Source organism: Oncorhynchus tshawytscha, linkage group LG10 (genome assembly GCF_018296145.1).
Source record: "Oncorhynchus tshawytscha isolate Ot180627B linkage group LG10, Otsh_v2.0, whole genome shotgun sequence".
Lineage (NCBI taxonomy): Eukaryota > Metazoa > Chordata > Actinopteri > Salmoniformes > Salmonidae > Oncorhynchus > Oncorhynchus tshawytscha.
In genome coordinates this window covers 41,869,847-41,993,884 of record NC_056438.1, presented here as the reverse complement: position 1 = coordinate 41,993,884, position 124,038 = coordinate 41,869,847, and the positions used below count along the sequence as shown (strand labels likewise).

The window sequence follows — 124,038 nt, the reverse complement described above, 5'->3', positions numbered from 1 at the left end:
TCAGTCTGAAAATCAAAGGTGTTGTTTAATTTTACTATAGGTTGTCTTAAAGTGGCAATCAGTAACAGAGCAACACCCCTCCACTGTTTCATTAAAAAGATGAGGGATGGGCTGGAGAAATGTAACCACTCTCAAATTCATGGACATAGAGTTATGGATGCAAGGACTGACCATCCATGATATCAAAATTATAGTGTTACCCAAGTTTTGAGGCTATACACATTTTGTTTATATATAATTTGTTTACAATCATGGTTTAAAACAATGTTATATTTGGGGTTCTGATGGGGTTAGAAGGTTGAATTAAGCTCATGAGGCATTTTTTAGTTATATTCTTCAAGAATGTATCATTAATTAACTGAAGTAAAACAGTTGATGTACAGTGAGGTATTCACAGAAGTTATTCATACCCCTTGACTTATTCCACATGTTGTTATGTTACAGCCTGAATTCAGAATATATTTAATTGATTTGTTTTCTCAACCATCTATATACTCCATAATAACAAAGTGAAAACATTTTTTTTTTAAATATTAGCAAATTTATTGAAATATAATTTACATACAGTGCATTCAGAAAGTATTCACACCCCTTGACTTGTTCCACATATATTTTACAATCCAGGTGTGCGAAGCTTTTAGAGACTTACCCAGAAATACTCACTGCTGTAATCGCTGCCAAAAGCGATTCTAACAGGGGTGTGAATACTTAAATAAATTAGATATTTCTGTATTTAAGTTTTCAGACATTTGCACCTATGCATCTATGTAGATAGGTGAGAGAGAAATATATTTAATCCATTTTTAATTCAGGCTGTAACACAACAAAATGTGGAATAAGTCAATGGGTACGAGGACTTTCTGAAGGCACTGCATGTGTTTACATCTGTGGGTGGGGAGGAGCTAAGGCTTAAGAAGGTGTGAACGATGTTGAATAGGCGTAAACAAAGAGCTCTCTAGGAAGTGTGAAAATCTCATCAAAATCTTTCAAAGGGCATTTTCCCCTACTTTCCCATGTTTCCTCCAGTTACAGTGTATGAAAGTCTGTACTTTCATAAAATGTCAAATTGGCAAGTAACTTACATTTGATAAAAGCCTCAATAGAAAAATCCGGACACATTTGAAATATTTGATTTCAAATCTAAAATGCTGGAGTATAGAAATCAAATAAAAATAGCACACAAAAAACAATAATGAGTTAGAATATACAAGAGTACCCGTACCGAATCAATGTGCAGGCAGGTGTACGAGGCAATATGTAAATCTAGGCAGGGGTAAAAATTACTAGGCAATCAGGATAGATAATAAACAGAGTAGCAGCAGCGTATGTGAAATTGTGTCTATGTGTGAGTGTGTGTGTGTGTGTGTGACGTTAATATGCATATATATGTGTGTGTGTTTTGTGTATGTGAGCGTATGCAGTGTGTGAGTGTGTGTGTGTGTGTGTGTGTATGTGTGTGTTGGTGTGTCGGTGTAATATGTTTGAGTGTGTGGGTACAGTCCAGTGATTGTGCATAGAGCCAGTGCAAGAATTTCAGTGCAAAAAAAGGGGGTCATGCAAATAGTCTGGGTAGCCATTTGATTAACTGTTCAGCAATCTTATGGCTTGGGGGTAGAAGCTGTTCAGAGACTTTGGGTCCCAGACTAGGCACTCCAGTACTGCTTGCCATGCGGTAGCAGAGAAACAGTCTATGACTTGGGTGGCTGGAGTCTTTGACAATTTTTAGGGCCTTGTAGAGAGGTCCTGGATGGCAGGGAGCCATCCCTGTAGGCTGTCTCATCGTCGTCGGTGATCAGGCCTACCACCATCGTGGTGGTGTTGGAGTTGTGTGCGGCCACGCAGCCGTGGATGAAAAGTGAGTACAGGAGTGGACTAAGGACACACCCCTGAGGGTCCCCCGTGTTGAGGGTCAGCGTGGTGGATGTGTTGTTGCCTACCCTCTCCACCTGGAGGCAGTAGATAGCCTAGTGGTTAAGAGTGCTCGGCCAGTAACCGAAAGATCCTTGCTTCGAATCCCAGAGTCAGCAAGGTGAAATAATCTGACGTTTTGCCCTAATCCCCAACAACAACTGTTCCCTGGGTGCCGATGACATGGACGCCGATTAAGGCAGCCTCCCGCACCTCTCTAATTCAGAGGGGTTGGGTTAAATGTGGAAGACACATTTCGGTTGAATGCATTTAGTTGTGCAACTGACTATGTTTCCCTTTCTCGACAGGAAATCCAGGAAGGTGTTTACGCCCAGGGTCCTTAGCTTAGTGATGAGCTTGGAAGGCACTATGGTGTTGAATGCTGAGCTATAGTCAATGAACAACATTCTCACATACAGTGGGGCAAAAAAGTATTTAGTCAGCCACCAATTGTGCATGTTCCCCCACTTAAAAAGATGAAAGAGGCCTGTAATTTTCATCATAGGTATACTTCAACTATGACAGACAAAATTAGAAAAAAAATCCAGAAAATCTCATTGTAGGATTTTTTATTAATTTATTTGCAAATTATAGTGGAAAATAAGTATTTGGTCACCTACAAACAAGCAAGATTTCTGGCTCTCACAGACCTGTAACTTCTTCTTTATAGAGGCTCCTCTGTCCTCCACTCGTTACCTGTATTAATGGCACCTGTTTGAACTTGTTATCAGTATAAAAGACACCTGTCCGCAACCTCAAACAGTCACACTCCAAACTCCACTATGGCCAAGACCAAAGAGCTGTCAAAGGACACCAGAAACAAAATTGTAGACCTGCACCAGGCTGGGAAGACTGAATCTGCAATAGGTAAGCAGCTTGGTTTGAAGAAATCAACTGTGGGAGAAATTATTAGGAAATGGAAGACATACAAGACCACTGATAATCTCCCTCGATCTGGGGCTCCATGCAAAAATCCCAGAACTTCACGGGGGGACCTAGTGAATGACCTGCAGAGAGCTGGGACCAAAGTAACAAAGCCTACCATCAGTAACACAGTACGCCGCCAGGGACTCAAATCCTGCAGTGCCAGATGTGTCCCCCTGCTTAAGCCAGTACATGTCCAGGCCCGTCTGAAGTTTGCTAGAGAGCATTTGGATGATCCAGAAGAAGATTGGGAGAATGTCATATGGTCAGATGAAACCAAAATAGAACTTTTGGGTAAAAACTCAACTCGTTGTGTTTGGAAGACAAAGAATGCTGAGTTGCATCCAAAGAACACCATACCTACTGTGAAGCATGGGGGTGGAAACATCATGCTTTGGGGCTGTTTTTCTGCAAAGGGACCAGGACGACTGATCCGTGTAAAGGAAAGAATGAATGGGGCCATGTATCGTGAGATTTTGAGTGAAAACCTCCTTCCATCAGCAAGGGCATTGAAGATGAAACGTGGCTGGGTCTTTCAGCATGACAATGATCCCAAACATACCGCCTGGGCATCGAAGGAATGGCTTCGTAAGAAGAATTTCAAGGTCCTGGAGTGGCCTAGCCAGTCTCCAGATCTCAACCCCATAGAAAATCTTTGGAGGGAGTTGAAAGTCCGTGTTGCCCAGCAACAGCCCCAAAACATCACTGCTCTAGAAGAGATCTGCATGGAGGAATGGGCCAAAATACCAGCAACAGTGTGTGAAAACCTTGTGAAGACTTACAGAAAACGTTTGACCTCTGTCATTGCCAACAAAGGGTATATAACAAAGTATTGAGATAAACTTTTGTTATTGACCAAATACTTATTTTCCACCATAATTTGCAAATAAATTAATTAAACATCCTACAATGTGATTTTCTGGATTTTTTTTCTCATTTTGTCTGTCATAGCTGAAGTGTACCTATGATGAAAATTACAGGCCTCTCTCATATTTTTAAGTGGGAGAACTTGCACAATTGGTGGCTGACTAAATACTTTTTTGTCCCACTGTAGGTGTTCCTTTTGTCCAGGTGGGAAAGGGCAGTATTGAGTGCAATAGAGATTGCAGTGGATCTGTTGGGGAGGTATGCAAATTGGAGTAGGTCTAGGTTTCTGGGATAATGGTGTTGAAGTGAGCCATGACCAGCTTTTCAAATGACTTCATAGCTACAGACATGAGTGCTATGGGTCAGTAGTCATTTAGGCAGTTACCTTAGTGTTCTTGGGCACAGGGACTATGGTGGTCTCCTTGTAACATGTTGGTATTACAGACTCAGTCAAGGACAGGTTTAAAATGTCAGTGAAGACACTTGCCAGTTGGTCAGCCCATGCTCGTATTACACGTCCTGGTAGTCCGTTTGGCCCTGCGGCCTTGTGGATGTTGACCTGTTTAAAGGTCTTATACTCACATCGGCTACGGAGATCGTGATCACACAGTTGTCCGAAACAGCTGGTCCTCTCATGCATGTTTCAGTGTTACTTGCCTTGAAGCGAGTATAGAAGTAATTTAGCTCATCGGGTAGGTTCATGTCACTAAGCAGCTCTCGGCTTTGCTTGCCTTTGTAGTCTGTAATGGTTTGCAAGCCCTGCCACATCTGACTAGCGCCAGAGCCGGTGTAGTACGATAAAATTTTAGTCCTGTATTGACGCTTTGTCTGTTTTGTGGTTCGTCAGAGGGAATAGCGGGATTGCTTATAGGCTTCTGGGTTAGAGTCCCACACCTTGAAAGCGGTAGCTCTAGCCTTTAGCTCAGTGCGGCTGTCGCCTGTAATCCATGGTTTCTGGTTGGGGTATGTACGTACAATCACTGTGGGGACGACATCATCGATGCACTTATTGATGAAGCCAATGACTGATGTGGTGTATTCCTCAATGCCATCTGAGGAATCCCTGGAACATATTCCAGTCTGTGCTAGCAAAACAGTTCTGTAGCTTAGCATCTGCTTCATCTGACCACTTTTTTATTGATCTAGTCACTGGTGCTTCCTGCTTTAATTCTTTCTTGTAAGCAGGAATCAGGAGGATAGAATTATGGTCAGATTTGCTAACTGGGGGGAGGGAGAGCTTTGTATGTGTGGAGTAAAGGTGGTCTAGAGTTTTTTCCCTTCTGGTTGCACATTTAACATGTTGATAGAAATTTGGTAAAATGGATTTAAGTTTCCCTGCATTCACGTCCCCAGCTTCTAGGAGCGCCGCCTCTGGGTGAGTGTTTTCTTGTTTGCTTATGGCGGAATACAGCTCATTCAATGCTCTCTTAGTGCCAGCCTCAGTCTGTGGTGGTATGTAAAACAGCTACGAAAAATACATATGAAACCTCTCTAGGTAGTTAGTGTGGTCTACAGCTTATCATGAGATACTCTACCTTGGGCGAGCAATAGCTCGAGACTTTTTTAGATATTGTGCACCAGCTGTTATTTAAAAAAATACGCCCCTTTCTTACCAGACACCGCTGTTCTATCCTGCCGGTACAGCATCGTCGTTCAGCCATGACTCCATGAAGCATAAGATATTACAGTTTTGAATGTCCCGTTGGTAGGTTAATTTTCCGCAGGGGTCATCTATTTTGTTCTCCAAAGATTGCACGTTTGCTAGCAGAATGGAAGGAAGTGGAGGTTTATTTGATCACCTACAAATTCTCAGAAGGCAGCCCGCCCTCTGGCCCCTTTTTTTCTCTGCCTCCTCTTCACACAAATCACAGGGATCTGGGCCTGTTCCAGTGAAAGCAGTATATCATTCGCGTCGGGCTCATCAGACTCGTTAAAGGAAAAAAAGGATTCTGTCAGTCCGTGGTGAGTAATCGCAGTCCTGATGTCCATAAGTTATTTTCGGTCATAAGAGACGGTAGTGGCAACATTATGTACAAAATCAGTTTAAAAAAAAGTTACAAACAACGCAAATAAACAAACCAAAAAATTGCACATTGAAGATTTATCATAATCTATCCATATTTCATACTGTATTTTGTTACTATATTGATGCTAGAATTAGCATTGTTATTCAACAATTCTTGGTAAGAACCTTTGTCCGTGTAGAAATCCGTTCTGCTCATATTTTTTGACATTCTTGTATTTATACAATTGAGTTACTATATCGATGCCAGAGTTTTATAGAATATACTTGTTGTGACATTTAAATTATCTGTATTCATCAAGGATGATTTGTGTGTTAAGAGCCTACAGTGTTCAGAAAGTATTCATACCCTTTGACTTAATCCATATTTTGCTGTGTTACAGTCTGAATTCAAAATGGATTAAAATATATTTTTTCTCACCCGTCTACAAACAATATTCCATTATGACAAAGGGAAAACATGTTTTTAGACATTTTTGCACATTTTGTGAAAATGAAATACAGAAATATCTCATTTATGTAAGTATTCACAACCCTGAGTCAATACATTTTAGAATCACCTTTGGCAGTGATTAGAATTGTGAGTGTTTCTGGGTAAGTCTCTAAGAGCTTTGCACACCTGGATTGTACAATATTTGCACATTATTTTTATTATTATTTTTAAATATGTTAAAGGTGCACTATGCAGAAATCGCTCTGACATTTCCTGGTTGCTAAAATTCACTTAGTTCTACTAAACTGAAATTATGTGATAAAACAAGCAATCTCTTGTGTAGAGAATCATTGTACCATGTAAACCACAGTGAAATATGTTTTCTATAATCAACATTTTTGTATATTCAGCTGTTTGAAGCTGGTGTACAAAACCATATGTAAAAGACGCAAAAACGAAACTTCAGAACAGGAAGCATAGAATCAGCCCACATAGAACAGATCTACCGCCTCTTAGACTTTCTTTCAATGGGAATGAAAGATCTATAACTCCCCCAAAAAGTGACATATTGTAGCTTTAGGCTCTGTCAAGTTGGTTGTTGATCATTGCTAGACAGCCATTTTCAAGTCTTTCCATTGATTTCCAAGCCAATTTAAGTCATATCTCATCTTGGTAAGCAATTACAGTGTAGATTTGGCCTTGTGTTTTAGGTTATTGTCCTGCAGAAAGGTGAATTTGTCTCCCAGTGTCTGTTGGAAGCAGACTGAACCAGGTTTTCCTCTAGGAATTTATCTGTGCTTAGCTCCATTCCGTTTATTTTGATCCCAGAAAACTCCCTAGTCCTTGGTGATGAGCATAACATGATGCAGCCTCCACCAGGCTTGAAAATATGAAGAGTGGTACACAGTGATGTGTTGGATTTGCCCCAAACATTATGCTTTGTATTCGGGACCAAAAGTTCTGGACAAAAAGTTCAGGACATAAAGTTAATTTCTTTGCCACATCATTTGTTTTGTATACAGGATGCATGTTTTGGAATTCTGTACAGGCTTCCTTTTCACTCTATCATTTAGGTTAGTATTGTGGAGTAACTACAATGTTGTTGATCCATCCTAAATTCTCATATCACAACCATTAAACTATATAACTGTTTTAAACTGTCTTTGGGCTAGCAGGTAGCCTAGTGGTTAGAGTGTTGGGCCAGTAACCAAAATGTAAAAATCTGTTGTTCTGCCCCTGAACAAGGCAGTTAGCCCACTGTTCCCCGGTATCCGTCATTGTAAATAAGAATTTGTTCTTAACTGACTTGCCTAGTTAAATAAAGGTAAAAATTGTTTTAATCACAATTGGCCTCATGGTAAAACCCCTGAGCAGTTTCCTTCCTCTCCGGCAACTTAGTCAGGAAGGATGCCTGTATCTTTGTAGTCACTGGGTGTAATAGTTACACCATCCAAAGCCTAAATAATAACTTCACCATGCTCAAAGGAATATTCAGCGTATACTTTTTTATTTTCACCAATCGGTGCCCTTCTTCTTTGTGAGGCATCGAAAAACCTCCCTGGTCTTTGTGGCTGAATATGTACTTGAGGGACCTTACAGGTAATTGTGTGCGTAGGGTACAGAGATGGTGTAGTCCTTCAAAAATCATGTTAACCACTATTATTGAACACAAAATGAGTCCATGCAACTTATGAGATTTGTTAAGCACATGTGTGTGCAGAATGGTGAACTTAACTAAACGACGGGAGAGTTTTGACTGTGTGATATTAGATTGCTTCTTTTGTAAATATTTTCTGTCTGGATTTTAATGATTTGTATGAACTTATTTAGGTTTGCCATAACAAAGGGGTTGAATACTTATTTTAAATTCAGGCTGTAACACAACAAAATGTGGGAAAAGTAAAGGGGTGTGAAGGCCCTTTCTGAAGGCACTGTATGTTTCATGTTAGCCACCATATTCAAAATCAAATCAAATCAAATTGTATTTGTCACATACACATGGTTAGCAGATGTTAATGCGAGTGTAGCGAAATGCTTGTGCTTCTAGTTCCGACAATGCAGTAATAACCAACAAGTAATCTATCTAACAATTCCAAAACTACTACCTTATAGACACAAGTGTAAGGGGATAAAGAATATGTACATAAAGATATATGAGTGAGTGATGGTACAGAGCGGCATAGGCAAGATACAGTAGATGGTATTGAGTGCAGTATATACATATGAGATGAGTATGTAAACAAAGTGGCATAGTTAAAGTGGCTAGTGATACATGTATTACATAAAGATGCAGTAGATGATATAGAGTACAGTATATACATATACATATGAGATGAATAATGTAGGGTATGTAAACATTATATTAGGTAGCATTGTTTAAAGTGGCTAGTGATATATTTTACATCATTTCCCATCAATTCCCATTATTAAAGTGGCTGGAGTTGAGTCAGTGTGTTGGCAGCAGCCACTCAATGTTAGTGGTGGCTGTTTAACAGTCTGATGGCCTTGAGATAGAAGCTGTTTTTCAGTCTCTCGGTCCCAGCTTTGATGCACCTGTACTGACCTCGCCTTCTGGATGATAGCGGGGTGAACAGGCAGTGGCTCGGGTGGTTGTTGTCCTTGATGATCTTTATGGCCTTCCTGTAACATCGGGTGGTGTAGGTGTCCTGGAGGGCAGGTAGTTTGCCCCCCGGTGATGCGTTGTGCAGACCTCACTACCCTCTGGAGAGCCTTACGGTTGTGGGCGGAGCAGTTGCCGTACCAGGCGGTGATACAGCCCGACAGGATGCTCTCGATTGTGTATCTGTAGAAGTTTGTGAGTGCTTTTGGTGACAAGCCAAATTTCTTCAGCCTCCTGAGGTTGAAGAGGTGCTGCTGCACCTTCTTCACGATGCTGTCTGTGTGGGTGGACCAATTCAGTTTGTCTGTGATGTGTATGCCGAGGAATTTAAAACTTACTACCCTCTCCATTACTGTTCCATCAATGTGGATAGGGGGGTATTTTAATGTGAGTATCCTCTGCATACCTTATATAATGGCTGCTTTGCGTGATGTATTGTTGTCTCTACCTTCTTGCCCTTTGTGCTGTTTTCTGTGCCCAATAATGTTTGTACCATGTTTTGTGCTGCAACCATTTTGTGCTGCTGCCACCTTGTGTTACTACCATGTTGTTGTCATGTTGTGTTGCTACCATGCTGTGTTTTCATGTGTTGCCGCCATGCTATGTTGTTGTCTTAGATCTCTCTTTATGCAGTGTTATGGTGTCTCTCTTGTAGTGATGTGTGTTTTTATCATATATTTTTCTTTTCTCTTTTTAATCCCAGCCCCAGTCCCCGCAGGAGGCCTTTTGCCTTCTGGTAGGCCGTCATTGCAAATAACCATTTGTTCTTAACTGACTTGCCTAGTTAAATAAAGGTTAAATTAAAAAAAACATGTGTACTGTACATATAATGACAATTTTCAGGAGACCTTAGGCTACCAGACTAGGGTTGTACACTGTTGTGTTAGACATCCACAAACAATCATATTATTTTAACATGGACACAGTATGTAAGTAATATAAACATATTGTTTACCCCAAATGAGCTGTAATAAAATGTATATATATATATATATATATATATTAATTTTTTTACAGTGATTCCAATAAAATGCATTTGTAATACCAGATGTGCCATGCTGCTGCTGTAGTGTCTCTTCGCATTAGCACACGTTTAGCATGACATTTAGAGACATGTGTGGCTAAGTCCAGTAGATAGTAGGCTTACTATGACCACTAATTAGAGTTCTAAGAATAGCAATTATGCCACCAGCCAAAGTGCCAGTCTTTACTGCCGTAATACACGCATTTGTAAACATTGTGACACCAAACCTCATGCTTATCAAGGTCATTAAACTCTGCTTTATCAAGACTGTAGGCTACATATTTTAATTATGGTTGGAAAGTTTGTTATATATTTAAGCAACAATGTTCCTGGGTACAGCCCTTAGCCGTGGTATTTTGGCCATACACCAGAAACCCCAGAGGTGCCTTATTGCTATTATAAACTGGTTACCAACATAAATAGAACAGTAAACAAGTGTTTTTCCATCACACCTGTGGTATGTTGTCTGATATACACACTCTGAACTGATTCCACCAATCAGGATCCAGGACCCAAACTATACGGTTTATAATTAAGCAATAAGGCACGAGGGGGTGTGGTATATGGCCAATATACCACGGCTAAGAGCTAGTTTTAATAAATTAGCAAAATGTCTAAACCTGTTTTTGCTTTGTCATTATGGGGTATTGTGTGTATATTGATGAGGGGAAAGAAAACAACATTTGAATCCATTATATAATAGGGCTGTAACGTAACACAATGTGGAAAAAGTGAAGGGGTCGAATACTTTCAGAATGCACTGTATGGTTTCAATAAACATTAGAGACGAAATGTAGTTTACATGTTGTCACCAATCTAAGCCAACCAGTCAGTTTTGCCTCATAGTTGTGCACGAGTTGGTTTTGTTGCTAAACGACAAACCTATCTAAAGAGATCAGTTATTTTGGGAGCCCAGATAATCTATTTATAAATCCCATCATTGGATGGTTTAATAGTTTCCCAAGGGACTCCATACACACTTTTTTTTTTGAAGACAAAGCCTCTCTTGTTCTTTGTCAGAACACAAAATAACTACAGCCCACAGTCCCTCTGTGTATTCAGCTTGACCCAGCACTGACCAAAAGCTTCTCCTTCTCTGATATGCAATATCAATACATATTCAGTATATTTTCATTATATTCAATATTCAATCACTTATTTTATTTAATGCTTTGGTTAAGTGTCTAAAAACTTAAGGGTCATTACAAATGAGCAATCGGTTTGGTTCAACCATAAATTATATTGCTGGGACTTCATTAGTCTGATATTAGGCTCCTGGTGAAATTCTAGTCTGTAAAAACAATTCAAGGATGAGGAAGTAACATTTTAAGACTTGTCATAAACATGTATGAGCCCCTTAAATGGATAGACCAGCCAAGTTGCAAATGTACATATTTTTTTGCTTATTGAAAGCAGTCTATGGACAAGGAGAAAACTGCAATCCACCCTTTGGTTTTGCTTACCTTGTCACTGCCAATAATATTTGTATTTTCTAACCAAAATCAATGTTCTCCAAAATTCAAACAAATTAAGTAGCGACACAATCCCTTCCAGAGACTTTGAAATGATTTGGTGCGGCAGAAAATACTATGTCTACAGTTATGTATGCTTATCTCCACCAGGGGTTAGTGTTGTTCTATGTGATGAAGTCGTAGGTATTTTCTCCAGACCATGGTTAGTCAGCACTGTTCGACAATACCCATCAAATAACAACAGAAAATAAGATTGAGTTTTATATGAATATTTATTGCAAGCATACAATAGTGGTACAAGTTCACTTAACAAACAAGTCATAACAGTCTGATGGAGCAGGGTTTGCGAAGAGCAGTGAGACGCTGGGACAATATGTTTAGTGTCATGCAGAAGCCACTGTAGCATTCATACAGCATCATCGTGTTCCTGATTACCTAGATCTTATTCACTAGGATACCAAATGGAGGAAAACAGACAAACATGGAGGAAATAAACCAAACTTGCCCAATAAGAAATGTTTCTTTCCATTGCGAAAGTTTTCCATTTTAATAATGAACATGACCCTTATGTCTTTGACAACATTCAACAACAAGAGTTACTAGTTACTGGTGGAGTAGATCAAATCACCACCACTAAAATGTTACAAAGGCCATATAAATAAAGGAAGAGGGAATCGGTAATAATGCTAAAGTGGCAAACATTTTTCATGCAATGCAATGATGCAGACACAAACACACTGTACACACCCAACCACACATGCAATAATGCACACACGCTGTACACACCCACGCACACATGCAATAATGCACACACACACACCTACCCGTGTGGAATCTATGGTGACACTATTTTGACAATCAATGTCATAGCATTTGATTTTAGGTGAACAACTATAAGGTGTTATCAAGCAATTGATAGGATTTTGGAAAGCAAGCAAAAGTCAAATATGCTGTATAATCCATCTGACTTTTCTTTGCTTTTGGTCCATAAGTGAGCACCGAAGTGATTATACATAAACCTTAAAATAAAAATGTTTGGGAAAAGTACAAGACAAAACTTGTTCATGATTCACCTAAAATTAACATATGTAAATGAATGTCAACATTGTATAACATGGGGGAACCTTTGGGATTACAATACTGCTTCAATATTTTTTCCATATCATATTTTCAGATGAATGCACATAGAAACATTCTTGAAAGCTTTATGTTTTAAGTTGTATTTTAACTTTGAACTTGAACATTGAATTATAGTAGGCAACATCAAGTATTACATCTTCATTACCAAATGTTTTGGATGTAAGTTGACAAATGGACATAAAAAACACTTTTTGAAGTGCTTTGCCATATGCTACAGCAGTTTTTTTGAGAAATTAATACATCAAAGAAAAACTTCTGCTTTTTTTTACAGACATAAAGCATGTTTGACTAAATGGAGACCAGGTGAGATACTTTCCCTTCAGGGCATGTGTCATCATGTTGCTACTTATGTATGTAAATATTAACTATGTACGGTTCACCTATGTACCTATTTCTCCTGCTCAACACTCAAAATGCATATCCTTTGTATAATCTATAAGGCCCAAAATTAAGGCATAATTACCTGTGCACTGTGCTTAATATGGAAATTACATGATGTACTTCCCAATGACCAACATTCAGAACTCATACTCCAAGAATTACTTGGCAAAAATGGCACAGATGCAGGATACAGGCCAAAGAGAACTCTTGGGACAATTTAATTTATTGTAGAATGTGAAAAAAACGTGCACAAATGCAAACTGAGAAAATCTACCAGCAAATAGTACCGACAACACATTCCTCTACATTTCAGAAAAGTGACTTTAAGTTGCATAATTGCACAACTAACAAAACAACAAATACTTTGTTTGGAATGCTTTAAGAGACGGTAGTGTCATGTTTTTCTTCACAATATGATTTTGACATAACCACAAGGCAAATTGTGCATTGTTTTTTCCACCACACTTCCCCTATCTTTAAAACCCAGTTTGCAGGGCTTTTGTGCAGTGAATACAAAACATATAAAGTCCATTATGCCAAATATCATGCACTTTTCTCTGACCCATTGTCTTCAAAATCCCACGGACAAACGTCAACCTTTTTGGCAGTGCTCATGGGTTGTTTATAATTAGAACTCAAAGAGTTTTCTTTCGCTGGAGAAGTTTTTGTCTGTGCCATGTTGGTTGGCGCGTTCTCTACCTCCCACGGGCATGCCTCCGCTCTCTTGTTCTCCGATGCCTCCGGGTCTCTTGTCGAGCTTTTCCGTCTCCCAGAGGCGGGCACGGTGACCGAACCGCCCTCCGAGGATTGGCTGACACGTCGTCTTTCCGGGGGCTTGCTGGAGGAGCTCCTCCTCTCCTTGCTCTTTGACCTGTGCTGCTTCTCTTCCTCCCTGTCCCTCCCTCCTTTCTCTCTCTCACCCCTCTCTTTGTAGGAGCATGAGCCTTTTCGTTTCCGCTTTGAGTGAGGCGTGGGGCTGGAGCAGTTCTTCTCCTGGCTGGGGGAGGGCGGGGCAGGGGATTCATTGTAGTCCCAGGGACAGATGTCCACCATCAGGGTGGGCGGCTGCAGCAGACTCCCCGTGGATTTGGAGTAGTCTGAGTGGAGGATCTTGGGCTTCCCATTGGTGGGTGTAACACTCTTCTTATTTCTGATCCTCTCTGGGGAGATGGAGTCTGAATCACCTCCCAACACCGGCTGCTCCTCAAAGGCCCAGGGGCACACCTCTGGTTTGAGGGGGAGCGGAGATCTGGGAGACCTGGGAGACCTGGGCTTCCTTGTTTCTCTGGCCTCGTCTGGTTCACTCCCCTTACCTTTGGAGCGACGTCGGCCTGCAGGTGATTGCCCTGCGGCTCCCTGTTGCTTCTGTTGGGAGCGACTGCCCTTGGTGCTAACCGCGCCACCACCACCCCCCCTGTGGACCGTAGTGGTCTCTCCCAGAGCAATGGACACATGCTTCTGTGACCTTCCTTCCGAGGGGGTTGGGGGGTCCTCTACATCCCAAGGGCACACCTCGGAAAGGTCATACAGGTTTCTCCCTGGCTCTGTATTGATGGACGGCTGGCTGCCACTCACCTGCTGCTTCATGATGCCCATCTTGCCCATGGGTGTCTTGGAGTACTCCACCGACTGGCTGATGATCATCTTGGGATAACACTCCTTCTCTTCCGCCTCGTCCACCTCAGACAGCATCCTCCCATCGCAGCCCTTGAGTCCCTTCTTGCTTGATTCCTCCACGCAATGTGTCTTGCTGGTGAGCCCGGGCATCTTCTCTTTGGCACTGGTTATGACACTCAGTGACTTCTGCATGATGGACGTCCTCAGGTGGATGGGCTTTTTATCCACTGTAAAGTTGTGCGCGCTGGCTGACTTGCAGACCAAGGGCACTGACTCAGTGGACTCGGAAGGTTCAACCTTTGGGGCATGCTCTGGTGACTTCTTCACCTGTCTCCTCATGAGGGATCCAAGCAAGGAACCCTCACCGGCAGCCATTTTGTCCCCACATGAGCTCTCTCCGCCAGCAGTTTCCTCCCCTTGGTCACAGACGTGGTCGTAGCTGTGCGATTTCTTCAGGCCAAGGACCTTGTTTTTCAGAGAGTCTTCCCTGGACTTGTGACCAGAGTGAGATGGGTCAAAGGGGTTCCGTCGAAGGGTGCTCCGGTTGCTCCCATGCTCACTACAGTCACGATCCTCACGACTGCCATGGCTGCCGTGCCGGTGCATAGTCTCTGGGATCTCAGTGATGCGCCTCATGAGGGAGCGGCCCAGGCCCTTCTTGGAGCTGCGCTTCTTCTGGAGATGGGGGTTGTTGGCCAACATCTTCTTGCGCTTGTAGACCTCCAGTTGGACGTAGAGCTTCTTTAGCTCATCCTAAAACAGCAACACAGAGGGAGGTGTTGAGAGAGAGAAACGTGGATGAGAAATCATAAGGAGGAAAATTATTTCTCTAAGTGTTTGTGCTACAGACATTTTCTGACATCACAGACACAAACTAACCATGGTCCATTTCCTTGACAGACCAGAACTTTGCCACAAGGTAGTGACTTCCCACAGGGGTCAATACCGTTTTTAATCTACATGCTCTCTCCAAACCAAATACCTAAGTATACATAAAAACAAAAGGGACACAACATCTCTACCTTATCAAACTTTGGCATCTGCTCTAATGAACTGCGCTATACAAATTAAACTTGATAATTAATTACTAAAATGTGGTGCTGTGAGTGATACGCCTTCATTGATTGGGCATGTTCCCAAACAAAATGTATTTTCCTTTGTTAAGACACAGCAAATGGGTACTTAATCTAACCAATCTCTTCTCTGTAAAATAAGCTGAATGGCGCCAGAGGAGATGGCTGCCATTTCACAGGCTCCTAACCAATTGTGCTATTGTGTGTGTTTTTTCGTATTATTTGTAACTTATTTTGTACCTAATGTTTCTGCCACCGTCTCTTATGACGGAAAATAGCTTCTGGATATCAGAACAGCAATTACGCACATCATACTGGACAAAGATTTTTTCTTTAACGAATCGGACGTGAAGGATTTACTTCAGACCTAAATCCTTGTCATTCGCATGAAGAAGAGACAGAGATATCGGGGACGTAGATCGAGGTGCCTTGTAAGATTCCGACGGCGAGTGGGTAATCCGCCTCTACCATCAGTCCTATTAGCCAAAGTGCAATCATTGGATAAGAAAATGGATGAGCTCTGATCAAGAGTATCCTACCAATAGACATTAAAAACCATAATATATTATGTTTCACAGAGTCGTGGCTGAAAAACGACATGGATAGCATACAGCTGGCTGGGTTTTCCATGCATCGACAAGATAGAACAGCTGCCTCCGGTAAAGACAAGGGCTGTGTCTATTTGTAAATAACAGCTGGTGTACAAAATCTAATATAAATGAATTTTCTAGTTATGCACGGCTGAGGTAAAGTATCTCATGATAAGCTGTAGAACACACAATTTACCAAGAGAGTTTTCATCTATATGTTTTGTAGCTGTCTATTTACCACCACAAACCGATGCTGGCACTAAGACCGCACTCAACGAGGTGAATAAGGCCATAAGCAAACAAGAATATTCTCATCCAGAGGCGACACTCCTAGTGACCGGGGACTTTAAGAAAACTTAAATCCATTTTATCTAATTTCTACCAGCATGTTACATGTGCAACAAGAGGGAAAAAACTCTAGACCACCTTTACTCCACACACAGAGACATGTACAAATTTGTACCATTTGGCAAATCTGGCCATAACTTTATCCTCCTGATTCCTGCTGACAAGGTAAAACTAAAGCAGGAAGCACCAGTGACTTACTCAATACGGAAGTGGTCAGATGAAGCAGATGCTAAGCTACAGGACTGTTTTGCTAGCACAGACAGGAATATGTTCCGGGATTCTTCCAATGGCATTGAGGAGTACACCACATCCATCACTGGTTTCATCAATAAGTGCATCGATGACATCGTCCCCACAGTGATCGTACATACATTTTTATTTTACCTTTATTTTACTAGGCAAGTCAGTTAAGAACAAATTCTTATTTTCAAAGACAGCCTAGGAACAGTGGGTTAACTGCCTGTTCAGGGGCAGAACAACAGATTTGTACCTTGTCAGCTCAGGGATTCGAACTTGCAACCTTTCGGTTACTAGTCCAACGCTCTAACCACTAGGCTACCCTGCCGCCCAACCAGAAGTCATGGATTACAGGCAACATCCGCACTGAGCAAATGTGTAGAGCTACAGCTTTCAAGGTGCGGGACTCTAACCCGGACGCTTATAAGAAATCCCGCTATGCCCTCCGACGAACCATCAAACAGGCAAAACGTCAATACAGGACTAAGATTGAATCGTACTGGACCGGCTCTGACACACGTTGGATGTGGCAGGGCTTGAAAACAATTACGGACTACAAAGGGAATCACAGCCACGAGCTGCCCAGTGACACAATCTTACCAGATGAGCTAAATTACTTCTATGCTCGCTTCAAGGCATTCGAATACTGTTCCAGACAACTGTGTGAACACGCTCTTCGTAGCCGATGTGAGTAAGACCTTTAAACAGGTCAACATCCACAAGGCCGCAGGGCCAAATGGATTACCAGGACGTGTACTCCGAGCATGCACGGACCAACGAGCAAGTGTCTTCACTGACATTTTCAACCTGTCGCTGACCGAGTCTGTAACACCACCATGTTTCAAGCAGACCACCATAGTCCCTGTGCCCAAGCACACCAAGGTAACATGACCCGTAGCACTCACGTCTGTAGCCATGAAGTGCTTTGAAAGGCTGGTCATGGTTCACATCAACACCATTATCCCAGAAACCCTAGACCCACTCCAATTTGCATACCGCCTCAACAGATCCACAGATGACGTAATCTCTATTGCAATCCACACTGCCCTTTCCCACCTGGACAAAAGGAACACCTATGTGAGAATGCTATTCATTGACTACAGCTCAGCGTTCAACACCATAATGCCCTCAAAGCTCATCACTAAGCTAAGGACCCTGGGACAAAACACCTCCCTCTGCAACTGGATCCTGGACTTCCGCACGGGCCACCCCCAGGTGGTAAGGGTAGGTAACAACACATCGGCCATGCTGATCCTCAACATGGGGGCTCCTCAGGGGTGCATGCTCAGTCCCCTTCTGTACTCCCTGTTCACCCATGACTGTATGGCCAAGCACGACGCCAACACCATCATTAAGTTTGCCAAAGACACAACAGTGGTAAGCCTGATCACCGACAACGATGAAACAGCCTATTGGGAGGAGGACAGAAACCTGACAGTGTGGTGCCAGGATAACAACCTCTCCCTCAACGTGATCAAGACAAAGGAAATGATCGTGGACTAAAGTAAAAGGAGGACTGAGCACGCCCCCATTCTCCTTGAATGGCTGTAGTGGAGCGGGTTGAGAGCTTCAAGTGTCCACATCACCAATGAGCTATCATGGTCCAAACACACCAAGACAGTCATGAAGAGGGAACGACAATGCCTATTCCCCCTCAGGAGACTGAAAAGATTTGGCATGGGTCCTTAGATCCTCAAAAATTTCCACAGCTGTACCATCGAGAGCATCCTGAATGGTTGCATCACCGCCTGGTACGGTCTCCGACCGCAAGGCCCTACAGAGGATAGTGCACACGGCTCAGTATATCACTGGGGCCAAGCTTCCTGCCACCCAGGACCTTTATACCAGGCGGTGTCAGAGGAAGGCCCTAAAAATTGCCAAAGACTCCAGCCACCCTAGTCATAGACTGTTCTCTCTGCTACCGGTTGGCAAGTGGTAATGGAGCGCCAAGTCTAGGTCCAAAAGGCTTCTTAACAGCTTCTAACCCTTAGCCGTAAGACTCCTGAACAGCTAATCAAATGGCTACCAGGACTACATTCATTTACGCTGCTGCTACTCTCTGTTTATTATCTATGCATAGTCACTTTACTACCTCCACCTACATGTACATATTACCTCAATTACCTCGACTAACCTGTGCCCCCACACATTGACTCTGTACCAGCACCCCTTGTATACAGCCTCCCTACTGTTATTTTATTGTTGCTCTTTAATTATTTATTTTTCTATTTTCTTATTTTTCACTTCAGTTTATTTGAGTAAATACGTTCTTAACACTTTTTTGTAATAAAACTGCATTGTTGGTTAAGGGCTTGTAAGTAAGCATTTTACTGTACGCTTGTTGTGTAGACCTTACAGTGCATATGACAAATAACATTTGATTTATTTACAGAACAAAAAAAGACATAGGGACTCTGCTCACACGTATGTCCTCAGGGTCCAGGCTGTGCTCACTCCAGGCTGAGGTGATGCTGCTGTTGAGGTAGGACCCAGACCGGCCCATGTCCAGCTCCTCCTCATAGGCTTCAGTGGCAATGTCATCCCTCGCCTGAGTCCCTGTGGACAGAAACTAACAAGAGGGGAAAAAACCTACTTAGGGTGACATTATTTAAAATGTCAGCGTGCATTTGTTCACGGCGTGCTTGTATTTTCAGGAGGAAAATTTGACATCATCCCACTGTTCCTAATTGTCATCTAATTAAATCTTGAGAAATGAATGGTTTATTCCCCACTCATCAAGTGTTTAAATGTTCTCAAATATGACTTAAAAATACCCAGATGTGCACTTAAATTACAATACGATAATTATTATTGCAGTAAGAAGCTGTTAAATGTAATGCTCATCTATTCAGGGGGAAGGGAGAGGAGAGAGAGCAGGGTTACCTTTGGAACAAGCAGAAGCCCCAAAGTCACAGTCACGGTGAGGTGTGTGTGAGCGAAGACCAGCATGAGCATCCAGTCTGGGTGCCACAGAGGGGCCAGAGTGAATCTGCAAATAGATAGCAACAGATAGGACACTTTTATTGAAGTGTAACAGAGTGCATTCCATTCTGCCCTAAGGCAGGGTTGGAACTCACAACCCTAGTCAAAGAACCTATATGATTTGTGATTTTTTCTCCAATAGAATCCTATAGGATTCTCACAATCCTATTTTGTGTCACTTCTATCCGAATTCTATCCAGAGTCCTATTGGCCTACTCTTTTCCTTTTGTAAATCAAAAGTAATCCTAATGGATCCTATAGGATTCTCACAATCCTATAAAATGTTATGTCATTGTCAGAAATCTATTAGAATCTTATTGGACTATTTTTTCCCCCCTATTGGAAATCAATCCTATAGGTTTTTGATAAATCATGTAGGATTTTGCCACCCCAATCTGAATCCTATAATTTATCTTAACTGAAATGCTAAATAGCACACCTTTTTGACACGAACGTAAACATCCTTGCGGACAATCTCAGAAGGTTTCACAGCAATTGTTGTCACAGTTGGCCCCATAACTTTAATGTGTGACGATGATGCACCAGATGCAAATATTTACTCACGTTGTCTCCCTTGGACCTTGGGGGATGGGGTTGCATGAGATACACTGAGATACACTACATGACCAAGGTATGTGGGCACCTCCACGTCGAACATCCCATTCTAAAAAATGGTCCCCCCTTTGCTGGTTTAACAGCTTCCACTCTTCTGAGAAGGCTTTCCACTAGATGTTGCTGCGGGGACTTGCTTCCATTCAGCCACAAGAGCATTAGTCATGTCGGGCACAGATGTTGGGCAATTAGGCCTGGCTCGCAGTCGGCATTCCAATTCATACCAAATGGGGTTGAGGTCAGGGCTCTGTGCAGGCCAGTCAAGTTCTTCCACACCAATCTCGACAAATCATTTCTGTATGGACCAGGCTTTGTGCTAAAGGGCATTGTAAATGCTGAAACAGGGACCTTCCCCAAACTGTTGCCACAAAGTTGGAAGCACAGAATCATCTAGAATGTCATTGTATGCTGTAGCGTTAAGATTACCCTTCACTGGAACTAACGGGCCTAGCCATATCCATGAAAACCATTATTTATCATCCACCAAACTTTACAGTTGGCTCTATGCATTGGAGCAGGCAGCATTCTCCTGGCATCTGCCAAACCCAGATCTGTCCATCAAACTGCCAGATAGTGAAGCATAATTCATCATTCCAGAAAACGCGTTTCCACTGCTCCAGAGTCCAATGGTGGCAGGCTTTACACCACTCCAGCCGTCGCTTGGCATTGCGCATGGTGATCTTAGGCTTGTGTGCTGCTGCTCGACCATGGAAACCCATTTCATGAAGCTCCCGACAAACAGTTATTGTGCTGACGTTCTTGTGCTGATGCACTTCAGAACTCGGCGGTCCGGTTCTGCTTGTTTTCTACCACTATCATGTCCTGACCTTAGTATTCTTTGTTTTCTTTATTATTTTGGTTAGGTCAGGGTGTGACATGGGTGATATATGTGTTTTTGTACTGTCTAGGGGTTTTGTATGTTTATGGGGTTGTTTACTATCTAGGTGTTTTGTATGTCTATGGTTGCCTGGATTGGTTCTCAATCAGAGGCAGCTGTTTATCGTTGTCTCTGACTGGGAACCATATTTAGGCAGCCACATTCTTTGGGTAATTTGTGGGTTATTGTCTATGTCTAGTTGCCTGTGTCTGCACATTTTATATTATAGCTTCACGGTCGTTTTGTTATTTTGTATTGTTCGTTTAGTGTCCGTCTTTATTAAAAGTAACATGTATTCATATCACGCTGCGCCTTGGTCTCCTCCATTCAACGAACATGACAACCACTTCGCGGCTGGAAAGGTGGCATCCTATGACGGTGCCACGTTGAAAGTCACTGAGCTCTTCGGTAAGGCCATTCTACTGCCAATGTTTGTCTATGAAGATTGCATGGCGATGTGCTCAATTTATACACCTGCCAGCAACGGGTGTGGCTAAAATAGCCAAATCCAACAATTTGAAGGGGTGTCCACAAACTTTTGTTTATATAAGATAGGTACTGGTTAGAGGGGACATTGCCAGTGGTTTCCCACTATAGGGTCACCATCTCAAGTGACAAGGGTGCAGTGAAGGCTGCTGAGGGGAGGGAGGCTCATAATGATGGCTGGAATGGAGTCAATGGAGTGGTATCAACCACATGGAAACAACGTGTTTCCATGCCCCCTCCTCGACGGGGGTTCGAGCCCCAGCTCGGCCGACTGTCTTCCCTAAACCACTTTCTGTACCCTTCTCTATATCTGTCTCCCTATCTGAACTTACATCTGTCCCTAAAAAATAAATAAATAATATATACAATCTCCTAATAAAGAACACATTTTTACCCTAGTCAAAAAAATCCTTCAGCATTTCAATAAAAAAATTGTATTAGAATCTAAAATAATAAAACAAACCCTATTGGATAGGTTCCAAAATCGGATACATTTTTATTTAGGATTCTAACATGATTTTTTATTTATTGGAATCCTATAAGATTTTTTGCAAAAGCAGCAGCTAATGGGGTCCTAATTAATACCAAATACTAGGAAAAACAAAAATTAGCATGATTTGTATGGAGCAAAAAAAACAGTGTGGGAAAACAAAAGTACCAGGATGCACGCAAACTCAAAACTTTGCTCCATCACTACCTATGCAGTGGAGTCTCTCTGCTCTTTAATGGGAGTTGTGTTATTAGGAAGTACCCCAATAGTAAACGTGGCGTTGAAACGAGTGGCCACTCAGTCATCACAGTTTGGTGAATATGAAGCTTCTTATGCCAATAATCGGAAATGGAAACCCAGTATATTCCTGGATATGCAGCTTCACTAAGAAGGACACCAACCTCTGGTGGAGAGATGACCTGCTGGATGTGTACAGAGTGACTGCTGTTTTTCTCACCAACAGAGGATACCACAATCCTGAGAAGCTCGACGGCGCTGAGATCCTCATCGGTAACTCACTGGAACAATGGCAACAACCCCAGATGTGCTGTCATCTTCCACACCTCAGCAGGAGAGACCCACACCTTCCAGTGTAAAGAGCTACCTTCTCTTTTCTTTACCACTCTTCTTCAATTTACCCTTTGCATTAAACATTTCTTGACATTTGATGTGTTATTTCAGATCTGATAGACAGTGCACAAGGCTGTTGGATTCTGTTTGAGCACTATGGAACCCCTGGCTCAGATGTATGCTTAGCCTAGCGGTTAAGAACGTTGGGTCAGTAACTTTTGGTTGTTGGTTTGAATCCCTGAGCCGGAAAAGTGGGAAAATCTGCCGTTCTGCCCTTGAGCAAGACAGTTAACTCCTAACAACAAGTTTTCCCTTTCCCTTCATGAAGAGTATCACTTTCTGAACGAAAACAAGCTGTGGACTAAAGCACAGCGTTTACTGCAGAGACAAGTGCATTTCCTTGGCCACCATGGACAACACGGAGGACATGGACAGACTGACTAAAACTGTGGACAGTGGCTATACTGAAGCAGGCTGGAGAAGGGCACAGTGTTAAGAAAGTGATAGTGGTCAGATAACTTACAGTGAAGGATATTTCAAATAGGGAAGGAGGAATGTGTGTTTATGAGAAAAAGTATTTGTTGGAAAGATCACTGATGCTAAGGTTTACATATTTGGTTTATCTGCTACAACGGTAAGCAATCTCAATCACACAATCCATCATAAAATATTCTACAAATCTCTGTTGATATAGTAGTATATGTCATAGCCTTGTGGCCGGTTCAAAATCAAAGTACTGACAGGGTGAAAAATCAGGAGGGAGTGAGCTGGCAACTAGAGGGTTGCTGGCACCTACAGTATCAGTCAAAAGTTTGGACACACCTGCTCATTCAAGGGTTTTCCTTTATTTTGTACTATTTTCTACATTGTAGATTAATAGTGAAGACATTAAAACTATGAAATAATACAACCAAAAAAGTATGAAACAAATCAAAATATATTTGAGATTATTCAAAGTAGCCACCCTTTGCCTTGATGACAGCTTTGCACATTCTTGGCATTCTCCCAACTCTTGAAGGAGTTCCCACATATGCTCAGCACCTGTTTTCCTTCACTCTGTGGTCCAACTCATCCTAAACCATCACAATTGGGTTGAGGTCGGGTGATTGTGGAGGCCAGGTCATCTGATGCAGCACTCCATTCTTCTTGGTCAAATAGCCCTTACACAGCCTGGAGGTGTGTTTTGGGTCATTGTCCTGTTGAAAGACAAATGGTAGTCCCATTAAGCACAAACCAGAGGGGTGGGGTTTCACTGTTGAATGCTGTGGTAGCCATGCTGATTAAGTGTGCCTTGAATTCTTAATAAATCACTGACAGTGTCACCAGCAAAGCACCCCCACACCATCACACCTCCTCCTCCATGCTTCACGGTGGGAACCACACATGCAGATATCGTCCATTCACCTACTCTGCGTCTCACAAAGACACGGCGGTTGGAACCAAAAATCTCAAATTTGGACTCATCAGATCAAACGATAGATTTCTACCGGTCTAATGTCCATAGCTCGTGTTTCTTGGCCCAAGCAAGTCTCTTCCTATTATCTGTGGCCATTAATAGTTGTTTCTTTGCAGAAATGTGACCATGAAGGCTTGATTCACGCAGTCTCCTCTGAATAGTTGATATTGAGAAGTGTCTGTTACTTGAACTCTGTGAAGCATTTATTTGGGCTGCAATTTCTGAGGCTGGTAACTCTAATGAACTTTTCCTCTGCAGCAGAGGTAACTCTGGGTCTTCCTTTCCTGTGACGGTCCTCAGGAGAGCCAATTTTATCATAGCGCTTGATGGTTTTTGCGACTGCATTTGAAGAAACTTTCTAGGTTCTTAAAATGTTCTGGATGGACTGACCTTCATGTGTTAAAGTAATGATGGACTGTCATTTATCTTATCTTATTTGAGCTGTTCTTGCCATAATATGGGCTTTTACCAAATAGGGCTGTCTTCTGTGTACCAACCCTACCTAGTCACAACACAACTGATTGGTTCCATTGCATTAAGAAGGAAAGCAATTCCACAAAGGAACTTTTAATGAGGCACACCTGTTAACTGAAATGCATTCCAGGTGACTACATTATGAAGCTGGTTGAGAGAATGCCAAGAGTGTGCAAAGCTTTCATCAAGGCTGTCACATCCTGACCTTAGTTCCTTTGTTATGTCTCTATTTTGGTTTGGTCAGGGCGTGAGATGGGGTGGGTATTCTATATTTTTCGTTCTATGTTTTGTTCTGTGTGTTGTATTTCTATGTGTTTGGCCTGGTATGGTTCCGAATCAGAGGCAGCTGTCAATCTTTGTCTCTGATTGAGAACCATACTTAGGTAGCATGTTCCCACCTGTGTTTGTGGGTAGTTGTCTTCTGTTTTGTGTATTGCACCTTGCAGAACAGTTCGTTTGTTGTTTTTGTTCAAGTGTTCGTATTTATTAACCGTATTATGGATACTTACCATACTGCACCTTGGTCCTCTTCTCCTTCTCCCAAAGACATTCATTACAAAGGCAAAGGGTGGCTACTTTGAAGAATCTTAAATATAAAATATATTTGGATTTGTTTCACACTTTTTGGTTACTATATGATTCCATACGTGTTATTTCATAGTTTTGATGTCTTCATTATTATTCTACAAAGTAGAAAATAGTAAAAAATAAATAAAAACCCTTGAATGAGTAGGTGTGTCTTTTGACTGGTACTGTATATTTCAGGTGCCACCTAATGTCAATATTCCCTTGAGCAAGGAACTTAACTACATGCTCACTGGGCTCTGCACTCTAGCTGCAGTGGTTCAGGGTCAGTGAAGAGCCCACCAGCTACCACAACTGGGCTCCAGGAAACGGGACTGCCATGGAGGACTGTGGGAGAACCGGAGCGGTGAGAACCGGGGCAGTAAAAAGAGATGGATGTCACCAGTGGGTTAGTCTGCCTGAGACCCAGGAGCTCAACTTTATCTGCAGCACCTCTGACAAGTAGTAGAATCTGGACCCTGCTCTAGCAGAGTGGCATTCCCAGACACAGATTAAGCCTAACCTGAACAAAAAATCAGAAAAGAGAAAAGTGTTACAGAATCTCCCTGCCGAGGGCACTGTGGGACTAATTTACAGCGTGTGTGTTGTTGTATATGTCTGGCTGGCACTGCATAGTCTAGCCTCACAGGAGATATCGATTACCTCCAGCTTGTGGCTTCAGCCAATCAGACTGTCCCAATCAGTGTTGCCAACTAATTTTCAGGGTAAGTTGCTAGAGGCAGGTTGATTTGTTGCTAAAAGTTGCGAAATGACATTGTGATGTCATTGCGTGATAACGTAAAACTGCGTCATTACGTAGAATACACAATAACGTTACTCAAATTAACTGGCCATCTCTGCAAAAAATATATTTGACATTTGTTCAGGTACAGACTCCCACTCTTTTCTATACTTCTGGCTGTACAATTTTGATTGAGACATGTTGATTGATGTTGTAAGTTCTGTTCAAGATCAAACATTCGTGACCAACTATATTAATTGGGTTTGGCTCGTCAAACCCGTACTCCTGCTGCTACAGTCAGCCATCAATGATTTGCAATTTATTGAAATTGCTGCTGAGCGCCTGCTGCTGACATCAATCACAATGCACTTTTGCAGCCAGGCACCTGTGTTGTGACTGAGTGTGTGACAGAGAATCATTTTTGTGTAATTTAGAGGGAAAATGCGTGCATTTTAGCGTTTGAGTCACTTTCAAAAGTTACTAAAAGTTCAAAATACATTTTTAAAAGTAGCTAAATTTGATGCTAGGTGCTGTTTGAAAAAAAAGTTGCCAGGGTAGTCTGAAAAGTTGCTAAATCTAGCAACAAAATTGCTAAATTGGCATCACTGGTCCCAATGCACCCCACACTCTGCCCATGCACTGATCATGCATCCTGTGATTGATTGGTCAGATGCTCCTAGCCAGCCCAGCGAAATCGGGTCTGTTGCATGCTCCCTCAAGTGTATAAGTATTAGCCAGGCCTGTACTGTGTTTTACCAGTCTCGGAACGTGGGTGGACATGTGGGCATGGGATGCGTAAACAAAGTTATCACTGTTGACGTTGTTGTTATCCTTGTAGTATGTGCTATAGTAGCAGTATTCTATGTAGTTCTCATTCCTGTTATTATTATGTTACTACTGATATTGTTTACTACTTCCTATTTCCTATACTATACATTTAAATACAGTTCTTGCTCTTGTGTGCTGCTGTGCAATAGCCTACTATTTGTATAATATACAGTCCATGCCATTATTCTTACTGTGCTATTGCCATGCTAGTCATTAAGCTGGTGTTACTATGGAATACATGGTTATTAGGTCATTATTAGGTACAGTCCTTGTTGTTTTATCCCATATTCCATTCTATCGTACTCTGCATATACACTATATATACAAAAGTATCTGGACACCCCTTCAAATTAGTGGATTCGGTTATTTCAGCCACACCAGTTTCTGACAAGTGGATAAAATCGAGCACACAGCCATGCAATCTTCATAGACAAAAACATGGGCATTAGAATGACCCATACTAAAGAGCTCAGTGACTTTCAACGTGGCACCGTCATAGGATGCCACCTTTCAGTTCATCAAATTTCTGCCCTGCTAGAACTGCCTCGGTCAACTGTAAGTGCTGTTATTCTGAAGTGGAAACGTCTAGGAGCAACAACTGCTCAGCTGCGGAGTGGTAAGCCACACAAGCTCACAGAACGGGACTGCTGAGTGCTGAAGCGCGTAGCAGTCGTCTGTCCTCGGTTGCAACACTCACTACCGAGTTATAAACTGCCTCTGGAAGCAACTTCAGCACAACAACTGTTCATCGGGAGCTTTATGAAATGCGTTTCCATGGCCGAGCAGCCGTACACAAGCCTAAGTACATAATGTGCAATGCCAAGCATCAGCTGGACTGGTGTAAAGCTTGCCGCCATTGGACTCTGGAGCATTGGAAAAGCATTCTCTGGAGTGACGAATCACACTTCACCATCTGGCAGTCCGATGGACGAATCTGGGTTTGGTGGATGCCAGGAGAACGCTACCTGCCCCAATTCATAGTGTCAACTGTAAAGTTTGGTGGAAAAGGAATAATGGTCTGCGGCTATCCTTTCATGGTTCGGGCTAGGCCCCTTAGTTCCATTGAAGGGAAATCTTAACGCTACAGCATAAAATTACATTCTAGACGATTCTGTGGATTAAGATTAGAGTCAGGGCTAAGGTAAGGATTAAGTTTAAGGTTAGGATAAGGGCTAAGCGTCAAACTTTAAATGAGGCAAGTGAAATTACAAGAATTTGGGCTCTTTCATATCCTTGACTAATTCAACGGGGATTCATGGCGCTGAGGGACGGCGGTCAAGGTGTCACAAAAGTCTCTGTCCTTCCGTCCCTCCATCCCTCTATCAACTGGTCCTCCGATAATAAGATTCAACCTCATTAATCATGTTAGTCGAATCAAATCGTATTTGTCATGTGCGCCGAATACAACAGGTGTAGCCCTTAACGTGAAATGCTTACTTACAAGCCCTTAACCAACAATGCAGTTCAAGAAATAGAGTTCAGCAGTCTTAGTCATCCCAAAGGGTGTTTTTGGCATTGGTTGAAAAGCAACATCACGACTCCCTCCATCCCTCCTCCATCCCCTCCTCCTCTCCTCTCCTCCCTCCCTCCATCCCCTCCTCCTCTCCTCTCTCCATCCCCTCCTCCTCTCCTCTCTCCATCCCCTCCTCCTCTCCTCCCCCCATCCCTTCCTCCTTCCAGCCCCTCCTCCTCTCCTCCCTTAGTCTGCCAGCCCTTATCTCTGGGCTCCAGCAAACTGGCTGCACTCTCCGATCCCTCAGAGATGATGCGATGAGTTTCTTTTTGGGGTCCGGTTCATCTGAGACATTCATGAGGGTGCTGTTTAGAATTTTACATTTAGGGGACAGATTTACAGTAATCAATTCCCCCCGCCCCTGTTGTAAATATTCAATGTAGGAATATTCAATCACAGCTGGTTTGTTATTGGGTGAGGCATGCCAACATGTTATGAAACCTCTTCAGATACAACCCCGGGGTTAAATTGATGGGTATGCCATAACCTTGCTGGTTTGTTCCGCATGACAATAGACTTGTTTATGCTCATACCGTACGTACGCCAATCCCTTTCATTGGGATTTGTAAAAGGTATTAATTGGACCCAGCTGTTCGTGAGCAGCACACACACGACCCCTCCTCTCTCACACACACACACAACCCTCTTTCCCCCCACCCCCCTTCCCCACACACACTTGTAGTTCTCCTGGTGGTCAAATGAGGAGGTGGCTCATCAAGCCAGTGCCACCAACCAGTGTCAGCTCCAACAGCAGATTCAAGTAGAGGAACAGTTACAGGGCATAAGGAGTTTATTTTAAGCCTTGGCAGATTTATGCACTGTCTGCCTGGTGCAGGCATATTTTATTCACCTCTGTTCAAGTGGCTTATCCAAGCTGTCCTGCTGACTATTCATTTGCTTGATGGGAGGGAGCGCTCTATTCTGCCTTTTAACTGGGGATGTTCTGCTCCTGTTATTCTCCTGCTTAGAGGCCTATATCGCTTCTTGATTATGATTATAAACTATAGGGTCACACATTTGTAAGGGCATACACAGTATGGACTCTTTCTCTCTCTTATTACTTACTTAATGGTGTGGAATATTGCCGATATGAGGAGTTCATTGTATATGGCAACAGTCATGTAGCGTGGTTCATGGAAGGCTGACGGTACGGTCCGGACAGCATAGCAGAGGTACACTCCCCACAGAAGAAACAGGAACTCAGCTAGATAAGGAGAGGTCAACAATACATTGTCCTTAACTCTAACACACAAATAGCAGAGATACACAACATACAATGACTGGAAATTTAAAATTATATTCTGTAAGATCTGCATTATTTACGACAACCATTGTTTGCTTTGGTTTGCACAAAATGGCATACATGTAACTTGTTATTTAGCAATACAATTCAAGGGTCTCCACATGTAGGGCTGGCACAATTATCATATGATTCTGTAAAAAAAAAGAAGAAGAATTGTCATAATACATACATTTTAGGAGATGGAGGGATTCAACTTTATATTCAAGTAAGATATAGTTTATTCAATAGCAGTTTTTCATTTTGACATGAAGTGGGTAAAAGTTGTAATAATTTTATGAGCAAAATGGCACGGTCACAAGGAGAAACCCACTTGTTTTTGAGACAGGGGTGTCATCAAAGCTGTGGTGTATTCATTAGGTATGTCTTAACAAATTTTCAAATATGCATTATGATACATTACAAGCTGAAAAAAAGTTATACAAAAATGACAATGATGTCCATAACCGTGGCCATTTGCATGACAATCAATCGTTATCCAAAATTCCATAATCGTCACAGCCCTATCCTCATGTCCCGTCCGTTTTGAAAAGGCCACAATTCAGCAGGAAAGAATTGGCAAAATTCAAGGACCTCAGCCTGTCAAGTGTTGATGGCTGCACATCATGTATTCACTAGACACTGACAGTTACTAATTTTGCTGTGCCCGTGAGAGTTCCCCTTTCTGCCAACAGTGATTTCCCACTGCTTGACTGCCAGCCCACTGCCTCATTGACAGATCTCCTGCTGAATAGAGATCCTCTCTATTGTCCAAAGGTCGCTGGTAGTTAGCAAACAGAAAGGAAGTCTGAGTCTCTCATCTTGGTTTATTCTACATTCTAAGAACTGTACTTAGAACTGGCATTATCCTAAGTTCTCTGAACTGGTCTCAGAACTGTAAGACAGTCTCTCGTCTCCTTTATTCTATGTTTTTAGAACTATTCTCAGAACTGCTCAAAACTGCTTAAAACATTTTCCGTTGCATGCCCAAATGAATACGACCCACTTTTCAGAACTGTTTCAGGGCTGATTCACTGTTATTCGGGAGCCCATAATGGTGATGCTAATTTATATTCCATTTCCAATAACTGTTATCAGAACTGTAAAGCAGTCCGAGTCTCTCATCTTTCCTTTGTTCTACATTCTCAGAATTGCTCTCTATTGTCTGCCCATAAAAACAGCCCTAATTTACATTCATTCAATAATTAACACCAAAGACAACAGGGATCATGTCGGATTGCGGATTGTCATCTGTAAATAGTGATTAGAGTGTATTATTATTAATATTTTGTGAATCATGATGACTGATTATAAGCTATTTAATATGTCATCAGTATGCATGGTGAGCTGTTTGTAAATGCTGGTGGGAGGAATAAGTAATTTCTTATTAGATCAACACTTTTTTTTCATTAACTGATAAATAATTTTTATCATTATTGTAGAACCACAAAACAATACAAATAATAATTGTATGTTCTCTTTTTAAAATTAATTTCCTGTACAGCACCTTTGAAGGGTGGATATCGCCCACGCGTTTCCAGAAGCTGTCAGAACAATCAGCGGGGCGGCTGACCCACTACCCCCGACCGCAGACCGATCTCTCCTCTTCACCATTTCTATTTACAGGCAATCTAGCTGTCTCTGCCTCCCCTGCGAAGCTGCACAATGTTCTTACACCTTATCTCAAACCCGTTGGTGAAAACACTCTCCGCATCGCTGTCCATATCTCTCTCAAGGTCCTCTGACAGAGCAGAGCACATCGCTTCTCAGGGATCCATCCTCTTTAAAAAGGATTGGATGATAGGTCCGGTGTCTCAGCTGCCTGTCACATTCCCCTCTAGAAGGGGCTTGGCAATTCTCCAATTCTTCTCTTGTTATTCGGAGACTGGAGGAGTCCATTTGTGTTCCCACCTACAGTTTGGCTTTTGGGAATGATGAAACAAACAACAACAGCCCCAGTGGCGATGATAATAGGAGTAGTATCAAATAAAATACAATTTTACTGGTCAGGTACACATACTTTGAAGATGTTAAAAAAACATTTTTTGGGGGGGGTGTATTTTTTTTTTGAAATATAGAAATATTAGAACGAGCAATACCAGAGTCCGGAATATAAATGTATTCTGAACAAAAATATAAAGGCAACATGCAACAATTTCGAAGATTTTATAGTGTTATAGTTCATATAAGGAAATCAGTCAGGCCCTAATTAGGCCCTAATCTATGAATTTCACATGACTGTGTAGGGGAGCAAGCATAGGCCCGCCAACTTGGCAGCCAGGTCCACCCACTGGGTAGTCAGGCCCAGCCAATAAGAATGAGTTTTTCCCCAGAAAAGGGCTTTATTACGGACAGAAATACTCCTCAGCAAACACTCCACCCCCCCTCAGCCGATCCCACAGGTGAAGAAGTCCGATGTGTAGGTCCTGGGCTGGCGTGGTATACATGGTCTGCGGTTGTGAGGCCGGTTGGACGTACTGCCAAATTCTCTACAACGATGTTAGAGGCAGTTTATGATAGAGAAATGAACATTTAATTCTCTGCCAACAGCACTGGTGAACATTACTGCAGTCAGCAAACTTGAGACATCTGTGGCATTTTGTTGCGTGACAAAACTGCACATTTTAAAATGGCTTTTAATTGTCCCCAGCACAAGGTGCACCTGTGTTTTTATCATGCTGTTTAATCAGATTATTGACATGCCACACCTGTCAGGTGGATGGATTATCTTGTCAAAGGAGAAATGCTCAATAAAAGAGATAAAAACAAAGCAAAATTTGAGAGAAATGAGCTTTTTGTGCATAATTGAACATTTTGTAGATTTTATATTTCAGCTCATGAAACATGGGACCAACACTTTATATGTTGCATTTATAATATTGTTCAGTGTATGTACAGTGCCATTCTTAAATGGAAGAAGTTTGGAACCACCAAGACTCTTCCTAGAGCTGGTCGCCTGGCCAAACTGAGCATTCATGGGAGAAGGGCCTTGGTCAGGGAGGTGACCAAGAACCCGATGGTCACTCTGACAGAGCTCTAGAGTTCCTCTGTGGAGATGGGAGAACCTTCCAGAAGGTCAATCATCACTGCTGCTCTCCACCAATCAGGCCTTTATGGTAGAATGGCCAGACGGAAGCCACTTCTCAGTAAAAGGCACATGACAACCCACTTGGAGTTTGCCAAAAGGAACCTAAAGACTCTCAGACCATGAAAAACAAGATTCTCTGGTCTGATGAAACCAAGATTGAACTATTTGGCCTGAATGAGAAGCATCACGTCTGGAGGATACCTGGCACCATCCCTATGGTGAAGCATGGTGGTGGCAGCATCATGCTGTGGGGATGTTTTCAGGGACTGGAAGACTAGTCAGGATCGAGGCAAAGATGAACGGAGCAAAGCACAGAAAGATCCTTGATAACAACTTGCTCCAAAGCACTCAGGACCTGAGACTGGGGGGAAGGTGAAGGGTAGAGTACGGGGTGGTAGCCGTCTAGTAACAGTGACTAACGTACAGGGCAGGGTACTGAGTACTGTTATAAAACCAAGATAATAAACGAGAATTGGCGTAACCCGCTACAAACATAAAACGGAACGTCACAATTTCTTTTAAACTTTATTTAACTAGGCAAGTCAGTTAAAAACAAATTCTTATTTTCAATGACGGCCTAGGAGCAGTGGGTTAACTGCCTGTTCAGGGGCAGAACGACAGATTTGTACCATGTCAGCTCGGGGGTTTGAACCTGCAACCTTCCGGTTACTAGTCCAACGTCTAACCACTAGGCTACCCTGTGCCGCCCCACAATGACATAATTTCAACCAGTTTTTAGCTTTAATGATGTCATTTACCCACTGGGTATTGACTAGGGGTCCACACTTCCGTCACGACTCACCGACTGCCATCATGTAGTCCCAGCGGTCGAGCAGGCACATGCTGAACTGCAGCCCATCGGGGGTGAGGCCCATGTTGATAAGAGCCAACGTCAGGTCAGGTGTCTGACACACGGCCGAGGTCCAGGCCACCAGGAACCACAGCACCACTAGCAAGATGACCCCCAGCAGACGCAGCACCCGCCAGCTGGTCATGTATGGGGTCCTTTGGGCTGTACGGGACAGGAACACCTTCAGAACCCTGGAGGAGGGAAGAGAGAGAAGGTTTTTGTTGTTCCCAAATCCCAACAGGCAAAATTTGGCATCAAATGGCATCATTTTCTGGTTTTATGATTCTCATTGAGAAAAACATATAACTAGATTATAACCAACAGGTCTCTGTTATAAACAGGTAAAGATATCCTTTTCATTATTGCTTTATTATTATGTATTTTACAAATTATGGAACTTGACACAACTAACACTACTTTAACTGCAACTACTGTACTACCACCACTACCATCCCAACATTACTCCTTCCACCACTGCACTTTCTATTGTTTTGGTTATTACTTGCTCTATACTACCTGTACTGCTGCAAGCCCTTGCAAGCACTAGTATCTCACTGAGACGTGTGGGCTAGATTAGCATAGATATATAATGAGGAGATATTTTGACCTTTGGGTTCTCTGAGGGAACAACCATGATTGATCCTGTCTCAGATCTGTGTGTGGGATTCCCCTAGAGGGTACTGACACTGAGGTCATGGTTCGAGCTTTCTACACCAGGAGGAATTTAATTGGTAATTTTGTCAGGTGAAGTAGCAGGCTGCCCTTTGGCCTCTCTTTTCTGCACTGCTCTCAAAACTATACTGACTGAAGTGAGGGTGTACCCCCTCCCGCCAAACACACAGGAGCAAACACACAAACACACAGGCGCAAATACACACACACACACACACACACACACACACACACACACACACACACACACACACACACACACACACACACACACAGGCGCAAATACACACACACACACACACCTATTTCTTACACACACATGGTCAGATTGAGTTGTTTCTCTACTGTCTCAGTGAAATGTAAAAAGGCCAACATGAGGACCAACTCATTTCCAGAAGAGGAGAGTGGAGAAAACTCTATGCTACGGTAAGTAGTTCTGTGTGATTGAGAATGTAAAGTGCTACCTTTGCCTCTAAGTCCTCTCGCTTCGACTACTAAGAAGCAAAATAAAACGACTGCAAACCAGGACCAATTCTGAGAAGAACCTGGATATGAGAGAGCGCTCCACAGAGCAAACTCATCAAGGAGCATCATTGGGAAAATTGGGGGGAGAAAGGACTCAATGTTCTGGGCTGAATACTGCAGAAGTTATCCAATTTGGCCATATGTCATTGGTTTCTCTGCGTGATACATCTGGGGTGTATTCACTAGGGTAGGTCGTAACGGAGAGGGACCTACCTGATTATGCAGTTGCAAAACGTTTTCTACGGTGCAAAACATATTGTTGTTGTGTGTACTTATGAATACACCCCTGTGATTTAGGTTCCTTTGGCAAACTCCAAAAATAGAAGGAATTACAACATACCTATAAAGCTTCAGGATCACTGTTCCGTAGGCTGTGGCAAAGCCCAGGAGACGCACCCATCTCAGGAGGATACAGCGGAACATGCTGGGGTTGAAGTACAGTATCATCACCTAAAGACAAGTGGAGATGCACATTACTTTGACTATATTTTAATTTATGTTAAAAAAAGAGTGGGGCAGTCCCACTCCTTTAGTATTTTCCCTAGTGAAAAAGTGTAGTGAAAAAGCAAGGAGAGTGTGCTAGAGCGGATTGGATTCAAACCCATACCTACAGCGGTAAATACAGTTGAAGTCGGAAGTTTACATACACTTAGGTTGGAGTCATTAAAACTGGTTTTTCAACCACTCCACAAATGTTTTGTTAGCAAACTATAGATTTGGCAAGTCACAATCTACTTTGTGCATGACACAAGTAATTTTTCCAACAATTGTTAACAGACAGATTATTTCACTTATCACTGTATCATAATTCCAGCAGGTCAGAAGTTGACATACACTAAGTTGACTGTGCCTTTAAACAGCTTGGAATATTCCAGAAAATGTCATGGCTTTAGAAGCTTCTGATAGGCTAATTGACATCATTTGAGTCAATTGGAAATCAGCCAAGACCTCAGAAAAAAATTTGTAGACCTCCACAAGTCTGGACCTCCTTGAGAGCAATTTCCAAATGCCTGAAGGTACCCCGTTCATCTGTACAAACAATAGTATGCAAGTATAAACACCATGGGACCACGCAGCCATCATACTGCTCAAGAAGGAGACGTGTTCTGTCTCATAGAGATTAACGTACTTTGGTGCAAAAAGTGCAAATCAATCCCCAGACCTTGTGAAGATGCTGGAGGAAACAGGTACAAAGGGATCTATATCCACAGTAAAACAAGTCCTATATCGAAATAATCTGAAAGGCCGCTCAGCAAGGAAGAAGCCACTGCTCCAAAAGCGCCATAAAAAAGCCAGACTACGGTTTGCAACTGCACATGGGGACAAAGATTGTACGTTTTGGAGAAATGTCCTCTGGTCTGATGAAACAAAAATCGAACTGTTTGGCTTGCAAGTCGAAGAACACCATCCCAACCGTGAAGCACGGGGGTGGCAGCATCATGTTGTGGGGGTGCTTTGCTGCAGGAGATACTGGTGCACTTCACAAAATAGATGGCATCATGAGGCAGGAAAATTATGTGGATGTATTGAAGCAACATCTCAAGATATTAGTCAGGAAGTTAAAGCTTGGTCGCAAATGGGTCTTCCAAATGGACAATGACCCCAAACATACTTCTAAAGTTGTGCCAAAATGGCTTAAGGATAACAAAGTCAAGGTATTGGAGTGGCCATCACAAACCCCTGATCTTAATCCTATAGAAAATTTGTGGGCAGAACTGAAAAAGCGTGTGCGAGCAAGGAGGCCTACAAACCTGAATCAATTACACCAGCTCTGTCAGGAGTAACGGGCCAAAATTCACCCAACTTATTGTGGGAAGCTTGTGGAAGGCTACCCGAAACGTTTGACCCAAGTTAAACAATTTAAAGGCAATGCTACCAAATACTAATTGAGTGTATGTAAACTTGTGACCCACTGGGAATGTGATGAAATAAATAAAAGCTGAAATAAATCATTCTCTCTACTATTATTCTGACATTTCACATTCTTAAAATAAAGTGGTGATACTAACTGACCTAAAACAGGGAATTTTTACTATGATTAAATGTCAGGAATTGTGAAAAACTGAGTTTAAATGTATTTGGCTAAGGTGTACGTAAACTTCTGACTTCAACTGTAACTATTATGTCAACCACACAACCAGTATGTCAGCCAATTTAGTAACGTCCTTCTCACGAGCTAGTCTACATATTTGAGAATTTCAAGTTGAGCTGTTGTCCCAGCTCCACAGACTGAACTGCTTTGCTGGCTTTCAGCAAAATAACAAAAAGCACCAGGTTTAAGACGCTTCCACGATACTCACAACCTATCCCTGCAATTAAGTGTGATAGCCACCCCAATCCCATTTCCTTCCTTGTTTACATATTGTATGTACTCTACAAATCAGACCTGCGTTCAAATAGTATTATTTTTTTATTTAAATTCTAAAGGTGCGCTCAATTGAACTTGCATGACACATTGGAACCAATGGAATAGTCCCATCTGGCCCTCCAGTTCGGCTAAATCAAAACACTCAAAGCATTTGAGAGGCAACAAATATCATTTCTTATCCAGGTTTAGTACAACCTTCACATTTCCACAGCTATACACTATAGCTCCCAGAGATACAGTTTTATCTCGTCTCTATGGTATATTCCACAATTTGAGGTATGCAGTGTGGCTGTTTGAGAGATGGCAGGTATCCTCTATAATTAAGCAGAGCGACAGCACCTGTCCCCTGCGGCGAGATGGCAGAACATCGGCAACCAGCTTGCTTAACTCGCAAACAGGGGAAATGTTCTCGTGGATATGGGATGAAACAATGGCACAGTGCCACACACAACCCGCAAAGCACATATCACACTTCCATGATATGAGAGGAGGCCTCATTTAGCTGCAGAATTCACTGGAAGAAAATGTTGGTAAAACTTTACCTGAAAGGTACCTAGGTAAGGACTTCATAACACATTCATAACACATACATACCACATTCATAAGCAATACATAAGGACACCTTCATGATGATATGACAAGCTTTAGCTGCACTTTTGTTGAAGGGTACCTGCATAAGGACTTCATAACACATTATTAACCATCCATAGGCCATTCATAAGCAGTACATCTAGGCACTTCATAGATGCTTATGTCAACAAGTTGCCTGCATTATTAATCCTTTACCCAAAGTTTTGCCTATATCAAGCACTGTCAACAGAACATTTGTACAAAGTTTTGATTTACACACGCATCTCTCATCTCGGTGATAGCGAAACAGGTACACCTACAGTCTATGGATTTAAATACATGTGCGTAATGTAGGAAAGATCCACAATTACTACTAGTACACCCTAATTGCATCCACTTGTCATGGCCAGAAGCAATGAAAGCAACACAAGACTGGCAGCACTGGAGATCTTTAAGTTTATGTTCCTCCAGGAATAAAAAATCCTGAGTATACCCTAGTTTTCCAAGATGCATTTATATCCTATACATTAAGAAGAAATACTATCAATATCTTTTCAGCACGGGCTCTCGCTCATCATACATCATGACTGTAAATGTGATCAAGGGCATCAAGGAATTGCTGCAGTCAGCCGACATGTATCCCTGGCTGTAAGCTGGCTTTTAAAGTTCCAAAGCTTTCCATTTGCATGCGAGTCATGAAAAGTGTATATAAAGCCACGTCCATATGTGGAGGGCTTAGAGTGGTGACGCTATTGGTAAAGTAAATGACTGCAGTCACTTATGAGACACATTAACTGGTTGGTACACAGGAGACAGACTCCTGTATATCATACATGTATTGCCAAGTTGGTTTCCTTCAAAGTTACTTCTATTTTCCTAATGTACAGTAGTATCTGAGGCTAGAAACGGGAATGTTATGAGTTTGATTGAGGAGCGAAATGTAACAGTGTACAGAGCACGCACACACACACACACAATACACATACAGCACGCCCAACAGCAACATCACAACAACACTCAAATGACAACAATGGGATTCATATTGTATACCCCTCCCAAACAGTTACATACTCATTAACTGCATTTGATCATGTACTTCATAAACTCACTGTACTGATAACCTCCGGCTAGTATTAGTTGTATCCAGGCTTCTGTAGTAACCAAGCCCTGTCCATGTAGAACAGCAAGTCCCACATTCCTCCATGACAAGTCAAAATACATCACGTCCCAAACAAGACGTACAACTAGGCCAAATATACGCAAGCACACACGTGCAATAGCACACACACACAATACCCAGCAGAGTATAACTTGCATGGGACACTCAAACGAGCGAAAGAGAAGGGAGCTACATGTTTGTTTCCAGCATCAACCTGCTAAGGTGGCTTCCTCTTCTTTCCCCTCTCCATACCCCCAACTCCTCCCAATAAATTAACCAGCAGATGTATTTTTAATACAAGTTGCGCTAGAACTTGACGGACTCTTTAAAAATTGAGCGCCACGGCAGAGCAGCTGCACTAAGCTGCGGCTGTGGCAACTGCAGCAGAAGGAGGAGAGCACATCACTGTGGAAGAGAGAGAGAGGGGGTGAGAGAGAGTGAGAGAAAGAATAGAGAGAGATAACCAGGGTTGCATGAGCACATTGGAATGAGGAGTTCCTGGGTCCTGTGGCAGAAGAGATGAAAAGGGGAAAGTATATTTTGGGGGGATGGAGTCACTCCACTTTGGTCCAGGAATAGCCTGAGGTGCAGAAACTTTGAGGACTGGAATGGTGCACCCCTGGTTTAAAAGTATATCACAACGATAATGATGACAACCAAACCATAGTAGTATTGTTGATAAGCTTAGGTTTATCTCCCCATTTGTGTGGAATGCACCAAAAATAATGTTCAGTAAAAAAAAAACATGGTGAGGTGAGGTCTCCCAATGCATAATGTGGTTACTACGTAACATTGTTACAATATAACGTTGTTACCATGTTATCACTATGTTACATTGTTCCTACGTTACGTTGTTACTACATCACGTTATAATAAAGTTGAGTTATTACTAAGTTGCATTATTCCTAGGTTACGTTATTACTAAGTTATGTAAATGCTACATTGCTACAACTCTAGCCTGAAAGGAAAAGCCCAATCTCTAAAGCTTACTTTAGCCAACAAAACCGAACCTCATCCTTGTCAACAAACTTTTAATAGTCCCTCCTGTGTGGTTTACTTCTCTGGCTTTGTTTTCCCTTTTTCTTTTATAATTTTCCAAATGTGTTCTCTAGACAGCTGTGTTTTGCTGTTGGCAGCCATTGAAGGTATTTGAAGTGAGTGAATTTAAAATCCCTGTAGCTCCATAAAAACGCCATGCAACGTTGGCTGTAAGCTCCCCGTCTGTTAAAACTCTGTGTGGCGCTCCAGGTTGGACTGTACGACACACTTTAAAGCATTACTCACACACACCAGCTGTGTTGTCATCCAGGATGTCTGTGGCTTGTTTTTTTGTCATTTTAAAATATAGCTGTGATATATCAATTCAGAGGGACTGTGGACAATGGACAGGCATGCAGAAGGTCAGAGACACACAAATGCACACACACGCACATACAAAGTTACAAACAAACACACATCTAAACTGGAGACTTACGGTAGAGTAGAGAAGCAAGGCTCCAAACAAGATGGCTTCCAGGAGGATAAGACCAGATGCTCGGATCCTCTACAAAAAAAGAGCGAGAGAGAGAGACTCAACAGTAGAAAACAATAGAGAGCACTCAGCCATGCAATCTCCATAGACAAACATTGACAGTAGAATGTCCCGTACTGAAGAGCTAAGTGACTTTCAACGTGGAACCATCATAGGATGCCACCTTTCCAACAAGTCAGTTCGTCAAATTTCTGCCTTGCTAAAGCTGCCCCGGTCAACTATAAGTGCTGTTATTGTGAATTGGAAACGTCTAGGAACAACAACTGCTCAACCAGGAAGTGGTAGGCCACACAAGCTCAGAGAACAGGACCGCTGAGTGCTGAAGCACGTAGACATTCTAGACGATTCTGTACTTGCAACAGAGTTGCCACAAACAGAGACAATGCCCCCATGCACAAAGCGAGGTCCATACAGAAGTGGTTTGTCGAGATCGGTGTGGAAGAACTTTCCTGGTCTGCACAGAGCCTTGAGCTCAAACCCATCTAACACCTTTGGGATGAATTGGAACGGATGAGTGTGAGCCATGCCTAATCGCCCAACATCAGTGCCCAACCTATCTAATTCTTGTGTGGCTCAATGGAAGCAAGTCCCCGTAGCAATGTTCCAACATCTAGAGGAAAGCTTTCCCAGAAGAGTGGAGGCTGTTAAAGCAGCAGGGGGGGGACTAACTCCATACTAATGCCCATTATTTTTTGAATGAGATGTTTGACGAGCAGGTGTCCACATACATTTGGCCATGTAGTGTAACATCCATTTTTATTTATTTTATTTTAACATTATTTTACCTGGTAAGTTGACTGAGAACACGTTCTCATTTACAGCAACGACCTGGGGAATAGTTACAGGGGAGAGGAGGGGGATGAATGAGACAAATGTAAGTCGAGAGTAGAGTTACTAGGATGATCTACACAATCATATTATATGAGAGAAATTGTCATCCATTCACTCATTCTGAATCTACTTGGCTGAAAATAAATAAAGAATTTGACTCAATGGCACAACACAATGGATATGAATTATCAAGATAGTCCCTTTGTTGAAATGCTCTGCTACCAATCATGTTAGTGAAAATGAGCGAGGGCCACGGGACAACTCTGGGCTTAATTTAATTACTCATTATATCCTAGAAGGCAATGTATTTTATGTAAATATGTAAATTCACACACCTCAAGGGACATCTCATCTGAACTGCATTTCTGAAAGATTCTTATATGGAACAACCCAAGCTTCGAATCGTGGCATATAGCTGCATATACAAAACAAACGGCCTGGCATGTGTGGACTCTCTAAGAGACAACCATATTCGAATATCATATACAGGTTTGTTTAACCCTGTCCTATAGTGTGTCAATAACCATCACTGCTGTGGAATACATACTGCAAAAGGTGCCCTTAGGATGAGAAATGAAATAGAGTTCTTGACTCTGTGGTCGCTAAAAATCCCATGACACTTAATGCTTGATTATGGCTGTTAACCCCAGATTTCTGGCTATACTCACCCTGGGCCCTCCCCAGTTTCAAATTGGCCCAATCACTCATCACCTCTCCACATTGGAAATGGATTCCGTGTGATGAACATTCTGGCACAAAATGGCTACCATGCATCACCCGGGTGGATGTTACTACAAATTGGTGTTGGATGGAATAATGAGTTACTCCAGATCAAGGTAAAGTGCTTTGAGACCAGATGAAAAGCACTATGTCAATGGAATCCATTACTACAACAGAAGACCGTCAAATGTTCCCAAGAACTCTAAGGCTGTCACAATGACTACCACCCTGTAGCACTCACATCTGTAATCATGAAGGGCTTTGAAAGGCTGGTCATGGCACACAACTCCATCATCCCAGACACCCTAGACACAATCCAATTTGACCGCCCCAACAGATCTACAGATGATGCAATCTCCACTGTACTCCACATTGCCCTCTCCTACCTGGAAGAGAGGAATACCTATGTAAGAATGCTGTTCATCAACTACAGCTCAGCGTTCAACACCATAGTGCCCTCCATGCTCGTCACCAAGCTTAGGACCCCGGGACTGAACACTTCCCTCTGTAACTGGATCCTGGACTTAATGACGGGCTGACCCCAGGTGGTGAGAGTAGGTAACAACACTAGTTTGAAGATGGCGCCGGAAGGGATGACTGCCGTTTTATGGGCTCTACACCAACTTTTTCGCATTGTTTGTAACTTATGTTGTACATAATGTTGCTGCTACAGTCTCTTTTGACCAAAAACAGCTTCTGGACATCAGAACAGCGATTACTCACCTTAAACTGGACAACGAATAATTTTTCTTTAATGAGTCGGACGAGAGGGATTTACTCCAGACACCCGAACAGGCCCTCATCCATGTCATTCGCAGGAGAAAGTGACAGAGGTATCGCGGAAGGAGATCAGGGTGCCTTGTGAGCATCCGGTGAGACGAGTGGCTAATCTGCCTTTGCAATTAGTACTATTGGCCAACATACAATCACTGGATAATAAAGTGGACAAAGCACATATATCCGACCAACGGGACATTAAAAACTGTAATATCTTATGTTTCACCAAGTCGTGGCTGAACGACAACATGAATAACATACCGCTGGTGGGTTATACACTGTATCGGCAGGATAGAACAGCAGCCTCTGGTAAGACAAGGTGTGGCAGTCTATGTATATTTGTTAAACAACAGCAAGTGCACGATATCTAAGGAAGTCACGAGGTTTGGCTCACCTGAAATAGAGTATCTCATGATAAGCTGTAGACCAAACTATCTACCTAGAGAGTTTTCATCTCTATTCTTCGTAGCTATCTATCACCACAAACCGATGCTGGCACTAAGACCGCACTCAATGAGCTGTATACGGCCATAAGCAAACAGGAAAATTCTCAATCAGAGGCGGCGCTCCTAGTGGCCGGGGACTTTAAATGCAGGGAAACTTGAATCCGTTTAACCCAATTTCTACCAGCATGTTAAATATGCAGCAAGAGGAAACAAAAATCTAGACCACCTTTACTCCACACACAGAGATGCACACAAAGCTCTCCCTCGCCCACCATTTGGTACATTTGACCATAATTCTATCCTCCTGATTCCTGCTGACAAGCAAAAATTAAAGCAGGAAGCACCATTGACTCGGTCAATAAAAAAGTGGTCAGACGAAACAGATGCTAAGCTACAGGACTGTTTTTCTAGCACAGACTGGAATATGTTCCAGGATTCTTCCGATGGCATTGAGGAGTACACCACATCAGTAACTGGCTTCATCAATAAGTGCATTGATGACGTCGTCCCCACAGTGACTGTACGTACATACCCCAACCAGAAGCCATGGATTACAGGTAACATCCGCACTGAGCTAAGGGTAGAGTTGCCACTTTCAAGGAGCAGGACTCTGACCCGGAAGCTTATAAGAAATCCCGCTATGCCCTCCGAAGAACCATCAAACAGGCAAAGCGTCAATACAGGACTAAGATCGAATCATACTACACCGGCTCCAATCCTCGTCTAATGTGGCAGGGCTTGCAAACAATTACAGACTACAAAGGGAAGCAAAGCCGAGAGCTTCCCAGTGACATGAGCTAAATGACTTCTATACTCGCTTAGAGGCAAGTTCCACTGAAACATGAATGAGAGCATCACCTGTTCTGGACGACTGTGTGATCACACTCTCCGCAGCCGATGTGAGTAAGACCTTTAAGCAGGTTAACATTCACAAGGCTGCAGGGCCAGATGGATTACCAGGATGTGTACTCCGAGCATACGCTGACCAACTGGCAAGTGTCTTCACTGACATTTTCAACCTCTCCCTGTCTGAGTCTGTAGACCAACATGTTTCAAGCAGACCACCATAGTCCCTGTGCCCAAGAACACTAAGGTAACCTGACTAAATGACTACCGACCCATAGCACTTACGTCTGTAGCCATGAAGTGCTTTGAAAGGCTGGTCATGGCTCACATCAACACCATTATCCCAGACACCCTTAGACCCACTCCAATGTGCATACCGCCCCAACAAATCCACAGATGACGCAATCTCTATTGCACTCCACACTGCCCTTTCACACCTGGACAAAAGGAACACGTATGTGAGAATGCTATTCATTGACTACAGCTCAGCGTTCAACATCATAGGCCCTGGGACTAAACACCTCCCTCTGCAACTGGATCCTGGACTTCCTGACGGGCAGCCAGGTGGTAAGGGTAAGTAACAACACATATGCCACGCTGATCCTCAACATGGGGGCCCCTCAGAGGTGCATGCTCAGTGCCGTCCTGTACTCCCTGTTCACTCATGACTGCACGGTCAGGCATGACTCCAACACCATCATTAAGTTTGCAGATGACAACAGTGGTAGGCTTGATCACCGACAACGACGAGACAGCCTATAGGGAGGAGGTCAGAAACCTGGCCGTGTGGTGCCAGGACAACAATCTCTCCCTCAACGTGATCAATACAAACGAGATGATTGTGGACTACAGTAAAAGGAGGACCAAGCACTCCCGCATTCTCATCGACGGGGCTGTAGTGGAGCAGGTTGAGAGCTTCAAGTTCCTTGGTGTCCACATCACCAATAAACTAACATGGTCCAAGCACACCAAGACAGTAGTGAAGACGGCACGACAAAACCTATTCCCCCTCAGGAGACTGAAAAGATATGGCATGGGTCCCCAGATCCTCAAAAGGTTCTACAGCTGCACCATCGAGAGCATCCTGATGGGTTGCATCACTGGCTGGTATGGCCACTGCTCGGCCTCCAACCACAAGGGATTTACAGAGGGTAGTGCGTACACCCCAGTACATCACTGGCGCCAAGCTTTCTGCCATCCAGGACCTCTATACAAGGCGGTGTCAGAGGAAGGCCCTAAAAATTGTCAAAGACTTCAGCCACCCTAGTCATAGCATGTTCTCTCTGCCACCGCACGGCAAGCTGTACCGGATCGCCAAGTCTAGGTCCAACAGGCTTCTAAACAGCTTCTACCCCCAAGCCATAAGAGTCCTGAACAGATAATCAAATGGCTACCCAGACTATTTGCATTGCCCCCCCCTCTCTTTATGCTGCTCCAAATTGTATGTATCCTTTAACTTAAAATGTCTTGAAATCATCTAATAATGATCTTAACTAATTCAATAAAAGCCATTTTCAGTACGTTGTAGCATAGAAATACATTATAAGGGCTCATACATGCTTATAACAAATAATAAAACATTTAAATAAAGTTATACCAGAAATCACAAGGGTATGAAATAGAAACACCAACCTATATCAGTAATACCTTTGGTGAAAAACATAATACCAGTCTTAATACATAATACCAGTTTTCTGGATGGAGTTCCCCTGCTTGACCCCTAACCCATGCTTCCTCCCAATGAGCCCTTACCTTGTTCCTGCGGAAGTGGTAGACCAGCACCATGGCCACTAAGTCCAGCAGCATGCAAAGGCCCTGGAAGGAGGCTACAGAAAGCCGGAGGGCCCCGTCTTCCTGAGCCAGGCAGGGTGTGTCACCCCGGCAGTAGGGGCAGCCCTCACGGCACGGCAGGCACTTACTGGACACCTCTGAGGGGTCCTCGCTGTGAGCGTGACCATTGCTCTCTTTCCCTGGAGAGGGCAGATAGACAGAACATCGAGGAGATACAGTACAGGATGATGTGTTGTGGAAGCATTGTGGAGGCATTGTGTATTAACATTGTGTATTTGAGTTACGTTAAAAAAAAGTGTGTTCTCAATGTTGTTCTTTCTGTGTATAATTTGTACTGACCCCAGCAAGAGTAGCTGTTTGGGATCGAAATAAACAATGAGTACACTGCCAATGAGTACAAAAGTACTACAGATGGAAAACAGCTGGCAATAACAAGCCTACAATCGGATTTACAGTGAAACATTCAAGTCAAAACATTTAGAACAACAGTGTGTGTGTGTGTGTGTGTGTGTGTGTAGTGCTGAAGAGATAGCCTTAGCAAAAGGAAGTCAACTTCAGTGGAAAACTAATCAAAGAGTGGGTTTTGTAATCACGCTCTCTCTTCAAGACCATTTATTACCTTCTGTTGGTGTTTCAATGGGTAAGAGCATCACTGAGTCATAACTGCTGTGGCCCTCTATAGGTTCTCTGGTTATGGTTATATCACTAAAGAGAACAGGGGCAGTGGGTTGTGTATCTTCTCGCAATTTGTTGTTCTGATTCATGTGTGAAGAAAGACCAGGGTTGTGTTGAGTGGGGGACACTGAAGAAAAACCTGTTGGGTAACACTTTACTTAAGCCTACCCTGCAGGTACAATTAGTTATAACATGTTATAAGCATGTATGTAAATTCTTATAATATAGCTTAAAATACTGTATGCATGACAAGTCTTACAATGCATTATAACGGCATAATAATGCATTATAGCCTACATGCAAGGCATTAAGTTAAGTGTTACAAAAAACTGTGTTCTTATTGGAAGTTCATGTAATACCGCACCGTTTCATCCTACTGACCACAACCCAGGCCATCAAACCATAACAAGCGAAAAACGGTCTGTTCCCTGTCTTAGACAACACCCAATCATGTGGAGTGGACAACCCACAAAACACCCAGTCACAGTAAAACAGTGCTTCGATTTAGTGAAGTAAAGTGCTGCAGCGTATTTGCAAACAAACAAACAAATACACACACACACACACACACACACACACAATACATCCCCCAAGGCATACTGTCTGTTAAGAACACAGTTACCAAGCGCAGGCTGAGATGACAATGTAGTCCCCAACTAAAGATATGCACACTTTGGATCGATAATAAAAAACTAAACGAGACAAAGAACTGATAGAGAATTCAGCTGAAATAATCCCTCACTAAAAAGAGCCTAATTGCTATCAGTCATACTGTTATCATCTTTAAAGCTCGCTATAAAACAGGTTTGGTAAAACCTGCAATCTGATTGGGTGAAATGGGGTTCCAAGCCATTGACAATGCCCTGTTTTCCAAACTGTTTGAAGTAGACTAATGACTCACTGAATGAGTGCCAGTTTTCAAAATATCAATACGCCAAACTCCGAGCCCTGTCCAAAACAAAAAACATGGGGGACTATTTCTCTTGCCTCATATCCATAACCAGTAGTAATCACAAACTTCAATGAAGGTTATATTAAAATTAAGAGTAATCTAACATTTCCGCACCCAACAACATTGTCGCCGAGGTGGACTTGCTAGCTAGGTACAGGATTTGAGTAATCTCAACTGTTTTCTAATAAAACAGCTCAGTTAGCCTATGTGAAGTGCTAGTTCGAGATGACAATAGCTAGCTTTCTAGCTAGACGCAGCTACACTCGTGAGCTGATGGCTGATGACTAGTTCATTTTCAGAAAAATTTGTTCATCATAGATACTTTATCTTCCGCTTTACTTCCGGCGCCGACAGAGATGGCCGCCTCGCTTCGCGTTCCTAGGAAACTATGCAGTTTTTTGTTTTTTTACGTGTTATTTCTTACACTAGTACCCCAGGTCATCTTAGGTTTCTTTACATACAGCCGACAAGAACTACTGAATATAAGATCAGCGTCAACTCACCATCAGTACGACCAAGAATATGTTTTTTCGCGACGCGGATCCTGTGTTCTGCCTTACAACCAGTGTAACCGAGTGGATCACATGCAGCGACCAAAAAAAAAAAAAACGACTCAGAAAAAGAGGGAAACGAAGCGGTCTTCTGGTCAGACTCCGGAGACGGGCACATCGTGCACCACTCCCTAGCATTCTTCTTGCCAATGTCCAGTCTCTTGACAACAAGGTTGATGAAATCCGAGCAAGGGTAGCATTCCAGAGGGACATCAGAGACTGTAACGTTCTCTGCTTCACGGAAACATGGCTCACTGGAGAGACGCAATCCGAAGCGGTGCAGCCAGCGGGTTTCTCCACGCATCGCGCCGACAGAAACAAACATCTTTCTGGTAAGAAGAGGGGCGGGGGCGTATGTCTTATGGCCAACGTGACATGGTGTGATGAAAGAAACATACAGGAACTCAAATCCTTCTGTTCACCTGATTTAGAATTCCTCACAATCAAATGTAGACCGCATTATCTACCAAGAGAATTCTCTTCGATTATAATCACAGCCGTATATATCCCCCAAGCAGACACATCGATGGCTCTGAACGAACTTTATTTAACTCTCTGCAAACTGGAAACGATTTATCCGGAGGCTGCATTCATTGTAGCTGGGGATTTTAACAAGGCTAATCTGAAAACAAGACTCCCTAAATTTTATCAGCATATCGATTGCGCAACCAGGGGTGGAAAGACCCTGGATCATTGTTACTCTAACTTCCGCGACGCATATAAGGCCCTGCCCCGCCCCCTTTCGGAAAAGCTGACCACGACTCCATTTTGTTGATCCCTGCCTACAGACAGAAACTAAAACAAGAAGCTCCCACGCTGAGGTCTGTCCAACGCTGGTCCGACCAAGCTGACTCCACACTCCAAGACTGCTTCCATCACGTGGACTGGGAGATGTTTCGTATTGCGTCAGACAACAACATTGACGAATACGCTGATACGGTGTGCGAGTTCATTAGAACGTGCGTTGAAGATGTCGTTCCCACAGCAACGATTAAAACATTCCCTAACCAGAAACCGTGGATTGATGGCAGCATTCGTGTGAAACTGAAGGCACGAACCACTGCTTTTAATCAGGGCAAGGTGTCTGGTAACATGGCTGAATACAAACAGTGCAGCTATTCCCTCCGCAAGGCTATCAAACAAGCTAAGCGCCAGTACAGAGACAAAGTAGAATCTCAATTCAACGGCTCAGACACAAGAGGTATGTGGCAGGGTCTACAGTCAATCACGGACTACAGGAAGAAACCCAGCCCAGTCACGGACCAGGATGTCTTGCTCCCAGGCAGACTAAATAACTTTTTGCCCGCTTTGAGGACAATACAGTGCCACTGACACGGCCTGCAACGGAAACATGCGGTCTCTCCTTCACTGCAGCCGAAGTGAGTAAGACATTTAAACGTGTTAACCCTCGCAAGGCTGCAGGCCCAGACGGCATCCCCAGCCGCGCCCTCAGAGCATGCGCAGACCAGCTGGCCGGTGTGTTTACGGACATATTCAATCAATCCCTATACCAGTCTGCTGTTCCCACATGCTTCAAGAGGGCCACCATTGTTCCTGTTCCCAAGAAAGCTAAGGTAACTGAGCTAAACGACTACCGCCCCGTAGCACTCACATCCGTCATCATGAAGTGCTTTGAGAGACTAGTCAAGGACCATATCACCTCCACCCTACCTGACACCCTTGACCCACTCCAATTAGCTTACCGCCCAAATAGGTCCACAGACGATGCAATCTCAACCACACTGCACACTGCCCTAACCCATCTGGACAAGAGGAATACCTATGTGAGAATGCTGTTCATCGACTACAGCTCGGCATTCAACACCATAGTACCCTCCAAGCTCGTCATCAAGCTCGAGACCCTGGGTCTCGACCCCGCCCTGTGCAACTGGGTACTGGACTTCCTGACGGGCCGCCCCCAGGTGGTGAGGGTAGGCAACAACATCTCCTCCCCGCTGATCCTCAACACTGGGGCCCCACAAGGGTGCGTTCTAAGCCCTCTCCTGTACTCCCTGTTCACCCACGACTGCGTGGCCATGCACGCCTCCAACTCAATCATCAAGTTTGCGGACGACACAACAGTGGTAGGCTTGATTACCAACAACGACGAGACGGCCTACAGGGAGGAGGTGAGGGCCCTCGGAGTGTGGTGTCAGGAAAATAACCTCACACTCAACGTCAACAAAACTAAGGAGATGATTGTGGACTTCAGGAAACAGCAGAGGGAACACCCCCATCCACATCGATGGAACAGTAGTGGAGAGGGTAGCAAGTTTTAAGTTCCTCGGCATACACATCACAGACAAACTGAATTGGTCCACTCACACAGACAGCATCGTGAGGAAGGCGCAGCAGCGCCTCTTCAACCTCAGGAGGCTGAAGAAATTCGGCTTGTCACCAAAAGCACTCACAAACTTCTACAGATGCACAATCGAGAGCATCCTGGCGGGCTGTATCACCGCCTGGTATGGCAACTGCACCGCCCTCAACCGTAAGGCTCTCCAGAGGGTAGTGAGGTCTGCACAACGCATCACCGGGGCAAACTACCTGCCCTCCAGGACACCTACACCACCCGATGCTACAGGAAGGCCATAAAGATCATCAAGGACATCAACCACCCGAGCCACTGCCTGTTCACCCCGCTGCCATCCAGAAGGCGAGGTCAGTACAGGTGCATCAAAGCTGGGACCGAGAGACTGAAAAACAGCTTCTATCTCAAGGCCATCAGACTGTTAAACAGCCACCACTAACATTGAGTGGCTACTGCCAACACACTGTCAATGACACTGACTCTACTCCAGCCACTTTAATCATGGGAATCGATGGGAAATGATGTAAATATATCACTAGCCACTTTAAACAATGCTACCTTATATAATGTTACTTACCCTACATTGTTCATCTCATATGCATACGTTGATACTGTACTCTATATCATCGACTGCATCCTTATGTAATACATGTATCACTAGCCACTTTAACTATGCCACTTGGTTTACATACTTATCTCATATGTATATACTGTACTCGATATCATCTACTGTATCTTGCCTATGCTGCTCTGTACCATCACTCATTCATATATCCTTATGTACATATTCTTTATCCCCTTACACTGTGTATGACAGTAGTTTTTTTTGGAATTGTTAGTTAGATTACTTGCTCGTTATTACTGCATTGTCGGAACTAGAAGCACAAGCATTTCGCTACACTCGCATTAACATCTGCTAACCATGTGTATGTGACAAATAAAATTTGATTTGATTTGATTTGATCCACTAACCACCAAATTTATGAGGAAAACTGACTGAAATGTAGCTGAAAAACAAGCGGTAAAACAAGACACGTAGGAGTACTTAGGAACATAGGAGCAGTTGATAGCACATGTCATGACTGCATCACATTTTGTAAATGAGGACCTAGTATGCATTTCCCTCATCATAAGATCCTGCATAAACAAATTAATGCTAGCTAGCCTAGTTTCTTCATTGGTCCTGCATTTAGAATGTATCTAATTTTGGTTTGTTAGGATGTTGTTAGTTTAGTTTTTTGGAACTTCATAGCAATAGGCTGCTGCCTGGCAGTTGATCCAGCATGCTTGCTAGCTAAGTGAGCCAACTAATCATGATTGTATGATCAGCCCAAAGAAGCACTACACAAATTGCAGACAATTTGCCCTGCTACTGTGGCTAGCTAGCCATGTAGCCAGTTGAAGTCGGACGTTTACATACACCTTAGCAAAATACATGTAAACTCAGTTTTTCACAATTCCTGACATTTAAATAGAGTAATAATTCCATCGCAGGTCAGTTAGGATCACCACTTTATTTTAAGAATGTGAAATGTCAGAATAATAGTAGAGTGAACGATTTATTTCAGCTTTTACTTCTTTCATCACATCCCCAGTGGGTCAGAAGTTTACATAACCTCAATTAGTATTTGGTAGTATTGCCTTTAAATTGTTTAACTTGGATCAAACATTTCGGGTAGCCTTCCACAAGCTTCCCACAATAAGTTGGGTGAATTTTGGCCCATTCCTCCTGACAGAGCTGGTGTAACTGAGTCAGGTTTGTAGGTCTCCTTACTCACACATGCTTTTTCAGTGCCCACAAATTCTCTATAGAATTGATGTCAGGGCTTTGTGAAGGCCACTCCAATACTTTGGCTTTGTTGTCCTTAAGCCATTTTGCCACAACTTTGGAAGTATGCTTGGGGTCATTGTCCATTTGGAAGACCCATTTGCGACCAATCTTTAACTTCCTGACAGATGTCTTGAGATATTGCTTCAATATATCCACATCATTTTCCTCCTCATGACTCCATCTATTTTGTGAAGAGCACCAGTCCCTCCTACAGCAAAGCACCACCACAACATGATGCTGCCACCGACGTGCTTCACAGTTGGGATGGTGTTCTTCGGCTTGCAAGCCTCCCCTTTCTCCTCCAAACATAACAATGTTATAACCCAGAGGACATTTCTCCAAAAAGTACGATCTTTGTCCCCATGTGCAGTTGCAAACCGTAGTCTGGCTTTCTTATGGCAGTTCTGGATCAGTGGCTTCTTCCTTGCTGAGCGGCCTTTCAGGTTATGTTGATATAGGACTCATTTTACTGTGGCTATAGATACTTTTGTAACGGTTTCCTCCAGCATCTTCACAAAGTCCTTTGCTGTTGTTCTAGGATTTACATTCACTTTTCGCACCAAAGTACGTTCATCGTTGTTGGAAAAATGACTTGTGTCATGCACAAAGTAGATGTCCTAACCGACTTGCCAAAACTATAGTTTGTTAACAATGAATTTGTGGAGTGGTTGAAAAACAAGCTTTAATGACTACAACATAAGTGTACAGTGCCTTGCGAAAGTATTCGGCCCCCTTGAACTTTGCGACCTTTTGCCACATTTCAGGCTTCAAACATAAAGATATAAAACTGTATTTTTTTGTGAAGAATCAACAACAAGTGGGATACAATCATGAAGTGGAACGTCATTTATTGGATATTTCAAACTTTTTTAACAAATCAAAAACTGAAAAATTGGGCGTGCAAAATTATTCAGCCCCTTTACTTTCAGTGCAGCAAACTCTCTCCAGAAGTTCAGTGAGGATCTCTGAATGATCCAATGTTGACCTAAATGACTAATGATAATAAATATAATCCACCTGTGTGTAATCAAGTCTCCGTATAAATGCACCTGCACTGTGATAGTCTCAGAGGTCCGTTAAAAGCGCAGAGAGCATCATGAAGAACAAGGATCACACCAGGCAGGTGGAAGATGGAAGAGTGGCAAGAAGAAAGCCATTTCTTAAAGATATCCATAAAAAGTGTCGTTTAAAGTTTGCCACAAGCCACCTGGGAGACACACCAAACATGTGGAAGAAGGTGCTCTGGTCAGATGAAACCAAAATTGAACTTTTTGGCAACAATGCAAAACGTTATGTTTGGCATAAAAGCAACACAGCTCATCACCCTGAACACACCATCTCCACTGTCAAACATGGTGGTGGCATCATCATGGTTTGGGCCTGCTTTTCTTCAGCAGGGACAGGGAAGATGGTTAAAATTGATGGGAAGATGGATGGAGCCAAATACAGGACCATTCTGGAAGAAAACCTGATGGAGTCTGCAAAAGACCTGAGACTGGGACGGAGATTTGTCTTCCAACAAGACAATGATCCAAAACATAAAGCAAAATCTACAATGGAATGGTTCAAAAATAAACATATCCAGGTGTTAGAATGGCCAAGTCAAAGTCCAGACCTGAATTCAATCGAGAATCTGTGGAAAGAACTGAAAACTGCTGTTCACAAATGCTCTCCATCCAACCTCACTGAGCTCGAGCTGTTTTGCAAGGAGGAATGGGAAAAAATGTCAGTCTCTCGATGTGCAAAACTGATAGAGACATACCCCAAGCGACTTACAGCTGTAATCGCAGCAAAAGGTGGCGCTACAAAGTATTAACTTAAGGGGGCTGAATAATATTGCACGCCCAATTTTTCAGTTTTTGATTTGTTAAAAAAGTTTGAAATATCCAATAAATGCCGTTCCACTTCATGATTGTGTCCCACTTGTTGTTGATTCTTCACAAAAAAATACAGTTTTATATCTTTATGTTTGAAGCCTGAAATGTGGCAAAAGGTCGCAAAGTTCAAGGGGGCCGAATACTTTCGCAAGGCACTGTACATATTCTTTATCCCTTTACACTTCTGTGTATAAGGTAGTAGTTTTGGAATTGTTAGGTTAGATTAATCATTAGTAATTATTGCATTGTCGGAACTAGAAGCACAAGCATTTCGCTACACTCGCATTAACATCTGCTAACCATGTGTATGTGACAAATATAATTTGATTTGATTTTGTGTGTCGATACATGATCGTGGACTACAGGAAAAGGCAGGCCAAACAGGCATTAACATCGACGGGGCTGTAGTGGAGTGGGTCGAGAGTATCAAGTTCCTTGGTGTTCACATCACCAACGAGCTATCAAGCTCCAAACACACCAAGACAGTCGTGAAGAGGGCATGGCAACACCTTTTCCCCCTCAGGAGACTGAAAAGATTTGGCATGGGTCCCCAGATCCTCAAAAGGTTATCCAGCTGCACCATCGAGAGCATCCTGTCCTGTTGTATCACCGCCTGGTATGGCACCTGCTTGGCATAGTAAGGCGCTACAAAGGGTAGTGAGTACGGCCCAGTACATCCCTGGGGCCAAGCTTCCTGCCATCCAGGACCTATATAATAAGCGGTGTCAGAGGAAAGCCCAAAAAATGTTCAGACACTCCAGTCACATTATACATAGACTGTTTTCTCTGCTACCGCACGGCAAGCGGTACCGGAGCGCCAAGTCTAGGACCCAAAGGCTCCTTAACAGCTTATACCCCCAAGCCATAAGAGCGCTGAACAATGAATCAAATGGACACCGGACTATTTACATTGACCACCCCATTTGTTTTGTACACTGCTGCTACTCGCTGTTTATTATTAATGCATAGCCACTTCACCCCTACCTACATGTACATATTACCTCGATTAACCTGTTTCCCCGCACATTGACTCGGTACCGTTACCCCTGTACATAGCTTTGTTATTGTTATTTTAATGTGTTATTTAAAAAAAATGTAAACTTTAGTTTATTTGGTAAATATTTTCTTAACTCTTCTAGAACTCCATTGTTGGTTAAGGGCTTGTAGGTAAGCATTTCACGGTAAGGTCTATGTGCATGTGACAAATACAGTTTGATTTGATTTGATAGATGTTCTGGAAACTTCTGTCTGAAAACTACCCCTGATGAAATATAAAAGGGGGTAGTTTTCTTGGGATATTTTTTTGTTTGTTGACAGTTTGCTATTTTCCCATATGTAAAGGTTAAAGGTTAAAAAAGCTATTAAGTGCCCCTTTAAGCTTCACAACTTCCAGGTGAGGTGAAATTTAACAAAAGATTGATATAGCCAAATTGGTGGTAGGCTACTTTGAATAGGTACACAACCCAAATCATTGTTCAGGCTCACTTACAACAACAGTGTCATCAGCATATACAGTTGTAGTCGGAGGTTTACATACACCTTAGCCAAATACATTTAAACTCAGTTTTTCACAATTCCTGAAATTTAATCCTAATAAAATTCCCTGTCTTTGGTTAGTTAGGATCACCACTTTATTTTAAGAATGTGAAATGTCAGAATAATAGTACAGAGAATGATTTATTTCAGCTTTTCTTTCTTTCATTACATTCCCAGTGGGTCAGAAGTGAATACACTCTACATACAATACACTCAAATAGTATTTGGTAGCATTGCCTAGTTTAACTTGGGTCAAACGTTTCGGGTAGCCTTCCACGGGTAGAAGGTAGAACACTTTTGGTTCCAGGTAGAAACCTAGAGGGACAGCCAAAGAACCCTTTTGGAATCTTAGAGTTCTGTCTGAGAGTTGCTGATCATATTTATGCATAGACACCCTCTTATATGAACTCATATGAGTAAAATTAAGAAAAATCATTGACTAATCAAAGAAATATTAAAGGAAATCTTTTCACTTTTTGTCAGCATTTGACAACATTACAGTTTTTACTTTTTAATTACCGTTAATATTTTTTGTTTTTCCCTCCCTCAACTTTTTTTTCATTCAACTTTTTCACTCCGGACACTTTATCTGAACATGGTTCGTCAAGACCTCCAACAGCCGAAGCTAAGTAGTAACATTAACATGATGCCTTCTAATTGCAGTCACTGTACTCATAATATACAGGGGAATGATCTGCAAGCCCAGCTTCAGACGCAATCGTTAGGCAAGGGTAATTTCAGTGTAGGAAAGGATGAAACAGCGTCTGTGCCACCAGTAAGTTCAGATAGTAGTATAAATCCCCTCGTACGGTCCCTGCAGCCGGATAACTTTCCCATGGCTTCTGGAGGGAAAATGCTGTAGGAATGCTCAACCGGTGTCACTCATTCAGCCGACAGAAACCTTCAACCAGTTCTCCCCATTAAGCAGTGAGTCGGAGTCTGAGGCCGAGCCTTCTCTGGTCTCTACTCCTCCTGTTACGGGGTCTGAGACGCCGAAGGCTCCCACCATTAGCTCTGACAAATTGAAAACCCTAGTCATTGGCGACTCCATTACCCGTAGTATTAGACTTAAAACGAATCATCCAGCGATCATACACTGTTTACCAGGGTTACAGGGTTACCGATGTTAAGGCTAATCTGAAGATGGTGCTGGCTAAAGCTAAAACTGGCGAGTGTAGAGAGTATTGGGATATTGTTATCCACGTGGGCACCAACGATGTTAGGATGAAACAGTCAGAGGTCACCAAGCGCAACATAGCTTCAGCGTGTAAATCAGCTAGAAAGATGTGTTGGCATCAAGTAATTGTCTCTGGCCCCCTCCCCGTTAGGGAGAGTGATGAGCTCTACAGCAGAGTCTCACAACTCAATCGCTGGTTGAAAACTGTTTTCTGCCCGTCCCAAAAGTTAGAATTTGTAGATAATTGGCCCTCTTTCTTGGACTCACCCACAAACAGGACCAAGCCTGGCCTGTTGAGGAGTGATGGACTCCATCCTAGCTGGAGGGGTGCTCTCATCTTACTAACAAACATAGACAGGGCTCTAACTCCCTTAGCTCCACAATGCAATAGGGTGCAGGCCAGGCAGCAGGCTGTTAGCCAGTCTGCCAGCTTAGTGGAGTCTGCCACTAGCACAGTCAGTGTAGTAAGCTCAGCTATCCCCATTGAGACGTGTCTGTACCTCGACCTAGGTTGGGCAAAACTAAACATAGTGGTGTTCACCTTAGCAATCTCACTAGAATAAAGACCTCCTCTATTCCTGCCATTATTGAAAGAGATTGTGATACCTCACATCTCAAAATAGGCCTACTTAATGTTAGATCCCTCACTTCCAAGTCAGTTATAGTCAATTAACTAATCACTGATCATAATCTTAATGTGATTGGCCTGACTGAAACATGGCTTAAGCCTGATGAATGTACTATGTTAAATGAGGCCTCACCTCCTGGTTACACTAGTGACCATATCCCCCGAGCATCCCGCCAAGGCGGAGGAGTTGCTAACATTTACGATAGCAAATTTCAATTTACAAAAAAAAAACAATGTTTTCGTCTTTTGAGCTTCTAGTCATGAAATCTATGCAGCCTACTCAATCACTTTTTATAGCTACTGTTTACAGGCCTCCTGGGCCATATACAGTGGGGCAAAAAAGTATTTAGTCAGCCACCAATTGTGCAAGTTCTCCCACTTAAAAAGATGAGAGAGGCCTGTAATTTTCATCATAGGTACACTTCAACTATGTCAGACAAAATGAGAAAAAAAATCCAGAAAATCACATTGTAGGATGTTTAATGAATTTATTAGCAAATTATGGTGGAAAATAAGTATTTAACTAAACTACTGAAAGAGCTGCTTCCTGTGCTTGGCCCTCTGTTGAACATAATAAACAGCTCTCTATCCACCGGATGTGTACCAAACTCACTAAAAATGGCAGTAATAAAGCCTCTCATGAAAAAGTCAAAGCTTGACCCAGAAAATATAAAAAACTATCGGCCTATATCGAATCTCCCATTCCTCTCAAAAATGTTCGAAAGAGCTGTTGCGCAGCAACTCCCTTCCTCCCTGAATACAAACAATGTATACAAAATGCTTCAGTCTGGTTTTAGACCCCATCATAGTACTGAGACTGCACTTGTGAAGGTGGTAAATGACCTTTTAATGGCGTCAGACCGAGGCCATGCATCTGTCCTCCTCCTAGACCTTCGTGCTGCTATTGATACCATCGATCACCACATTATTTTGGTGAGATTGGAAACCCAAATTGGTCTACACGGACAAGTTCTGTCCTGGTTTAGATCTTATCTGTCGGAAAGATATCAGTTTGTCTATGTGAATGGTTTGTCCTCTGACAAATCAACTGTAAATTTTGTTCCTCAAGGTTCGGTTTTAGGACCACTTTTGTATTCACATATATTTTACCTCTTGGGGATGTCATTCGAAACATAATGTTAACTTTCACTGCTATGCGGATGACACACAGCTGTACATTTCAATGAAACATGTTGAAGCCCCCCAAAATTGCCCTCGCTGGAAGCCTGTGTTTCAGACATAAGGAAGTGGATGGCTGCAAACTTTCTACTTTTAAACTCGGACAAAACAGAGATGCTTGTTCTAGGTTCCAAGAAACAAAGAGATCTTCTGTTGAATCTGACAATTAACCTTGATGGTTGTACAGTCGTCTCAAATAAAACTGTGAAGGACCTCGGCGTTACTCTGGACCCTGATCTCTCTTTTGACGAACATATCAAGATTGTTTCAAGGGCAGCTTTTTTCCATCTGCATAACATTGCAAAGATCAGACATTTTCTGTCCAGAATTGAGGCAGAAAAATGTATCCATGCTTTTGTTACTTCTAGGTTAGACTTACTGCAAAGCTCTACTTTCCGGCTACTCGGATAAAGCACTAAATAAACTTCAGTTAGTACTAAATACAGCTGCTAGAATCTTGACTAGAACCCCAAAATTTGATCATATTACTCCAGTGCTACACTGGCATCCTGTTAAGGCAAGGGCTGATTTCAAGGTTTTACTGCTAACCTACAAAGCATTACATGGGCTTGCTCCTATCTATCTTTCCGATTGGAACCTGCCGTACATACCCACACGTATGCTACAGTCACAAGATGCAGGCCTCCTAATTGTCCCTAGAATTTCTAAGCAAACAGCTGGAGGCAGGGCTTTCTCCTATAGAGCTCCATTTTTATGGAATGGTCTGCCTACCCATGTGAGAGACGCAGACTCGGTCTCAACCTTTAAGTCTTTATTGAAGATCTCTTCAGTAAATCCTATGATTGAGTGTAGTCTGGCTTAGGAGTGTGAAGGTGAACGGAAAGGCACTGGAGCAACGAACCGCCCTTGCTATCTCTGCCTAGCCGGTTCCCCTCTCTCCACTGGGATTCTCTGCCTCTAACCCTATTACAAGGGCAGAGTCACTGGCTTACTGGCGCTCTTCCATGCCGTCCCTAGGAGCGGTGCATCACTTGAGTGGGTTGAGTCACTGACTGATCTTCCTGTCTGGGTTGGTGCCACCCCTTGGGTTGTGCCGTGGCGGAGATCTTTGTGGGCTATACTCGGCCTTGTCTCAGGATGGTGGTTGAAGGTGGTTGAAGATATCCCTCTAGTGGTGTGGAGGCTGTGCTTTGGCAAAGTGGGTGGGGTTATATCCTGCCTGTTTGGCCCTGTCGGGGGCTATCATCGGATGGGGCCACAGTGTCTCCTGACCCCTCCTGCCTCAGCCTCCAGTATTTATGCTACAGTAGTTTGTGTCGGGGTGCTAGGGTCAGTCTGTTATATCTGGAGTATTTCTCCAGTGTCCTGTGTGAATTTAAGTATGCTCTCTCTGATTCTCTCTTTCTTTATCTCTCTCGGTGGACCTGAGCCCTAGGACCATGCCTCAGGACTACCTGGCATGATGACTCCTTGCTGTCCCAGTCCACCTGGCCGTGCTGCTGCTCCAGTTTCAACTGTTCTGCCTGCGGCTATAGAACCCTGACCTGTTCACCGGATGTGCTACCGGTCCCAGACCTGCTGTTTTCAACTCTCTAGAGACAGCAGGAGCGGTAGAGATACTCTCAATGATTGGCTATGAAAAGCCAACTGACATTTAATCCTGAGGTGCTGACCTGAACTACTGTGATTGTTATTATTTGACAATGCTGGTCATTTATGAACATTTGAACATCTTGGCCATGTTCTGTTATAATCTCCACCCGGCACAGCCAGAAGAGGACTGGCCACCCCTCATAGCCTGGTTCCTCTCTAGGTTTCTCCCTAGGTTTTGGCCTTTCTAGGGAGTTTTTCCTAGCCACCGTGCTTCTACACCTGCATTGCTTGCTGTTTGGGGTTTTAGGCTGGGTTTCTGTACAGCCCTTTGAGATATCAGCTGATGTAAGAAGGGCTATATAAATCAATTTGATTTGAACAATATCAACAACAAAACAGGGATTTTATAATCACTTATTAAACCTACATGAAAAAAATGATCATGATGCCAAACCAATATCAATGAAAATGAATGCACAGGTGCTCCTTGATTTCCATGTTGTTCTGTCACACACATCTGCTGCAATAGCTAAAATAAGGTGATTGAAATCAGAGAGGAGGGAACAGATGCCACATGTTGCTGGGTAGTGAAACCGTAAACCTACTTGTGAAACCGTTGAGTGCCACTCTGCTTGGGTGGTAGAAGCCTCTCCTGCATTGGCACTTGTACTTGTCCAGCACGAATCCATGGCCGACAATGGGAGTGCACTAGGGAGAGATAAAAGAGAGAAAAAGAGAGCAAGAGAGAAATAATGAAAGAGTGTTTATATGAATGCCAGGTAAACAGGATAGAGGAAAGAATGAAGAGAATGTGACTCAGCCTTCTGTTTGTGTTTCTTGAAACTCACAAAAAAACATGTTTCGTGTATTGCTAAAATGATATGAAATACCCTGTGGCGTTGTTACCGCAAATTCCATCAAAAACTGAAATATTTGGGTTGGTTATATAATGTTGGAAAATGTCTATACGACAGAACAGTCCCTAGCTCTTACTTTTTTTTCCTATTCTGGTCTGTGCTCTTTGAAAAGGCACTCTCATTTCCTATTCAAATCTCAACTCAATTCAAATTAAACTCACTGACAGGCCTTTACTAACAGCCTTGGAATTCAGTTATTTAAACAGAACCTAGTTTAACTCAGCTATACGTTAATGTTTACATTGTGTAATCATATAATCACAGACAAACACTACAGCAGATGTAGACATTAATCATGACAACACAAGACCGGGTATTAGGTCAAACTTAAAGCATCCTGACGAAATGCCTCTACAACATTGTCCCATAACACTGACGTAGAATTCCATACAGTTCAATCAACTTTCCATAAAGACAACTGGCAGAATGTTTTTAATCGAAAATTGTTCAAGTCACATTCAGTCAGATTTATTTATCATCAGAGGGGGCCCACTACCAAAAACAATGTAAACCATATTACAGGATGCCATTTTCCCATGCAAATTGTAGCTCTTGATTTCTGCATTGCACATAACATCATTATTCAGACACTGGGAGCGATTTGTCTAAATGAACTCGTCTCAACCCTGTTATTAAATTAAGCGTATTTTCTTCTGACGAGCAGAACCCGAGCAAACGGGACCAATAATGATCCTGAGAACAGCGTCAGGGGAAATAACACACCCTTGCCAAGTTGCAGGAATCTAATTAATATCTAAATTAAGAATTAAAACCTGTTTGCAGAATTTACATTTGCTGCATAATTCCAGCTTGGAGATTGAGTGATGGCTGGCTATGAGCTCATGGACCATCTGGATCGACTGGGAGGAAACACTTTCCTTAGAAATGCGCAGTTTTGAGCTCCGTCCGAAATAGATTTGCAATGATATGAATGCTCATGAATAGTGGATTATACTGTGTGTGTGTGATGGCATTACGTAGGGTTTGAGACATTGTATTTCAGTGGTGATGTAGAGAAACTGGGGTATGCCTTGAAGGAAGGGCAGTCAAACCTACTTGTTACTTTGAAGCATAAACTGTCGTGGTTTAGATCAATTGTCTTTGAGCCTAGAGAACTAGCTCCCTTCACCACTAATCATATTCTACTGGGAGGAGAAGGTTTTGTAATGTCTGATTTGAAGTGTGAAAGCCTGGCAAAAACAAACAGATAAAACCTTGCTGTTAAGCTCTGTTTTGAGGAAGCAGTGTGAGATATCCCTTGGCAAGTTGATCAACACTTTGTTTCTTACATTCCAGTGGCGTGTCCAGAACATTTTGAATGGGGTGGTCATGTTGGGGCACATAACATTTCAAAGTGCCACCCAGAGTGAGAATTATCCTGTGAAATTCGGGGGGTCTAAAATGTTTTAAGGGGACCTCCTAATTTATGGGCTTTATAGTTAAGACATCATTTAACTGTAAAAATGAATTACCTTTTAATGTGTCATGAACACAACCAGTCATGATGTTTTCATTTGATTGTCAAACAAATCACTTAAAAATAGGTTACCTACGCACGTTCGTCTACTCCAAAATGAATCTACATCCGAACAGTGCAATGTGTACCCGTCATTTGAATGGAAACCGACATTATAAACACCATGTGTAATGACATTCAGCCAACAAAGTGGTGTGTATTGATCGATGCCAAGGGAAACCAGACCAAAAATTTGAACAATACAAAAATAACCCAACGTATACAATTATTTCTCATTCGTGTCTATCCGTGTTTCATAATTTTACTTGAATTCGGAAGAGGCTAAATCTATTTAACCAAAGAAAGAGTCCGAGCGAGGCCCCTCCAGGAAGTCTGAGATCTGATAGGTCGTTGCTGAATATATTGATATTTATGACCAAGATGCACACTGATAGCAAGACTCATAAATCTCACTGGAGAAAGCATCCAAGCAAAACAGCTCCCCCCTTGTCTTAGTATATGTGGCCCATGTATCTGATCTTGTCTGGCCCAAATAATATGACATGTTCTTTCTGGGGGGGGGAGGCAACTGTGGTGGCCAATCAGATTTCAGGGTGGGGTCATGACCAATATTCTGTCAAATTTGTTTAAGCTTTTTGAAACTTCTGGCACGCGTTTACTGTGAACACTGGCGCTATAACATCTTTAAATTAGTTTTAACAGTGGTCAAGTAGGCTACTGTGGCTATTTGACCACAATGTAGGACCTACCATCAAAAACAATGGAAAATGCCTCCCATAACATTTTAACATGGAAATAGCTGTTCTATTGTTCAGCCTACAGTAGCAGTCAATGTGTGGTGTTCAATGTACTGTAGGCCTACATTGCATGAGAGTTGAAAAATACGTGCAGGGTTTGACATTAACCTGTTTATCCGCTTGTCCTTCAGACAAGGAGGTGACTAAAAATGTTTACAAAATAAAATGCATCATTATTCCCACACCATTATTACATGGAATCAGACAAATTATGCCACCCTCTGCCTATTGGCTACTTAGCTTAATCAAGCCTGTCTCAAAATGCAACACTGCCGCTTTAAGAAAAAACAAAAAAAAGCTCTTTAGCTGTGAAATACATGTTTCATGGTCTTATAAGAAGCAACCAGTCCCTCATTGCTGACTACAAATTATCTATAACTAGGCTAATAACTCACTAACTAGCAAAGGATATGAACAAATATACAAATGTGCACACGTCGCTACATGTAGCTCTCGCTTTGATCTCAAAACAAGCGCATCTACTCACGACCGCTCATGCTGTAAAAACAGTCCAACAGTCCAGATCCATATATGGCAATGGCCTATTTGCATATAGGCCTACTGCAGCTCTGATTGGTTATTGCTCACCGGTCTGTGTCGAGTACAGGCCTGAGTTGTGCCTGTTAGCGCAATAGAATCTACTCCGATGCGTTCTGCCTACAATAAAATCTCTTGCATACCAAGTATAGTTTAGCATACCAAGTCTTGCATAGTTTGATTTGTTTCGGTATGTTGCATTGAAAGTGGCTAATATTGTATTGATTCGATCACAATTGCCACAGTAAAGGGATACGTTGAGACTGTCAACTAATGGGGAAAACTCCAGAAAGTTGAGTGAAGTTCAATCTCATGCTTCTCTGCAGGGGCTGATATTTATTTTGCAAGGCCTGGGCCACCCCCTGAACACGCCGTTGTTACATTATCTGAAAAATACTGTACATTTACTGGGATAATAGTTTACAACTGTATTCGTTGCATATTGGTGTCAGAAATGGGATCCTGAAAATGAGGAACTGATTTGAAAAGTGCACTGATTTGAATAACTGGGCCTGAATTTATTGATCATCTTTCAGGTGTATTGAAAACTAAGCGAAACGAGTTAATGGGCAAGCTGCTACTACTATTGGAGCAGGCGGCAAAGAACTGGTCTCCCAAGGGGTTCCGAGAGTCAGACTGCACGAACTTCCCAACATCTGCAGAGAGCGGGCAAGCATGTTCATATCATCTTCCGCCCAGCAGGGGAGTGTGGGTAAATAAAGCTTTATTATGGATTTATTTTGTGCTTACGTTAGCTCTGAGAAACTCATTAAGATAACACCCACCAAGGGCCATGGAGCGTATGCTTATTGTGTGGGATTATCGAAGTCAATGGAATAATTTATAATCAACTTGCATTTATATCAACTTAAAATAACAGCTTGTGTTGATATGTGCTCGGTGACATGACATCTTTTACTGTGTCTCATGTTCAGGGTGCTCTAGAGCACAAATTCATCTCTTTAGCCACCTGCAGTGTATTTAAACGATACACATGTGACAAGGGTTGATGTGGTTCTTGGTTTGTGCCATGTGTGTGATACAGTAGATTGACATGGGAGTTTGAAAGTGTGCCTCAAGGCTCATAAAGAAAAAACCTACTCAAAAACGATATTTTGGTATTTTTTTCATTAGTCCACTGTTGATACCGCCCCAAAATGTTTTGTCTGTCAGCAGTCAAGTTTTTTTGCATCATCATGATGATGTGCCAAGTGACACTTTTCTTTCTTGAAAACTTGACTGCTGACAGTGGACTAATTAAAAAATACCAACATATAGTTTTTGAGTACAGTTTTCCTTTAACAGTGAATAACAGTACCTCTCCATACATCACTAATCAGGGAAGTCTTTTGTACTGACTTGGCTCTAGGCTGGAATTAAATGGTGCCAGGGTCTCTCATTGTTCTTCTGGAGTTGCAAAAATGTGCAAATTAGTCTTTAGATATGTCACAGTTTATTATATCACCTTCATCTTGTAAATGGAGAGTGTAATAATATGTGATTGTGCCCATGCTATTTTGGTAACATGTTATTTCACATATTACCACGTACATGTGACAGGGCTAGCAGACGCTATTGTGAAACAGTCAAGAAAAGCGAAACCCATTAAATCTTAATTCAACCATGAGAATACTTCAAGGGAGAACAGAAAAGCTAACATTAATCTTGGTGTATGCACCTCGTTGTCAAAATGGTTGGAATCAGACTAGGATCTTACAATGACTTTAAAGAACTTGAGTCTATATTCCTGTGGCGTGCTGTCAACCAAATGCTCTAATCAGACAATATGCAAATTAGAGGGGGATTCCCTTTTGTGTTACGCCATTTGGAATTTCCCTTTGAATAATGTGTAGCCAGGTACTTACTCTGACCTTTACTCCAAAACTATCTAACCTTGGCTCTAAATAGATTTCAGAATCTGCATTATGCCCCTCATCCTCTTAGCCACTTTCTTATATTTAACCCTGGTCTTTAATAGACTGGTGGTGGCTCGTTAATGGGCAAGGTCTTACAAAGTGCAGCAAGGTCTACATTTCAGACATGCACATTAAAGTCCCCCATATCGGGGACTTTGAGCAGTTCTGGACCGGTTCCGACTAACATTTTGGTGTACATTCCCATGCCTTATAATGCCAAAAAGACCCATCTGTCTACTCTCCGTTTCCACTCTCTAAGGAGCTGACTTGAAGTGTCAGGTTTCAGACCCCATATTTGCATAGGAAGTGACGTGTCACATTTTCTAGCCTATCCTAGCACAAATAGATTCTCTTCCTCTAAGTGAGTGAGCCCAGCTTGCAAGACAGCAAATGAACGATGACAGTGTAGCGAGTCCAGCCATTCATCTCGCTGTGATATACTCAACCAGATTTAGAGGTCTCAACATGAAAAAATACTACATTTCATAGAATTGAAAGAAGACCACTTTATCTTGGACAGAGATGGACGAAATCACTGTGTGCTTAAAGTTGAAGTTATAATGAGTCTGCACACATTTGAATGGTACCTCTGTTGACAGTTTTAAAATAGTGCCAATATTTTACTTCCACTAAGTACAAAGTCATTTATAATTTGATTGTTAATATATTTAGAAAGCATTTCAGTAATTTCAAGACCTATTGCCCCACTATTTTGTATTTTCATAATATTTGTACTATGTACTTGAGCTTGTGTCTTCAAAAATGAGTATCATTGCACTGAAATAGATTGCGCAAACACTCCCTGGGGGAAAGGGAAGGCAGGGTGAGAAGTGAGTCAGAGTTGCAGCATGTAACAATAGACATTAATAGGGTGAAAGTTGCATGTTGCAATCATTTCAGCTTCAGCTATAGCAGGGTTTCCAAACTCAGACACCCACATTTTGTTTTTTACCCTATCATTACACAGCTGATTCAAATAATCAACTAATCATCAAGCTTTGATAATTTGAATCAGCTGTGTACTGTAGTGTTAGGGCGAAAACCAAAACGTGCACCGCTTGGGGTCTCGAGGACTGAGTTTGGGAAGCGCTGAGGTATAGGTTTAGAACATTTTAGAGTGGAGGATTCAATATTCGTATCTTTCGTCAAGAGATCATGTATCAGTTGGCTGGGACATGCCCTCAGAATGCATCGGAACCATACCTCCACATTATCGTTGTATTGAATCCTAATTGGACAAAAACATTATGTGGTAATGATGTGGTAGTGATGCACATAACCCGAGGTTCAGTACAAGACTAAAATGACAGTTTGAAATGGACAACCTCGTGGTGGCTTTAGTTACCCCAAAGCGAGATGAAAAGGACCAAGTAAGACATTTTTTGGAGGTAAAGCTCCAAGATAATGAAAATAAAATCCCCACCTCGCAGAGGGAGTTTCTCTGAAAGGTTTTGTGTTTCTTGAGATCAAATTTAATAGATTGTTTTGTGTGGTTTGTGGGCTTCCTGAGAAAGAATCGCTAGTCTCTCTGTCCAATGTTAGTCTTCTCTGAATGCAACTTTGGGCAAGAAAGCGGTAAACAGGACACTAGGAGAGAGAGAGAACACGCTGTTCCTCCAAAATCTGAAAATATCCCTGAGATCATTAAACCGTGAAAGCAATCACTCTTTCCCCAGGGGTTCTGCAGACTGCAGCCTCACACTGAAATATGTCTGAGAAGAAAGGCCTTGGTCTCTAGACTGTCTGGAAACTCTCTATCGATGTATGAGACAGGAAGAACTTAGCCACTATTAGATGATCACCTACTGCAAACCACTCCAGTGTGCGGTAAATAGGACTCGATGTTGGTTTTCTGGGAGCAGACTTTTCTCTAGCCTGAGGAGAATCCCATCAAGAATGTGGTGATAAGAAGGTGGTGAACTGAAAACTCCCTGAAGGGAGTACATAGCCATTCTTCCTCATAACCTGTGCTTAATAAAATGGCTAATTAAGGATCTAATTTGGTGATGTTTTAGCTATACATGCAATGATAAACTCCTCAAACACTGAGAGAACTGTACATCTGGAAAAGAGTCCTTTCCCATCACATGCAAATCACTTCAAACGGATGAGGACATAATAGAATGGCAATGGAAGAGGTTATAAAGCGGACACAGAGAGGAAAACAGACATTGACATTTGTGTTTTATAAGACAGACGAGCCTCTGTTATCCACCATGGGCACAAGTGGGTGGTCACTGAGCCCCACACAGTCAGGTCCAGGAGGCCCAAGACAATTAGGATAAGCTGGTGTTCTGTTGACAGCCTCTTTAATATTGCTGTGGCAGCCGCAGAGCTGCAGACATTAGATTAGGAGTAAATTATGTTTCCGTGAGGCTGAATCCCTCTTATCCTGCCAGCATGTCTGTTGTCAGGGGAGTACAGCCAAAGAATAGGGAAGTGAAGAGAGTCAATATGTATCTAAGGCTCAACAATGACAGACCTTCCCCAAAAATTCAGGCATCAGGTATTTTTTATTCTTACTCACTACCTATTCATCCAAGTAGGTAATTGAGAATACGTTTGCTTTTACAATATGGCATAATAGGATTGTAGAAGAACTGAATGCAATTTGCCGGAAGTTAAAATGTCCAATTGCAAAGTGAATTGACAAAATAGGCTATAATGAAATGTGAGTGAAGACTGCTGTTGTAAAAAATGTTTTGCCATTAATTAAACTGTAATAAGCTTGGACATTTGTAGGTAAAATATCAAGTCTTTTATACACTCTAAAATTTGTTTAGTTGTTCCTGCTGGCAACAGATCGTTCTTCAGCCTGCACAGTGGTAACACTCATGCAGATCAATAGTGGCTTCTCATCGCAGGGTAAGTAACTGGGAGTTGCACGCATTTCTCTGACAATTTATCATCACCCAAAAGCCCATTGTCAGAGGTGTACACCGGCTAAATGTCAAAGGACCAATTATAACACCATTATCCCAGTCCTGCCAGAAAACAGTTCTTAATCCCCCAGTTGCATTCTGTTTAACACCGTAAAACATCAGTAACACAAAGTCATTTATGCTCCCTTTAGTTTTTACTAGTTTGTAGCTTCTAACATGCTGACCACAATGCTCGCGTTACGTGCGTGAGCGTCGCAAAATAAATGTACACATACATGTTATTCCATAATTACACCCAAACTGCTTGGGCGCGTCAACTAGCATCTGCGTAGCCAGACGCTAAAATAAAACATAGTTCTATTTTTGACACTTGATGTGCTGCAAGTCCTGCCTCTCCCATCTCCTTATTGGTTTTTAGGAGCATATACCCACGTGGGTGATTGAAAGATGAGCTGAGGTCCACACTCCAGTCCAGTTGGTTGAAGGAGGAGAGATTACTAGAAACTAACTAGGTTTACTCTTTTATCTGTGGATTAATTGTCTGAGTAGAGGACCTTGTGCATTTCAGGTAAAATAACAACCCAATGTTTATATCCCAGGACAAGCTAGCTAAATGGCCATGAATGTTTCATGCGTTTCGACCTGTCCCTAAATTAATATAAGTGGTTCAGAGTTCGTTTTGATATTTCAACCTGCGTGTCCTGATCGCATCTGGTGTGGATGGACAAAATCAACATGCAAGTGATGGCGCACGCAGATGCATGCGCGTGCCCGGTGTAGCCAGCATGTAAGCAAGTAGCCTAGGTCCAATATCCGAAAGTCATTTGAAACTTAAGTCTTGAGACTATTAATTCCCGCTGCTCAGCCTTGCCTTATTCGCTAATTGAGACATTCCATCCTGTCAGCAGCCATCTTGTCACATCCCTTAAGGTGTGTTCAAGACATCTGATCTGAGAATGTGTAGTATGAGGATGAGTGGAATTAATAAACAACAAAGCTATGAAGCTTTGATGAGGCAATGTTAATTCACTCAATTCACTCTCCAAGTCTGTTAGGGTAGCTCCATGTGTTTCATAAGGGGTCTTATAACCACGGCTATAGCTGGGGCTTCCTATCATCGAGCTGTTAAATTCTGTCACAGTCAACCGGAAATGCAATTTGGCATTTCATAATGAGCATCTGTGAATGTACCATCTTCATTACGGTTGATGAACAGGCAGCTTGAGACTTCAGTGGCTTCAGCCAGAATAGGCTATGGAGGCCTTTTTGTTGGTTTACTTTAACAGGGAAAAATACTAATTCCCTAATTCCCAAATAAAGGTTTGCCATACCAAAGCAGCCAACTTTTTTTGTTTGAAACTCCCTCTGGAAAGATGAGATACGAGGGGACTCTGACAGAACTCTATTTTTGTCTCTTTGCTTTTTCCTCCGCTTGCCAGTTTTTTTAATCTGTTGGAGATAAAATGGGGATGGATGTGCGTGCCTGCCTGGAACTATGCTACTCTGTCGGAGCCAGCACACACATCCAGAGACTGTTCAGCTTTAGAACTGCATTCACTGGACCATTCTGCTGTGGTGATAAATAAAACACAACCCGTGTGGTTCTCAGACTGAAAGGCCCCAACAGTATAGATTACAGCCTTTGTGCTTTATGTAATCGAAAATGACCCCAACTTGAATTCTGAGTGATAACATTGTGCATTAAGATGATTTTGACAGAAAGATTTGAAGTAATTCTTATGACAACTTTGATAGAATAATGCAACATTGAGCCTATGGTTTGTGAATATTCACAGCAAGGCAGCCGATTCTTATTTTATTCTCCAGCACATAATAGGATGATTCGTAGAATCTGACATTTCAATTTGAAAGAAGTCAAGATGATGAGTCACCAAAGTGAAAAGTTCAACAAACAAAAAACAGACAGTGATGCACTTCTTTTGATTGTGGTGGAACTGAAGCAGTTCTCATTTCAATGACATGACAAAACATGAGTATTTTAGTGATGGTACATTGCAGGCACACACGTCACAATGAGAAAGGTTTTGTTTATTTCTTTGCCACAATATTTTTTTGTCAATATCCACTACTCTCCTCTCATCCTGAGCGAGGGATGATAAGGGAAGTGAAGGAGGCAGCTAGGTAGAAACGTAAATATTTAAGTTGCGCCTTCTCCTGTTGTTGCGCTGCGACAAGGTTGAGACTGCAAAGCAAACCATGATTTAAAAAAAAAATCATTAGTCCACTGTTGATACAGTCCGAAAACATTTTTCATGTCAGCAGTCAAGTTTTCAAGATATTAGACTTTCAAGACAAAAAGTGTCACCATGATGATGCAAAATGAAAAAAGGAAATGACTTGATAATTCCGTCTCTGGGCTTCTCTGAAGTGTTACAGTTTTTCTCAATTGCTAAAACACAATTTCCTGAAAACATTAAACACAAAACCTCATCTTCAAGCACTATTTACATAACCTCTGACTCCTCTCGCAAAATGAAACATTCGCCTCAAAACAGTTTTACCTGTGTTCAAAATCAAACACTGCTCTAAAATCATAAACAAAGTGATCAAAATGATATACACTCTCAAGCAGTCAGTAAACAATACACCGAAAAATAGAAAACACATTGTTCAAAACATACAATTCTCAGGGAGAAGTACATTTTTAATCCCCAAAAATATTCATATTTTTCCATCATTTACTTTTGATGAATGAAAACATGTTCTATCATAGTAGCTCAAAATTGATCAGAAATGACTACTCTGCTTTGCTCTTTTGTTTTTTTTGTTCTTCCTCCCCTTGTACCCCTATTTTTACAGTACTGTACCCTGCATCTCACAAACTTGTCCTTTGTCTCTGTGATACTGTAATTCTTGTTCTTTGTCGATATGAACCTGCAACCAGTCAAAATCTATTGAGCAGTCAGTACTGTTACAGTTTTTCCCAATTGCTAAAACACAATTTTGCAAACTAGGCTGGTTTTATCAAAATACTTAACACAATTCACAAAACCACACACCCAAACTGCAAAATACCTCATATATCCTTCAAAATGAAGCACTGCAACCAAAACTACATATAGCATTATCAAAATCAAATGTTTGCACGAAATGGCACACACTTCATTCATATTACCAGATTTACACACTGTTGGGCATAATGAAAAGCACTTTCATCTTTAGTATGCTTTGCCATAATACTAAAATAGTTCAAATTGTAGAAAATCTTCAGATGCACAGAAATATTTGCAGATACACACACATGCTTTTGAAACAGTTTATTAAAAAAAAAAAAAAACTTTTTCGCCAAACAAGTCAGTGCAACATATGCACAGCAGATATATTTACATTGGACTGAACAAAAATATGCTCACAAAAAAACAGTAAACTGAAAATTGCAGAAAAAATATATAGAAAAAAAGAGGCAGCATCTTGCCACACAGCTGGGTCTGGCCACAACGCCTCGTCTACATCACAGGCAATATCTTCCCTTGCCAGACACCGAGGGAAGAAGTGCCTTGAGTGCCTTATCCATCCCTGAATCGCACCCACATCAATCTCATCACATGCCTCTTCCATAGTCTGCACAAGAGGCATGAGCACAAAGGGCTGCCGGTCGTATACCTTCCACCGCCATGCCGAAAACAACTCTTCTATGGGGTTCAGAAATGGTGAGTATGGTGGGAGGTATTGCACGAGAAATGGTGGGTGGTCAGCAAACCAGTTTTGGACTGGGGCTGCACGATGAAAGCTCATGTTGTCCCATACTACAACGTACCGGGTTCTTTGATGATCTGCATCATTCATACGCTCTGGTGGTGTGAGAATGTTGTGGAGTCTGTCCAGAGACTGTGTTGTATGGTCCAAGGTTGGCATGATGGTGGAGGACACCATGCGTATTGGAGATGGCAGCGCACATTGTGATGTTCCCACCACGTTGGGCAGGAACATCTATAATGGCTCTGTGGCCAATGACGTTTCTCCCCCTTCTTCTGGTCTTTGCTAGGTTGAACCCAGCCTCATCTATAAAGATGAACTCATGTGGGATTGCATGAGCATCCATTTCCAGTACTCCCTGAAAACAAAGAACAAAAGCAGTCAATATGGTGTTATCCAGTACACTGGGAAACAATTTTGCGTGTAGTGTACTGCAGTCAATATTGTACTTACATCCACATATGCTCGTCTGAACTCTTTGTTTCTTTGAGAGTTTCTCTCAAACGGCACCTTATAAAGTTGTTTCATTCTGATTTGGTTTCGCGTGAGAATGCGAGGCCAATGTGGACAAACTGACTCGTTGAATGTGGTTGAATATGTTGTTGTCTTAGATGATGTGGCTTTGAATTTCTCGTAATCTGATTTCATTATTTTCCAAAACCAAGTTTACAATGTTAGCTTCCTGTACTCCGGTGAACATTTGGCCCCTTCCTCTACCATGGTTGCGTCTCTCAGTCCTTTAGAAAAACAAAAAAATAGGGCTTGGACAATGCAGCCTAAAGATATTTTCCCCCACAGTAGAGTAAATTCTACAGGAAATGTGCGCAGTTAGTGTATGACATCAGCCATTCATGAAGTAAACAGGTGTCACCCAACTGATACACTATGACATGGGGTGTACTACATAGTGTGAAATAAATTTTGGTTACATACCTGTACTCCAGTCTAAATGTCCGGATGACAGAGGCGACAGTAAAACGGCTCAAGTTGGGCTGCACTCCCTGTCCAGCCTTTTCGCATTGTCAGCCCATGGTTGATGACATGCTCAACTAAGGTTGCTCTGATTTCATTTGAAAGATGTTGTCTTCTTTGGCCATGAACTCCTCTACCAGCTCTACCCATACCTCTCACTATTCCTCCCCCTCCCCCTCTCATTCTCACCCTCCCTCTTCCTCTCTCTGCAACAGCTTCCATTGTTGTTGTAAAACAAAAGGTGCTCACCTGTGGTCTTTTCATAGTGCTTACTTCCTGATTGAAGTGGTAACAATTAACCATTGAGGTGTTTGGCCAGGTGGCACATGTATAGGCCAATTAGCTCATGTAGTGTCATTTTGAAATGGCAAACGTGACTTTTTGTCAGATTGTTGTGTCTTATGCATAGAACCGTGTGCAGTACATTTAAAAAGTGCCATTTTGAATTGCAAAATGTGTGTAAAGCAGAAAATGTGTTTAGACATTTGGAGACTTGAGAAGAGGTTTTGCTCTCTGTGTGTCAGTTTAAATAATTGTGCTGTGCATGTCATTTTAGTGTAATAAATGGAAAGCACAATGTTCAGGGCCATACAATTTGTCCATTGTACAGTATACAGCCTACAATGCACTGTACTACAGTATACAATAACAACCCAATTTGTCCCAAAAGGGACAAAAATCAAAGGAGTAAACATGTGATCAATGTGCTTCTTCTTGTCTTTGGGCTGGGTCAGGCCAGAGCACTTCGTTGACATCACAAGCAATATTGTCCCTCCTGAGGCAACGGGGGAAGAAGCCTCTTGTGTGCCATGTCCAGCCCTGACATGATTCCTCACCTATATCACCACAGGCTAAATCCATGGCTTGCAGCAGATTTACTCTGGTGTAGGGTTGTCTATCATACACTTTCCATCTCCAAGAGGAGAAAAACTCCTCAATCGGATTCTGGAAAGGCGAGTATGGAGGGAGGTACAAGTTCATAAACTGCCCATTGATGTTAAACCATTCCCTTACCTGAGCAGCTCGTTGGAAACTGACATTGTCCCACACTATCACATAGGTGGGAATGGGATTCTCATTTAGCTCTTGACCCTGCTGCTCAAATAAAATCTCTCTTAGATTGGCAATAAATCTTAGAAGGTGCTGGGTGTTATATGGCCCGAGTGTAACATGGTGATGTCGAACACCATGGTTGCTGATAGCAGCACAGATTGTAACATTGCCACCTCGTTGACCAGGGACTTCAACAATGGTCCGCTGTCCAATCATGTTTGGGCCTCTCCTTCTCCTCTTTGTTAGATTGAAGCCTGCTTTAACGACAAAGATGAACTCATGGGGTCTGTCCAAGGACTCCAAGTCAAATATTGTCTGTGTAGAAATAAAATATACTGTATGTAGGATTTTGTAAGTCGTACAGAGACAGTGCTATATTGTAGAGTACAATTAGGCTTCTGATTCACATACATTGTATGTACTGAAGAGTAATGTCATTCACATAGTACTGTAGACAATCTGGATTACAGTAAATGTTTCTGAATGTACACTTACTTGCACATACTGAGCTCGCAGTTCTTTCACCCTTGGTGAGTTGCGCTCAAAAGGTACTCTGTATACTTGTTTCATGCGCATCCTGTTACGATGGAGGACACGATCAATTGTGGAAATAATGTTTTGTATCACTCGTTCCTGGATTTCTCTGAGTCGTAATTGCATTATCTTGAAGGACCATGCCAACAATAACGGCCTCTTGCTCCCGAGTGAATATAGCTGGCCTTCCACCTGCATGTGGCAGCCTTGCAATTCTACAAAAAGTAGTTGTGCAGTTACAAAACATATTCATGCAGTACAATACATACAGTGATTAACTTTAAAAATGTCTATTGAAATAGCTGCATATAGTGTAGTACAGTACATTTGCAATTACAAAAATACAGTAGTATACTGTACCTGTTCTCTTCTCTGAATGTCCTTACTATGGTGGACACAGAAAATCGTGTGGCACTCTAAGTCCTGCTTCCCTCATTGGTAGTCCATGGACAAGAACATGGTCTATAACTGTTGCTCGAATTTCATCAGATATTTCCACTCTTTGTCTTCCTCTTCTTCTTCATCCTCATCTTCCTCTTTCTTGCCCTCCTCCCCCTCTTCCTCCTCGTCGCCCACCTCGCATATGCACTCGTCCTCGTCCTCTCACATTGTTTCTTCTATCCATTCTCAGACTTTCTCCTTTCCACCTTCAACAACCTGTTTGCTCTCTGAACTGGCTTATATTGATTGTGTCGCATCATTTGAAACAGGTTAAATCAATTTTGAGTGGTTGTGTTCAAGCAATGACATGTGTTCTCTATTTGTATTTGATTGTTGCCACTTGTGTTTACCAGTACGAATGACATGTGCATTAGAGTGCAGAATGTGTTTTGAGAATGAGAATGTGTTTAGAGTTTTGCTGAAAAGTCTAAGTGAGATTTGCAAATTGTGTTTCCACCATGTGAAATGGTTTAAGGTATTAAAAACAGAGTGCATAATTAGCTAAATGTATCCAGGCAACTGAGAACTTTGTTCAGCCAATGGGTTTTAGTGTTTTAGCAATTGAGAAAAACTGTAAGTGCCTCCATGAAGATGGAGAGAGAAAGAGAGAGAAGAAACTGCAGATGAATAGAGGAAGGGAGGAATGGAGGAGAGTCGAAGGCGGACTACCCTCCTTAGCTGTCACAGCAGCTCATGCTCATAAGCAAAACAACCACTTTGAAGCTGTTTATCTCCATCGCCAGGTTTCAGAGGATTTGCAGGGAAAACACACACACACCTAATACAGACTCAAAACATTCTTAACTCACATTAATTACATATGCTACAGTCCTTTTGTAAACATACTTCCCTACAACAAAGGATCCATAATGCATGAGCGCTTGTGTTTGTTTTCTTAACACAGGCACTTCCTATGCATGCTCCCTGTTTCGGGACAAATGAGAAAAGGGCAACAGCAGCTCCTCTGCATGAAGTAGTAGATGAGTGGATGGAAGCACAAGTAAACGTTCATACACAAAATGTCCAGATGATCGCAAGTCAGGTTGTGGCACATATAGATACTGACCCTATGGGGAACTTTTGGCATACCATGTAATGTAATGACATTGTTTTCTGGTTGTAAACTGGTTTTCTGGTTGAGAAGGAGTCATACAACCAGAATAACCAACAGCTCTCTGTTACAACCAGATAATCACATAAAATAGTTGCCACAAAGTTGCACGTTGTGTGTAGGGATTATTTTGTTTATTTGTCGGTCCATGACAGCTCCCCTGCGTCAGGATAGAGCAGCAAATCGCTCTTTTAAGGGAGGTATCTTGGGTAGCGCCTGAGGAGGTCTTTGTAGTCTTTGGGGACTTGATGAGCCCTGCATACGATTTCTATAGCTATTCAACAAACATGTTGGTCTGATAATAATATCCCATTGGGCAAAACTGGTTGCAACATTGTCAGGCTGTAAAGGGACATTTTGTTAATGTTTTTTATGACGTCTTTCCCATGATGTCTTGATCTTGCCATGACAAATATGTCGTTACCTGGTTTATACAGAGACCAATTGGCTGTAATCTGGTTCTATTATGTCTTCTCAACCAAAAAGGCAGTTTGCAACCAGATAATAGACATAGGAGGATAATAGAGATAATAGAGGGGAATTGGGCCAATGAGTCATGAATAGGTAGAAGCACTGAGATACTGAATGGGGGAAAGTAGAGAAGATAATACAACAAGTAAGAGAAGAGGACAGAGAGCTTCGAAAACAGATACAATTAAACCAGCTCAGGTTATGGCCTTGACATAGGCTTACTAATATCACCTACGTGATCGTGTTCATCCTTAATTATTTTCCAGCTAGAGCACAAAACCCCAAAATCAACAGCTAACCCTTTCGTAGGGTGCCCCGCCTGAACAATGCTAAGTGAAACACTAATGTGATTTAGAATCCCTTACAAGTACCTGACTGACAGATTTATACAGTTCCATATTGATCCCTACTGTAATAACTGTTTCCCTCTTTCAAATGAGCTCATAAGAGATCATGATTATGACTTGATTCGCTGTGGGATTACAATCACCTTGAGCTCCGTAACCATGGATTCCAGTCTACTGGAGACAAGCGCTATGGTGACTAATCAATTTACTTCAAAGAGAAGGACACAGGGCATTCAGAATAGCTATGGGTATTTTTCAGTGCTCCACAAAGTGAAAGTCTGTGCTTGAGAAATGGTTTGCGGGTGCCAATTTACTCTGATGTATGCACGCATAACTGTAAGTTGCTTTGGATAAAATCGTCTGCTACATGGCATATATTATTTTATATTACTCTTTAACATTTCTAGGATGGCCCAGCCTAGGCAATATTGGACCTGACCTCAACTTTCCCCAAAATGCTGTGCTGCAGGATGACACCCGCTCAAAAAAAAACATTGTTAGGGCCTTTTAAAATCAGTTTTAAAAAACTTGGCCTTATTCAATTTTTTTCTCAGCTTTGGCGGTTTTGTTTCTCCAGGTTTCAGATTTTCCTTATTTATTTATCCCTCCCCCCATTTTTTAATTTAAATTTGAGCCCTTTTTCTCCTCAATTTCATGGTATCCAATTGTTTAGTAGCTACTATCTTGTCTCATCGCTACAACTCCCGTACGGGCTCAGGAGAGACAAAGGTTGAAAGTCATGTGTCCTCCGATACACAACCCAACCAAGCCGCACTGCTTCTTAACACAGCGCCATCCAACCCGGAAGCCAGCCGCACCAATGTGTCGGAGGAAACACCGTGCACCTAACAACCTTGGTTTTAGCGCGCACTGCGCCCGGCCCGCCACAGGAGTCACTGGTGCGCGATGAGACAAGGATTTTCCTACCGGCCAAACCCTCCCTAACCCGGACGACGCTAGGCCAATTGTGCGTCGCCCCACGGACCTCCCGGTCGCGGCACAGGCAATTCGACAATATCGCTCAATTCTACAGATCACCTCAGCTCATTATTAGCTGACGATGTCTTTCTTTATCTAGACGATGTATCTCAATCCCTCCCAAACACTTTGAAGATCATAGACAAATTCAGCTACATCTCAAGTTATAAAATAAACCTAATCAAATCTGCCCTACTGTCTCTCAGGACGCCGATGGAGGACTTCATCATCTCTACTTATGGTAGGAATGAAATAAGACTATATACATATATGGACAAGCGATGTCAGAGCGGAACAGACTAAGATACAGTAGAATAGTATAGAATAGAGTATTAACATAGGAGATGAGTAATGCAAGATACGTAAACATTATTAAGTGACTAAGATACCGTAGAATAGTATAGAATACAGTATATATATATATATATATATATATATATATATATATATGAGATGAGTAATGCCGGATATGTAAACATTATTAATAGTGTTCCATTCCTTAAAGTGGCCAGTGATTTATAGTCTATGCCTATAGGCATCAGCCTCTAACGTGCTAGTGATAGCTGTTTAACAGTCTGATGGCCTAGATATTAGAGGTCGACTGATTATGATTTTCCAGCGCCGATACCGATTATTGGAGGACCCAAAAAGCCGATACCGATTAATCGGATAATTATATATTTTTTGTTTGTAATAATGACAATTACAACAATACTGAATGAACACTTATTTTAACTTCATATAATACATCAATAAAATCAATTTAGCCTCAAATAAATAATGAAACATGTTCAATTTTGTTTAAATAATGCAAAAACAAAGTGTTGGAGAAGAAAGTAAAAGTGCTAAAGTTAAAGAAAGCTAAAGTTTAAGATCCTTGTTCAGAACATGAGAACATATGAAAGCTAGTGGTTCCTTTTAACATGACCCTTCAATATTCCTAGGTAAGAAGTTTTAGGTTGTAGTTATTATAGGAATTATAGGACTATTTCCCTCTATACCATTTGTATTTCATTAACCTTTGACTATTGGATGTTCTTATAGGCACTTTAGTATTGCCAGTGTAACAGTATAGCTTCCGTCCCTCTCCTTGCTCCTCCCTGGGCTCGTACCAGGAACACAATGACAACAGCCACCCTCGAAGCAGCTTTACCCATGCAGAGCAAGGGGAACAACCACAGGCTCAGAGCGAGTGACGTTTGAAACGCTATTAGCGCGCGCTAACTAGCTAGCCATTTCACTTCAGTTACACGAGCCTCATCTCGGGAGTTGATAGGCTTGAAGTCATAAACACCGCAATGCTTGACGCACAACGAAGAGCTGCTGGCAAAACGCACGAAACTGCTGTTTGAATGAATGTTTACGCGCCTGCTTCTGTCTGCCACCGCTCATTCAGATACTTAGATACGTGTATGCTTGTATGCTCAGTCAGATTATATGCAACGCAGGACACGCTAGATAATATCTAGTAATATCATCAACCATGTGTAGTTAACTAGTGATTATGGTTGATTGTTTTTAAAAGATAAGTTTAATGCTAGCTAGCAACTTACCTTGGCTTACTGCATTCGCGTAACAGGCAGTCAGTCTCCTTGTGGAGTGCACAAGGACTAGTTAACTGTAAGGTTGCAAGATTGGGTCCCCAGAGCTGACAAGCTGAAAATCTGTCATTCTGCCCCTGAATGAGGGAGTTAACCCATAGTCCCTAGGCCGTCATTGAAAAAAAGAATGTGTTCTTAACTGACTTGCCTAGTTAAATAAGGATTAAATAAAGGTGTAAAAAAAAAATCTGCAAAATCGGTGTCCAAAAATACCAATTTCCGATTGTTATGAAAACTTGAAATCGGCCCTAATTAAATCAGCCATTCCTTTTAATCGGTCGACCTCTACTAGAGATAGAAGCTGTTTTGCAGTCTCGGTCCCAGCTTTGATGCACATGTACTGACCTCGCCTTAAGGATGATAGCTGGGTGAACAGGCAGTGGCTCGGGTGGTTGATTGCCTTGATGATCTTTTTGGCCTTCCAGTAACATTGGGTGCTGTAGGTGTCCTGGAGGGCGGGTAGTTTGCTCCCGGTAATGAGTTGGGCAGACTGCATCACCCAATTGCCGTACCAGATGGTGATACAGCCTGACAGGATGCTTTCGATTGTGCATCTGTAAAAGTTTGTGAGTGTTTTAGGTGACAAGACAAATTTCTTCAGCCTACTGAGGTTTAAGAGCATCTGTTGCGCCTTTTTCACCACACTGTCTGTGTGGGTGGTCCATTTCAGCTTGTCAGTGATGTGTAAGCCAAGGAACTTGAAGCTTTCCACCTTCTCCACTGCGGTCCCGTCAATGTAGATAGGGGGTGCACCCTCTGCTGTTTCCTGAACTCCACGATCATCTCCTTTGTTTTGTTGACGTTGAGTGAGAGGTTGCTTTCCAGGTACCACACTCCCACAGCCCTCACCTCCTCCCTGGAGGCTGTCTCGTCATTGTTAGTAATCAAGCCTACTACTGTTGTGTCGTCTGCAAACTTGATGACTGAGTTGGAGCCGTGCTTGGCCACGCAGTCATGTGTGAACAGGGAGTACAGGAGGGGCTGAGCACACATGCATCGCATCCACCGATGTTACACCTCTGCATCTGCAGTGAAAAGTGACAGAGATACAGCGGTGTTGTTCATACCATGAGACATCCCGAAAATCTGTCTTCTCACAAAAACGTCTGTAGCGTCCGAACGGTTTAGCCTCTATGGCCCCAACAATACTGCAGATCTGCCAACTTCTGTCTGTAGCGTCCAAACAGTTTGGGCTACACACTAATATGACCCCTCTACGGAAAGGTTGTTTTGGTTGTTGTCTAGGATGAACACAAGCCTCACAAGACTCGTCTGAAGGTACCCCGGTACAAGTTTAAAAAATACATGGAAGTATATATGGAAGTACTATAGTTTAGTGCCTAAAATAAATAGGTGTAAAAATAGGTGTATAAAACAACAACAATTCCTGATCTTTCTTATACCTCTTAGATATGAGACAGACACCCCTCCCCCCGTTAGACTCTAGAAGGTTAAAAGTGGAACAATAGAACACATCCTGACAGGTTGGTGGTATACATGGAATCTTGGAATGTTCCTTCAGTGGAACTCCCACAAGAGGGGAGAAGCCTAGGAGGGGGAGCACACAGACAAAGAGCATGGTCAATAATTCAGTGTTCTTGCTGCAATCCATTACACTGCATTTATAATGCATCATATAGCCAGGGCAATGCCACGCAAGCCTGAACAGCAAGCCCGACCCCACTATTGAATTGAGCTGCAACACATCACACACACACACACACACACCCTTGTTGGGGACCAAACAATTAATTCCGATTCAAAATCCTATTTTCCCTAAACGCTTAACCTAACCTTAACTCTAACACTAACCTTAACCCCCAGAACACCCTAACCCCTAAAACTAATCCTAACCCTAACTTGTGACCCTAATTCTTATATTTGTCTTATTTCTTTACATTCTGTTTATTGAAAATGTTCCAATATAAACATCCATATACATACAAGAACAACTAGTTCCTATATCTGCCTCCCCAAGTCCCTAGTATCCTAACTGCACGTAGGGCTCCCTCCCTCCCATCACTTCCCTAGATCCCTCCCTTCCCTATTCCCGCAGTACTAGCTCGACAGTCCTACATACAAAATGTGCAGTGAAAAAAAATGCATAAACAAAATAGATTTACACAGTCATCAGATCGTATTTAGACATGAATAAGGTTTTAGATAATAATTAGATAATAATTTATTACTTAACACAAATCAACCTAGCTAACTTAAAGATAAAGTGCCTTGCGAAAGTATTCGGCCCTCTTGAACTTTGCGACCTTTTGCCACATTTCAGGCTTCAAACATAAAGATATCAAACTGTATTTTTTTGTGAAGAATCAACAACAAGTGGAATCATGAAGTGGAACGACATTTATTGGATATTTCAAACTTTTTTAACAAATCAAAAACTGAAAAATTGGGCGTGCAAAATTATTCAGCCCCTTTACTTTCAGTGCAGCAAACTCTCTCCAGAAGTTCAGTGAGGATCTCTGAATGATCCAATGTTGACTTAAATGACTAATGATGATAAATACAATCCACCTGTGTGTAATCAAGTCTCCGTATAAATGCACCTGCACTGTGATAGTCTCAGAGGTCCGTTAAAAGCGCAGAGAGCATCATGAAGAACAAGGAACACACCAGGCAGGTCCGAGATACTGTTGTGAAGAAGTTTAAAGCCGGATTTGGATACAAAAGATTTCCCAAGCTTTAAACATCCCAAGGAGCACTGTGCAAGCGATAATATTGAAATGGAAGGAGTATCAGACCACTGCAAATCTACCAAGACCTGGCCATCCCTCTAAACTTTCAGCTCATACAAGGAGAAGACTGATCAGAGATGCAGCCAAGAGGCCCATGATCACTCTGGATGAACTGCAGAGATCTACAGCTGAGGTGGGAGACTCTGTCCATAGGACAACAATTAGTCGTATATTGCACAAATCTGGCCTTTATGGAAGAGTGGCAAGAAGAAAGCCATTTCTTAAAGATATCCATAAAAAGTGTCGTTTAAAGTTTGCCACAAGCCACTTGGGAGACACACCAAACATGTGGAAGAAGGTGCTCTGGTCAGATGAAACCAAAATTGAACTTTTTGGCAACAATGCAAAACGTTATGTTTGGCGTAAAAGCAACACAGCTCATCACCCTGACCACACCATCCCCACTGTCAAACATGGTGGTGGCAGCATCATGGTTTGGGCCTGCTTTTCTTCAGCAGGGACAGGGAAGATGGTTAAAATTGATGGGAAGATGGATGGAGCCAAATACAGGACCATTCTGGAAGAAAACCTGATGGAGTCTGCAAAAGACCTGAGACTGGGACGGAGATTTGTCTTCCAACAAGACAATGATCCAAAACATAAAGCAAAATCTACAATGGAATGGTTCAAAAATAAACATATCCAGGTGTTAGAATGGCCAAGTCAAAGTCCAGACCTGAATCCAATCGAGAATCTGTGGAAAGAACTGAAAACTGCTGTTCACAAATGCTCTCCATCCAACCTCACTGAGCTCGAGCTGTTTTGCAAGGAGGAATGGGAAAAAATGTCAGTCTCTCGATGTGCAAAACTGATAGAGACATACCCCAAGCGACTTACAGCTGTAATCGCAGCAAAAGGTGGCGCTACAAAGTATTAACTTAAGGGGGCTGAATAATTTTGCACGCCCAATTTTGCAGTTTTTGATTTGTTAAAAAAGTTTGAAATATCCAATAAATGTCGTTCCACTTCATGATTGTGTCCCACTTGTTGTTGATTCTTCACAAAAAAAATACAGTTTTATATCTTTGTTTGAAGCCTGAAATGTGGCAAAAGGTCGCAAAGTTCAAGGGGGCCGAATACTTTCGCAAGGCACTGTATATTTAAAAAATATATATTATTCAATAAAAAAGGATCCGTTTTAAAGCCCCACATCCAAAGTCAACCCTAATTACATAATCTAGTAAGTCTATGAAGTCTCACCAAACCACCATAAATACATAAGGTGTATTGTATGTAATCCTTTCACACGGGAATTAGTGTTCTAATTAAGAACAATACATTTATTAGCAGCTATAAATGCTATTTTAACTAATTTAGCTTGATATTGACTTCTAGTTGGCAATAGAGATTCATCTCCTAAAATTACCAGGGAAGGAATTATTGAAATATTCAAAAGAGGTCACGTGAGATATGACCTCCCAATATACATCAAGTTCTGGACATGCCAAAAACATATTTACGAGGGTTCCCATCTCTGTCTCACACAGGGCAGTATTTTCAGTATTTTGCGTATCTTATGAAGCCTCTCTGGGGTGAAGTATACCCTATGCAGCAAATTAAACAGCATCATTCTATGCCTAGTGCTAAAAGACAACTGTTGGGCATCTAAGAAAAGTGTCTCCCACGTCTCTTCTTCAATAATGAGGCCAAGGTCGTCTTGCCATTTAGAACATACATTCAGGGCTTCATTTTCTATCAAGGTCTGTAGACCAGTGTATATGCATGCTATAAAGCCTTTCACCCCATTCTATCCTGCCACAGCTTGTCAGCTGCAGTTGAGGTGAAAGGTTGCGATCTTCTTCCCTGTTGAAAAGCTATGTAGTGTCTGACCTGTAAATACTTTGGGGAAGTTGGAACCTTGAGGCCAATATTTGAAAAGAGAGCATCACCCCAACCTCACATAATTGACCAAATGACCTTATACATTTCTTGAACCAGAAGAGAGTGATACCATCTCTTAAGGCTTTTGGTAAAATAGGATTTTCATGAAATGGAGTTCGCTTATATACTGATTTATTTCCTCCAGTCAGCTTGCGAACTTCTGTCAATAAGGTAATGTTTTATAAAGGGATTATGTATGGAGCTACTAAATGCTTTGGGTGGTGATAAGGCACGGTTGCCTGGTGACATGGAATGAAGAGAGTTTTATTCTATTTGCCTCCAAGCCAGTGGATCAGAACTGGTGTCCTACAATACCCATATTTCCTTCATTTGTGACGCCCAGAAATAAATCCTCAAATCGGGCAAAGAAAGACCACCCTTTTAATATGGTCTGCACAAAGTATTGAGTTTAACTCTGGGGGGCTTCCTTTTTCCATAAGAATTTAAAAATCAGTTTCCCAATTGTTTACACACTGAAACTGGTCCATGAGGCACAATGACCCAAACCTGTAACTCATTTAGCAGAACCATACACCAAATCTGCAATAATACTGGCACACGTTTTGCTTTACACTCAGATTGCAATTCTATAAGAAACATTTGGCAAAACACAACACACAATTCTCTACCTTTGGCACAACCGCAAATTAAAAGCAACACTGTTCAACAAGCTAAGCTCAAATACCAACTGATCACTTTCACTCTTCACATGTACAAACACTAATTGCATAAATGTTCACTTTGCAATCAGACCTTTGGTATGGATAAAAATGCCACAGGTGAGTACTCCTGTGTTTGGAGAACAATGGGAGCAAACTTGGCTGAGAGGTAGAGGTGGAGGTAGAGGTGGAGGAAGACCATGAACAAGGAGAGTAATCTCTGATGAAATTCGGGCAGCTGTGGTGGATCATGTGGCCAACCATGGTTTGACCTTGAAAGAGGGTGGGCAGAGAGTGCAGGCCAATCTGAGCCGCTTCACCGTATAGCATCCATTCCAAAATGAGAATAGGTATGTACTGCATACATTGGATCTATCTACTACTTTTACTACTTAACAGTAGTACAACATTAAGCACAGTAAAGACTGTAGATTCCAATACATACTGTAAGGGGCAACAAAGTAAATGTTTCATGCATTTACTGTACGAAATTGGGAGTTATATTATTTTGTAACATGTTTATCTTGTATACTATATTACCATAGTGTTTACTGTACTGTATGCTATTTTGTTTTTGTACAACTGAAAGATGACCACCACGTGGTGTTAGAACATGTCTATTTACAGATGAACAGGAGGCTACCATTGTGAAAATGGTAGTTGAAAATAATGCCATTGAGACTGTGGGAAATCCAACAGCAGATTATTAAAAACCCAGCCATCTTCCATAACATCAGAGTGAGCTTTAGCCCCGCATCCTTAACAAACACGATCTCCGGACGAAGCAAATCTACAGTCCCATTTAAAAGGAATTCCCAAAGAGTGAAGCACAAACGGTACGAATATGTGCAAGTAAGTAGCATTACACTCTTTAAACATTACAGATTCATTGATGTTGCCTGTGAACTTTACTATACAGCAATTACAGTATTTACTGTAATGTCAGATAATCATGGAGTTCCCTCTGCGTTGGCCAGGTACCTCATATTCATAGATGAGGCTGGATTCAATTTAGCGAAGACGATGCACCATAATTGAGGTACCTGTCCAGTGCAGGGTCACCATATGCACAGCTATGAGCCAAAATAGGATCCTCCACCTCCATGCCACCCTTGGACCATACAACACTGCCCATCTCTTTAATGTCCTGAACACCTTACATGACCGTTTTTTTAAGTCAGTGCAGAGAGGTCCAGGTGATCCTGAGCAGCAAATGTACTGTATGTTCTAATTTGGGACAACGTGAGTTTCTATCGGGCTGCTCAGGTCCGCAACTGGTTCCATCACCATCCCAGGTTTACAATTCTCCATTTGTCAAACCCTTTGAAAAGTTGTTTTCAGCATGGCGGTGGAAGGTGTATGATCGCAAACCCCATGAACTTAATGCCCTTCTCCAGGAAATTGAGAAGGCCTGTGGTGACATTTCAGCAGAGTCCTGTCAGGGGTGGATGCGTCATGCCAGAAGATATTTCTCCTGCTGTCTGGCCAAGGAGAATATCGCCTGTGATGTTGCTAAAGATCTGTGGCCGGACAAAAACAACATGCATGACTGATTGTTTTAGCAATGGAGTATTTGTGTCTTGACTTATGATTTAGATTTTACTGTGTTTTGACAGTTTCTTTATCTATTCTGTTCAATTGATCTAACATACAGTAAAGTAGTACAAATAGGCCTATTTTTGTTCCAAAGCATATGCAAAATATATTTACTGTATGTTTGCATTTTTACTGTATGTGTGCTTACAGTATGCTGTTTGACATGAATTGAGTCATGTTAAAATATAAAACTTACATTTTTGCATTTGTGTTCCTTTCTTGTTTGAGTACACACAAACAATACACAGTATAACAACAAAATATTAGTCTTTACACTGAAATAGGTTCTAATAGTAGTGTTTTGAATACGTCACAGTGTGATCTTGGTTCTCACTTGGGTAGATTAATTTGATGTGTGTGTGTGTGTGTGTCTCACTTGTATGCAGAATTTCCTTTTTAGCAGGGAGTACATGATTTTAACTGCTGTGTTTCATTTTGCAAGATGTCTGTGGGCTTTGGGGAAATTGGATAACTGTTTGTTTAGAGTTTTGAGTACCTGAGATGTTTCAGCAAACGTGTGCTAACAATTAGGAAAAACTGTAATTTGTCAGAAAAAGTATTTTGAGGTGGTGTAGAGTTTGGAACAGATATTCACCTTTTGGCAAAATATTAATTTTGATACAATTAACACGCCCAACTAGTAACATTTGTGACATCATGCCACCTATCTTCCCCAGCCTTTTTAAGTAACGGCACATAATTTACTTTACAGGTGTTAGTCATTTCTGTGGGAATTTGCTGTCCTAAATAAGTAATTATCTGAGACCTCCAGGAAATGGGTTATGCTTTTCGTCAGATTGACCTTGTAGCCTGAAAAGGAACTGAATTAATTCAACGTTTCTACTAGTGCTTGGTATGATTGCTCTGGTTTGGATAAGTAGATGTTGCCCGCGTAGAGAGAAATAGTGTGTTCCCGTTCACCTACCCGAATACCATGGATAGCTACCTAATAGCTTCCGTTAAGGGTTCAATAGCCAGGGCAAAAAGAAGTGGTGAAAAGTGGGCATTTCTGCCTGATCCCACAAGAAAGCTTAAACTGAGAGGAAATATTGTTGTTAGTCAGAATCTGGCGAACAAGACGGTTATATTGTAGTCTGATACATATTTCGGACCTATATTCATACACTTTAAAACGCCCAGAAGAAATCTCCAGATCAAATGATTTTTCCGCATCCAAGGCAGCCATCAGGCTCCTGTATACCCTCCACACAATACATAATATTGAATAATCTCCTAATATTATCTGACGATTCGTACAAAGCCTGTCTGATCTACATTAACCAGGCTTGGTAAGACCCCATCGAGTCTATGGGTTAACAAGAATTTTGTTTAACAAGAATTTTAGTTGCACTGGGCAGGGAATACAGTAATGAGGGCTTGATCATATTACACAGTGGGTCAATTAACTTGGGAAGGAAAGCCTTGTAAAATTAAATGGAAAATCCATCCAGCCCAGGTTGTTTCTCCCCTGCAATGCAAAAAAAGGCCTCCTGAATTTCATCAGATATAATTACCTCTTCAAGGTTCTCTCTGTCCTCATTAGGCAAGGACTTTAAATTTTCTCTATGCAGAGACCCCTGCATCATTTCTGACGAAACCTCCTTTAGACATTTATTTATTTAACTAGGCAAGTCAGTTAAGGCAAAAGGCCTTATGTGGGGACGGGGGCTGGGATTAAAAACAATATATGTATATATATATATATATATATATAAAACTCACACGAAGCAGCCACAACTGTCAGTAAATGTCCATGATTGAGTCTTTGAATGAAGAGATGGAGATAAAACAATCCAGTTTGAGGGTTTTTTGCAGCTCGTTCCAGTCGCTAGCTGCAGCGAACTGAAAAGAGGAGCGACCCAGGGATGTGTGCGCTTTGGGGACCTTTAACAGAATGTGACTGGCAGAACGGGTTTTGTATGTGGAGGATGAGGGCTGCAGTAGGTATGTCCGAATAGGGGGGAGTGAGGCCTAAGAGGGTTTTATAAATAAGCATCAACCAGTGGGTCTTGCGACGTGTATACAGAGATGACCAGTTTACAGAGTAGAGTGCAGTGATGTGTAGAGAGTGCAGTGATGTGTCCTATAAGGAGCATTGATGGCAATTCTGCTGGCCGAATGGTAAGGTACATTTAGCCGCTCGACAGCACCCTTACTTGCCGATCTATAAATTACCTCTCTGTAATCTAGCATGGGTAGGATGGTCATCTGAATCAGGGTTAGTTTGGCAGCTGTGGTGAAAGAGGAGCGATTAAGTCATCTCGCCATACCCCCAAGTACTTGTATGAGGTGACTGCATCAAGCTCTAAAGCCTCAGAGGTAGTAATCACACCGGTGGGGAGAGGGGAATTCTTCTTACCAAACCACATCACCTTTGTTTTGGAGGTGTTCAGAAAATGGGTAAGGGCAGATAAAGCTTGTTGGACACTAAGAAAGCTTTGTTGTAGAGTGTTTAACACAAAATCCAGGGATGGGCCAGCTGAGTATAAGACTGTATCATCTGCATATACATGGATGAGAGAGCCTCCAACTGCTTGAACTATGTTGTTGATGTAAATTGAGAAAAATGTGGGGCCTAACATTGAGCCTTGGGGTACTCCCTTGGTGCCAGGCAGTGGCTGAGACAGCAGATGTTCTGACTTTATACACTGCACTCTTTTCTGAGAGATAGTTAGCAAACCAGGCCAAAGACCCATCAGAGAAACCAATACTCCTTAGCCGGCCCACAAGAATGGAATGGTCTACCGTATCAAAAGCTTTGCCTAAGTCAACAACAATTGCAGCCAGATCAACCAGGGGCTGGTCAACCAGGGGCTGAACCTAGAATTCTCATTTTCTTTATGGGCACGTATTTGTAAACGATACCACTGAAAATATAAAAAAAGGTCAAAGCATCTTCGACAGAGAATCAAGAAGGAAGGGTTGCTCATGAAAGTTTTTAGCAAGCGTCTATGACTAGTCTGGATAAGTCATTTCACTGAGCAGCCATTTTGAACACAGGCTGTAAAATAGTGATCACTAAGGTCACTACAGAAAACACCAGACTAATACCTATCAGGATTATTTGTAAGGATAACATCGAGGAGAGTAACCTTTTCTGGGTGTTTAGAGTCATACATTGTAGGATTGGTAATAATCTGAGAAAGATTTAGGGAGTCCCATTGTTTTAGGACCTGGTCAGGCATGTCCCAGTTTATGTCACCTAAGCTGGACAAATTCAGACTTAGTGTAAGGGGCCAGGAGAGAGCTTAGGGCATTTAGGGTAAAGGCCGGAGCTAATGGTGGCCGATAACGGCCAGCAACAGTCCACAAAGAGTTATTTGAAAGTTTAATGCGTTAAACCAACAAATCAAATTGTTAGGGGACAGACTTGGTGGAGACAAACGAGCACTGAAGGTGTTCCTTGGTAAAGATTGTCACTCCACCACCTTTGGAAGATCTGTCTAGCCGAAAAAGGTTATAATCAGAAAGGTTAATTAACATCAGTGTTCAAAACACTCTTTCTTATCCACATCCCAGTAATGACCAACACATCTGGATTGGAGCAGTAAATCCACACTTTCAATGGATCCATTTTAGGTAATAAGCTTCTACTGTTATCGTGCAGAAAACCCAGGCTTTTACAAGAGCAGAAATCAGTGAAGCAGATATCAGAGCACAAATCAGAATTGGGGCTAGCAACAGTAGATGGGCCAGGGTGTACATGCACATTTCCAGATAAAATCAACAGTAATACAAGCAGGGCACGGCAGAGGACAGGGAAGCTCTGCAATGTTTATTTATAACATTTGAATGTGTATTAGATGGCAACAACATATTGTACAACAATTTCATCAGGTAACATGAATACAAAGCTGGTGAGAAGTGGTTAGAATAGAATGGAAGGCCAAGAGTCTGTAACCAAAAGAGAGTCAGAGTCCCGTGTGTGGAAAAAAACATAGACTGTCCCACGGTTGGGTAAACAAGCAAGTTCATAGTCAACAAAGCACACAGGAGTCATGAGGCAAATAGCATAAAGCACAAGCAAAAAAATATGGCAACTTGGGGCTAGCCATTGTAAATTCAGAATCACTCGCCTCAACAGTGCATGTGTGCTGGAGGTGAGGGAAAGCTCGGGAGAGAGGGGGAGTGTGTCGGGGGTACATATACCTGACAGGGGAGACAGGCCAGGGCAGACAGTGAACAGATTGCCAGGTTGAATCCAAGCAGCAGTGCAGCAGGCAACGAGAGTAGGTGTCACACCCACTTGGGAGAAGCTTTTTCAGGAGGCAGATTCCTTGTAGAAAACTCCAGCAAGCTAGCTAATGTAGCTAGCAAGTCTCTATCTGTCTTTTCCACGTGGAAAAGGAGGTCGTTAGCTAGCTATATCAGTATCGGCGAATGGTCCTTTACGACATCCAAACAAAGTTGTCCAGTGGCTGTTGTATTTTGGGGATTCTGAGGACGATATCTTCTCTGCACAGATGAAGGGAGCTTCAAAGGCCTCTGCATTTAGGTGGGGAGGGGCTGTGAAACTCTCCTTCCATTGTTAAGCTCAAGAGTTTTTACACCTCTCACTTCACACTTCAGTGCTAATTTCAGTCAGATTCTTTCCTAGCAGCTTGGTAGCCTTATATATATTAAGCTTATATATGTTTTATGTAATTGTTAATTGGAATGAAGGTTTTGATGTTGAGGTTAGTATCCTGTTTAAGTCCATGGAAAAAATATATAGTTTATCTACATTTATCCAACTCTAATTCTATATTTTTGCAGAAGAACTCAGGAGCCCATGCTCTCTGTGTCTTTTCACCCTCTCTCTCTCTCTAACTCTGACATGTATAGGTTCTCATAAAAGCTCTTGAATGCCAGGGTTAATATAATCAGTACTCTGGACTACAACATTACTAGGCAATGTAATTGAACCTATGGCTCTCAGCCTCTTTCCTTGTTATTTGCCAGGCTAGTAACTTTCCTGCTTTATCTCCATGTTCGTAATAGTTCTGTTTAAGTCTAGTGAGCACATGTTCTGCTTTACACGTCATTAAGGTATTGTATTCTAGCTGTTTTGAGGTCAGTTTTTGTTTAGTTGCATCCTCAAATGTTGTGCTGTGTTTGTTCTCAAGGTCTTTAATATCTCTTTTCAAGAATTCTACTTTGGCTGTATATATCTTCCACTCACTGGCTCTAAATGAGATTATCTGTCCCCTTACATATGCTTTTAGGGTCCCCCATACAATTGCAGGGGATGCAGAATTAGTATTAATACTTAAAAATATATACATTTGTGCATTTATAAATGTTACAAAGTTAGTGTCATTGAGGAGATATGACCCTAACCTCCAGCGGTGAATGGTCCGATAGGGATTCTGGCTAGATATTCACAAATGGGAATCAAGAGGCCTTACCCACCGGTAATAGGAAAAGGTCAATTCTTGAATAGCAGTTATGGCCAGAAGAGTAAAATGAGTATTCCTTGGCTGACTGATTGAGAAGTCTACATATATCTATGAGTCCAAATGTTTTCATTTCCCTTTTCAACTTTCTTGGCTGCCTGTATGAGGTGAGTCACCTTAGAGGATCTATAATTGTTCAAAACCAAATTAAGTCTCCTCCAATGATAATCTGTGACGATGGGCAATTTAATTTAAGAAATAGATCTTGATAAAATGTAGGGTCATCATAGTTAGGCCCATAAACATTCACAATGCACAAGGGCACAGAATCAATACAGCCTTGTATGATCACAAACACCTGATCAACCCATTCTATTCTAATCTTGCTGTGCTCAGCGTCCGTTTAATGAGTCTCCTGTAGAAGGGCTATATGCACCTTATGCTGCTTCAGGTAGCTTAAGATACATTTCACAGGTCTGTTTATACCCTTCACATTCCAAATTATGAGATTATGAGTGTTAGAGGCAGACGTTTAGGGGTTAGATTGAAGCAAATTAGAATGAGAGATGTAAATATATTGAGTGCGGAGAAAAATGTAAAACAAATGAAAAGGTACAATAACTGGTATATAAGCATAAATCTCTCCAACCTGTGTGAGCTAGTATCAATTCCCCTCCCCAACCCCCTCTCTACTCTCTCCCCAACAGAGAGAGTAAAACAACCCAACCCTATCGAGGCTATTACAGCTAAGTGGTAACACATTCCCACTTACCTAACCCTGCTATGCATGGTGACCCCAAGATAAATTAAATTATACATTTTTTAATTGTGTATTGCCATCACTTCTGTTGAATAATACATATGTATATCTTCTGACTTCAACTGTGTGTGTGTGTGTATATATATATCTATATATATATATATATATATATATATATATATATATATATATATATATATATATATATATAGAAAATGACACACCCCACCAGAATGGCCACACCAGAGACCTTGGGTGCCTCATTCTCAATACTCTAAAGTGACTTTTACTCCTAATCTCTTCATTTATTGACATTATATATATATACAATTGAAGTCAGAAGATAACATAAACTTAGGTTGGAGTCATTAAAACTCCAACCTGAACATCAACCTTGGAGGACATCAACCTTTTCCTCTAGCTTCAAGATGGAGTCAACTAGCTTCTTGTCTGTTTCCTCCACATCTTTGCGTACATCAACAATTGTGATTTCATGGTTAGAGTGCCTGATTTCCAACTGGGTTAACCGCTCACTTGTGGCCAGTTGTTCTTGGTGTAGTTGATGCATGATTTAATCAATTTTGTTGAGTCGGGCAGATATTCTATTTGAACGATGGCCTTATCCATCTCCATCTTGAACCAGGCAGGCGCTGCCTCATTGTCTTTGACGGGGAGGTAATTGAGGGTTTAGGAAGGTCTGTCTTTTTAGGAGGAATCTTGTTTTGGAGCTGTTAAGTGATAGCGTTATGTCTACTTGCTTTTTTAGTAGGTTAACAGCATAAATGTGGTTGAAAAATGAAATTATATATGAATTTCTCAGAGCGCTATGCACAACGCGTCCCCTCAGTGTGCCGCCATTTTCCCCCTGTAACTGTAATTCTTACCCTAGCCCTAAACCTAACCCCTAAGCCTAAAAAAGCTATTTTCCTTGTGGGGACTGTTGAAATGTCCACACGTCCAAATATTCCTTGTTTTACTATCCTTGTGAGGACTTCTGGTCGCTACAAGGGTAGTAAAACCAAACCAAACCACACACACACACACCTACTTCACACACACAGCATCAACAACTTGGAAGACGGATGTTTCTGTCGATATTGCCTGCACTCTGAGTGTGATAAAACATGATGTCTCTCCGGTGCCAGTAATGAAAACACTAGTAAAAACCTCATTTCACTTCCAGAGTGTTTTACACTGTATTAAGCAGTGAACAATACACGCCCACAAGCAAAGGCTTATATGCAGCATCCTTCCTGCATATTCAATGCAAATATTGCTACAGAGCTCTGTTAATCTTGCTATTCTTTACATAACAACAAAGATAAACCTACACAAAAATAAACATGCACTGCTGCTGACAAGAGTGAATTTATTGTCTACATGGAGACAAGCAACATTTCAACCATAAACTTCACACCAAGAGAAACAATACTGAGAGCACAATTGTTTTTGTTCTCATGCCTTCATTGATTTCCCCAGTAGCAGTAGAGATATAGGATGTGTATTTGTTATCTTGACAAGTACCCAGAATTTTTATATGCATTACCAATTATATTCAGAGTGACATACAGTACATTGTTTGCAAAGAAGCAATGTACTGTATTCTTACTAAGGTCTTTATGTACTGTATGATTTTTCGTTGTTAGCAAAACATTTGTGGAAGTGCCACTAGATTTAGTACTGGGATTAACAATTACAATCATGTTTTTACCAAGAGGGGGTGTTTGTGTTTGCATGTAAAGTGTAGGAAGCACACACCACCAATGTATGAACTATGGTTGGATGGATGGATAGATGGATGGATGGAAAGTTGAATGGATGAATGGAAGTAGACTCACTTCCATGCTGGTCACGTTACATCGGTGAGTTCCAGCAAACCAGCCACTGCTGGAGCACTGGTCAATGTCCACATCCTGTAGGTTGACATCCACCCGAACCACACCCCTGTAAGAGGAGAGAAAGAAACACAGAGAGAGAGGGGGAGGTGGATAGAGGTTAGAGAGAGCAGTTAGCTTACACGCAGACGTCTCTTTTAGTGTAAGAAAGAAAGAAAGAAAGAAAGAAAGAAAGAAAGAAAGAAAGAAAGAAAGAAAGAAAGAAAGAAAGAAAGAAAGAAAGAAAGAAAGAAAGAAAGAAAGAAAGAAAGAAAGAAAACGAAAGAAAGAAAGGCAAATGTTGCAATCCATTGTGACCTCATCTATAACAGGGTCTCTACTTTGGTCCAATGTCTACAGGTGAACTATTGAGGGAAATTGAATGCCAGAGTATTTTGTCCAATTTAACATCAACTGCAACAACAACAAAAATGTATCCTGTGTATCTGGTTTATATGTTATGTAAAATAAACGTCTTTATTTAAATGTTCCCTAATGAGAGAAGTAGCCAAGCTTAAATAGTCCAATTGAATTATGTCGACTCCAGCTCTGAGCATCATGTTTACTGTAACCAAAACATAAATATATTTTAGGCTTCCAGTAAATCAATAGACTGATGGTGCGCTTGATGTTGTTTACCTCTGGGAGACAATATTGCACACACGCTCTCTATCTACTGGCACATGGTTAATTAGGCTACTGCATTGGCGTGCATCCAAAGCACCTTCACATATCCACAGTTTGCATTTGGACAACTGGATAGATGGACTGCTGGATGCATATTGAGTAAGCTATAGTTAAATCAGGCTAGCTATTGTTCAGGCCGTATACATAAAAAGTCAGTATGAGTGCTGATCTAGGATCAGTTTAGACTTCTAGACTACAGTAAATATGATTATATAGAAGGGGAGGGGCTAGCTCCCAGCCTGCCATCAGGTGTTCTCTTTCATGAAGTTTAAGATTATCAAATGGGCCCCAGCTGGGTCGCTCTCTTTATTCAGTCTCTGTCTGTTAGTCTCTTTCGCTTTCCTTTTCTCTCTCTTTCTTAACTTTTTTTTTTCAGTCTGCCACTAATCTCCCTGAGCTCTGTATTTCTGTGTCTGGCAATCTTGCCACTCTTTATTACAAAATCAAACATTATCTCCCAATTCACCCAGTCTGTCTGTCTGCCCCTCTATCTCCATCTCTCTTTCTCCCTCTCTTATAATGCCCAGGCCTCAGGGGTTGTTCTCAAGAGGAGTCTGATAACCATTAGCTCCATCTGTCTGGTGGGAACTGGAACACACACCAATGAAGAAAAAAGGCTGAGGCTCATGCCATCTTTCCCCTGGCGCAAGAATAAGACGGGAAAGAAATAACATGTAACTGTGATAGAGGAAGTGTTGATAAGCGGAATAATCTGTGTGCATGTGGGAGGGAGTGAGGGAGAGAAGGAAGGTGAGAAAAAATGTGTGTGAGAATGTGAGGACTCACGGGGTAACCACCAAGCAGGAGGGATTTTCTTTTTAAGTCACTCTGCTAGAAACAAAACCATACAGCCATACATAACCAGTGGTGGAAAAAGTACCCAATTGTCATACTTGAGTAAAATAACAGATACTGTACCATAATAGAAAATGACCAGATAAAAGTGAAAGTCACCCAGTAAATACTACTTGAGTAAAAGTCTAAAAGTATTTGGTTTTAAATATACTTTTTAAGTATCAAAAGTAAATGTAATTGCTAAAATTTACTTAAGTATCCAATGTAAAAGTGTTACTCATTTCAAATTCCTTATATTAAGCAAACCAGGCAGCATGATTTTCTTGTTTTTTAAATGTATGGATAGCCGGGGAGGGCCACACTCAGACATAATTTACAAACATAACATTTGTGTTTAATGAGTCTGCCAGATCAGTTGCAGTAAGGATGACCATGGATTTTCTCTTGATAAGTACGTGAACTGGACAATTTTCCTGTCCTGCTAAGCATTCAAAATATAAGTATTTTTGGGTGTCAAGGAAATTGGATGGTGTAGAAAGTATATTATTTTCTATAGGAATGTAGTGGAGTAAAAGTCAAAGTTGTCAAAATATAAATAGTAAAGATACCCCAAAAAATGAATTAAGTAGTACTTAACCATATTTGATTAGCCTAACAGTCTAATCCAAAGAAACCATTACCAAACAGCCACTATATTAAACCATCTTTCGACCAATGTGTTATAGGCTTACTAAATTGTTTTGTTTTTTAAAGAGATCTAAATTAACCTGTATCCAGCTGGGAGGAAAGAGAGGAGACGCCTCTGAGGACATGGACCAATACCCCAAGCTCAAAGCCAATGTTCTCCTTCTGCATATCCTCCAAAAAAGCACACTGGCATCATTTACATTTTGATTAGGTTTACAAAAAAACATGATCCGTCTTGGTTTCTTTTATCCTTGGGGTGAATAGATTGCTTTGGATGTACATCTAAAGAGTTGGCCCACAAACTCTCAGAAAAAGGAAGAAAGATGAGACAGTGCAGTGGGATTCTCTTTGATCTCGACACGTTGGGGTTGTAGTTATAAAACCAAATCCACAGGCCTGTTCTTAAAGTCATGCTGCTGCTGGTAATCACTAGACGACTATGCCACATCCATTTGTGGGAATGTCAATTGAGTTTTAATGTGCCCTCAGGACATTCTGAAATTTTGAACAGTAACCAGCTCTTTAAAAACCAGTAGAAGCAGTTACTTTCGCAGCTAATTAAAGGTCATCTTGCCGATGGCTTAATACCAATGTCCTCATAAAATGGCTGTCACGTTGTGTTCGTGGCCATAAAAAGAGAGGACTGAACTTTAAAAATCAAGTACATTGGACTTGAAATCCGAAAAGTCTTTAAAAGCAGCTACAAGGTCGATAATGCCTCCTCTATGGTTGAGCTCGAGTTGATTGCTATGATTTTATGCTAAGCAGCAACAGCAGGGGTCTTTGTCTGGCTGCTAATGTATCAAATTTGTAGTGGAGACACATCAACAATGGTCCAATGCCAAATAATACCTTTCAACACATAGGCCTTTGTTTATCCCCTTCCAGATCTGAATTGTCTGGATCGGTGTGAGCAAGCATCATGACAGTTCCTACCCTATTGCAGAGACCTATCAAAACCTTTTTAATCTGTGAAGAGGTTTCAACAAGGGACTAAAGCAAGTGTGGGCAACCCTGGTCATGGAATCCCTGGGAGGCCAGGTAGGTGAAATTTTGCCAATCACTGATATTAATACATCAGCTTAGTTGGTGTTGTAAATTAGTAGAGTCAGTTGTGGGGCTTGATTAGGACTAGGCTAAACTTTTGCTGTACCTGCAGCACTCCATACCAGAGCCCCTGGCTTAATGATATGGGCTTGGTAATTGTTTGGGATCAGTTCAGGCAACCGCTTTGAAATCATCTTGCATTTATGCTAAAGAAATGCACAAAACTGACTAACTTATATACAGATGTACTATCTTAATTTGATCACTCTGTTGTCGCAGATAATTATCCTTCAGGACTTTATATGCAAACGTGTAGTGTATTCATGGTTTAAAAAGACTTCTAAAAAGTTTGTAATTTCCACTTAGAAATAGCAGACTAACTAAAAATATATCGCCCCTACAAAAATGTATATTAGTTATAACACACATAATTCACATTTCCTGTTGCTGAAAGATTATTTTCCTGCTGTGAGAAATGGTTCAAATTAAGATCTGTAGTCCTGCCTAAACAAATCAAGCTCAGTGATAAACTACCATGCTGGAATTATTATGTGGACACAGCAGCACTGAAATTTAAGTGGGAGTAAAGTGGACTTGAAATTCAAAGTGGTTTCAGATTGCCATTGTACTGCATGTCTTTTATAATTTATTCATGACTACATCTATTTTTGGACACACTTGGACTGGAGCCTTGAAATATGAAGTACTTTGTGTTTCCTAATTAACTAACCTACACTTTCAAACACCTATCGCACAAAAACATACAACAAAGCCAGGTCTTTGCTATCATAACCATGCAAGCTATGATAGCAAAGTAAAACTAATTAGGCCTACTGTTTCAGTTTTACGTTTTTACAGCAAACACAAAAAGGAAGTGTAGTCTTCCAGTGTGATGACAAAAAAAACATGAGCTGTTTTTGACAGACAGCAGTGTTCATAGACAGTATAATGTTAAATGTCTTTGAGATTCTATCAAGCCATCTGTTCCTTCCACTAGGGCTGATTTCTGGATTGCACAAGCATCAGACAAGCAGGAAGACAACTATAGGCTACTCAAACGTCCCACAATGTCTATCCTATCCTCAATTTAATGTATTGCCCTCTTGCTGTGCATATCACTGGATGGGACTAATCATTTTTTCATAGTTATTCACTGAGTAAGTTTTATTTCATATTCACTGGACCTATTCTTTGTAAAGTGGATGGAATATTATGGGTTATGTTTGGGTTGGCTTTCTCAATTATAAACTACTGAAGATTCGACTACCACAGCAGGACCAAACGCTGTTTTCAATAATGGCTAGCTCTGTGCAAACTATTCACAAGCATCAGAATAGAGGATAGGTCGAAAGTTGCTATTGTAATGAGATGTTCTAGCTAAACTTTAAAACGTTGTTGTGGGGAAGCAGCTTTATCCTACTGTTTGTGTTGAAAGGATTTATGAGGGCCCTTTTCCATGCACCTGCTTCAAAGCGCGGGAAGCGCGCGGTCAGTTCAGCAATGCTGTCTACTCAGGGCCAGAACAACTATATTTAGGCCTACCTACCATTTCTTCAATCAATAAACAATAGATGCGGCACATTTTAACCGAATATGTTACTTTCAAACAAACAGTCACAAGTGACAGCCTTAGCCTCACCTGAACTCGGGTGCGGAATTTGTCTTCAACCCATAGAACCCCGCAGACAAGGTGAGTAACCAGTGTGGTACGAAATTCCCATGCTCGCATTCCAGGTAAGGCGCAGACCACTTGATTTGACTTTTGTCCAGAATGTAGCTATTTTGAGTGGCTGTGGCGTCTCTGCCTGACGCCCTTCTCTGACTGTGCATTTTCTTTCGGTCCCTGAACTCGTTAAACCACTCAGAATCCGGGCTCCTGCTCTTGAGACGGTGGTGAGCAGAGTTGGAAAGGTCCTGGAGGACCACTTCCCTGTCAGTTCTTGTCGCTTGAAGGAAAACGTGAGGACCCGGTGTTGGAGCATCATTATGGAATGTAACTACTGCCTTGTGAATTTTGGGGTCCCCTTCAAGAATACTCCGAACCAGAGCGTGGTACCAGTGAATATCCCTCCGAAGGCTGTACTCTCGCGACCTGTTGGCTTGTAAAATCATGTTCAGGAAGTTGGTCGCGTGCGCTATAGTGTCCAGCACGCTATGGAGAGAATAATGAGAGGCCACATTGGTTCCACCGCGGAGGCTACTCAACTCATACCTCCGAGAACAGTTGACTTGTTCAAGAGCCGAAGAGTCTCCAGTGTGCAGGAAAGCTGTCACCACTCTAGGCAGGTCCTCCTCGATTTTGTGCGCCACCACCGTGCGCTCCGTGGCGGATCCTGGGTTATAAATTGGATGGTGCAGCGATTCCTTGTTGATATTTTGAGTGCTGAAAATAGAAGGGTTCTTTCCTCGTATTTCTGCGTCTTTGTCGTTATCCGACCATTCTACATACCCATAATTGGATCCGAAAACAAATCCCATTTGCAAAAGCATTTGAATAAGGAAAAAACACATACTTTGACTTCTTTTACCGACACTGAAGAATCCGTTTGCTCTGTTGAAAACCAAAACTGACCCCTTATGAGCAACGACTATATGTGTACACTAATGTTAAACTACTATGCTATTACTTCGTATCTTCCCTATTTTATAACATAAGGTGCCATTTAAAGATAGCCTACCAAAACCTCTAGGCTACTTGCTACTTGTCCATGATAAAGAGATGCTCGACTTCACTTGCTTCCACCAACCGCCGTTCACGCTTTGCAACCGAGTGTCAGGCAGATGTTTTCAGTCAACCAAATTTCTTACTGCCCAGACATTTTTAGTTGGACGTGACGCCTTCCCAACTCCAAGCAGCTAATTATAAACAGCTATGTTATTGCAGCGGTAAGCTCTGGTAGTCGCTTTTACACAGAGCCATGGGCGAGGTAAAACACAAGCCGCCTAGCCTACTTCAATCCTCCTAGAGCAGGCAGGCGAATTAGAGTGAAAACAGAGGAAATACTGGAGGCTCGAGCAAATTGCTTTCATAGTCCCATCCCTTCCAATATCGCATAGGGCACCTGAAGTGTCGTAGACACACGCGTGTGGCTGCTATTGCTGCCAATCCTCTTTGTGAAGTGGTATAATATGGGTGGAGCGAGCTGCAGGAGCTGTTCTGTGCTGAAAGTAGCCTGTCAGTATGGGAAAGGACATTGACCGATTTCTGCATGACAAGTAAAGTGAAACGTGCAGGGTTTTGATTGGGATTTTGTAGGTGATGAAATAGAGCCTATTATTTTTCTATTTTCCTTGATAACTGGCCAGTCATCTCCCACAGTGATATCTTTATTGTATAATTACTAAAATGCATGTCAGGTGTATGACAAAAGTGTTCAAAAGTGGTGTGGCAAAATTTGTACGTGTCTTTTCTGGGGCCAGGATTTTCCTGATTTCATGACCTAGTCAGGTAAAACTCTGGCTCCTATTTGTAGGCAATTACAAAATAGTATCATTATAGATAGCTTCCTTTTTCATCTGTGACTACAGGGCTGGTGTTTTTCTTCTCCGGTCATGTGAATTCGAAACACTCCTGGCCTCAGGTGGATCAAGCCCTTTCAAACTACCACAAACCTTGTTATTATTCATTCTGGATCTGATATCAAAAGAGCCAGAGACAACAACTTCAATGGACAACATACTGTACTGTGTAGTTTAGTGAACTACTATAGCAGGATTGAGCATTATGTAAATGCTTCCGTCCCTCTCCTCGCCCCGACCTGGGCTCGAACCAGGGACCCTCTGCACACATAAACCACAGTCACTCACAAAGCATTGTTATCCATCTGCCACAAAAGCCACGGCCCTTGCAGAGCAAGGTGAACAACTACTTCTAGGTTTCAGACCGAGTGATGTCACCGACTGAACCACTATTAGCGCGCACCACCGCTAACTAGCTAGCCATTTCATATCGGCCACATAAAGACTAGTTACCAATGTATTTAAATATCTATTTCACTCTATACACACACACACACACACATACACAATTTTAAGCAGTGGATATAAAATAAAATAAAAACACAGACAGACAGGTTTCAATGTAGAAAAGTATTTTAATTTGCTGTCATTAAACCTATTATTTACTCATCTGATTACAGTGCCCTTCTGCAATTATTCATTTTGTAAATTTTATTTAAGGCAGTAGAATTTGAAACGAGGCAGGGTTAAACTTAACACTATACACAGTAGACTTTGTTACAATGTTTTTTTGTAATGTGTAAGTCATCATTAAACCACGAACCTTGTGTTGTTGTCCTGGTCTCCATCTGGCCCACCAGAGGTTAGTTCTCTGGCGCTCACTGTAGGAACTGATTGCCTGTAAACATCCATGTCTTCAATCATTAAATCAACTACTTTCAACATTTTAATTGAAAATGTTTCAATAAAATGTCATAATGCGTTAGATTTAGCTGCTGGGAGGCAAGAAGACCCCTAGCTCTGCTAAAACCAAAGACGTGCCATTTTCAAGGGATTGTTAAAGTAGGGCTGTCCCCCCAAAAATATTATCTTGGCTAACTGAAAGTCGTCTGTTCTTTCGACCAAACGTTTGCTCAACATTTTTAAACGTGTACTTTTCCATATATAGACACACCCTATGTGTTTTAATCAAATAAACTACAGTGCCTTCGAAAAGTATTCAGACAAATGGTCTTTTTCCACATTTTGTTACATAACAGCCTTTTTTAAAGAATCCTCAGCAATCTACACACGATACCCCATATTGACAAACATTTATTTTTATTTTTTTTGCAAATGTATAAAATATTAAAAACAGAAATACCTTATTTACATAAGTATTCAGACCATTTGCTGTGAGACTTGAAATTGAGCTCAGGTGCATCCTGTTTCCATTGATCATCCTTCAGATGTTTCTACAACTTGATTGGAGTCCACATGTGGTAAATTCAATTGATTTAACATGATATGGAAAGGCCTGTCTATATAAAGTCCCGCAGTTGACAATTGTCCATAGAGAGTTGAGACAGGATTGTGTCTTAAATGGAAGCAGTTTGGAACCACCAAGACTTTCCTAGAGTTGACCCCTGGCCAAACTGAGAAATCAGGGGAGGAGGGCCTTGGTCAGGGAGGTGACCAAGAACCCGATGGTCAATATGACAGAGCTCCAGAGTTCCTGTAGAGAAGGGAGAACCTTCCAGAAGGACAGCCATCTCTGCAGCACTCCACCAATCAGGCTTTTATGGTAGAGTGGCAAAACGGAAGCCACTCCTCAGTAAAAGGAACATGACAGCCCACTTGGAGTTTGCCAAGAGGCACCAAAAGACTCTCAGACCATGAGAAACAAGATTCTCTGGTCTCATAAAACCAAGATTGAACTCTTTGGCTTGAATGCCAAGCTTCACGTCTGGAAGAAACCTGGCACCATCCCTACAGTGAAGCATGGTCGTGGCAGCATCATGCTTTGGGGATGTTTTTCAGCAGCAGGGACTGGGAAACTACTCAGGATTGAGGCAAAGATGAATGGATCAAAGTACAGAGAGATCCTTGATGAAAACCTGCTCCAGAGCTCTCAGGACCTCAGTCTGGGGCGAAGGTTCACCTTCCAACAGGACAACAACCCTAAGCACACAGCCAAGACAACGCAGGACTGGCTTCTGGACAAGTCTCTGAATGTCCTTGAGTGGCCCAGCCAGAGCCCGGACTTAAACCTGATCGAACATCTCTGGAGAGACCTGAAAATAGCTGTGCAGCAATGATACAGGGGTGTCAGATACAGGGGTGTCAAGCTTGTAGAATCATACCCAAGAAGACTCAAGGCGTGGGGGTGCGTCACCTGAGTGGGTTGATTCACTGATGTGGTCATCCTGTCTGGGTTGGCGCCCCCCCTTGGGTTGTGCCATGGCGGAGATCTTTGTGGGCTATACTCAGCCTTGTCTCAGGATGGTAAGTTGGTGGTTGAAGATATCCCTCTAGTGGTGTGGGGGCTGTGCTTTGGCAAAGTGGGTGGGGTTATATCCTTCCTGTTTGGCCCTGTCTGGGGGTGTCCTCGGATGGGGCCACAGTGTCTCCTGACCCCTCCTGTCTCAGCCTCCAGTATTTATGCTGCAGTAGTTAATGTGTCGGGGGGCTAGGGTCAGTTTGTTATATCTGGAGTACCTCTCCTGTCCTATTCGGTGTCCTGTGTGAATCTAAGTATGCATTCTCTAATTCTCTCTTTCTCTCTCTCTCTCTCTCAGAGGACCTGAGCCCTAGGACCATGACCCAGGACTACCTGACATGATGACTCCTTGCTGTCCCCAGTCCACCTGGCCGTGCTGCTGCTCCAGTTTCAACTGTTCTGCCTTATTATTATACGACCATGCTGGTCATTTATGAACATTTGAACATCTTGGCCATGTTCTGTTATAATCTCCACCCGGCACAGCCAGAAGAGGACTGGCCACCCCACATATGCTCTCTCTAATTCTCTCTTTCTTTCTCTCTCTCGGAGGACCTGAGCCCTAGGACCATGCCCCAGGACTACCTGACATGATGACTCCTTGCTGTACCCAGTCCACCTGACCGTGCTGCTGCTCCAGTTTCAACTGTTCTGCCTTATTATCATACGACCATGCTGGTCATTTATGAACATTTGAACATCTTCGCCATGTTCTGTTATAATCTCCACCCGGCACAGCCAGAAGAGGACTGGCCACCCCACATAGCCTGGTTCCTCTCTAGGTTTCTTCCTAGGTTTTGGCCTTTCTAGGGAGTTTTTCCTAGCCACCGTGCTTCTACACCTGCATTGCTTGCTGTTTGGGGTTTTAGGCTGGGTTTCTGTACAGCACTTTGAGATATCAGCTGATGTATGAAGGGCTATATAAATAAATTTGATTTGACTTGAAGGCTGTAATCGCTGCCAAAGGTGCTTCAACAAAGTACTAAGTAAAGGGTCTGAATACTTTTTGTATTATTTCTGTTTTTATTTTTAATAAATTAGCAAACATTTCTAGAAACCTGTTTTTGCTTTGTCATTATGGGATATTGTGTGTAGATTGATGAGGAAAAAAACATTTGAATCAATTTTAGAATGAGGCTGTAACCTAACAATATGCAGAAAAAGTCAAGGGGTCTGAATACTTTCCCAAGGCATTTTTTAGAGCTGGCCGCATCTTGTCTGATGCTTTAAGCTTACAGTTTGATGCCTCAAGAGGGTGCCAGAGATCTAGATAGCCAGAAGGAAAAAAACCTTAACCTGACCCAACTATTCTCCTCCTGCTGGCTTTTGCAGATTCTGCCATTACTTTCCTGAAGTTGCTGGTAATAGCCTACACTAGGAGTCAGCAACCTTTCTCATGTGAAATGCCAATTTATCTTACCATTTTTACAGATCTGCGTGCCAGTTATGGTGTTCATATGCACATTTTCGTGAAACAGTTTAATTTTATTTTTAATAACATCTCAAAATCACTGTCATGTGGTAAATCAAAATTATATCCAAATCTAAATGAAAACCTAAAAAGTAACTTCCATTGCCAACTTTGTAAAAATAGCCTACATAAAGCCAACAAATAAAAACATTGGGAAAGGGGAATACCTAATCAGTTGCACAACTGATTGCATTCAACTGAAATGTGTCTTCTGCATTTAACCCAACCCCTCTGAATCAGAGAGGTGCGGGGGGCTGCCATAATCGACATCCAAGTCTTCGGCGCACTGGGAACAGTGGGTTAACTGCGTTTCTCAGGAGCAGAACAACCGATTTTTACTTTGTCAGCTTGGGGATTCAATTCATCAACCTTTCGGTTACTGGCCCAACGCTCTAACCACTAAGCTACCATTGCAGCCTGCAGGTAGAAAATATCCTGCTAAAAATAAATATTCTATAAATCACATTGGCTACACATGGCCTGTCTGCAGGGGTGCAACTTTCACTGGGGACGGGGAGGACATTTTGAAATTGCATTTTTGTCCCCCTCCCAGTTTTATCATTGGAATTGGATACAACAGGAGGTAACGGTTGTAACACTCAGCAACACTCAAGGTACTAAACGATATCATAACCGCCATCGATAAAAGACAGTTCTGTGCAGCCGTCTTCATTGACCTTGCCAAGGCTTTCGACTCTGTCAATCACCATATTCTTATCGGCAGACTCAGTAGCCTCGGTTTTTCGGATGACTGCCTTGCCTGGTTCACCAATTACTTTGCAGACAGAGTTCAGTGTGTCAAATCGGAGGGCATGCTGTCCGGTCCTCTGGCAGTCTCTATGGGGGTGCCACAGGGTTCAATTCTCGGGCCAACTCTTTTCTCTGTATATATCAATGACGTTGCTCTTGCTGCGGGCGATTCCCTGATCCACCTCTACGCAGACGACACCATTCTATATACTTTCGGCCCGTCATTGGACACTGTGCTATCTAACCTCCAAACAAGCTTCAATGCCATACAACACTCCTTCCGTGGCCTCCAACTGCTCTTAAACGCTAGTAAAACCAAATGCATGCTTTTCAACCGATCGCTGCCTGCACCCGCATGCCCGACTAGCATCACCACCCTGGATGGTTCCGACCTTGAATATGTGGACATCTATAAGTACCTAGGTGTCTGGCTAGACTGCAAACTCTCCTTCCAGACTCATATCAAACATCTCCAATCGAAAATCAAATCAAGAGTCGGCTTTCTATTCCGCAACAAAGCCTCCTTCACTCACGCCGCCAAGCTTACCCTAGTAAAACTGACTATCCTTCCGATCCTCGACTTCGGCGATGTCATCTACAAAATGGCTTCCAACACTCTACTCAGCAAACTGGATGCAGTCTATCACAGTGCTATCCGTTTTGTCACTAAAGCACCTTATACCACCCACCACTGCGACCTGTATGCTCTAGTCGGCTGGCCCTCATTACATATTCGTCGCCAGACCCACTGGCTCCAGGTCATCTACAAGTCCATGCTAGGTAAAGCTCCGCCTTAACTCAGTTCACTGGTCACGATGGCAACACCCATCCGTAGCACGCGCTCCAGCAGGTGTATCTCACTGATCATCCCTAAAGCCAACACCTCATTTGGCCGCCTTTCGTTCCAGTACTCTGCTGCCTGTGACTGGAACGAATTGCAAAAATCGCTGAAGTTGGAGACTTTTATCTCCCTCACCAACTTCAAACATCAGCTATCTGAGCAGCTAACCGATCGCTGCTGCTGTACATAGTCTATTGGTAAATAGCCCACCCATTTTCACCTACCTCATCCCCATACTGTTTTTATTTATTTACTTGCTCTTTTGCACACCAATATCTCTACCTGTACATGACCATCTGATCATTTATCACTCCAGTGTTAATCTGCAAAATTGTAATTATTCGCCTACCTCCTCATGCCTTTTGCACACATTGTATATAGACTCCCCCCTTTGTTTTCTACTGTGTTATTGACTTGTTAATTGTTTATTCCATGTGTAACTCTGTGTTGTCTGCTCACACTGCTATGCTTTATCTTGGCCAGGTCGCAGTTGCAAATGAGAACTTGTTCTCAACTGGCCTACCTGGTTAAATAAAGGTGAAATAAAAATAAAATAAAAAACGGTGTGGTTTAGGACCATGTGGATGACCTCTGAGAGGTCGGGTAGGCTGTTTGGAGTGTTTATCAGACTGGATAAAAAATAAAACCAAAGTTGCGCCTCTGCCTGTCTACAACGAACTTGAAACATCTATTTGCACAAGGGATAATAATCAGTGCTTGACTTGGGCAGCCAGCACCTCAGATTTTCTACTGCTTGAGCTCCTGTTCCTCTTATAGAGTAGTAGCTCAAAAGTATTGTGGGGCTCGTGCACCTAAATATAAACAGTACCAGCACCCAAAATGAGTACCAGAACCTATTTCATTCCAAGTCAAGCACTGATAAGAAGCCTATTTTATGACATTTCCACTGGATCAGAGCATGACATTTTTCCCTTTCACTCTGAGTGTTTATTGAAAGGGAGAGAGCTGGAAAGATTTTTCAAATACACTGAGGAACTATTGTAATTCTCAATGGATGTGAAAACAGACTTTGTTTGCTTGCTGTTTGAGGTGAAGAAACCATTACTTTGAGAAGCTCCATGTCATTAGTGGTCGTGTGTTAAGCCAATCAGAAATACTATCAGATCCCGAAATGGGTACATTTATATGCGTACATTTGTGCACAGGCCAGGTAGCCTATAATAGGCCTACTTCATTGTGTGCGCATCCTTACTCAACATTTACAGGAGCGCTCCAAACAAAAGACAATGACTAAATTGACAGAACTCGTAAATGGAATTAAACAAACCTAAACTTGTTTCTCACAACTGTAGAATAGGTTGTGCACTCTGCAAACAATGTGTCCACTCTGACAATGAGAACAAGGAGACAGGAATAATAACAGTGAATGCATTAAAATAAATTACTGTAACCAAAGTAACAAACATGGTTGATTAGAAATGATAGGAATTAACGGTACATGTGCTACTGATGATATATGTAATGGGGAATTGATATACACTAAATATAAAATGCAAACAATTCACACAATGAATTGTGCACAAATTGGTGGTAGAGAGTGCATTCTAGAGAGAAGTGCATTGTGCATCTGGGCGCATGGTCAATCCAACGTCTTCATTGACTGTGCCGCATTCAAGGTAATATGGCCTAAGCAGAAGTCAGGGAAAGAATGGCCTCAGCAGAAATAAGGACATTCATACTTCTTGCGCTTCGAGGAGCAGTTCAGATGCGGAGCTATACAGAGCCCTCTGCATTGTTACAAAATTTGGGAGGCGAATGGTGATGCGGTACAGAGCTCGATTTGGCCTCTGCATGCCTCTGGAGGCTCCGCCATTGCATCACGTATGGAGCCTCACACCCCATTTTTGAATCAAGCATAAATGGGCTTTTAGTGTAGGCCTCCGCAATGGATAAGTTCACTGAGATCTCGGTTGACCAACAGCCTAACGACCAAACAATCGACCAGTCGACAAATTGGGGTCAGCCCTAAATAAATGTTATAACTATTTGGTTTTCATATCATCACCTACTGAGCATAGTCAGAACTACAGATGTCCAATTATTCCATGCAAAACAGCACACATTTAGCTCAGCAAACAACATAATTTAGCTTGCTTCATCAGAGGTTAGGCTTTTGGAAAGAGCTTGACATCGGCTAGTCCTCGTCCTGGTGAAGTTGTCAGTCGTACTACTGTCATCACCACTATAGATGGCATGCAAATAAAACAATATTTAGATATTGTCATCTAGTTTATCCCCTGAAAGTTTGCTTGTTAACTAGCCATATTGATAACTGTTATTACTATAGCTAACTAGCCAATTTGACATGGTCCATCAATCAATGTAGCCTAAATCATGTCTGTCAGCAGCAATCATAATTAAAAACAATGTTCAATGTTGAAAAGGGGATCATGTTACCTAATTTCGCTAGGTAGGCCTCCGTTGGTTGGAGAAAAAGTACATTAGGTCTACTTACCACTCACCATATGTTTATCCATCTGTACAAAGTTTCTACCGGTAGCTTACAAAGTAAACATTATCAACTAACAGTACCACAGCAAATGCACCCTTCTGCTGTTTGACAGGCAGAGCCAAAAAAAGATAAGAAGTTAACCTAAACCACTCATACATGTCAGGAATAGTTTACTTTTATTTTATATCACTGAAATATTCAATTAATGGTGGCCAATATTGAGAGGTATCATGAGGCTACCCTACGTATCTGAAATTACATGATGAATTTATGTTTACTGATCATGAAAAGCATACAATTACTTTCAGTATAACTTTGATGATAGAGCTAAATGTGGGCAATTGTTTTGCATGGAATAATCAGAAATGTGTAGGTCTGACTACAACCCAGTCGCTCATAACGGTGTATGTATACCATGCAGAAATACTTTTCAAACATTGTGAGCGATTTGGTTGCTTAGACAAGCTTTTCCTATCCTATTGTAGTGGATGAGGAGTAAAGTGCTTATTGTGCAATGGAGGCTCCTCCTCAGGAGAAAGGGAGGACCATCCTCATAAAAATAGTGAAACATTAACATTTTTATAAATCTATGCTAAATATATTCATGTCACCAAATAATTGATTAAAACACACTGTTTTGCAATGAAAGTCTACAGTAGCCTCAACAGCATTCTGTAGGGTAGCACCATGGTGCAGCCGGAGGACAGCTAGTTTCCGTCCTCCTCTGAGTACATTGTCTTCAATACTAAACCTAGGAGGCTCGGGGTCCTCACCCCCTTCCATAGAATTACACAGTAATTATGACAACCTCCGGAGGACTACCTCCAACCTACTAGTGCCACACCCTGATCTGTTTCACCTGTCTTGTGCTTGTCTCCAGTCTCCCCCCAGGTGTCTCCTATTTTTCTCCATTATCCCCTGTGTATTTATACCTGTGTTTTCTGTTTGTCTGTTGCCAGTTTTCTCTTGTTTTGTCAGGTCTTACCATCGTGTTTCTCATGTTCTCTAGTTCTTGTTTTCTAGTCTTCCTGGTTCCGACCTTTCTGCCTGCCCTAATCTTGAGCCTGTCTGCCATTCTGTCCCTTTTTGACTCTGCCTTGAACTACGAACCTCTGCCTGCCCTCGACCTACCCTTTTGCCTGCCCCTTGGTTATAATAAATATTCTGAGAACTGAACCATACGCCTACTGTGTCTGCATCTGGGTCATATCCTGAGTCGTGATAGTACCAACAGGCCATGACTGACCCAGCAGACTCAGACCAGCTCCACAACGCTGTCTCCCTACAAGGAGTCACCATTGGAAGACACGATGAGCTACTTCAGAACCTTATGGAGGAACTCCATACCTTGGAACGCCATGACCATATGTTCAGCTCAGTACTGGAGCAAGCCACAACGGTAGCCTCCCGGGTGCTCAGTAACCTCACTACTAGCGATGCTTCTCCCCAGCCAACCCCGGCTTCCCGAGAACCTTGGTTTCCTCCTCCGGAACACTATGCTGGAGATTCTGGAACCTGCCGGCCGTTTCTCTCTCAGCCCTCTTTCTTTCCTTCAGATCGATCAAAGATAGCGTATCTTAAAACGCTAATGTCTGGAAGGGCGCTCACTTGGGATACGGTGGTGTGGGATCAGAAATCCGCTGTTTGCCTTAGTCTGGAGGATTTTGTGGCAGAGGTAAGGAAGATGTTCGATTCCCTTTTGTCCGGGAGAGAGGCGCCTCGGAGGCTACTTCTTCTGCGTCAAGACTCCCACAGTGTGGCAGACTACGTGGTAGACTTTCACATGCTGGCTGCCGAAAGTGCCTGGAATCCGGAGTCCCTGTTCGACACCTTCCTTCATGGATTATCGGAGGTATTCAAAGACAAGCTCGAAGCCCGGGAGTTACCCAGGGACCTCGACTCCCTCATAGCATCGACTATAAGGATCAATGGCGCCTGCGGGAATGCAGGACCACACCACTTCAGGGGCGGCTTTATTCCCTCACTGGCCCGGAGACCAAGACCATGGAGGTATACATTGAGGACTCTCTAGCTGCCGGAATCATGCGTCCTTCTGCCTCCCCTGCTGGCGTAGGATTTTTCTTTGGGGAGAAGAAGGACAAAATCCTGCCCCCAGGTATCGACTACCAGGGCCTTAATGACATCACTGTAAAAAATCAGTACCCGCTACCACTCCTCGGCTTTCAAGCTTCTCTAGGGGGCGACTATCTTTTCGAAGTTGGTCCTTCGGAGCGCCTACCACCTGGTTCAGATACGGGAAGGAGATGAGTGGAAGACAGCCTTCAACGCGGCTAGCGGACACTACGAGTACCTGGTTATGTCGTTTGGTCTGACCAACGCACCCACAGTGTTCCAGGCCCTGGTCAACGATGTGCTCCGTGACATGTTGAACCGGTTTGTGTTTGTCTATCTCGACGAAATCCTTGTCCGACAAGTCTTCCAGCGCCTCCTGGAGAACCATCTGTTTGTTAAAGCGGAAAAATGTGAGTTCCATCGTTCCACTATCTCCTTTCTTGGACACGTCATCGCTGCAGGGAACATTCAGATGGATCCGGTGGTGAGAGCGGTGGTGGTTTGGCCCCAACCCACATCCAGAGTGCAGCTGCAACTTTTCCTGACATTTGCAAATTTCTACTGGCGCTTTATTCGGGGCTACAGCACCCTGGCCTCCCACCTCTCTGCATTCACTTCTCCCAAGGTTCAGTTCATGTGTTCCCCAGCTGCTGCCCGGGCGTTTCTCAATCTAAAGCACCATTTCACGCCTCGGACATTGGAGTGGGGGCCGTCCTGTCCCAGCATTCTGTCCAGGACCAAAGCTGTATCCCTGTGCTTTCCTCTCCCATCATCTCAATTCTGCTGAGAAAAACTATGACATAGGAAATAAGGAACTTCTGGCAATCAAGTTGGCGCTGGAGGAGTGGAGACACTGGCTTGAAGGGGTGACCATAAGAATTTGGAGTATCTCCACACCGCCAAAAGCTTCAACTCAAGGCAGGCTCATTGGGCTCTGTTATTCACTCAACTCAATTTTACCTTCGCCTACCGCCCTGGGTCCAAGAATGTGAAGCCTGACGTCTTCTCCCCCTGTATAGTTCCGCTGCTACATCATCTGACCATGAGACCATCCTCCCTACCTCCTGTCTAGCAGCTACACTAGTCTGGGGTATTGAGAGCCTGGTCTGCAAGGCGCAGCATTCCGGGTGGTGCCAGACTAACCGGATGTTCGTCCCAGATTTGGTCCTGGTCCTGATTCGGTCCTGGAATGGGCACATTTCTCTAAACTAACCTGTCATCCCGGCCCCCGTTGGACCCTAGATTTCATCCGCCAACATTTTTGGTGTTCCACCATGGTTCCAGATGTCTGCGCATTCATCGCCGCCTGCACTGTGTGCACACAGAACAAGACCCTGGGGCAAGCTCCAGCTCGCCTCCTTCACTCCGTTCCTCATCGCCCCTGATCCCATATATCCCTGAACTTTGTTACTGGTTTCCCTCCATCAGATGGCAACACCACCATCCTTACTGTGTTGGATAGGTTTTCCAAAGCCTCACATTTCATTCCCCTTCCCAAGGTACCCTCAGCCAGGAAAACGGCCCAGCTTATGGTGGAGCACGTCTTCCGGTCGACATGGTCTCCGTTTGGGAGCCTCTGTTCTCGTCCAGGTTCTGGAAGGCATTCTGCAACTTCATTGGGCCATCGGCCAGCCTGTCCTCCGGGTTTCATCCCCAGTCCATCAGCAAATCGGACAGAGCCAGTCAAGACCTGGAGACTACTCTTTGCTGCCTCATCTTTGCCAACCCCACCACCTGGAGCCAACAACTTGTGTGGGTGGAGTAGGCCCACAACTCCCTTCCCTGCCACTGGACTCATGCCCTTCAAGTGTTCATTGGGTTACCAGACCCAGCTCTTCCCTGAGCAAGAGGAAGAGGTCAACATATCCTTTTCCCAGATGTTCATCCGCCACTGTCGGCATACCTGGAAGAGAGCCCGGTCCACTTTTCTTAAGACCACCTCCAGGTATCGTTGACAGGCGGATCGCCACCCCGGCTCCCCACTATTGGCCCGGATAAAGGGTATGGCTGTCCACCCGTTATCTGCCCCTCTGGGTGGAGTCTCAAAAACGCTCCCCTCGTTTTGTTGGTCCATTCCCCAAGTCCTTAGCCCCTCTGCTATTCATCTTCTGTTGCCCGTACGCTCTGTATACATCCCACTTCCCATGTTTCTAGGACTAAACCTTTGTCGCACAGCCCTTCGTCTCCTAGTTTTTGTTTTCTAGTCTTTCCGGTGGTTCCGACCTTTCTGCATGCCCTTACCCTGAGCCTGCCTGCTGTTCTCTCCCTTTGTGATTTTACCTTGGACTACGAACCTCTGCCTGCCCTTGACCTGCCCTTTTGCCTGCCCCTTGGTTATAATAAATATTCTGATAACCGAACCATCTACCTCTTGTGTCTGCATCTGGCTCATATCCTGAGTCGTGATAACCAGAGCTCTTGCAGTTTGAACTGACATGTTGTCCACCCAATCAAAGAATCTGATAATTTTTCACTTTCACTTTCACTTACTTAGCAAGCGAATGGAGCTAGCTAGTTTAGCCTACTCAAGGACACTCAAATTTGTACGAAGTTTTACATTTGTTATGATTACAGAAGACAGAAGTTTCTTTAAGGCAAAAACGAAAGTAGGGTGGTTGGTCAGGGTGGATGGGTAGGCATATAATGTGAATATCTAGCAACCCAAAGGTTTTGTGTACGATTCTCATCACAGACAACATTAGCATTTTAGTACTTTACAACTACTTACTACTTTTTAGCTACTTTTCAACTACTTAGCATGCTAGCAAACCCTTCCCTTAACCTTAACCCCTTGCCTAGCTAAGGTTAGCACCTAGTTTATGTTAGCATTAGCCACCAAGCTAACATTAGCTACATTTGGAATTTTTAACGTATACATTTTGAAAATTTGTAACATATTGTACAAATTGGAGTTCGTAACATCATACGAATTGTAATTCATAACATATCATACGAAATGGATGATGGACAACAACAAATTAATAAATACAATATTATGACCCGCCACTGCTAAATTAATATAGGGGAAACAATGATGTGTGTGTGTGTGTGTGTGTGTTGCGCACACAGACATATCCTGTTGCATTGTAGTCTTTAGGGCTTATCTAAAGCCAGTTCCAGGAGAGCGGCATACCGCCTGGGGTGAAGGATGGGCCTTTACCATGGTGACCGAGGCCCCCATGCAAGCGCATTCAAGTCATTGGAGCAGAACACGCCTCATAGGTTCAGTGCATCTGGCACAGTCCACTAGTTCCAGGTCAGCTCCACTGACACACCGACACAGACAGACAGACAGACAGACAGACAGACAGAAAGACAGACAGACGGACAGACAGACAGACAGACAGACAGACAGACAGACAGACAGACAGACAGACAGACAGACAGACAGACAGACAGACAGACAGACAGACAGACAGACAGACAGGCAGGCAGGCAGGCAGGCAGGCAGGCAGGTAGGTAGGTAGGTAGGTAGGTAGGTAGGTAGGTAGGTAGGTAGGTAGGTAGGTAGGTAAAATGGAGAATGTAATGTAATGTATTGGACACATTCATATTTACCATTAAAGATGCATTGGTGTTGCATCTGCACTGAGCAGTGATAAAGGTTCTCCCTGTAATTGGTTGTGATAAGCACACTGCAAGGAATCAATTACACAATTTCAGATTAGTATTAAAAATAGCCAACCAAATTGGCAGGATGTTTGTTTCTATGTTCTATTCATTCCATTTCTATGCTGACTGCAGTACAGACTACAAGTCGGCATCCTCTTTTCTCCTTCACAGTCTTTTCTCACCACCTAGTCCTACATCATTATCCAACCCTCCTATAATCACAGATTACTGTAATAATACTGTGTTAACAGATCTAACTATTGAATTTCTATACTGACAGTGTGTTCCAGTGCATACAGGCCTTGGGACAGCAGACTCCTCATGCTCCCTCCATTTCATCTTCCTCTCTTGTAATCACCACAACCTCTTATGGCCTTATGAATATTTCATGGCCATCGGGTGCTTCATCTACATGCCTTACAACTGGGGCCTTTTTGACAGTAGCAGTAGCAGCACTACTAGTAAAGCATTCACCCTCACTCTCTGAATGCGTTCCAAATGGCACCCTATTCCCTATATAGTGCACTACTTTGACCAGGCCCGATAGGGCTCTAGTCAAAAGTGGTGCATTATATAGGGAATAGGGTGCCATTTGGGACGTAGAATTTATGTTCCCACAGGATTCTTTAGATTTCCTTCCCACCAAAAAACTGACAGCTGGAATAGCTGCAGTATTTGGGGCAAGTTGCACATGTATTCAAATTGCATGGTTACATCAGTGTATTTAGCAATGTGAGGAAATCCTATGCTCAATGGAGGGGATTCTGCTCATGTTACCAGAGAGGAAGGACTGACTAACCAGGTAAGTATAGTAAGTATGGTGTCAAACTTCCTCTCTGACTAACAGAGAACCAAACCGGCTGCGCGCATGCACCATCGTGTAACAAAAATGTATTTTGTTCCCCTACACCAAACGCGATAAAGACAGGCAGGTTAAAATATCAAAACAAACTCTGAACCAATTACATTAATTTGGGAACAGGTCGAAAAGCATTAAACATTTATGGCAATTTAGCTAGTTAGCTTGCACTTGCTAGCTAATTTGTCCTATTTAGCTAGCTTGCTGTTGCTAGCTAATTTGTCCTTGGATATAAACATTGAGTTGTTATTTTACCTGAAATGCACAAGGTCCTCTACTCTGACAATTAATCCACACATTAAACGGTCAACCAAATAGTTTCTAGTCATCTCTCCTCCTTCCAGGCTTTTTTGTCTTTGAGCTTATATGGTGATTGGCATCTAAACTTTCATAGTATTACTACACCGACTGGCAACACAGTTCATCTTTCGTCTTTCAATCACACACGTTGGTATAATCAATGAGGAAATGGCACGTAGGTACCTGCTTCTATAAACCAAGGAGGAGATGGGAGAGGCAGGACTTGCAGCTTGATCTGCGTCAGAAATAGAAAGGAGTTCTATTTTAGCCCTTGGCAACGCAGACGCTCGTTGACGCGAGCGAGCAGTGTGGGTACAATAATTGAATAACATAGATTTCTAAATGTATTTTGCAACGATCGCGCACGTGGTGCGAGCAGTGTGGTCAGCCTATCAGACACCAGGTTCTTTATAAATCCCCAGGAGGCACAACATTTTCCAAAATAATACACGTGTTTTAGATCTGCAATTCCTAAAAATAAAGAAATCCCACACATATGAACATGGATTGACCGGACAGGGCAATGCGATACTGAGCGCCTAGCATAGCTTGAACAAACCACTGAATGAATTACTGGCTTTAAGATGGTGCCGATGAGGATGGCTGACATTTTACCTTCTCCTGACCAATCCCCAGGACGCACAACATTTTCCAAAATAATACACGTGTTTTAGATCTGCAATTCCTAAAAATAAAGAAATCCCACACATATGAACATGGATTGACCGGACAGGGCAATGCGATACTGAGCGCCTAGCATAGCTTGAACAAACCACTGAATTAATTACTGGCTTTAAGATGGCGCCGATGAGGATGGCTGACATTTGACCTTCTCCTGACCAACTGCAAGTCCAAGTTTATTTGCGCTGTTTGTAACTTATTTATTTTTTACTTATTATGTACATAATGTTGCTGCCACCATCTCTTATGACCGAAAATTACTTCTGGACATCAGAACAGCGATTACTCCCCTCGAATTTGAAGAAGCTTTTTCCGTTAACGAGTCTGACGAGAAGGATATACTGCTTTCCCAGGAACAGGCTCAAATCCCCATCATTTGCATGAAGAAAAGACAGAGAAAGATTAAGATTATCCTACCAATGGGACATTACAAACTGTAATATCTTATGTTTCACAGAGTCGTAGCTGAACGACGACAAGGATAATATAGAGCTGGTGGGATTTTCCATGCACTGGCAGGACAGAGAAGCTACGTCTGGTAAGACGAGGGGCGATGTCTAATATGAAAGATGTTTTGAGGTATTGCTCACCTGAGGTAGAGAACCTTATGATAAGATGTAGCCCACACTATCTACCAAGAGAGTTCTCATCTACATTATTCGTAGCCATCTATTTACCATCACAGACCGATGCTGGAACTAAGACCGCACTCAACCAACTCTATAAGGCCATAAGCAAACAAGAAAATGCTCATCCAGAAGCGGCGCTCCTAGTGGTCAGTGACTTTAATGTAGGCAAACTTGAATCAGTTTTACAATTTTCTTTACAAGCATGTAACATGTGCAGCCAGAGGGAAAAAAACTGTACACCACCTTTACTCCACACACAGATTAATCATACAAAGCTCTGACCATAATTATATCCTCCTGATTCCTGCTTACAAGCAAAAACTAAAGCAGGAAGTACCAGTGACTCGCTCAACACGGAAGTGGTCAGATGACGCGGATGCTACGCTACAGGACTGTTTTGCTAGCACAGACTGGAATATGTTCCGGGATTCATCCAATGGCATTGATGAGTATACAACCTCAGTCATTGACGACGTCGTCCCCACAGTGACCGTACGTATATATCCCAACCAGAAGCCATGGATTACAGGCATCATCCGCATTGTGCTAAATGCTAGAGATGCCGCTTTCAATGAGCGGGACACTAATCCTTATAAGAAATCCTGCTATGCTCTCAGACGAACCATCAAACAAGCAATGTGTCAATACAGGACTAAGATTGAATCCTACTACACCGGCTCTGACGCTCATCGAATGTGACAGGGCTTGAAAACTATTACAGACTACAAAGGGAACACAAACGTGAGCTGCCCAGTAACGCAAACCTACCAGACGAGCTAAATGCTTTTTATGCTTGCTTTGTGGCAAGCAACACTGAAGCATGCACGAGAGCACCAGCTGTTCTGGATAACTGTGTGATAACGGTCTCGGTAGCCGATGTGAGCAAGACATTTAAACAGGTCAACATTCACAAAGCCGTGGGGCCAGACGGCTTACCAGGACGTGTACTCAAAGCATGCGTGGACCAACTGGCAAGTGTCTTCACTGACTTTTTCAACCTCTCCCTGACCGAGTCTGTAATACCTACATGTTTCAAGCAGACCACCCTGTGCAATAGGAAGCAAATGTAACCTGCCTAAATTATTACTGCCCCATAGTACACGTCAGTAGCCATGAAGTGCTTTGAAAGGCTGGTCATGGCTAACGTCAACACATCCGGATACCCTAGACCCACTCCAATTTGCATACCGCCCCAACAGATCTTACAGATGACGCAATCTCAATCGCACTCCACACTGCCCTTTCCCACCTGGACAAAAGGAACACCTATGTGAGAATGCTGTTCATTGACTACAGCTCAACATTCAACACTATAGTGCCCATGAAGCTCATCACTAAACTAAGGACCCTGGGACTAAACACCTCCTTCTGCATCTGGATCCTGGACTTCCTGACAGGCCGCCACCAAGTGGTAAGGGTAGGCAACAGCACGTCTGCCACTCTGATCCTCAACACAGGGGCCCCTCAGGGGTGTGTACTTTGTCCCCTCCTGTACTCCCTGTTCACCCAGCCAAACACGACTCCAACATGATCATTAAGTTTGCTGATGACGCAACAGTGGTAGGTCTGATCATCGACAACGATGAGACAGCCTATAGGGAGGAGGTCAGAGAACTGGCACCACACCCTCTCCCTCAATGTGAGCAAGACAAAGGAGCTGATCGTGGACTACAGAAAAAGGCGGGCCAAACAGGCCCCCATTAACATCAACGGGGCTGTAGTGGAGCGGGTGGAGAGTTTTAATTTCCTTGGTGTCCAACAAACTATCATGGTCCAAACACACCAAGACAGTTGTGAAGAGGGCATGATAAAACATTTCCCCCCTCAGGAGACTGAAAAGATTTGGCATGGGTCCTCAGATCCTCAAAAGGTTCTACAGCTGCACCATCGAGAGCATTCTGACCAGTTGATTCACCGCCTGGTATGGCAACTGCTTGGCATCTGGCAGTAAGGCGATACAGAGGGTAGTGCGTACAGCCCAGTACATCACTGGGGCCAAGCTTCCTGCCATCCAGGACCTAAATAATATGCAGTATCAGAGGAAAGCCCATAAAATTGTCAGGGACTCCAGTCACCCAAGTCATAGACTGTTTTCTCTGCTACCTCGTGTCAAGCGGTACCACCTGTATATAGCCTCGTTATTTTATTGTGTTACTTTTATTATTTTTTACTTTAGTTTATTTGGTAAATATTTTCTTAACTCTTCTTGAACTGCAATGTTGGTTAAGGGCTTGTAAGTAAGTAAGGTCTACACTTGTTATATTCGGCACATGTGACAAATAATGTTTGATTTGAACTTAATCATTTTGACACAACCCTCACTATTGTCATTGATTGCACGAATTGCATTGTTTGTCTATATAACCTGGTTCAAGCATTCATGACATTACCCTGAAGAATGCACAGTGATGCCAAAACGTTGGTGATTTACCCAATAAATTACTGGGAGTTTATATATAGAGTGTGCGACTCTCAGTAAGTCTAACTGTGCATATTACTGTGTGAGTCTCAACATTAGACAACTTTTGACAACTTTTAAGGTCTGAGAACATCTGACAAACTAACTTCAATCTCAGTATCTGAGAATAACAAGTATGGAAAGTATATGTTTAAGCTATTGTAATGTCACTGATATAATTAACTAAGTTACCACATAAAGCAGAATTTGCTGAAATATTCAATGTGTATGTTGTGTATTTGCCACTATACAGGTTTGGTTTACCTGAAGCATAATCTTGACACAATGACAGAGGACGAGACAGAGCAAGAGACGGAATATTCATCTGATAAAGTCATCACTGATGCCCAAAAGATCACAAGGCAAAGGGGAGCTGGATGGGTACCTTGCCTGCGTGTCAGACAAGATAGACTTGCTTCATTCCTTTCCATACCTGTGTCAGACAAGATAGACTTGCTTCATTCCTTTCCATCCATAAAGAAGCTGTCTCTTAAACTGAACACAGGCCTGCCTGCCTCTGCCACATTTGAGAATCTTTTTAGCTGTGCTGGATGGCTATTCACTGCAAAGCGAGCCAGGATAGACTTTATTCTCTTTGGAAATCAGCGCCTGCTGAAACTGAACAGTAAGCTCAGAGAGAAGTGAAGTCATTAGAAGAGAAGTCCTTTGTTTTTGCTGAAGGAACACTACATAACCTAACGTACTCTGTACATTTAGCCAACAGTGCCTTCAGAAAGTATTCATACCCCTTGACTTATTCCACATTTACAGCCTCAATTCAAAATGGATAAACATTTATTTATCTTCTGACCCATTTACACACAATATCCCATAATGACAAAATGAAAACATGTTTTTAGAAATTATAGCAAATGTATTGAAAATGAAATGCAGAAATATCTAATTTATATCAGTATTGACACCCCTGAGTCAATACTTTGTAAAATCAAATAACATTTTATTGGTCACATACACATGGTTAGCAAATGTTAATGCGAGTGTAGCGAAATGCTTGTGTTTCTAGTTCCGACCATTCAGTAATATCTAACAAGTAATCTAACTATTTCACAACAACTACCTTTTACACACAAGTGTAAAGGAATGAATAAGAATATGAACATATACATGTATGGATGAACGACAGCCGAACGGCATAGGCAAGATGCAGTAAATGGTATAGAGTACAGTATATACATGTGAGATGAGTAATGTAGGGTATGTAAACATTATAAAGTAGCATTGTTTTAAAGTGACTAGTGATACATTTATTACATCCAATTTTTAATTATTAAAGTGGCTAGAGATTTGAGTCAGTATGTTGGCAGCAGCCACTCAATGTTAGTGATGGTTGTTCAACAGTCTGATGGCCTTGAGATAGAAGCTGTTTTTTAGTCTCTCAGTCCTAGCTTTGATGCACCTGTACTGACCTCGCCTTCTGGATATTAGCGGGGAGAACAGGCAGTGGCTCCGGAGGTTGTTGTCCTTGATGATCTTCTTGGCCTTCCTGTGACATCGGGTAGTGTAGGTGTCCTGGAGGGCAGACCTCATTACTCTCTGGAGAGCCTTACAGTTGTGAATGGAGCAGTTGCCGTACAAGGCGGTGATACAGTCCGACAGGATGCTCTTGATTGTGCATCTGTAAAGGTTTGTGACAAGACAAATTTCTTCAGCCTCCCGAGGTTGAAGAGGCGCTGTTGCGCCTTCTTCACCACGCTGTCTGTGTGGGTGAACCATTTCAGTTTGTCCGTGATGTGTACACCGAGGAACTTAAAACTTTCCACCTTACTGTCCCGTCGATGCTGATAGGGGGGTGCTCCCTCTGCTGTTTCCTGAAGTCCACAATCATCTCCTTTGTTTTGTTGACGTTGAGTGTGAGGTTATTTTCCTGACACCACACTCTGAGGGCACTCACCTCCTCCCTGTAGGCCGTCTCGTCGTTGTTGGTAATCAAGCTTACCACTGTAGTGTCGTCTGCAAACTTGATGATTGAGTAGAAAGCGTGCATGACCACGCAGTCATGGGTGAACAGGGAGTACAGGAGAGTGCTGAGAACGCACCCTTGTGGGGCCCCAGTGTTGAGGATTAGCGGGGTGGAGATGTTGTTTCCTACCCTCACCACCTGGGGGCGTCCCGTCAGAAAGTCCAGGACCCAATTGCACAGGGCGGGGTCGAGACCCAGGGTCTTGAGCTTAATGACAAGTTTGGAGGGTGCTATGGTGTTAAATTCTGAGCTGTAGTCGATGAACGGCATTCTTACATAGGTATTCCTCTTGTCCAGATGGGTTAGGGCAGTGTGCAGTGTGATTGCTATCGCGTCGTCTGTGGACCTATTGGGGCAGTAAGCAAATTGGAGTGGGTCTAGGGTTTCAGGTAGGGTGGAGGTGATATGATCCTTGACTAGTCTCTCAAAGCACTTCATGATGACGGAAGTGAGTGCTATGGGGCGATAGTCATTTAGCTCAGTTACCTTAGCTTTCTTGGGATCCACATACCTCTCGTGTCTGAGCCGTTGAATTGTGACTCTACTTTGTCTCTATACTGACGCTTAAGCTTGTTTGATTGCCTTGGGGAGGGAATAGTTTGTTTGTATTCGGTCATGTTTCCTTTCGCCTGATTAAAAGCAGTGGTTCACGCTTTCAGTTTTGCACAAATGCTGCCATCAATCCACGGTTTCTGGTTGGGGAAGGTTTTAATAGTTGCCGTGGGTACAACATCATCAATGCACATGCTAATAAACTCGCTCACCGAATCAGCGTATACATCAAAGTTGTTGTTTGACGCTATCTGGAACATATCCCAGTCCACGTGATCGAAGGAATCTTGAAGCGTGGAATTCGATTGGTCGGACCAGCGTTGAACAGACATGAGCACGGGCGTTTCCTGTTTTAGTTTCTGTCTATAGGCAGGGAGCAACAAAATGGAGTCGTGATCAGATTTGCCGAAAGGAGGGTGAGGGAGGGCTTTGTATGCGTCGTGGAAGATAGAGTAGCAATGATCCAGAATTTTGACAGCCCGGGTCGCGTATTTGATATGGTGATAAAATTTAGGTTTTCAGATTAGCCTTGTTAAAATCCCCAGCTACAATAAATGCAGCCTCAGGATATGTGGTTTGCAGTTTACATAGAGTTCAATGAAGTTCTTTTAGGGCCGTCGAGGTGTCTGCTTGGGGGAGGATATACACGACTGTGATTATAATCGAAGAGAATTCTCTTGGTAGCAAATGTGGTCGGCATTGGATTGTAAGGAATCCTAGGTCAGGTGAACAAAAGGACTTGAGTTCCAGTATGTTGTTATGATCACACCACAACTCGTTAATCATAAGGCATACACCCCTGCCCTTCTTCTTACCAGAGAGATGTTTGTTTCTGTCAGCGCAATGCGTGAAGAAACCAGGTGGCTGTACCGACTCTGATAACGTATTCCGAGTGAGCCATGTTTCCGTGAAACAGAGAATGTTACAACCTCTGATGTCTCTCTGGAAAGCAACCCTTGCTTGGATTTCGTCTACCTTGTTGTCAAGAGACTGGACATTGGCGAGTAGTATACTCGGGAGCGGTGTGCGATGTGCCCATCTACGGAGCCTGACCAGAAGACCGCTCCGTCTGCCCCTTCTGCAGCGCTACAGCCGTGAGTCTTTCTAGGTAAATCTCAAATAAAATTCCACACATGGATTGTACAACATTTGCCCATTATTATTTTCAAAATTGTTCAAGCTCTGTCAAATTGGTTGTTGATCACTTCTACACAACCATTTTCAGGTCTTGCCATATATTTTCAAGTAGAATTAAGTCTAAACTGTACCTCGGCCACTCAGGAACATTCAATGTCTTCTTGGCAAACAACTCCAGTGTAGATTTGAACTCCTTGTGTTTTAGGTTATTGTCCTGCTGAAAGGTGAATTCATCTCCCAGTGTCTGGTAAACCAGGTTTTCCTCTAGAATTTTGCCTGTGTTGAGCTCCATTCATTAATTTTTTTACCCTGAAAAACTCCCTAGTCTTTACAAACATACTCATAACATAATGCATATGCTTGAAAATATGGAGAGTGATACTCAGTAATGTGTTGTATTGGATTTGTCCCAGACATAACACTTTGCATTCAGGGCAAAAAGTTAA

General features: G+C 42.4%; 1 protein-coding gene across 1 annotated transcript; it reads right to left on the bottom strand.

Annotated features, from left to right (window-relative positions):
- Positions 1–11,524: 11,524 nt before the first annotated feature.
- Positions 11,525–100,939, bottom strand: LOC112260250 (probable G-protein coupled receptor 158). The gene is made up of 11 exons (XM_024435191.2): positions 99,477–100,939; positions 94,586–94,691; positions 60,581–60,683; positions 45,666–45,883; positions 40,237–40,305; positions 35,006–35,115; positions 33,421–33,659; positions 29,317–29,455; positions 19,541–19,646; positions 19,080–19,226; positions 11,525–15,162 (listed from the first exon to the last, which is right to left on the bottom strand). Exons 1-11 carry the CDS (start codon positions 100,346–100,348, stop codon positions 13,336–13,338), a joined length of 3,936 nt encoding a protein of 1,311 aa, XP_024290959.1. The 5' UTR covers positions 100,349–100,939; the 3' UTR covers positions 11,525–13,335.
- Between the last annotated feature and the right edge of the window lie 23,099 nt (positions 100,940–124,038).

What these genes read in the sequence shown, in the direction of transcription:
- LOC112260250 (XM_024435191.2), bottom strand. Translation starts at nt 100,348, where the DNA reads ATGTGTTTTTTCCTTATTCAAATGCTTTTGCAAATGGGATTTGTTTTC. An exon ending in GGCACTCAACGGTTTCACAA is followed by an intron (nt 45,884 to 60,580) that starts GTAGGTTTACGG and finishes TGCCCTCTCCAG; the next exon opens with GGAAAGAGAGCAATGGTCAC. An exon ending in CCTTGCTTCTCTACTCTACC is followed by an intron (nt 35,116 to 40,236) that starts GTAAGTCTCCAG and finishes ACTTGTCTTTAG; the next exon opens with GTGATGATACTGTACTTCAA.